The following is a 144,179-nucleotide window of genomic DNA, read 5'->3' as shown; positions in this document are numbered from 1 at the left end:
GCCTTTGTTGTTCGAAAAAAAATTGCGTCAGAAACTGGCCATCATGCCTGGGCTACGTTATATGAACTATCGGCTTCATTCTGTTCTGTTCTCCTTTCGTTATCCGTTACGCAGTATACTGACACTGAGATAACTAAGAATCTCGTGGTAACCACGCCGCCACGAGAAAGAGTGTGGACACGTGCGAGAGTTTCCAACACAGGTACGTCGTAGACCGGCCTTGGCCTAGAACAAGTCGACTCTCACTTTCCTTGACTTGAAACTGTGGCGTGGCTCCGCTAGTCTCGGACGCGTTCCTAGCCACCGCTTTACATCACACTCTGTTGTGACGTCCTTGAAAACGTGGATATCTTTCTCTGAGGCGTTGCAAAGTTACGATGTTTTTTGATCTGTTGCGTTATTTTAGATTCTTGTTGTTGGTCAAGAAACCACGATACAAAATCGAGTGTAAAATAAAACTGTAGTAAAACGTTAAGTCTCTAATACACCGTCCGTTTAAGGATAACTAGCTAACAAACCCAGCATTGACCGGATATTCATTTTGCCAATTTCCTATTAGAAACGAAAACGGAAGCTGAGCTGCGCATTTATAATTTAATGTCCAGAACAATTTCTCTAGACTGGGTGCATCTGCGTCGCGTGTGTACAATGCAATTTCTTAATCACCTCTATGGCAACGCCTCTTCGTAACTCTATAGACGGCGATTGCTATTGTCTGCAGCCGTTTGCGCTTCGCAGATGAAAGCTGTCTAAAGCGCTACAAAGTGTCAGGGATTTTCTTAATATAACTCGACTGTAGGAGTGTATTAGCAGAAAAGAATGAGTCTATTAAAACTTAATATGTGTTGAGGCATTTTTTCACGCATCTCAGTGTTTATGACGTCATATCTCTTGAACTGTGGATCACACAAAGATACATTTATGTAGGTGCAATCAGTGGTGTATGTGAATACTGCCTGCAGAATGTGTTGCGAATATATTTAGGAGCAAAGGAGTAATAAATTTAAACCTCATGCACGGTGCGTCAGTTTTTCACGCATCTCATTGTTTACGACGTCGTATTTCCTTAACTATGATAGGTAGGTGGTTCTGTCCCGACAGCGATTGTTGCCTCACAGAAAGGTATATGTATACCAAGTTTGGTTGAAATCGATCCCAGTGGTTTAGAAGGAAACACACACACACACATACACACAGAAAACAGCCCTTTTATATGTTTAGGTGTGTAAAAGATTCATGGGATTATTGTCAGCTGTAAAGCTAACATCGTCTCCTTCAGGAATTAACCTACTACAATTCTAGTTGGTATTTTCTGCGACGGAGAATAGGTTACACTAAAACAAAATCGAAAACTGGAATGTGATCACACCGAAGAATACAGCGACTCAATGTTTAAGAACTTGTGGAATCAAAAATAATCTTTCACCGCAACTTTTTATTTTATATAATGTCTGACTCCGATTGATTAGGTCGTCATAGTTCAGCCAATCTTGGCTAAAAGTTCTATTGTTTTGTTCTCACTTTTAAGTAGACAGACGAATCTGATGATGATTCAGGTGATCGAAACCGGACGTTAAATACAGTAAAAATTGGTAGTCAAAGTTTCTTTTGGATTCCAGAAGTTCTTTCAGTGAAAACGTCAAGCTCTTATTTCATCCTCTCCATATGAACAAATAATAATATCTTCCATTTTTTCAGCATTACCTAAAAAGGTCTCTGAATACCCCGGGCGCATTAAAACCTATGAGAATGATAGGGACTTCGTATTTCGAAGCCAACGCCATTATCAAGTGAGCAAGTTAAACTCTACTCACAGCGTGCCTCAAACTGACTACCTGCCTATACACCTCACCTTCCGATCCGTTACCCTCTCTGCTTACCTTACATCTTACGAACTTCCCTTGTACAGTTTCTGAAAGGTCGTTGCACCTGCTCTGATCGAGCAGAGGTTTCCGCCAAACTGTCAGCGTAGCTCTAGAAAGAATGTCATAGCCGATGTTTTACTCAACATAACTGTGCCGTACAAGGGGTGGTTAGGATTCGTTTCAGCTGTGAGTGATCCACGGTGCTCAGAATCGTCATTTAAATGAAATACCAAAAAATTTTAAGATGAATTGTAACAAATTCAAAAACGGAATTGTTTTTAAAATGGCAGTATTCTATAGAATTAACAAGCAAGGCGTTACAAAAAAAAATCAGGTAACATGCATAAATAATTTATTGTACCTAGGCCAGAGAACCATATATAGGTTTACTGTAATAGTGGGAATTCTTACACGAAAGCTTGTTGGGTCTAATAGCAGCCACGGTATGGCCAATAAGAACGTTATAACTTGACCAGACACAACCAATATCGAAGCAATTTTAGAATATAACAAAGTGATCAAATGCTTTCACTAGTTCTCATAGTAAATTAGACTTCATACACAGAACGGAATTATGGTAACAACATTAACCAGAAGAAACAAGGCTTTAGACATAAACATTACAAGAGAAAGTCAGGTCGAGACACAAGCATTCTACCAGAAATATCCCACGATTTGTGTCAATTAGATGTGCTCACATCTTCTTAATCACAAGAAACAAGACTTTAAACATAAAAATTTCTTGAGAAAGCCAAATCGAGACACAAGCATTCTAGCAGAAATATCCCAGGGTTTGTTTCAATTATACGTGCTCACATCCTCTGGCAAGTGGTACAAGAACATGTGTGGTTCACTGCTACGGGATAACCACGTTGAATAAACAACACACCGCACTCAGCACCAGGAGTAGCTGTATAACGGGAGCGAACAGGCACGCAATAATCAATTGTCACTGTAGCACTGAATAAAACCGTATGTACACATAAATAAATCTGCTCCTTACCATGATAGCAACGCCGACCATGCCGGGGAGATAACGAACAACATCTTGCACCAAGAGTTTAGGGAAGCGCTGTAAGACACACACACACACACACGGGTCAGGATGCGGTGCAAGTTGTGCCTTCCAGGAAAGGACAGGGCCGACAGCTCTACAGCAAACAGCCGGAACTGCCGGAACTCCACTGCTCGGCCGGCACGTTTTATCGGCCACCGAGTATAAGGCGGGGATAGTCAAAACCGAATGGCCGCCACAACGGCACCATTGGATAGTTCCATTCAATAGTGATCCCCACACGCGTTAGACATTTATACCACTGTGAGAAGAGACGATCAAGTCCCGTTTCGCAGGTTATAATTCAGCTGATAGTAATTCCGTGACTTTATAAATTGTTTGAGGGAGAATTAGATACATGAAATGACAAGGGACTTACATCCTGTATAGCTCCCTCCCGCGTACGGCATTCGTTAAGAGAAAAAGCATCATGCACAGAAACACATAACACCATCCGTACAACATATGGAACTAACTCTAGGTACAGCATCCTAAACAGTGCAATGGGTATGGCCCACATAAGCACTTAAAACACGTAATACGTAGTACTAGTTCTTAGACAGTAGAAACAAATACAGTCATTCATGATGCATTTCATTTAGTAATATAAGAAGACATAGTTTTGTATGTTTCTTCAGGAGAGACGGGCTCGATATTTCTGCCGAGGACCTTTCTCCGGGAATAGCACCAACACGACCCACAATTTATGCTATACTTCGTTTTAATAATAAAATCTACAGATCGTCCCTTTCCTATCTTTCTATTATTTTCTTCCAAATTATTTTTTATTTTTATTTTAGCCCTCGGTTTTCTTTGTAATTCATTGTTATTACTCTTGTTTTTATTGCTCAAAACTATTTTTGCTAGTAATGTGGAACAATGTACTACTACATGTAAAATTGTAACTTTTATCAGCTGATTTTAAAATATTAGTCAGCAGGCCCTCAAACATGTAATAAATGAAATGGAATGAACTTTGAGAGAGAAGACTTACGGTGAAATCCGATGCTGCTTCATGGCCTTTTATTATCGAGTGCTGCTTCATGGACTTTTATCATCGAAAAGCGCCAATATGATTTACCATCTGCGTGTAATGCCGACCACCCTCTTACTTAATATACTGTATTATTGATTCTAGGTTCTGCATCGATTTATAACACCTGTAGTTGCCGGCCGAAGTGGCCGTGCGGTTAAAGGCGCTGCAGTCTGGAACCGCAAGACCGCTACGGTCGCAGGTTCGAATCCTGCCTCGGGCATGGATGTTTGTGATGTCCTTAGGTTAGTTAGGTTTAACTAGTTCTAAGTTCTAGGGGACTAATGACCTCAGCAGTTGAGTCCCATAGTGCTCAGAGCCATTTGAACCATTTGAACACCTGTAGTTTCCAAATGATTGATGAAGACGGTACGGTATCTGTAGCGACTGTTAAAATCTGCGGTGTCGAAAAACTCACTCGCGTCTTGGTCGTGAAGGAAGCCAGAGTCGCTCGTGGCTTTAGATATAAAAACCCGTTCTAGGACGCATAGCTGCGTAGTTGCCTCCCGCACGCGTTTGTGGTCGGAGTTCCGCGTGTGTGCTGGAGACGCTGGTGTGCGCTGGTGAGTCTTCCGCTACCGTACAGGATGTAAACGTTAACTGTTTGCAACACACCACTTGTAGGAAACAGTCTGATATGGGAAACTTGTTGTCTACCAAGCCTGTCGCACCTCTTTCGCTGCTGGATTTGTCGCTCTTGACTGTCTAGAACTCACTTCTTTTCCTAGCAAAAATCGTCCTTGAATATGGAACGCAACTTGTATTTTACTAACACTTTGTAAAATTTATTTTTGTGTAAATTTCTCCTCAAAATTTTGTGATTTTTAGCAGAGTAAAATTCACAATTAAAGTAGTTTTGTCTCTCTGGCCATCCTACTACGAGATTGTTGTGCTTTTAAGGGTTACGTTTATATGGAATGGTGAACGTGATTAGTTTTTTCACAACATTTACAAAGATATTTCTTCTTTCATTACCCTCACGGGAAAGTTAAGCTTACTAACGATAGCAAAATAAAAAGTTTGAAAATTTAACATACAAGCTGCACTGTAGCTTAGACAGCCTCTCTAGGCAAATTTGAGATCGTTTCCCAGCTTGGCAGACGATAAGTGTCCTACCGGGTTGTTATAACTAAAGTGCAGCTACTCACAGAGGTAGAGCGTGAGCTGCAATTATAATACAACAGCGGAACTAGGTAGGCTAGTGCGTAAATGCGGAACCGAATTACGCTCGAAAAAAAAAAAAATGCATGAAAGACGTTTACAAATGTTGCCACTTGCAATGGAATAGGAATGGGCCGGAAAGGTCAAAGAAGTGAGAAAGGCTTGATGTTGATTTTATTATTAACGAACTCTTACTCAGTTGGTTCAACATCAGCACCGGAGATGTCGACGAATTGCTGTACAGCGACAGATTTGCACCTGGTGGCCAAAATTGCAACTAATTTTTTTTCAGCGTAAATCAGACACGCATTAACGTGTTAGCATATCTAGCAAGTTTCGCTGGCATGTGACAATTACAGTGCACGCTGGACCTCCGTGAGTAGTTGCATTTTAATTATAACTGCCCCATGTATCAAATTGTTCGTGCCGCGAGGGATTAGCCGAGCGGTCTAGGGCGCTGTAGTCATGGACTGTGCGGCTGGTCCCGGCGGAGGTTCGAGTCCTCCCTCGGGTATGGGTGTGTGTGTTTGTCCTTAGGATAATTTAGGTTAAGTAGTGTGTAAGCTTAGGGACTGATGACCTTAGCAGTTGAGTCCCATAAGATTTCACACGCGTTTGAACATTCACAAATTGTTCGTCTCGACTTCGCCTCATTACTGTGCAGGAAGTAAAAAGTTACGTTTGCACTCTGTACCTCGGACGACAGAGCAACTTTATATTTCGCTAAGCGTGGTCAACATTGCTCAAAGAGATGTTCGTAGTTAATCTAATTATAGCGTCCCAAAACTTCCCCACACTTCTAATTATGAAGTATGACACTTTAATCGAGTGATGGTGATGATGTTTGACTTGTGGGGCGCTCAACTGCACAGCCATCAGCGCCTGTATAACGTCCCAATTTTTACGTAGCCCAATTGTTTCACAGTCCAATTCAGCCACTGTCACGAATGATGACGATGAAATGATGAGGACAACACAAAAACCCATACCCCAGACAGAGAAAATCCCCAAGCCGGCCGGGAATCGAACCCGGCACCTCGTGATCCAGAGGCAGCAACCATAGCCACTAGACCACGAGCTGCGAACTCTTTAATCGAGTAAAGACGCTCGTAATTATTAATTCGTTTAAGAGTCAATTTATTAGTAATATCAACATCTAAATGGGATTGTATCAGAAAATAATTATTTTAAAAAATGGCTCTGAGCACTATGGGACTTAATTTCTAAGGTCATCAGTCACCTAGAACTTAGAACTACTTAAACCTAACTAACCTAAGGACATGACACACATCCATGCCCGAGGCAGGATTCGAACCTGCGACTGTAGCGGTCGCGCGGTTCCAGACTGTAGCGACTAGAACCGCTCGGCCACTCCGGCCGGCAATAATTATTTTGATTGCATTTATCTTCTGGAACATGAACCGAAAAACCGACAAAATCTCGAAGGCTATTCATATATACTATCTGAGTATGTCATGGTCTCGGGTGGCTCATTACACAGGTATTGCATTTCATTTGATTTTTTTTTCCTCATTTGTCTTTGCACCTGCATCGCAGTGAAATTGTCTACACAACAGTGCAAACGTCTACAATGTATCCTAAATGACGTCTTTTGAAGATACTTGTTCACACAGTCACCATACGGTATGCGCAATTCACTCTTTGCTCTCAAGCTTGCATTCAGGATTGCAATTCTGTCTCGGATTGATTTTCCGACCTTTTGTATAGCATGAGCGGTTGGGAAGGCGGTGGGCGGCATGAAATGAACAGGACAAAATTTAGCCAAAGGCCCATTTATTGGCGAAAGCATGTTAAAAAGGGGTCACATGGGCCTAGGGAGGTGAGGGTGAGCCAGAGCGTAGAGTTTAGTGAGACATGGTTCGCGAAGCTAACCAAAATTGGCGTCTGACAATCGGGCCAGTCCGAGCGGCATGCCAGGTGCGAAACCGGGAGAAGCGGGAGATGTTCACTGCTACAGGGCGCGCGTTCAAGAGCGCGAGAAGACAAGAGAGAGTTGGCCCGGCGACTGGCGGCCGGGTATATTCGACGCACCACGCGGCTTCCTCTACCCTGATTGGTCGGGACCGAGAAACCCGCGGGGACGGCAATGGAACTTTCCAGAGCGTTACCTGCTAAGCGACGCCTAGGGCGGCGTTACCTAATAAGCACATGAGAGAGGCGCGTGATCAAGGTGCCCTTCCGCGGCGCTGACTTCCTGTCAGGCATCTAACAGTGCCGGCCGTGGCTTGGCCGTAATAGAAAAGTGAAGTTTCCGTTTGGAAGCTCATATAATAAAGTAAAATCGCCTACTGTCTGACTCATCCTTTACACTGTGTTAGTTGTACGTGGACAAAATGGTTCAAATGGCTCTGAGCACTATGGGACTTAACTGCTGAGGTCATCAGTCCCCTAGAACTTAGAACTACTTAAACCCAACTAACCTGACATCACACACATCCATGCCCGAGGCAGGATTCGAACCTGCGACAGTAGCGGTCGCGCGGTTCCAGACTGCAGCGCTTAGAACCGCTCGGCTACTCCGGCCGGCCGTACGTGGACAGAGGCACGCAGCAATGCGGATAGGTTTACGGATGAAGAGTTGACCAATATATACCTAGTCTCTGGTTTTGCTGAATACAGTGGAAGAGCTGCACACCAACGCCTGGCGAGCTGTTCCCGCGGCGACGGAAACCACATCACAGTCTACTTACGCATCTTTCTCAGAAGGATTGTCGCTTTACTCTGTGTTTAACGTTGTACATTTTGGTGACTGTACGAGCTGCGTTCAATAAACAACAGAACACATTTTATCTCGGCCATTTTCGGTTAAAAAATACAGAATATGCTGTGGGACATTGCGGAATATTCCCGCTTCAGATCCTATAGTTTCCTAAGTTCGATAGATGGCGACGCTATACGTAGTCTTCAAAAAGGCATCTGTAACGAAGGTGCATTCGAAGCAGAGCTCTCTCACCGAGTACCTTCTGGAGGAAAAGCAGAGCAACGTAGATATTCATAGGCGTTTGCAGAATGTATACGGAGACCCAGCAGTGAACAAAAGCGCGGTGAGCCGTTGGGTGAGGCGCCTGTCATCATCGCCAAGAGGTCGCGCAACAAACTTGTCCCAACTCCCACGTGCCGGCCGTGCCGCACACAGCTGTGACTCCTGCAATACTGGAACGCGCGGACGCTCTCGTGCGAGGTGACCGGCCGATCACAATCAGACACATCACTGCTCAATTAGATGTTCCCGTTTGTAGCGCTCACACACTCGTCCAGTTGGGGTACTCAAACATGTGTGCCCGCTGGGGCAGGAGACCAAAAAGAGCAACGAAGAACCATCTCCGGGAATTACTTGCGTCTTACAAGACCGATCCTAACAATTTTTTGTCGAACACCCTCACAGTTGATGGAACGTGAGTTCATCACTTCGAACCGGAAACAAAACAGCAATCCATGGAATGGCACCACACCACCTCTTGTGCTGTTCAAAACCGCATCCTCAGCCGTTAAAGTCATGGTGACAGTCTTCTGGGATCCCGGCGGAGGTTCGAGTCCTCCCTCGGGCATGGGTGTGTGTGTTTGTTCTTAGGATAATTTAGGTTAAGTAGTGTGTAAGCTTAGGGACTGATGACCTTAGCAGTTAAGTCCCATAATATTTCATTGGGACTCAGAATGGCATATTATGTTTGATGTCTTCTCACAGTGTGCAGCGATCTACTCTGAAGTGTATTGTACTACCCTTAGGAAACTGAAGAAACGACGTCAGCGTGTTCGTCGAGACAAAAATGCTGTTGAACTCGAACTCGGGACCTTTGCCTTTCGCCGGCAAGTGCTCTACCGCTTTTTTATTTTATTTATTTATTTTACATATTGTTCGTTCAATTTGTTCGTGGCGGACGTCCGACGACACTCGTTCAGGTTGTTCGTTGATCCGTTTATTATTATTTTTTTTTACAGAGCTACCGTGCCGGCAGGCCATCTGAGCTACCCGGGTCACAACTCACGACCCGTCCTCACTGCCTAAATTCTGACAGTACCTCGTCTCCTACCTTCCAAACTTCACAGAAGTTCTGCGAACCTGCAGAACTAGCACTCTTGGAAGAAAAGATATTCCAGAATGAGATTTTCACTCTGCAGCGGAGTGTGCGCTGATATGAAACTTCCTGGCAGATTAAAACTGTGTACCGGACCGAGACTCGAACTCGGAGCCTTTGCCATTCGCGGGAAAGTGCTCTACCCTCTGAGCTACCCAAGCACAACTCACGACCCGTCCTCACAGCCTCAATTCTGCCAGTACCTCGTCACACAATTTTAATCTGCCAGGAAGTTTGATATCAGCGTACTCTTCGCTGCAGAATGAAAATCTCATTCTGAAAATGCTGTTCTTCCTCATCCGCCCTACAGCTCGGTTCTCGTACCTTCCTACTTCCATCTGTTTGACTCAATGAAGGATGTACTCCGCGGGAAGCAGAACGTGGATGACGGGGAGGTTATTGATGTAGTAAGACGATAGCTGCGACACCGACCAATAGAGTGGTACCAGGCGAGCAAACAGGCTCTCTCAGTAATGTGTCGTAAGGCTATCAAATTAAACGGGGATTGTAGCCAAAAGAGTGGGGAATAATATGGTGCATTGGAGTCTTATAAAACCAAGCTTCGGGCAAAAAAAGACTGTTGCATTACTTATTGGACACCCCTCGTATACTACAGGCATTTTCGCTGACGTGACGGTCACTGAAAAAATGGTAATAGTGATAACAAACCGAATAAACCATAACTTTATTATTACTCTGAAACGAGTGATTTGAAACGATGGCTTCTTATACCATTGAGCTCCGAAATTTTGTTGGCGAAGTTCAGGTTCTGCCAGTACATCTGTATTTATCTTTACACTTATGTTACCTGAAAGAGGTGTTTCAAGGCGTTTCAGGAGGAAGGAGCAGTAAGTACACTATGTGATCAAAAGTATCCGGACACCCCCAAAAACATACGTTTCTCATATTAGGTGCATTGTGTTGCCACATACTGCCAGGTACCCTATATCAGCAACCTCAGTGATCATTAGCCATCGAGAGAGAGCAGAATGGAGCGCTCCACGGAAGTCACGAACGTGGTCGGATGATTGGCTGTCTCTTGTGTCATACGTCTGTACGCGAGATTTCCACACTCCTAAACAGCCCTAGGTCCACTGTGTGAAATGGAAACGTGAAGGGACACGTACAGCACAAAAGCGTACAGGCCGCCCTCGTCTGTTGCCTGACAGAGACCGCAGCTAGTTGAAGAGGGGTCATAATGTGTTCAAATGGCTCTGAGCACTATGGGACTTAACATCTGCGGTCGTCAGTCTCCTAGAACTTAGAACTACTTAAACCTAACTAACCTAAGGACATCACACACATCCATGCCCGAGGCAGGATTCGAACCTGCGACTGTAGCAGTCGTGCGGTTTCGGACTGAGCGCCCATAACCGCTCGGCCACCGCGGCCGGCCATAATGTGTAATAGGCAGGCATCTATCCAGACCATCACACAGTAATTCCAAACTGCATAAGGATCCACTGCAAGTACTATGAAAGTTAGGCGGGAGATGAGAAAACTTGGATTTCATGGTCGAGTGGCTGCTCATAAGCCACACATCACGCCGGTAAATGCCCAACGGCGGCTCGCTTGATGTAGGGAGCGTAAACATTGGACGATTGAACAGTGTAAAAACGTTGTGTGGAGTGACGAAACACGGTACACAATGTGGCGATCTGATGGTAGGGTGTGGGTATGGCGAATGCTCGGTGAACGACGTCTGCCAGCATGTGTAGTGCCAACAGTAAAATTCAGAGGCGGTTGTGTTATGGTGTGGTCGTGTTTTTCATGGAGGGGGCTTGCATCCCTTGTTGTTTTGGGTGGCATTATCACATCACAGGCCTACATTGATGTTTTAATCACCTTCTTGCTTCCCATTTTTGAAGAGTAATTCGGGGATGGCGATTGCATCTGTCAACACGATCGCGCACTTGTTCATAATGAGCGGTCTGTGGCGGACTGGTTACGAGACAATAACATCCCTGTAATGGACTGGTCTGCACAGAGTCCTGACCTGAATCCTATAGAACACCTTTGGGATGTTTTGGAACGCCGACTTCGTGCCAGGCCTCACTAACCGACATCCTCTCCTCAGTGCAGCACTCCGTGAAGAATGGGCTGCCGTTCCCCAAGAAACCTTCCAGCACCTGACTGAACGTATGCCTCAGAGTAGAAGCTGCCATGAAGGCTAACGGTAGGCGAACACCATATCGAATTCCAGCATTACTAATGGAGGGCGCCACGAACTTGTAAGCCATTTTCATCCAGATGTCCAGGTACTTTTGATCACATAGTGTATTTTGGAGCAGGCCTGTTCAGCTACCTGCTCCTGCGACCTGCTTCGCGCGCACGCGTCAGCAGTGAGAAACCCAGCGTTTCATGACGAGTATTGGAAGGGGAATAGGTGGGAATGGAGCGAAGGGGAGGGAAGGAGAAATCTGAACAAGGCAGCTTGGCACGAGAAACTGTTGTCAAGAAGTCTATGCTACAGCCGCTAATCTACGGAGATGTATCGTTTCACGGTGACACCTTAATGACTTTTGTGACAAATTTATTTCCTGAAACTGATGCATTGGTGAGAAATGACATCGAAATGACACTTAACATCTCCTTTCATTGATGAGGCAAAGAATGTGGTGCAGCTAAGCACGAAACACGATATTTGTTACGATTGATGCAGCGTTGTGATGAATGTCGTTTTCGGACGAAGTGAAATTTACATCAACATGTATTTCACGACTTTTGCGTTCACGCGTAAAACATAAAAACACTGCAACTCGATAAATACTACTTATTTTTCTTATGATTAAAACATCAATGATTTATGGCATCATTTCCTCAGCAGTGCTAATTCTAAGATAAGCTTGTAAACCGAAGTCTGTCAGTGAGCTTCCGTAGATAGATTTCATTCTCTTCACTGCGTTGGGAAGTTGGTAACATTGATACGTAGGTCCAAATATCGACCTAATCGCAGCTACAAATTTGAGAACTTGTGGAAATTTATATTAAAGAAAATTTTTATACGAGTCTACAAGATTGTTCTTGTTGTTGTTGTTGTGGTCTTCAGTCCTGAGACTGGTTTGATGCAGCTCTCCATGCTACTCTAACCTGTGCAAGCTTCTTCATCTCCCAGTACCTACTGCAACCTACATTTTTCTGAATCTGCTTAGTATATTCATCTATTGGTCTCCCTCTACAATTTTTACCCTCCACGCTGCCCTCCAATACAAAACTGGTGATCCCTTGATGCCTCAGAACATGTCCTACCAGCCGATCCCTTCTTCTAGTCAAGTTGTGCCACAAACTCCTCTTCTCCCCAATTCTATTCAATACCTCCTCATTAGTTATGTGATCAACCCGTGTAATCTTCAGCATTCTTCTGTAGCACCACATTTCGAAAGCTTCTATTCTCTTCTTGTCCAAACTATTTATCGTCCATGTTTCACTTCCATACATGGCTACACTTCATACAAATACTTTCAGAAACGACTTCCTGACACTTAAATCTCTGCTCGATATTAACAAATTCCTCTTCTTCAGAAACGCTTTCCTTGCCATTACCAGTCTACATTTTATATCCTCTCTACTTCGACCATCATCAGTTATTTTGCTCCCCAAATAGCAAAACTCCTTTACTACCTTAAGTGTCTCATTTCCTAATCTAACTCCCTCAGAATCACCCGACTTAATTCGACTAGATTCCATTATCCTCATTTTGATTTTGTTGATGTTCATCTTAGATCCTTCTTTCAAAACACTGTCCATTCCGTTCAGCTGCTCTTCCAAGTCCTTTGCTGTCTCTGACAGAATCACAATGTCATCGGCGAACCTCAAAGTTTTTATTTCTTCTCCATGTATTTTAATACCTCCTCTGAATTTTTCTTTTGTTTCCTTTACTGCTTGCTCAATATACAGATTGAATAACATCGGGGAGAGGCTACAACCCTGTCTCACTCCCTTCCCAACCACTGCTTCCCTTTCATGTCCCTCGACTCTTATAACTGCCATCTGGTTTCTGTACAAATTGTAAATAGCCTTTCGCTGCTTTTATTTTACAGTTTTCTCTAAGTCTACGAATGCTAGAAACGTAGGTTTGCCTTTCCATAATTTATTTTATAAGATAAGTCGTAGGGTCAGTATTGCCTCACGTGTTCCAATATTTCTGTGGAATCCAAACTGATCTTCGCCGAGGTCGGCTTCTACCAGTTTTTCCATTCGTCTGTACAGAATTCGTGTTAGTATTTTGCAGCTGTGACTTATTAATCTGATAGTTCGGTAATTTTCACATCTGTCAACACCTGATTTCTTTGGGATTGGAATTATTATATTCTTATTGAAGTCTGAGGGAATTTCGCCTGTCTCACACATCTTGCTCACCAGATGGTAGAGTTTTGTCATGACTGGCTCTCCCAAGGCTGTCAGTAGTTCTAATGGAATGTTGTCTACTCCTGGGGCCTTGTTTCGACTCAGGTCTTTCAGTGCTCTGTCAAATTATTCATCTACATCCTCTTCCATTTTCATAATATTGTCCTCAAGTACATTGCCCTTGTATAGACCCTCTATATACTCCTTCCTCCTTTCTGCTTTCCCTTCTTTGCTTAGGACTGGGTTTCCTTCTGAGCTCTTGATATTCATACAAGTGGTTCTCTTTCCTCCAAAGGTGTCTTTAATTTTTCTGTAGGCAGTATCTGTCTTACCCCTAGTGAGATAAGCCTCTACATCCTTACATTTGTTCTCTAGCCATCCCTGCTTAGCCATTTTGCACTTGCTGTCGATATCATTTTTGAGACGTTTGTATTCCTTTTTGCCTGCTTCATTTACAGCATTTTTATATTTTCTCTTCAATTAAATTCAATATTTCTTCTGTTACCCAAGGATTTCTACTAGCCCTCATCTTTTTACCTACTTAATCCTCTGCTGCCTTCACTATTTCATCCCTCAAAGCTACCCAGTCTTCTTCTACTCATGCATACTCCGTTAGCCACAATACGATGGATGATGGAGATCACTTACAAACAGAAAGAGAGAAAAGCGATCAACTGTTTGGGTACGCTCGAGCTCTGATTTCACTTATCCAGTGGCAGTAGAATCGTTTTGCAGTCAGCAGTTAATGCCGATTCTCTACACTTGCTTAACAGTATTTGACGAAAAGAATGTCGTCTCTCTTCCAAGGATTCCCATTTGAGTTCACGAGGCACTTCCGTAATGCTTGCGTGTTGGACCTACCGGTAACGAATCTAGCAGCATGCTTCTAAATTGCTCCGATGTCTTCCATTAATCTGACCTGGTAAGGATTCCAACCACTCGAGCAATACTCAAAAATCGGTCGCACAAGTTTTCTGTACGGTACATTTTTATTCATGAGCTACGCTTACCCACTAAACCGAAGTCTACAATTCCGCTTCACTACAATCGGCCTTATGTGCTCGTTCCATTTCGTTTCGCTTTACAATGTTATGCCTAGACAGTTAACGGACGTACGTCTGTGAAATAGTACAGCACTAAAGCTGTATTCGAAAATTAGACGATTATTTTTCCTACTCAGTCGCGTTAACTTACATTTTTTTCCCATATTTAGAGCAAGTTGACATTCATCAGACCAATTTGTCTAATTCATCCTGTGTCGGCTGTCTCTGTGTCCTTGCGAGCGTGATATCCTAGCGAAGACCTTCACAGAGAACCATAGACTGTCAACAAATGAAGGATCTCCCCTTATTTTGTTGCTTTCTAATTTCATCATTAAATAGAAACATATAAACTATGTTGACTTGGCCGTAGTGCAACCCCTACACAAGCAATGCTGAGCAGCTATTCTCGGTTGTGAAGAAATTACAGAAGGGCGCTTCCTCATCCTCTGGTAGTGAATTCCGCATCTGCGATGGGTTGTGGCTGTTTCCTGTGCTCGACCCGGCTGCAGACCGGAGCCCTCGGACGGTACCGTCCGAAGATAGCAGAGACGCGACGAGAGTGAGTCTTTTCTCTGACATTTGTATAGCCTCCCTGTGTCTTTGTCATGTTTCGTTCTTTTCTTTCTAGTATGTTTGAAAATCTAGTAGTGTGTTCAAAGTCTTCCAAGTGCGGAAGAGATCTTTTTCGCAGCCGAAGCAATACATCCCCATCTAACCACCTTCAAGCTATTTCCCCACCGTTCCACTCTGGGCACGGGAAAACAAACATTTGAATCTTTCCGTGCGAGCTGTGATGTCTCTTATTTTATTACCATGCCCATTCCCCCCTATGCAGATGGCCTTTCAGAGAAGAAAGATAGTGTTTGGAATTTCGTGAGATGATCTTTGTTTTGAGACTGCCACGACAATTCGCACATCATGTCAGTGGCACTTCGTCACCTGCTTCGCCGTACATCTACATCTACATCTACATGACTACTCTGCAGTTCACATTTAAGTGCTTGGCAGAGGGTTCATCGAACCACAATCATACTATCCCTCTACCATTCCACTCCCGAACAGCGCGCGGGAAAAACGAACACCTAAACCTTTCTGTTCGAGCTCTGATTTCTCTTATTTTATTTTGATGATCATTCCTACCTATGTAGGTTGGGCTCAACAAAATATTTTCGCATTCGGAAGAGAAAGTTGGCGGCTGAAATTTCGTAAATAGATCTCGCCGCGACGAAAAACGTCTTTGCTGTAATAACTTCCATCCCAATTCGCGTATCATATCTGCCACATTCTCTCCCCTATTACGTGATAATACAAAACGAGCTGCCCTTTTTTGCACCCTTTCGATGTACTCCGTCAATCCCATCTGGCAAGGATCCCACACCGCGCAGCAATATTCTAACAGAGGACGAACGAGTGTAGTGTAAGCTGTCTCTTTAGTGGACTTTTTGCATCTTCTAAGTGTCCTGCCAATGAAACGCAACCTTTGGCTCGCCTTCCCCACAATATTATCCATGTGGTCTTTCCAACTGAAGTTGTTCGTAATTTTAACACCGAGGTACTTAGTTGAATTGACAGCCTTGAGAATTGTACTATTTATCGAGTAATCGAATTCCAACGGATTTCTTTTGGAACTCATGTGGATCACCTCACACTTTTCGTTATTTAGCGTCAACTGCCACCTGCCACACCATACAGCAATCTTTTCTAAATCGCTTTGCAGCTGATACTGGTCTTCGGATCACCTTACAAGACGGTAAATTACAGCATCATCTGCGAACAACCTAAGAGAACTGCTCAGATTGTCACCCAGGTCATATATATAGATCAGGAACAGCAGAGGTCCCAGGACGCTTCCCTGGGGAACACGTGATATCATTTCAGTTTTACTCGATGATTTGCCGTCTATTACTACGAACTGCGACCTTCCTGACAGGAAATCACGAATCCAGTCGCACAACTGAGACGATACCCCATAGGCCCGCAGCTTGATTAGAAGTCACTTGTGAGGAACGGTGTCAAAAGCTTTCCGGAAATCTAGAAATACGGAATCAACTTGAGAATTCCTGTCGACAGCGGCCATTACTTCGTGCGTTGCACAAGAACGATGTTTTCTGAAACCATGCTGATTACGTATCAATAAATCGTTCCCTTCGAGGTGATTCATAATGTTTGAATACAATACATGCTCCAAAACCCTACTGCAAACCGACGTCAATGACATAGGTCTGTAGTTTGATGGATTACTCCTACTACCCTTCTTAAACACAGGTGCGACCTGCGCAATTTTCCAATCTGTAAGTACAGATCTATCGGTGAGCGAGCGGTTGTATATGATTGCTAAGTAGGGAGCTATTGTATCAGCGTAATCTGAAAGGAACCTAAGGGTATACAATCTGGACCTGAAGACTTGCCCGTATCAAGCAATTTGAGTTGCTTCGCAACCCCTAAGGTATCTACTTCTAAGAAACTCATGCTAGCAGCTGTTCGTGTTTCAAATTCTGGAATATTCCATTCGTCTTCCCTGGTGAAGGAATTTCGGAAAACTGCGTTCAGTAACTCCGCTTTGGCGGCACAGTCGTCGGTAACAGTACCATCGGCACTGCGCAGCGAAGGTATTGACTGCGTCTTGCCGCTTGTGTACTTCACATACGACCAGAATTTCCTCGGATTTTCTACCAAATTTCGAGACAATGTTTCGTTGTGGAACCTATTAAAGGCATCTCGCATTGAAGTCCGTGCCAAATTTTGCGCGTCTGTAAATTTTAGCCAATCTTCGGGATTTCGCGTTCTTCTGAACTTCGCATGCTTTTTCCGTTGCCTCTGCAACAGCGTTCGGACCTGTTTTGCGTACCACGTGGGATCAGTTCCATCTCTTACCAATTTATGAGGTATGAATCTCTCAATTGCTGTTGCTACTATATCTTTGAATTTGAGCCACATCTCGTCTACATTTGCATAGTCAGTTCGGAAGGAATGGAGATTGTCTCTTAGGAAGGCTTATAGTGACACTTTATCCGCTTTTTTAAATAAAATTATTTTGCGTTTGTTTCTGGTGGATTCGGAAGAAACGGTATTGAGCCTAGCTACCAACACCTTGCGATCACTAATCTCTGTATCAGTCATGATGCTCTCTATCAGCTCTGGATTGTTTGTGGCTAAGAGGTCAAGTGTGTTTTCGCAACCATTTACAATTCGCGTGGGTTCGTGGACAAATTGCTCGAAATAATTTTCGGAGAAAGCATTTAGGACAATCTCGGAAGATGTTTTCCGCCTACCACCGGTTTTGAACAAGTATTTTTGCCAACATATCGAGGGAAGGTTGAAGTCCCCACCAACTATAACCGTATGAGTGGGGTATTTATTTGTTACGAGACTCAAATTTTCTCTGAACTGTTCCGCAACTATATCATCGGAGTCTGGGGGTCGGTAGAAGGAGCCAATTATTAACTTAGTTCTGCTGTTAAGTATAACCTCCACCCATACCAATTCGCACGGAGTATCTACTTCGACTTCACTATAAGATAAACCACTACTGACAGACGCAAACACTCCACCACCAATTCTGCCTAATCTATCTTTCCTGAACACTGTCTGAGACTTCGTAAAAATTTCTGCAGAACTTATGTCAGGCTTAAGCCAGCTTTCTGTACCTATAACGATTTCACCTTCTGTGCTTTCTATTAGCGCTTGAAGCTCAGGGACTTAACCAGCACAACTACAACAATTTACAACTACAATTCCGACTGTTCCTTGATCCAAGCACGTCCTGTATTTGCCATGCACCCTTTGAGATTGCAGCCCACCCCGTACTTCCCCGAGGCCTCCTAACCTAAAAAATCGCCCAGTCCACGCCACACAGCCTCCGCTACCCGTGCAGCCGCCAGCTGAGTGTAGTGAACTCCTTACCTATTCAGCGGAACCCGAAGTCCCACCACCCTATTGCGCAAGTCAAGGAATCTGCAGCCAACACGGTCGCAAAACCGTCTGAGCCTCTGATTCAGACCCTCCACCCGGCTCTGCACCAAAGGTCAGCAGTCGGTTCTGTCAACGATACTGCAGATGGTGAGCTGTGCCTCCATTTCGTAAGCAAGACCGGCAGCCTTGACCAAATCAGATAGCCGCTGGAATCCAGAGAGAATTTCCTCAGATCCAAAGCGACACACGTCATTAGTGCCGACATGTGCCACCACCTGCAGCTGGCCGCACCCTGTGCTCTTCATGGCATCCGGAAGGACCCTTTCCACATCAGGAATGACTCCACCCGGAACGCACACGGAGTGCACACTGGATTTCTTCCCCTCCTTAGCCGACATATCCCTAAGGGGCCCCATTACGCGCCTAACATTGGAGCTCCCAACTACCAATAAGCCCACCCTCTGTGATTGCCCGGACCTTGAAGGCTGAGAATCATATTCTGAAACAGGGCAGACAGCTGCATCTGGCTCAGCCAGAGACAGTGCCTGAAACCTGTTTGTCAGACGTACCGGGGAGGCTTTCTGATCACCCTCCGGGGAGGTCTTTCGCTGCCTGCCACGCCTTGGAGCGACCTCCCAATGAACCACAGGCGAGGGCTCAGCCCCACTGCGGGCAGCAACCGGGCAACCACAGCGGCAGACCGATCTGGGGACAGACGGGACGAGGTTGACATCCCCATGATACCCAAGTCCGGCTCCCCACAGTGGTGCCCATTGGCAACAGCCTCAAGCTGCGCGACCGAAGTCAGCGCCGCTTGCAGCTGTGAGCGAAGGGTTGCCAACTAAGCCCTCATCCGAACACAGCAATCACAGTCCCTGTCCATTCTAATCGATGTTGAACAACAGTTACTGAAACACGAGTCCGTGCCTAGATAACGCAAGGGAAACACGCAATGAATGTATTAACTAACCGGTACAAATGCCTAACGACTGCGCTACAATCTGCCTGAATTTACGATTACAGTAACTAAAACTCGAAATTACACCTCCTATACAAAACTCACACGCAATTTAAGTAAGAATCTACGAAGTAAACACTAAAGCGCGATGCTACAACTCTCAAATACTATAATACGCCCGAAATTTATGAATTAAACAATGCAAGTACCCAAAAACACGCAAAGAAATTAAGAATTAAACTATGTAACAAATAAGTAAGCTAGGGGTATACGATTTGCTGCTGCAGCTGCTTATCCAACGACGGCAGGGAGCACACTGGCTGTGACCAACCGACATGTACAATACAAAACGAGCTGCCCTTCATTGAAATTTTTAAATGTCCTCTGTCAGTCCTATCTGATGCGGATCCCATACCACGCAGAATGACTCCAGAAGAAAGTGGACAAGCGTGGTGTATGCAGTCTCTTGAGTTGACCTGTCAATACATTCCATCTTTGGTTCGTTTTCCCCATAACATTCTCTGTGTGATTGTTCCCTTTTAAGTGATTAGTAATTTTAATCCCTAAGTACTAAGCTGAATTTACATCCCAAAGATTTATCGTGTACCCGAAACTTAGTGGATTCTTTTTAGTACTCATGTGGATGGCTTCACATCTTTCATTGTTTAGAGTTCAAAAATGGTTCAAATGGCTCTGAGCACTATGGGACTTAACATCTTAAGTCATCAGTCCCCTATAACTTAGAACTACTTAAACCTAACTAACCTAAGGACATCACACACATCCATGCCCGAGGCAGGATTCGAACCTGCGACCGTAGCAGTCCCGCGGTTCCGAACTACTGTTTAAAGTCAACTGGCACTTTCGCTCTATACAGATATCTTGTCTAAATCATTTTGCAACACGTTTTGATCATCCGATGACTTTACAAGACAGTAAATAACACCATCGTCTGGAAACAATCTGAGATGGCTGATAAGATTGTTTCCTAAGTCGTTTATGTAGTTCAGGAACGGCAGAGGGCCTACAAAACTCTTTTGGGAATCGCCAGACATTACTTCCGTTTCACTCACTTTGTCTTTCACTCACTTTATCAACTGCCGTCGATACTAATTCACTGAATTTAAAGCACATCTCGTCTACGCTTACATAGTCAGATTGGAAGGAGTGGAGAGTGTCCCTTTTGAAAGTGCCAAGCGAATTTTTATCTGCTTTTTTTAATATATCTTGGGCTCATTTTTGGTGTATTTCGATAGGCACTATTTCGAGACACAGTGTGGCACTGTCCTTGCCATGGGCTGTACTGACACAGATACTACACGGAATCTCCCTCTCGGCCGGCCGGGGTGGCCGAGCGGTTCTAGGCGCTTCAGTCTGGAACCGCGCGACCACTACGGTCGCAGGTTCGATTCCTACCTCGGGCATGGATGTGTGTGATGTCCTTAGGTTAGTTAGGTTTAAATAGTTCTAAGTTCTAGGGGACTGATGGCCTCAGAAGTTAAGTCCCATAGTGCTCAGAGCCATTTGTACCGTTTATCTCCCTCTCCAACTTGTATCTGCGCGTGCAAACTTCCAAGACGCTAAACTCGTCATGTTGTGCCTTCGAACCTGTGTCCCACCCTGCCATATTGGATAGATAATCAAAACTGGTCACTGAATAAATGTCTGAGAGTCTCCATATTTCGATCACTCATCTGAACTGAGCTACTTGTGAGCGAAACGTATTAAAAGTTCGATTGAAAAATCAGTGCTACAAACAGAGTAATACGATATATCGGTTTCGCACATCTTGCAGAATTACTTTGGTGATGCGGAATCACGTTTTCTGACTCCAGATTTTATATTCTTTATAATTTTCGATCTTCAAACGTCTGTTTGCTTATTACTTACTGCAATTTACGATTTATCTACGTTGCCGGACGCGTTTCTTCAGTGGAATTTTTTTCTGTAATAATACTGTTCTGTTTTCACTTATACTTTTGTCTGTTTATCAGAGCCTAAAAAACCTTAAAACACAATATAATTCTAAAACGACAATTTAATATTAATGACTGAGATGATTTCACGCTTTGTATGCCCAATGTTCAGCTGTCAGAACGTCACTGTCATAGTCCATATCACGGGCTTCATTCACGTTAATGCAAACCAACAAGTGTTCAGAGTTCTGCCTAGCCCCATTTTTGCAAAGTTCTGTATCACTGCTACCTTACTTCTCCAGATTAATTTTGCACATTGTCAATGCTGTTCTCAATCTTTTGAGGGTCTTCCAAGTCCCATAATTGAGATGGCACTCTGATGGTAGCTTCTCTTCTGCTCTACATAATCCTCCTGCGGTCTTCGTTCTGCATAGGGCATTTCGACAGGCTTCTAATGAAACTGGAATTGATGCTGTTGTAAGGAGGAAGCTTTTTCTGAACCTCACTCCTGATGGGTAAACATGACCTCAAAGCAGTGGGTGCCTTTGATCTGCTTCTTGCTTCTTCTTTTCAATATCTTCTGTTACCTGTCTTCTTACATCTGGAGGTGCTAGTCACATGAGTGGAAACATCTGAGTGGAGTTGGTCTTAGACACCAGGTGACCAAGGGATCTATCTCATGAAGCGCCACAGCAACTCGAGTAGCATGTGAAGACTTGCTCAAGACTGGAGAGGCGTATTCTGCAGCAGAGAAACACATAGCGAGAATGGATGTGCAGAGGATGCTGGGCTCCACGCGCTGTTTCTCAGTCTGCGGACGGTTTTGTTCCTGCCTTATACCTTCTGTCTGCTGTCTATACAGTGTTGTTTGTAAGTCCGAGCAAGTCAAGGCACGTAGCAATTTTAACCCTAGGCATTTGTGATGAACACAGTGATTTAAATTGCGTTCTTACCAGGTGATGCTCAACTTTACTATACAATCGAAACAGATCAGACCATACGTTACTTGGCAGGTACTCGTTTGTCCTTTTAAAATCTCTCATCTAGTCACAGATTAGAGTGCGCACTTCTGCAACACTTTTCAGAAATAGGCACGTATTCCCGTCGAGATTGGAAGTTTGCCTGTGGATGCGTGGGCCAGAGTGAAGCTCTCATGCTTTCCACAGTCGTGAGGGTGGACATAAAATTTACGCAAGGAAAGACGTTGAATTCGTCTGCACCCAGTGCAACCTACCTTGAGCCGGATAAACTTCACACGAATGTAATTAAGAGATTGATTATTATTTTTCCTTCAAAACCATGATACTTAGGAATGCAGGGGAATTATGTAGTTTAAAACAGAGATTCTGACATAGAGATTTATTGACTTAAACATGAGCATGAAATCTGAAACCTTGCGCCATTTTAGCGCCATCAAAATCGGCTGCTAAGTGGAAGGACCGAACCCCAAGGTGCAAAGAGTAATATTCTCACACTTCGGTCACAGTACTTTATCATAATACTCTCTCTCCGTTCGAACAGGACTTGGAAGAACCAACAGTACTGACCGACCGTCGTGCTATCCTCAGCTTATAGGCGTCACTGGATGCGGATACAAGCGTCAGGTGGTGGGGGGGGGGGGGGGGGGGGAGGGGGGATGTGTGGTCAGCATATTGGGTTGATTTCGTGACCAGAGCCACTACTTCGCAACCAAGTGGCTCTTCAATTTGCCTCACAAGGGCTGGGTGCATTCCGCTTGCCAATAGTGCACGGTCACCCGCCCAAGTGCTAGCCAAGCCTGATTGCGCTTAACTTCGATTATCTGACGGGAACCGGCGTTACCACTGCGGCAAGGCCGTTGGCATTTTATTACAGCACCAGTATAAAATAAAAGTCGTTCATGTCAACCATTAAAGGGCATTCATTAACTTACAATAGGTTTTTTTCTTTGAAGTTAATTTAAAAATATACCAAGGCAGCAATGAAACCCAATCAAAGAAAATTTAAAATTAATCAATTACTCAGAGCAAGCACTATTGGGATACAGGGAAACTGCCACCATAGGTAGCAATAAAAATTTCTTTTGTATACAAATAAATTTAGTAAGGCAGAATCCATGACCAGTTAAAGAAAAATTTGAAATTAGTAAATCACATAGTCACTAATGCATGAGACAGCTATACAAATTAAACAGTTATACAAATTAAATCCATCAGGGTGGTCATGTACGACCAAATTAGCAATTCAGTACTTAAACAATAGCAAATACAATTAATTACTAAACGAATGCAGGCTAACAAGAACTTAGACGAATTCAACGGCTCGGATTAATCAGGCAATCCACTGATGATAAATGAAAGGAAAGACTATAGAGATCAGTTAATTGATTAAAGTTTCCCACAAAAATATAGTTAATATGTAACTATTACACAGTTCTGGATTAATAAGTTACGGGCTACAAATCCATTACGGAAGAAACACGCACTTAGAATGACACCACAACTGATGGTAGATTCAATGGATTAGGTAACACAATTTCATTTAGACTCCTCAAAGGAATTGGTCCAATCACAGACTACCGGAACATACAGGGTACCCCGGAAACCCGTTCAAGAACAAACTAAGTTCTTGGATGAGAACTCGTTTGGCACTGGTGTAACACAAGGATATAGGTAAGTATTATAAAATTTTTCAACCTCATACTACAATTACCTAAATAACAAAATATTACATAGTGCAGAATGACTAATACACAACAGCTTGAGTGAACACTGCGATAAAGAAGAGAGCCAGTACTCAAGACCAAGCTGCTTAAAGGGGTTGCTTAGAATCGGAAATTCTACGGCACGTAAGTGGTTAGAATGCACTTAGTGCATTCTAACCTGTATTCGAATAGTATTAAATGCCACTTCCCACAGCCCAACACACGGATCACAACAAATAAAATACGGTATTTGAGGTGTCAGGTCAGAGGGGTGTTCTGAACACAATTTCAACACAAAGCAGCTCAATAGGCTGTGGAGTGGAAGGGGGTAGGCTGGCAATATAACAGTGCATCACCAATGACTAGACACATTTATTCAACACCTAAGTCAGGTATTACCCAAAAAGAACAATCAGTACAAAAACAAAATAATATTCCTTTCCTTTAAGTCACTCAAACAGTTAAACAGGCAAATAGCAATCATTTAACTGAAAGCCTTTTAAGAAAGAAAGACTAGAAAATTTGAATGAGTTAAAATGATATTTAAATAGGCTCTCACCGAGCACATATTTTAAAACGAAATACTTCCTTTAAGGAATCAGCAATCAAAATTACATAATCCTCAACAACCATATTACATCCAAGACATTTAAGATTAAACAGTAATATATAACATCAGAGAGCTTGTAACACTGCGCTTTCGGGCACGATACTCATTAAAGCCTGTACTATGGTAAGTTGACGGGCTTCACCTTATGAGAAAGGATTTTGGTATAGAAATTGACCGCGTGTACCTGAATGGAGGCAAATCAAACTTACACCCACTCTGTAGTAACAATGGTACGTCAAGCAAGTCCAAAATGCAACTACACGTCAGGATGGACAAGAAACAACACAGAAGATGCTACCAATTTGTTAATAATACGGTCGCCAGCCTAATTAGGCATTAACTGAGTTTCTTCCCTGTACAAGTTAATGTACGTTCAAGCAAAACAACACGTAGTAACACAGCATAATATGGTAAATTTTAGAACCAGAAAATCTATTGAACTGATAATTTCACTTTCTGTACTGATAGGGATAAACCATAAATACATAACACTACACTATAATGTTTACTACAAAACTTCGTACTGTCTATTGATCTGATTAAAATCGGGCATAGGTTACCCTAGAAATAGCACTTTCGAATCACACACACAATGTCAATTTTGATAAAGGTAAAACACTGATAAATTTCGGTTTTTTATATTGACTTTAACTTTGCTGATCAAATCAGTCTAGAACACTTCAGAATTCAAATGAATAAAATAGAGGGGGGGGATTCTGATACTGTTATGATCACTGTATTAAAAATTCGATTACTGAAATCATTATGTGCTCAAGATTTCCAATATATTAGTTACTACTCTTTTCATTTTATTTCCTGCTCATTTAAATACCTTTATATCTGTCTCGAAATAAATAAACTTCATTGTTTAATCAATATTAAAGTTATCTTCCAACTTTGTCAGACCTTTGTTATTCGTCTATTAGTTCATTAACAAAAAAGTTCTTTAAACATCATTCTAACATAGCTAGGTCTGCAGGTAATTATTATTAACATAAACTTTAATTCTTCATTTCGGGACACTCGGATAGCACAACATTTGGAAAGGACCCTGGCTAGGTTAGTTGTGAGGATAATTAAATGATAGGACAGTTCTGGTAAAATTTAAGTTGTTATTGAACAGTCAGGAACAAAAGTAACACTGGTCCACACGAATACAGTACTAAAAGTTTCAACCTGTTCGTATCGATGCGGCGGTTGGCAGGCGGCGAGATGGCGAGGCACAGAGCACACATACAATCACAACAATGGCTGTTGATGTATCGGCATTTTACTTCTTCATAGCGTCGCAATACTTTTCCATTTAGTGCCTATGAAATTTTGCTATGCTGTACAGGCGTCGGAACGGCATATCCGAGGCCCAATGAAACTACGTCTTCCAGGAGAGCCTCCTCGATCCAGAACGTGTTGCTCAGACCAATGCCCAACTCCGACTACTACTGCTGAGCCCGTTATGCCGTACAGCGCCCGCGTGCATTTTCCCGTGCTCGCCTGCCATCCACCTTTTACCGCTCCCTTACAGACAGGGTATTCACCAGAGGTTTTGCATCCTACATATCCTAATACATTGCCTACGTATGGACCAGACGCACAATTACAACTTTAACATCTTACAACAGTCTCGACATTTGTTATACTTCAATTCTATTACAATATTGCTTGAAATTTGACCTAAACATTAATATTCACATCGAAAATTGTTTACAGTTTGTTTAACATAATGGCATGAAACAAAAAAGAAATGAAATCAGAACATCGATTACACTAATTTGTCGAAAATCAGAAGAAAAAATTATTTATATGTACAATAGTATAACGTCGTTGTCGTTACACATGCCCCTGTTTCCAGTAAATTTCACTAAGTGCAAATTTGATGGGAACACTAAACTTTATATTTATACAGGGGTTCTGAATCCTTGCATTAATGTGTCATCATAAAAGTTTATACCACAAACTTCCTTTCACTCACATTATATAGGTCTATACTTTTTTAATATATCGAGAACATTTACCTATCATTTACTTAAGTGCCTTTGGCACAGTCCAACCTCCTATCACAACATAATTTAAATAGCAATTTACTCTTTATTATTAAATTTCTCAAAAAAAATCAAATTTTGGAACACAAACACTTAACTACAAAAGCAAATACAAATACCTATATACACCATAAGACAATTTGTTGCTGCTTGCATTGAATGGCAGTCCATTTCCTTATTTACTGATAAACAATACTATTTAGAAAAATCACTACATCTATTTGCTGCCTATTATTCATATTTGGGCAGTCCATTTCGCATCATTTTATCACATCACCTGCACCACACTTACAATTTTCCTTTGACTATTTATCTGCCCTCTTTGATTTTTGGCAGTCCTTTATGTTATGACTCATATACTGCCCACTTTGGTTTTTGGCAGTTCCATCTTTTATCTGGCTTGCAGAATTTGCTTTTTCTTTTCAACCCTTTTCTCCATACATCTTTACATTTATAGTACATTTGGTAATCTGAAACTCACATAAGTACATTAGCACACTGATATTGGTATACATATATTTACAAAGATTTGTTACATTTGGAATAAATTAGTTTCAGCATAAGATACAGCACATTTACTGCAAATTGCTCTCTGAGTGTACTTGGGTCACTCACTCCTAGGAACATACAGATTCAGGTCCACAATGTTTCTTACACCTAAAAGTCTCTTGGATTTTGGGTAGATCAGGTAGTAAGCATAATCGTGTGGAATATTCTGTATTATATACGGTCCATTATAAATATATTTAAATTTGGAAATTTCATGGTTCAGTGCACTAGATTTTTTGTGGGTTTTTAAAAGAACATAATCTCCAATTTTAAATTTTGAAACTTTCAGATTTTTATCATGTCTTTTAGATCTAGATTCAGCTTTTTGCTTTGCCCTTTTTCTGACTAATTCTTTCTTTTGACTCAACCCCAAGCTTGTACAATGTGGAAACTCTAGTTTTTTCTCAATTAAACTTTTATTGCTGCTGCCTAACAAAATTTCTTCCGGTGGGAACCCAGTAGATTCATGATGTACTGTGTTCATGACATTCTCAAAGTCGAATATAAATCTGCCCCAGGCTCTACATCATGCCCCTTCCTGTTTTTTTTTTTTTCCACAACGCTCCTTGGTCGACTGTGACATCATCCCAAAATACGTTCCTGACCTGTGAATCATTTATATCTGGTGGCTTTCTCGGTTTCTGGAGTTCAAAGTCTTTGCTTACTTGAACTCTTTGCAAAATAAACACTGAGTCGTTCAGTCTCAACATCTGGGTTTTGTTTTGAAACTTCGTCATTAGTAGGTACAATATCGCAATTAGCTGTATTCTCATTATTTTCACTAGTACCGAAATACTCGTCATCTGAACTATCGTCAGAGTCCGACCATTCTGGATCGCTTTCAGGTTCTAACATAAATGCTTTTCTGAGACAGGCACTAACTTCTTCCTCTGCATCTTCGTCAGATTTTGATTTTAACTCAATATCCTCTTATGGCAAAACGGCCTCATTATCAGCTTTACTCACATCCACTGTTACTTCATATTTAGTGTAATCCTCGTGGACTTCCGTTACTCGTAGGTAATTACCTACCTCTTCCACACAGTGCCTTTCGGTAACAGCTTGTACTGTTGGCGGATCGTTAACAAAAGTTACTTCCTCGTCAATGCTTAGGATTTCATCCTCCAATTCCTTTCTATCTTTAACCTTCGTCCTATCGGCAGCATGCGTACTTTGCGCGGCGCTATTTATTCCCTCCTCTTTAAATTCGGGCCACGTCACCTTATCGACGTCCCTACTATCTCCTTTTTCGCTAATTAACCTCCTTGCCTCATACTCCTTCTTAAAATCCTCCCACTCACATTGCTTGAGGCCCTTGTACAGATCGTCGATCTGCACACGCCAATCAGTTACTTCTGCTAATTCATTCTCGCCATTTACTTAATTGCTAACACTGCTAACCGCACCTCTCTGTGTATCCACAGTTTCATCTATTATTTCCTTCGCCACGGAATTTCCACTCGTAATGTATTCACCAGCTCTTATGGCAATGTTCGTACCCAATGCTGCCGCATTGCTAGCGGCTTCTCTCTGAACAGCTGTTCTGCTAGGCTGGGTCGTTGCCCTCTGATGCTCCACTCGCCTGTTAACAAGTATCGCTCTGCGCGGCGAAGATGACTCACCAGCGCTCGCACCTGGCGCTTGTTCCGCAACTACACGTTGCGTCGTTCCACGCCTGTCTCTATCCTGTCTCATAATTTTACTGTCAGTCCGGTAACATTTCTTAAATCGGGGCCGGTATGTACTGTCCGCTTCCGTTTGGCCCGCAACGTTCGCGGAAATCAGTTTCCCGCGTCGTTATTATTTAGCGCGGTGTACCCTCTACCGCGACCTAGATAACTCCCTCTTCCTCTGCCTCTGCCTCTTCCTCTCCGTATCACGTTGACGCGAAACCCTTCGCCGTCATTTCTCTCGTCACTATTGCGAATATTTCTGTTACCAAAATTCTGATAATTGGCACGACTTCGCGCCAATGGTCTTCGTCTTCGACCCTCTCGAGAAACGCTTGGAAGCTACGATGATTGCTTCCCACGTATCTCTTTGAATCTTCTAGAAGCTTTTTATATAGCTCCCATATGATTTCTGAATCGGATCTTCTCCCTCTTAAATGCGTCAACTTTTGGTACCAATATTCGCAGAAATCTTTCGAAGAATTCCTGCCCCTGTTATCATGAAGCTTGGCCATGATAAACTCGCGCCACAAATGATCCTGTTTTTGTTCGGACCAATATTCTTCTGTAAACTTCTGTTTAAATTCTTCGAACGTCATTTGTTCGGTATTCAAGTTAATTCCCCAGCGCTTAGCGTCACCTGCTAAGGCGCTAATTACTACTTTTATCTTATCCCGACCAGACAAGTGTTCAGGAAACATTCTCTCGCAATTTTTGATGAAATCTAACGGATGCCATCCGTTATGTTTCTTGGCGAGATCGAAGCGTTCCTCAGCTTCCAATAGCTTCGTAAGTGATGTGCCATTATACACAACACCAGGCCTATCTTTAATTTTACTCTCAAGATCGAAAATTTTGCCTTGAATTATCGAAGTATTTTGTTCACACTTTTGTACACATCCGCTAACTTTCTCGCCTAAATCTCTTTCAGTGTCTGAAACTGTCTTTTTCAACTGTGAGATTCCGTGTTGACATTCGTTTACGATCTCAGTTTTAAGACCGAAAACTTTTTCGTCTACTTTTGTTTCAACCAGAGGCTCTACTTTCTCTTGGATGCTGAGAATTTCAACATCAAACCTACTGTTAATGTTGTCAATTTCCCCCTGCATAGTATCCATATTTTTTGTTAATTGTGTCAATTTCAAACTTCATAGTATTTACCACAGAACTTAAATTACCCACTTTTTGTTCTACCTGTTCTATTTGTTTACTAATTTTAATTCCTTGCTCTTCGACCTGTGCTTTAACCTGACCAACTTGTGTTTTAAGCTGCTTGTCAACGTGTGTTTTAAGCTGATCACTTTGTGTTTTAAGCTGCTCGTCAACGTGTGTTTTAAGCTGACTAACCTAATTACTGACTTGTTTGTGAAGCTGATCATTCTGTCCTGCAATTTGTTTGGTTAATTGTTCAAATAAATCGTTCATGCTTAAAATTTTCACACTGTCTTGTTCTTCGGAATCGGTGCGTTCCGATCCTATCTCAAAATTTTCTTTCGATTCTTTCTTTATCTGTGGAGAATCAAAGGTGTCAGTGGATTCGTTCAAGTACCCACTATCATCTACAAAGTCATCCTCTACTTCCTGTTTTATTCCTTGCTGTGTTCGAGGCAATCTCGACATTTCAATCTGATCGTTAACATGTTCGTGATATTGTATGTACGCCAATTGTCTTCCGCTAACGCCATCTGTTATCTGGCCGCGTAAACTCCTGCTATTGCCAGCCGCATTTTCCATTACGCTCGGCACATCTACTGTTTCTACGTTCTTGTCCATACTGAACGCAAATTACACCACACTACCGTACTTGACGTTCACTGCTATTTACTTTACTAAATATTATTGCAATTCGTGCCACTGAACATCCACTGTTCGGTATTCACATTAATTTGTGACCGACAACAACTGGATGTCCTGTCACCGGGAGCCACTTGTAACACTGCGCTTTGGGGCACGATACTCATTAAAGCCTATACTATGGTAAGTTGACGGGCTTCACCTTATGAGAAAGAATTTTGGTATAGAAATTGACCGCATGTACCTGAATGGAGGCAAATCAGACTTACACCCACTCTGTAGTAACAATGATACGTCAAGCAAGTCCGAAATGCAACTACACGTGAGGACGGACAAGAAACAACACAGAAGATGCTACCAATTTGTTAATAATACGGTCGCCAGCCTAATTAGGCATTAACTGAGTTTCTTCCCTGTACAAGTTGATGTACGTTCAAGCAAAACAACACGTAGTAACACAGCATAATATGGTAAATTTTAGAACCAGAAAATCTATTGAACTGATAATTTCACTTTCTGTACTGATAGGGATAAACCATAAATACATAACACTACACTATAATGTTTACTACAAAACTTCGTACTGTCTATTGATCTGATTAAAATCGGGCATAGGTTACCCTAGAAATAGCACTTTCGAATCACACACACAATGTCAATTTTGATAAAGGTAAAACACTGATAAATTTCGGTTTTTTTATATTGACTTTAACTTTGCTGATCAAATCAGTCTAGAACACTTCAGAATTCAAATGAATAAAAAAGAGGGGGGGGATTCTGATACTGTTATGATCACTGTATTAAAAATTCGATTACTGAAATCATTATGTGCTCAAGATTTCCAATATATTAGTTACTACTCTTTTCATTTTATTTCCTGCTCCTTTAAATACCTTTATATCTGTCTCGAAATAATTAAACTTCATTATTTAATCAATATTAAAGTTATCTTCCAACTTTGTCAGACCTTTGTTATTCGTCTATTAGTTCATTAACAAAAAAGTTCTTTAAACATCATTCTAACATTGCTAGGTCTGCAGGTAATTATTATTAACATAAACTTTAATTCTTCATTTCGGGACACTCGGATAGCACAACATTTTGGAAAGGACCCTGGCTAGGTTAGTTGTGAGGATAATTAAATGATAGGGCAGTTCTGGTAAAATTTAAGTTGTTATTGAACAGTATGGAACAAAAGTAACACTGGTCCACACGAATACAGTACTAAAAGTTTCAACCTGTTCGTATCGATGCGGCGGTTGGCAGGCGGCGAGATGGCGAGGCACAGAGCACACATACAATCACAGCAATGGCTCTTGATGTATCAGCACTTTTCTTCTTCATAGCGTCGCAATACTTTTCCATTTAGTGCCTATGAAATTTTGCCATGCTGTATAGGCGTCGGAACGGCATATCCGAGGCTCAATGAAACTACGTCTTCCAGGAGAGCCTCCTCGATCCAGAACTACTACTGCTGAACCCGTTATGCCGTACAGCGCCCGCGTGCATTTTCCCGCGCTCGCCTGCCATGCACCTTTTACCGCTCCCTTACAGACAGGGTATTCACCAGAAGGTTTTGCATCCTACATATCCTAATACATTGCCTACGTATGGACCAGACGCACAATTACAACTTTAACATCTTACAACAGTCTCGACATTTGTTACACTTCAATTCTATTACAATATTGCTTGAAATTTGACCTAAACATTAATATTCACATCGAAAATTGTTTACAGTTTGTTTAACATAATGGCATGAAACAAAAAAGAAATGAAATCAGAACATCGATTACACTAATTTGTCGAAAATCAGAAGAAAAAATTATTTATATGTACAATAGTATAACGTCGTTGTCGTTACAAGCTGCAGGTCCAAATTTTAAGCAGCACGTTTCAGATGGACTGCACTGCAACCGTACAATACAAGTCCCTCAGAGGATCTCCCCACACAGGAATTTATTGCCGCAATCGACAAAATATCAACATCATTCCATGTACAGACCTAAAACAAACTAAAAGCTCTCTTAAGTTTCGTACAGTTAATTCCCTTTCAACATAACATACATCACAAGTCTAGCCCTAGGACGGCACCGACACCCCGCAATTTAGCACGCGAAAACCTACAGCGATGCACTCATCAGGTATCCTTACACAATCCAAGAACAGAGAGCCGTCTCCCCAATAGCGGAACATTTAACCACGCGCAGCGTACGGGTTTGCGGGATGCTGATCTCGCCCTTAAGCTCAACACCAGTTCAAATACCAGTCTGCCTACAATCTTGAACCACCATACACATTCCTTCAGTTACTGCATAGAACGCCAATGTGATAGGCAAACAGACCAGCATACGATAAAAGCTTAAGCAATTTCCTTACTAGACAACCCTTATGAATAGTAGACGTAATTATTTTTTTAAAAAAGTGAGCACACCCTCAATCAAAAGACAAACAACGCCAATCATAAGGACAGTAGCACATAAGCAAGTAGCAATGGTAACTTCTGCTTAGATTGGCTACAAATCAGCGCGTGATTTAACACACCAGAGAACAGTCTTTACAACATAACCATCAATACAATAGCAAATTACTCACACGTGTACTCCCCCACGATTTTGATTCGCAAAGCCATAGACAAAACGTGGAGAACGTATCACTTAGACCAACATAATTGTGCTCCATCAGTTACCCCAAATAACTGACTCCCTTAGTTGCACACCAAAGTTTCAGACCTAATGAAACCACCACAGTTTTCGCCTCTAAATTGTCACAGTACAAGTGAGACTCAATCACAAATGTAATTTTACATCAGTTCCCGTATAGTCAATACAAGCGCCTGATTTTCACCCGTTTATAACGGCGGGCAGCAACATCGTACGGGAAAGAGCGTAGACACAAGCTCTTGCCAATTCTCTTCTCCGAAAGCAGCCACCGCAACTCTCGGGAACCACTGGGACATCCAGTGCAAAAATCGTTAGTCCTTCACATGAATTACAGGAAGCCCGGTTCCCGCTGCTTGCTACGGCGCCACCCGTTCAGAGCCAACTTGTATATCTCCATGCGACAGGTCCGGTCCCACACTCGCTGCGTCAACCCGACAACCGTCTTCCTCCACGTCCCGGAGCACACCCCCACAGGACCTCGCCTCGTTACTCCTCGCGTAGGCCCCAGTGGCTGCTGCTTACTGCCCTGACCGTGGCAGGAAAGACAAACCACCAGAGTGGCACTATCGATATGAGCCGCCACGGCTCAGTATAATCTTTCCTCGAAATCACTTGAGAATTTACTACCCAATTTTGAAACAGCAGTCTTTGGGACCGCCAAATTTTAACGTGAATACGCCGGTCCATTTAAGTAACAGACAGTACTTCACGTACAACACTGGATACTTACACAAATATTTCAGTCATTATTCACCACAACCTCGAATAAGGTTCAAATGGTTCAAATGGGACTTAACATCTGAGATCATCAGTCCCCTAGAACTTAGAACTACCTAAACTTAAATAAACCAAGGACATCACACACAGCCATGCCCGAGGCACGATTCGAACCTGCGACGTAGCGGTCGCGCGGCTCCAGACTGAAGCGCCTAGAACCGCTCGGCCACACCGGCCGGCTCGAATAAGGCATACGTTTTGAATAATATTGTCGCTTAATCAAGCGCACTAACGCGCAAAGTCATAAAGCGTACTCAAAGGCTTCTTACGATATATGTGAATACAGGAACCTCCTTCAGAAGGCTCACAATTTTCAATTAATTACGTAATAGCTGCCAGGACAAGGTAGATTCCACATTTCTTTTTTCAGTGACAGCTGTCGCAGAACTTGCAAAACAAATCACTATTTAGATTCTCAAAACTCAAAATACACTCCTGGAAATGGAAAAAAGAACACATTGACACCGGTGTGTCAGACCCACCATACTTGCTCCGGACACTGCGAGAGGGCTGTACAAGCAATGATCACACACACGGCACAGCGGACACACCAGGAACCGCGGTGTTGGCCGTCGAATGGCGCTAGCTGCGCAGCATTTGTGCACTGCCGCCGTCAGTGTCTGCCAGTTTGCCGTGGCATACGGAGCTCCATCGCAGTCTTTAACACTGGTAGCATGCCGCGACAGCGTGGACGTGAACCGTATGTGCAGTTGACGGACTTTGAGCGAGGGCGTATAGTGGGCATGCGGGAGGCCGGGTGGACGTACCGCCGAATTGCTCAACACGTGGGGCGTGAGGTCTCCACAGTACATCGATGTTGTCGCCAGTGGTCGGCGGAAGGTGCACGTGCCCGTCGACCTGGGACCGGACCGCAGCGACGCACGGATGCACGCCAAGACCGTATGATCCTACGCAGTGCCGTAGGGGACCGCACCGTCACTTCCCAGCAAATTAGGGACACTGTTGCTCCTGGGGTATCGGCGAGGACCATTCGCAACCGTCTCCATGAAGCTGGGCTACGGTCCCGCACACCGTTAGGCCGTCTTCCGCTCACGCCCCAACATCGTGCAGCCCGCCTCCAGTGGTGTCGCGACAGGCGTGAATGGAGGGACGAATGGAGACGTGTCGTCTTCAGCGATGAGAGTCGCTTCTGCCTTGGTGCCAATGATGGTCGTATGCGTGTTTGGCGCCGTGCAGGTGAGCGCCACAATCAGGACTGCATACGACCGAGGCACACAGGGCATCATGGTGTGGCCGTACACCACTGGTGATGGTCGAGGGGACACTGAATAGTGCACGGTACATCCAAACCGTCATCGAACCCATCGTTCTACCATTCCTAGACCGGCAAGGGAACTTGCTGTTCCAACAGGACAATGCACGTCCGCATGTATCCCGTGCCACCCAACGTGCTCTAGAAGGTGTAAGTCAACTACCCTGGCCAGCAAGATCTCCGGATCTGTCCCCCGTTGAGCATGTTTGGGACTGGATGAAGCGTCGTCTCACGCGGTCTGCACGTCCAGCACGAACGCTGGTCCAACTGAGGCGCCAGGTGGAAATGGCATGGCAAGCCGTTCCACAGGACTACATCCAGCATCTCTACGATCGTCTCCATGGGAGAATAGCAGCCTGCATTGCTGCGAAAGGTGGATATACACTGTACTAGTGCCGACATTGTGCATGCTCTGTTGCCTGTGTCTATGTGCCTGTGGTTCTGTCAGTGTGATCATGTGATGTATCTGACCCCAGGAATGTGTCAATAAAGTTTCCCCTTCCTGGGACAATGAATTCACGGTGTTCTTATTTCAATTTCCAGGAGTGTAGAATCACAAGACTGTCTTAAGCAAGGCGGCAATTAAAAAGGCTCAAATGGCTCTGAGCACTATGGGACTCAACTGCTGAGGTCATTAGTCCCCTAGAACTTAGAACTAGTTAAACCTAACTAACCTAAGGACATCACAAACATCCATGCCCGAGGCAGGATTCGAACCTGCGACCGTAGCGGTCTTGCGGTTCCAGACTGCAGCGCCTTTAACCGCACGGCCACTTCGGCCGGCTAATTAAAAAGGGTTAAATCAACTGACTTCCAGTAACGTCACACTCACTTCTGATAAACAGAAGCCATTTGGAACCTTACTCTGATCGAATAATGCCAAGAGCTATACTTTCATTTTTTCACACGAAAAGAATTTGCTTACAGCTTCCTTTTTCGCCATCCAGCAATTTAGACCAGCCAAGATGCACTTAGTTCCCGAAGCTGTTCCGTCCACCAGCAGTAGTAATTGCACAATCAGCCTCTGTCCCCGTGCAAGACATATCGACGTTCCATTTCTATCCTCTCGCTGGTAGATCGCACCCGTCGCGCAGTTCCACTCTGCGGAGCCGCTGCGCCAGAAGTGTCCCACTGTCGAACTGGCAACCGCGGTTTCGCGTCCGGTATTTTAAACCCAAAAATACACGACAGATTCGCCGTCAAAGATCCTCGCGGCGGACCGAGATGATCGATAGTGGGGTGGATGGGCTGCGGCATCAGTAACTCTTGCAAATCGGCATGACTCAAAATTCAAATTTGAGAATCATAACTGCCGTGAGTTATTGACAAATTTACGGACAAAAATAGAGGCACTGGCAAAATCTAACAAGGATCCTATCTGAACATATTGATGTGAGGCACGTACATGTGACTGCGGCCGCTATAAGATGTAAATTAATTACAATCGAAGCTAACGAGTCAGTGATCGAACATTTTAACATTTTAACACCCTGTTCCCAATAAAGGGAAAAATGGTGCAAAGTGCATCAGTTGTCCAGATAAGAGTATTCCATTGGGGCATGAAATCATTAATGGACTCCCTGTTAGCCGGAGTAGCGCATATTACCAGAAACAGCAAATTTCAGCGTGTAGTCGACGGCTGCGATTCGTGGTCGGGTGCGCTGCGACAAGGGTGATAGCGTCCGAGATAGAGAGACCCAAATTAGGATGCGAAGCTCTTATGAAACGTCCCCTTAGAAAAATTATGAATGACTGTGCTGGTAAACTTCTACGTTATTTGATTTTCAAACAGCTGAGAAAAACAACGTACTCAAACAGTTTTCTCTTTACTTATTCTGACACACAATATTTTTAGCGCAACGCAGTCTGACTTTCAATAATCCCTACAAAAGAATGGCCCTGACTAGCAATAACCTATACCTTTCACGAATTACTGACCTCACAAAAATCTTGGTTACTCGAACTACTGCAATACAGCGAGCGCCAATACAGCCAGCTAAATAAAAGATTCTAACTATTGAAGGCACTAACTACTGATAGGCATAGTTAGCAAATAAAAGATTTTGATAGACAACAAACAATGTATTTACCTTAATAGTGTTCAAAAGTCATCATATATATATCTATCAGTTCATGACATCCATCTTTACAAATTTCCTTTTTCTAGCGGACACACGTCCAGATCGTCCGCTTATAGTAACCTCTCAAAATTCTGGCATCTCTCTCTCCACATCCACCACTGCTGGCGGCTCACCTCCAACTGCGAAACACTACAATAGCGAATATTCCAACAGTGCCAACAAGCCACAGACTGCACACAGCACAGTCAGTGATTTTCATGCAGAGCGCTACGTGGCGTTACCAACATAAAAACCCAAACAGCCTACTTACACTCTATTTGTCCGGGTGACCGGACAAGTAAGACTGTGGCAAGCTACTCTCCAACATAGTACAGGACAGTTAGTGGCGACTCGCTCCCACGAAGCCACAGCCGCGCCAGACCTTCTGCTTCGTTACGCTTGTGGCCAGCAAACGCGGACCAACAATTTCTTTGCCAATCATGGCTATTAAACATAAACGACAAATCTCATACTGCTAAATTACGTCTCCATAACGATCTGTGATAGCTACTCCCGCGAACACCAGTCGTCCGGCCATCCAGATTTAGGTTTGCCGGGAATTCCCTAAATCACTTCTGGCAAATGCTGGAATGGTTCCTTTGAAAGCGTGCGTCCGAGTTCCTCCTACATCCTTCCCCAATGCAATGGAACCGATGACCTCACTGTTTGATCCCCTCCCCCAAGCCAGCCAACAGCGGTCGTAATCATGAGCTGAAGTAAGAATCCACCCTCCAGTCACAGCCTTCGTGAGATGCTTGTGCGGGAAGCTCTCGGGCTTGGGACAACAATGGACTACGATAATTACACAGCCTACATGAGGCACTGCAGTTGCGCGGCCCCCGTCGGACGGACGTCCGCTTCCACAAAGCACCAGCAGACAATGCCATAGGCCGTAGCGACTGTTCTCCGTCCTCTCTCTCAAAACACGCCGTGCTGGACAACAGCGTTCGTCCTCGCAAAACGGCGTCCAGAGCGACCGCTAGCAGCCAACTGCTAACATCAGAAGGCGAGCCGCGGGCGACGATCTAGGCGGTGTCCCGTAAAATGCAACAAGTGACATCTGCACACAGTGCAACTGTCACTCAGCAAAGGTCGAGGAATTATACAGTTATCCCCACCGTCTCAACTCCACGACTTGCCCGGCAGGTACAAGGTGGTGGTAGTGCTGGTAGTATGCATAGGGTGGTAAATAGCGAAGTTATCAGCGCCCCTACTCAATTAAAAGAGTACGAGTATGATCACGAGTTGTTACAACCATGCAGCGAAATGTAATTAAAAAGTGAAATTCTCAGCCATCCAGCAGGTAGAAGGGCCGAGGGCCCACGCTGACCCACCCTTATATGATGTCCTGATAAAGAGGACTGGAGATGTTCGAAAATAACTGTAATGCCAAAATCTGTCGGAAGCGATTATAGCTTTTTCCCTGTCGTCCCCCAAAAGTGTTTTTTTTTTTTTTTTTTTTTTTTTTTTTTTTTTTTTTTTTTTTTTACGACGAGACCTTCAAAAAACACAATGGAAAACATTGAACCCGAATTACAAACACTAATTTTAGAGATTCTACCCGGCAAAGCTTACATTAAAATAAATATTATCTATTCCTGTGAATTAGCATATGGTACATGTAATGTGCATAATGGCCGAAGTGGCCGAGCGGTTCTAGGCGCTTCAGTCTGGAGCCTCGCGACCGCTACAGTCGCAGGTTCGAATCCTGCCTCGGGCATGGATGTGTGTGATGTCCTTAGGTTTGTTAGGTTTAAGTAGTTCTAAGTTCTAGGGGACTGACGACCTCATAAGTTAAGTCCCATAGTGCTCAGAGCCATTTGAACCATTTTTAATGCGCATAAGATGCGTTGTCAGTCTAATGAAAATGTCATTTTGCATGTATACTAGGTGAACCAGAACTTCACCGACAATATATCGCAGGTTGTCCAGGGGTATTTTCCGCATTTTCAGACTATTTTGGTGTGATGGTGGTCTCCAGTGGGTGGTTATAGTGTACTTACATTTCGCTTGTTTTCTTGCCGCTTGTACCGGTACTGCATTGAAAATATCTGCACAACAGTGACACTGCTGACGATATGCGCTGTTTATCTTGTTTGGAGACAACATTACTCTATTCACCCATAGTACTTACTGTTGACAACAGTAAGGCCTACTTTACCCTTGATCCTCAAGCTTGCATTCAGTATTTCTCGGTGCAATCTCGGCTTGGTTTTTCCAGCAGAGTTAGTACGTTAACAGTGATACACAACGATATGGATAGATTCACCCTTGAAGAATCGGCCGATATGCATCTCGTCTTTGGGTTGACTGAACACAATGGAAAAACGGCAACACGGTGACACGCACACCTGTTCCCGTAGCGAGGGCAACCCCTTAACAGCAGTTTTACATCTCTACGTAGGCACCCACGAATAACATCATCTTTGAGTGTTATTACGCCCTCGTGGTTGCATAATTTATCCTTTTTCACTCTTGTGAAAGTATTTTCTACATCTACATCTACATCTACATCCATACTCCGCAAGCCACCTGACGGTGTGTGGCGGAGGGTACCTTGAGTACCTCTATCGGTTCTCCCTTCTACTCCAGTCTCTTATTGTTCGTGGAAATAAGGATTGTCTGTATGCCTCTGTGTGGGCTCTAATCTCTCTGATTTTATCCTCATGGTCTCTTCGCGAGATATACGCAGGAGGGAGCAATATACTGCTTGACTCTTCGGTGAAGGTATGTTCTCGAAACTTTGACAAAAGCCCGTACCGAGCTACTGAGCGTCTCTCCTGCAGAGTCTTCCACTGGAGTTTATCTATCATCTCCGTAACGCTTTCGCGATTACTAAATGATCCTGTAACGAAGCGCGCTGCTCTCCGTTGGATCTTCTCTATATCTTCTATCAACCCTATCTGGTACGGATCCCACACTGCTGAGCAGTATTCAAGCAGTGGGCGAACAAGCGTACTGTAACGTACTTCCTTTGTTTTCGGATTGCATTTCCTTAGGATTCTTCCAATGAATCTCAGTCTGGCATCTGCTTTACCGACGATCAACATTATATGATCATTCCATTTTAAATCACTCCTAATGCGTACTCCCAGATAATTTATGGTATTAACTGCTTCCAGTTGCTGACCTGCTATTTTGTAGCTAAATGATAAAGGATCTGTTTCGCAGAAACAGAGATGATTCTAGTAATAAAGCCTGTTAATTCAAAATTACATTATTACTTCGTAACGTGCCATCGGAGACCACAGGCCTTTATACCAAAATTCTCAGAAAATATCCCTGAACAAGCTCTGCAATTTTTCTGGTTCATCCTGTATAGGTAATGTGATTTTTACTTTCTCTCTTCTCCCATTCCTAGCGCTAAGTGTTCGCGTCCTCTATATGTGACGCAGAACATGAAAACAGGTTTCTTTATAACAATAATTCTGCATCTACATCCATAGTGTGCAAAACACTGTGAATTGTATGACAGTGGAAGCTTCACAATGTACTAGTTATTAAGGTTTCTTCTTGTTCCATTCATGTGTGGAGTGGGAATGATTAATTGCGCTGTAATTGGTCTAAGCTGTCCTACAGGACCGATACTTAGCGTATTGTAGCATATTTGCAGGCTCGTAATTTAAAGCTGGTTCCTGAAATTTACTAATTAGGCTTTCTCCGGATAGTTTGCCTCCATCTTCAAGCGTCTGCCAGTTCAGTTTTATCAGCATCTCCGTCACAGTCGCCCACTGGTCTTGAACCGTGATTTATTTTCAAAGAATATTCGTAAGAATTTATTTTATTTACTAGCGATTCATCAAGAGCATTAACACATTTAATCACATTATGTGAGCGTGGAAGTAGTTGCCAGGGAGTAACTGGTGAAATCATATGCAAATTCCTTCTTAACAAATGGTAATTTTTTTCCTTTTTAACAAATGGTTTTTTTTTTTTTTTACTCTAACCAAGTTAACCTAATCTGCAACGCAGCCACCTTTCGCTGCAACTCAACCACTTCCTCACGATCAGCCTCGTTTATTACAACAACTTGTTCTAGATCAGAGGCCGGTTAAACACGTGCACCAAATGTGCGCATAAGCTAGCTAACTGCTTGCGACTCGGTTGATCAATGCAAAACCAGTCTAAATGTTGTTGACACTCACCGACCTCTCCTGCCATCACTGCCATGGCTGTCGGAAAGGAACCAATAACTTCCGGTGAAATTTGGACCGGTTTGACCAAGATATCTTTTAAGTCCGCAAGCAGCTCAGGAACGGTGCCTTGTTTGTTTATATTACGAATACGCAACACATATAAGAGTTGACTGCGGTGCAACAGGCCTAATCCTGGACATTCTCTGGCCACCATGCAGCTAAACAGTCACTTGGCCAAAGCGAAATATTACAAAAATGGTTCAAATGCCTTTGAGCACTATGGAACTTAACTTCTGAGGTCATCACTCCCCTAGAACGTAGAACTGCTTAAACCTAACCAACCTAAGGAGGTCACACAGATCCATGCCCGAGGCAGGATTCGAACCTACGACCGTCGCGGTCCCGCGTTTCCAGACTGTAGCGCCTAGAACCGCTCGGCCATTCTGGCCGGCAGTAACTGATGGAATTGTAGTTGAACTTATTTTATAATTTTGTAATATTTCGCTTTGGCCAAGTGACTGTTTAGCTGCATGTTTCGGGTTGTCATGGCGCCAGAGAATGTACATGATTCGGCCTGTTGCGCAAAAATCAACTGTTATATGAGTTGCGTATTCGTAATATAAACAAACAAGGCACTGTTCCTGAGTTGCGTGCAGACTTAAAAGATGCCTCGCTCAATCCGGTCCAAATTTCACAGGGAGTTATTGGTTCCTTTCCGACAGCCATGGCAGTGGCGGCGTGAGAGGTCGGTGAGTTTCAACAACATTTAGACTGGTTTTGCATTGATCAACCGAGTCGCTAGCAGTTAGCTAGCTTACGCGCACATTTGGTGCACGTGTTTAACCGGTCTCTGATCTAGAACAACTTTCTGTAAACGAGGCTGATCGTAAGGAAGTGGTTGAGTTGCAGCGAAAGATGGCTGCGTTGCAGATTAGGTTAACTGTGTTAAAGTCTAGCTCCGAAGAATCTAGTGGGCACTGGTAATCCGTTTAGACATTAGCTTCTGGCCTTAAAGCTCTGGTAGCTCATTGGTTGTCAGCTTCGAATAGTCCCTTCAACCTTGGTCATCTTGTGAGGCTTAGCTCGGTGCCTTCTACTGTGTAGGGATGTCGGATAGCCTGCGGCATGTTTCCTGTGCATTGTTGAAGTCCGAGCGGGTATCTCGCTATTTTCGTTGCTTGCTTAGCAATGGCTGTCAATTGGTCGTCTTGCTGGACTCAGGTCGGTCTCTTCCCGGGGCAGGGATGTCGAGTAGCCAGAGGGCGTATTTCCTCTGCAGGGGTGGATCCGACCGAGTGTTTCGCTTGCGGATTCTCGGCCACTGTCTTGTTCCTTTTTGGAAGCTGCTAGTTAGTTTATTTCGGCATACCATCCCCGGGTTCTAGTTTGAGGGCAGGAGGTTGAGCCGTGGTAAAAATTGCTGTTTTGAAGAGCGCACCGCAGCGCGTAGTGTGAAGCAGTCGCCCTCCGTTTCTGGTGGTGGCGCCGCTGTGACAAACGCAGCTTTGGTGTCTCCCTCTGGTGGGAAAGGGGAAAGGTTGCCTGTTCACGTGCATTTAAGGGGCGCTATGAGTTCGCCAGTTGGTCAGTCGGAGACAGTCTGGGGTCAGTCTCTCGTCCCCAGCTAGCTGGTCTGTCCCTCGTCCGCATTTGATAGGCAGTTAGTGTCTGTCTGTCGTTCGAAGCTGCCTCTGCCATGTTTGACGGATTCGGTGTGCTAACGAATTTATTGCCTGGAGCGTAACGGCCTAATCCCTGAAATATGTTTTGATCTTGCCTATCATCTTGAGAGGCATAATCTGTGTACTGCAGCGCATGTTAACCTGTTTGGCCAACCTTGTATTATTTTATATAAGATCGCATTACATGGGATTTTATTTAAATAGTCATTTTTGTATATAGGGTTGCCACCCTTCACCGTAAGACTTTCTCAGAAGTTAAAATCAAGTTGCACCTTCGGTGGTAAAGTTAATATTTCAATTTTTAGTGTTTTGTATCATTTCCATCCCTCCTATGGGGGTGCATAGTTTGTGTGCTTGTGTAAATTGTTAAAGCTTTTAGTTTAAAGTTATCTGGTGTGTTGCAGATTTGCACCAGTGTAGTCTCTCAGAGGATGTTGTTAGCGGTCGTAACTACGGCCGTGTCAAAAGAGTGCGGCAAGGTACTCTGCCAGAAAGCTCATACAGTCAAAAACTTGTTTCTTTCCTGTCTCTGAATAAATTGTAACTTGATACTTGGAGGGTACTTTCTGATTATAATTTTAAATGTGTTTCTTTTAAAAAATGCTTTTAGGCACCATTAAAGTGAATAAATTACCATTTGTTAAAAGCAATTTGGTTATGATTTCATCAGTTACCCCCTGGCAACTACTTCCACGCTTACATAGTGTGATTAAATGTGTTAACGTTCTTGATGAATCGCTAGGAAGTAAATTGAATTCTTAAGAATATTCTTTGAAAATAAATCACGGTTCATTACTGGTCCGCTGCCAGCCGCTTCAACAGACACAGGAAGGCGCGCCGATCTCCCGTCTTTCCCGGTCCGCACCAACCGACTAACTGCCCGCTGCTCCGTCCGCGACTGCTGCTCCGCCGCGACTGCACTGCTGGTGCGTCTACCACTCACTTGCAGACAAACGACGGCGGAAATACTGGCTCGGACCCAACCATGCTGAGGAAACACGCCCACTGGCAAAACGACATCCCTGCACCAGAAAAGGATCGAGCCAAGCTCCACGAGATGGTAACTGAAGGGACCCAGGAGCGCTCGGAGAACCTGATTACACCACGGCGTCGCAGCTCGCACCGGCCAGACTGATTTCGTGGGTTGACTCCTGTTACTCTCCTGTCGACCGCGAAGTCACTACCCCTCGCTATACGGCGCGACCCACTGGACTCACGTGGCGACTTCACACGCACCGACGCTCAAGACGGACAAGTTATCTTGTGTCTCAGTGCGCGACCGACCAACCGATCGATCCAACCACCAATGACCATTGCCTGAGCAAACTCGAGCAGACTGGCGGCCTAACGCGCAGACTCAGATGCAGGAACTAAGCCCCGACCGGGCGACCACTCGCTGAGTTCTCATACTGACGGAGTGGAAAGACTCATTTTACCGGCTTTAAAGGTTGATTCGAACGACAGACATACTAGCACTCCGAACGACAGACAGACACTAAATGCCTAACAAATGCGGACGGAGACTGGCCCAGACTGACTCACTGGCGAACTCATAGCGCCCCTTAAATGCACGTGAACAGGCAACTTTTCCCCTCTCCCACCAGAGGGAGACACCAAAGCTACGATTGCCACACCGGCGCCACCGCGCGACTGCTTCACACTACGCGCTGCGGCGCGTTCTTCAAAACAGCATTTTTTACCACGGCTCAAGTATAACAAACCTGTGTGTTACCTCTCTCTTCTTTGCTGAATATCCCCTGTTAGTCCTATTTGATATGGGTCCCACACACTTGGCCAATATTCAAAGATGAGTCGCACGAATGTTTTCTGTTCAGTCTCCTTCGTATACTGATTGCATTTCCTTATTATCCTAAAAATGAATCAAGTAGGCCTCTGCTTTACCTATGACTGATCCTACATCTACATCTACATATATACTCCGCTAGCCACCAGGCGGTGTGTGGCAGTGGACACAACTCGCGCCAAAGTCATATTTCCCCGCCTCTGTTCCACTCGCGGATCGCGCGAGGGAAAAACCACTGTCTGAACGCCTCAGTACGAGCTCTAATTTCCCTTATCTTTAAATGGTGATCATTGCGCGATTTGAAAGTTGGTGGTAATAATATATGCTCTACATCCTCGGTGAAGATCGGATTTCGGAATTTAGTGAGCAGCCCCTTCCGTTTAGCGCATCGTCTACCTGGAGGTGTGTCCCACTTCAAACTTTCTATGAGATTTGAGACGCTCTCGCGATGGCTAAATGTACGTCACGAATCTTGTCGCTCTTCTTTGTACCTTCTCAATCTCTTGAATAAGACGCGACTGGTAAGGGTCCCATACAGACGAACAATATTTCATATACCAGTCGTATGAGGTTGTATGAGTTGACCGATTCTAATTGCGACCCGTTGCTAGGTAAGTAGGTATCTAAAAACATGTCTGTGTTAGAATGTAAAGCTGTGTCAAAATTTCAAAGCATTCGGAGATACACGACCTTGAACAAACGAACATTTACATTTTTATTCATATAGATTGACTCTGAAACTATTTTCCTCGAATGGGATCTGCAATTTCCACGTCACTTTACTAAAATCTTCACGATAAATTTGGCTGTACGTCGAAAAGAATTTATGTAACTACAACCCAGCTGCGCACATATGACTAAGGGAGAGGCCGTATTTGGACATCTCGTTAATAACTGTGCTGTTAGGTATCAAAGGAAACACACTAGAAAAACTTTTGAACGCTGTAGACGCACAATGATTCCTTTAATTGTTATGCCTCCTTCTTACAGCTAGAGATCAACATGTTCAATTTGTCTAACGAAAATACAAATGTTATCACCTACAATTCGACAACAGTGCGGAACATCACTTACCGCCATTAAACAGTCGTCGTCGCGGTGTCAGGTACGTTCTCGAAAAGGACTGCTTTGTCTGGGGAGATATAGTGTTGCCAGAGACGACAGATGATTGGTGATGGGTTACCGTAGTCAATGTCAGCTGCTATCATCCAGTCGCGTAGGTGCCACCTGCGCTCGCATCGACTCGCTTCATTGATGTTTCGATGTTACGAGAAGATGACTCTGCAATGGCGTAAGTGATAGTCGAACCAGCCATCACTGGTCACTAACATTGTAGGTTTCTTAATAGAAACGTCACAATCGACTATGAGAAAAGTCTGTGCGCTTATTAACACACAAACGCAGCAAACGAACGAGCAAGACAGAAACAGAAAATTGCAGTCGGTTAATCTTGTAAACTTTGCACGTTCACTAGGTTCTGCTATTCAACTGTGTCACACTCGGATCTGATGCTAAACATATTGAAGTTTTGCAAAATACTTCGGAGCTCTCGTTAGCCGTTGCCATTGTCATTACTAATCTTATTCTGTTGAAGTGTAGTGTTAAATGTAGGACTGATATATATATATATATATATATATATATATATATATATATATATACTGTGTTATAAGGAATACACTGCGGTGACAAAAGTCAAAAAGTCATGGGATAGTGATATGCGTATACAGCCCTACATGTGGCGGGGCTGTCATTAGCCGGCTGCTGTGGTCGAGCAGTTCTAGGCCCTTCAGTCCGGAACCGCGCTGCTGCTCCAGTCGCAGGTTCGAATCCTGTCTCGGGCATGGATGTGTGTGATGTCCTCCGGTTATTTAGGTTTAAATAGTTCTAAGTCTAGGGGACTGATGACCTCAGATGTTAAGTCCCATAGTGCTTAGAGCCATTTGATCCATTTTTTGAGCTGTCATTTGTACTCAGGTAATTTATGTGAAAAGCTTTCCGACGTGGTTATTGACGCACGATGGGATATACAATGGGAATTAAGACTTGTTAACGCGGAATTGTACTTGGAGCCAGAAGCATGGCACAGGGAATTCCATATTTCGAGATCCACAGTCTCCGGAATGTGCCGAGAATACCAAATTTTTGGCAATACCTCTCACCACGGGCAACGCAGTGGTCGATGACCTTCACTTAACGACCTAGAGGGTTTTGCGTAGAATTATCAGTGCTAACAGACAAGCAACACTGCGTGAAATGACAGCAGATATCGATGTGGGGCGTAAGGCGAACGTATCGGTTAGGACAGCGCGGCAAAATCTGGCGTTAATGGGATATGGCAACAGACGACCGACGCGAGTGAGTTTGCTAACAGCATGACACAGCCTGCAGCGCCTTTCCTGGGCTGGTGACTGCTTTGGAGGACCCAAGACGACTAGAAAACCGTAGACTCGTCAGATGTGTCCCGATTTCTTTTGGTAATAGCTGATAGTAGGATCGAGTGTGGCTCAGACCCCACGAGGCCATGGACCCAAGTTGTTAAAGGCACTGCGCCAACTGGTGGTGGTTCCATAAAGGTGTAGGCTGTGTTTATATGCAATAGACTGGGTCCTCTGAACCAACTGCACCGATCATTAACTGGAAATGGTTATGTTCGGCTACTTGGAGACCATGTGTAGCTATTCTTGGGCTTCATATTCCCAAACAATGCACCGTGTCACAATTGTATATGAAGATAGTAACTGTCTTCGAAAGAACAGATACCATTGATGACCGTGCAGCTTCTCTAGAATAAATGATAATGAATTGAAAACCTCAGCTGCAGACAGGTGTTGTTGTGCCTCGGTCGGGGCACACATTTTCAGCAGTCCCCATTGAGGTATATCAACAACACCTGTCTGCAGCTGAGGGTTTCAGTTAATTATCATTTATTCTAGAGAAGTTGCACGGTCATCAGTGGTATCTGTTCTTTCGAGCACAGTTACTATCTTCATGTATACTTAAAGGCTACCCGGCCATTGACCTTCGTCTGTGCGAATGCGCACAGGTTGCCCGAACTCTTACGGGAATCGTCACCGTAGTTGGCGCGAGTAATGAGTGGATGGGGAAATATCTATTAGGAACATTACGTATGTAGATTGTAGACAGTTGGGCATGTGGGTCTCACGGGAGGCGTGCAAGGTATAAGTCCCTGCAGTAGCGCTATTCATCTCTGTCCTCGGCGGCTCAGATGGATAGAGCGTCTGCCATGTAAGCAGGAGATCCCGGGTTCGCGTCCTGGTCGGCGCACACATTTTCAGCTGTCCCCATTGAGGTATATCAACAACACCTGTCTGCAACTGAGGGTTTCAATTAATTATCATTTAGGTCACAATTGCTCGCTATTGATTTGCAGAACATTCTCGACAGTTCGAGCGAATGATTTGGCCACTCAACGAACATCTATGGAACGTGATCGAAAGTTCAGTTCATACACAAAACCCTGCACTGGCAAGACTTTTGCAATTATGGACGGCTATAGAGGCAGCGTGGCTCCATATTTTTGCAGCGGACTTCCAACGATTTATTTAGTCCATGTCCGCCCCAATAGCTGAGTGATCAACGTGACGGATTGCCGTCCTACGGCCCCAGGTTCGATTTCTGGATGGGTCGGAGTTTTATCCGCTCAGGGACTGGGAGTTGTGTTGTCTTCATCATCATTTCATCCCCATCCGGCGCCCAGGTCGCCCAATGTGGCGTCGAATGTAATAAGACCTGAAACAAGGCGGCCGGACCTGACCCCGTAAGGGGCCTGTAACGCCGGAAATGCATATCCTCCTATTTCCATCTATTGTACTATTATTTTCTTTCCTTGCTTTGTTACCTCAAGATATGACATTTCTGTCTCTTTATATATTGTAATTGTTTTACTATTTGTATATATATATTTATGTATTTATGTCGATGTATAATTGGTTTGTTTCGTAAATATTATTTGTATTTTACGCTGGGTCTTGCCTAGGGAAAACTGCTATCGAACGATTACATCGATAGGTCGTGTGAAGAATCAAAGTGTGTAGGATCTTTGGGAGTGTTAACTCTGCCGCTTGGAGCGCGGGCTGAACAGAGAGAGTCTGGCTGGAGTAGCGAGTGGAGCAGGTGTGTTGTGTGACGCTCCCGCGAGTTGCCGCGCTTTCGGGGTTTGGCAGCATGTAATTGCGCTCGACTCGCGATGATAGTTTCTGACATGGTGTCGCGGACGGGAAGCATTAGCTGGCGCACATCAAGAGCCCGTTTCGCCTGGTGACCGTGTCGAGAAGAAGGCGCGCCAACATCCAGCTTCTGCAACAGCGACGGCCGACAATGAGTGACTGTCGCCACCTCCTCGATCGACGGCTTCAAACCTTCAATCAACCAACAAGGAAGACTAAAAGCACGTAAAGTTTCAGAACTGTATGGCAGACCTCAGCTTTTCAAATTGTTCCATTTGCCTCGCAAAATTACAGCAACTTAGCATGAACCTTTGTTGCTCATTGTCCCAATTGCATTGCCAAGCAGGGTCCCTTCCTTTTCCGAAATGAACCCGAGTGTCGTTGAAATTCAAACGCCAGCATTAAAATAATATAATTAGATTTCACTGCTTTAATTTCAAAGTTCAGTAGCTGGCTACAATATTTAGGTTACACGAGCACAAATTTAGAGTGCGAGTTTTGTTAGCATATTTTAGCTTACCTGTGACTGCAGCTCAGCTTGGTACGTACTAAATTTTACTATTGTTAATAGTTCAGAATCATTTAATTCAAGTTCAAAGTAAAATCTCTTGTTTCTAAATTGCGTAGAGTCAAGTTGCTTTTGAAATGATTGTTGAGGTAGTCCAAGACTAACCGTATTTTACTGGATTTCGATGTGCTTCAGAAAGAAAGCTCACTATTAACTTCAGTCACTAAATTAACTTTCGATTTTCCGGTTTTATTAATTCTTTTGCTAAATTAAGTCAGAGTGTAGCGAAATTTATTACTTCTGACAAACTTTCAGTTTTCACACTACACGTGTCAACCTTCAGCTGCCACGCTTCTAGTGTTAATTATATGTGTAATAACCTTTCTTTTTCAGTTACTATAGTAATTGTCCTTAGGACTGGCGACCGTGATTTCCCCCAAATCTCAAATATCTAATTACCGCTAGTTAATTGTTAACGTAACGGCCGCACATTTACTTTCCTTATTAACTTTACCCCTTTTTCAAAATTAATTTCCACCAGTTTCATTTGCATTTTTCCTTTCATTTAGATGTAACCCTTTCCTCCCTCTTTACCGATAGATTAACTTCGGTGACGATTGCTTTTCCCAAATTTCCATTAGGTACACGCGGTTTAATTTTTCACTGTCATTAAGGTCGATAAGTGAGGGGGGAGGTTACACGTGGCGACCGTGACAGGACAATCTTCAGTTTTGAGGTTGTTCTGGACACGAATTTTGTATGGTGCAAATCTCGTAACAAAGTACTGGTTACGTACAGGCCGTTACGTCAGCGAGAATAAGTAGTGGGAGTAATCCTAATTATATTTGAGATTTGGCAGTTATATTGAAAATTATTAAAATGAGTGAAGGTAACAATTACCAAAATTTGGTAGACTTGGATACGGAACAATCGGTCGAACAGTGGGAAACGCGCACGGCGGTTCCCATTGTTCAGGGGCAGGCGGCTAGCATGAAAGACGCGACCGCCGAAACGCAACAAAGAGCAGAAATGGAATTCCAAACTTAAGAAAATGTTTCGGAATCGGAAGCGAAAATCAAATCTGTACCCCTTGATGATGAATACGGGGGAACATGTATGGAGGAACCAGCTACGGAAGTAAAACTGGTAGTCTCCGGGAATTTAACTGATTTATTGAATGTTTTGATTAATGAAATCAAGAGTCAATCGGCAGAAATTATAGCTCTGTCTGCCAAGCAAGAAGCTCAGTCTGAAAAGATTGAACGAAAGCTAGACAATCAGAACAAAGCTATTAATGTTGTTAACAACAATGTTGGAGTTGTTAATACAAAAGTTGATAAAATCAAAGAAGATATTGTTGTAATTAATACCGAAATCGGTAATCTTAAACAGGAAATGATAGGCGTTCAGGCGGAAATTGCGAGCATAAATATTCGTTTTGATTCCGAAATTAGCAGAATCGAGAAAAGTGTAGGAGAAGCAGTTGCTCCGATCATCGAGAATAAGGTGACGGAACAAATTCAATTAGTGAAAAAAGAGGATCAACAGAAGGTGGAAACTTTAAAGGCTTTAGTGTCCGAAGTAGACACTAAAGTGAGGGAGCAGGCTAATACCTGCGAAGAGAAAAAGAGGGAAGTGGAAACGCTTGCGACAACCACTTGCCAAGTAATTACGAGAGTGTCGGAATTAGAAAAGAAACTTGATGAAAAACAGAGCTATGTGCCAATCTGTGCACATAGTTCGGAATTGTTGACGAAAGAGGAGCGGTTCGACCCCTTGAAAAAAGGCGGTATACACGCGACGGATTTCATTAAAAATTGTGAAAGAGTTTTACCCAGATCATGGACTAATGAGAGAAAAATTAATGCGGTTATTGATGTGCTGGCTGGTGATGCCAAGCGTTGGGGCTTAAACCTCAACATTACGAACCTGACTTTTGACGAGTTTAAAAATTTGTTTCTGGCTGAATACTGGTCGGAGCAAAAACAGCAAAGTGTCTGGCGCGAATTTGTCGTATCGAGGCCTTTCGATGCGAATTCGCGCGGTTCGATGAGGGAGTTTTGTGAGGGCTGGATCCGCAAGTTGGAATATTTGCGTGATCGCCGCACGGAATCCGAAATAGTCTGGGAACTCTACAAGAAGCTTCCAGATGATACAAAACGCTACGTAGGAAGCAATTACAGGACAATCAATGATTTCCTGGAAAGAGTTGAGGACGAGGACAATTGGCGCAATAATCGCGACAGTGGTAGAGGCCGTGGTAACAACAACGGGTACCACCCCAACCATAACAACGATAACCATGGGAATAATGCATACCGCAGCAATGACAATAATGGTTCGGACCGTAATAACAATCGGTACAATGCAAATAATAACCGGAATGACGGAAACCAGTATCATACTAGCGTGATACGGGCTGCGCAGAATAGTAATAACGCCAGAGGGTGTGACCAGCCGCCTCAGCAGTATCCGGGGAGCGTATCTGCTGGGACGAGACAGGGAAACCATTAGCCGCGCCGGTGAGGGGCCGACCGGGCGTGGAGAAATTTTGGCGGCCCAATAACAGGAGAAAACCCAGGTGTCGTCGTTATGAAAATTCCGTATGGAATAATCAACGGCGGGAGAGTGTGCCAGTGTTAGGAGAAAGGAGTGCGCCCACAAGTAGTAAATCAGCTGTATACATGGCAGCAGAAAATACATTCACTGTCAGTGAGAACAATTTAAGTAGTGTTCCGGAAATCGATTATAAAGTGGCAGCTGTAATACCCACAGCGGAACTGGAGATTGAGTTTAAGAATGATTCGCAATTGTTGAGAGAAGATCAGATGTCGGATAAAACGTCCGTCATCGAGCGAGGGGATGCAGAGAGGGATGAGGTCTGGTTAAGGCAGTTCGGTCGCTTATACGACGAACTAAGAGATTATAGGGGCCTGTACGGGAGGAGTGTTTATAGGGAGCGCGGGCAGGATTTGCCGCGTCTCGTCCCACAGGAAGATAGTATTTGTGAAGTGATGGAAAGTTCTGGCCCTAACCGGCAGACTTTACCAGAAATAGTTGATGTTAATGGGGAGCACGAGCAAGATTCGTCGTGTTTCGTCCCGCAGGAGTTAGATGTTGAAGTAGTAACGGAAAGTTCTGGCCCTAACCGGCAGACTTTACCGAAAGTTATAGTGGTAGAAGTAGCCGACCCATCCGACGCAAACCTCCAGTTTAAACATTGCGAGAGTATTAAGGAGAAAGATTACGAAAATTTTAGTGATAGCCGGACACGATTGGTAGAAAAGCACATAGATTACAGCGTGTATGAGGTTAGAGCTGACATTATACAGTCAGACGATAGCAGTGTGGGTTGCGCAGATCCAGAGGAAGTAATTTCAGATGCTACTGGGCATATTTCTCCAGGTAGATTGGCAGATGAGATCAATCTGACTAAAGAGGAATCAACGAAGGTGACAATTAGTGAATTGATAGCAAAGCAACACTCACTAGTTGACGAGTTACAGGAAAAGGTTTCGGTATTGGAGGCGAAGCTACAGACTAAGCCTCAGGACAGACGTGTTGAAATTAAAACTGTATGTGAACAGAGGCTGAAAAAGCCGCCAGATAAACCGGATTTAGGATCAAAGCCGGATGGTTTTTTCTGGAATGACCTGGATATAGACGAGGATTTACTGTGGGAAAATAAAGAAACAGTCGAGGACAAGTGTAGACAGATAGTAGTGTCTGTTAATATGCACGACCTACAACTAAACGTGTTGATTGACACCGGTGCAGAATTGAGTGCTGTATCTGGGAAAATATTTGAGTTACTGAAAGACAGACCTGGCATCGTAGTTATGCCAGTAACAGGAGTGAAAATTATCGGTGCTACTGGGAAGGCCAGTAAACCGGTCACAAAACAGATTTTTGTCAACTTCGAGATATGTGGGGCACGATTTGAACAAGAGTTTGTCGTCGTGCCAGACTTAACTACGGAAGTAATTATCGGGTTAGATTGGCTATTAAAGTACCGTGCAGTGATTAACTGCGAAAGCAAAACTTTGACATGTACGTCCCAAGATAAAACAATAGTAGTTAGTTTTGACGAGGCAGGAGACGGTGTGCATAGGCAATACCAGCCTATACACATTGTTAACTGGCCGAATGGTATTGACGTGGGTATGAATTTGAACTACTGTAATGTGAGGAATTTCGGCATTGACAAAAGTGTAAAAGTTTAGTGGAAGAGATAATCAAATTCCCTCCACGGATTGACATTAGTATTGGTGTGAAAAAAGATCGTTTGCGTGAAGTAATGAAGCTTAAAGCCGATGCTCGCATACGTCGTCATGACGCTAAAGCGCGTTTTGCTAAGTTTGCGATCGGAGACTTAGTACTTGTAAAAGCTCATGAGAAATCGAGCGAGATAGACAATGAAATCTCTAAATTTAAGTTTGTTTATAATGGACCATATAAAGTCATTGGTATACCTCACACAAATGCTTATTGCTTAGAGTATCCAAGCTCTGGAAAGCTATTAGGTATACGAAATATAGTAGATTTGAAATTGTACCAACCTAGGATCGATTAATACCACACAATGGGTAATTTGTACAATATGTAAATATAGAGTGTAAGATTTAAGGTTTGCTAGATTGCCATGCTTTTGACTGACCAAGGTCATTAAAGAAGTTGTAATTAATAAGTAATTAATTTTGATTAATCAATTTAATTTTAATCAATTTAATCATGATCTAATCAACTGAAAAATCCAAGCTGCTAGTTTAAGTTTTCAGCTGAGTCACAGTAGATTAAGCAATGTAAATATGATTTTGTAACTAGCTGTAAGATTTCATGAATATGTGTTTTACTAGTCATTGCCGATGTACTTAGACGCTGTTTTAAGTTTCAGGCTTGTACATGTGTGATGATGGACAGTGTTGAGTTATCCACTGTGATAGTGTTTATGGACTCCTTGAGATTACTCGGGAGTGAGTTTTTCCGAAAGAATTCAGTGAAACGGACGTTCTGGAAACGTCGTCACAAGGGCGAGTGAGATCAAGCGCGCCGCACACGCGGGCGCAACAATACTGGCGAGGCGAGCCGCTGTCGGCTCTTGTGCCGTTGTCGGCTCTTGTGCCGCTGTCGGCATTCTTTGTACTTGCGAGTACGGAAGGCGGAATTGTTTTCCTTCCTGGACAGCTGAAAGAATTCTACTGTCAATATTTATGTTTTTTTCGATCTGATGTGTGTTATTTTCTTGTTTAGCGTTTAATGGACTCCCATGACGAGAATATTAATTATGAAAGGGTTATGTAAAAATGTGTATTCTATGTAATTAATTATTAATTTGCGTATTTTGATCTACCTGTTTTTATGACCATGTACTCTGATTAATTTTGTAAATACTATTCCATTTCTTGATACTGTTGGGAATTTTGACAATTTTAGAATAGCTAAACCATTTTCTATGTTTTCTATGAATTTTAATATGTTGTCAACCTGTTTTATTTTGTGCAAGATGACAGAGTGGAATAAGATTAGGAGTGTCTCCACTCAATTATTATGGTCTAAAAATTGATTTATGCTTAATTAGACGAATGCTAAATTTTGTTGATGTTTTGAGCATATGCATTTCCGCTGTTTCTTTTTTGGGACATTTTCTGAGTCTGTTTACGTTACACGAACATCCTCAGACAATGTGGGGCACGTGTAACGCCGGAAATGCATATCCTCCTATTTCCATCTATTGTACTATTATTTTCTTTCCTTGCTTTGTTACCTCAAGATATGACATTTCTGTCTCTTTATATATTGTAATTGTTTTACTATTTGTATATATATATTTATGTATTTATGTCGATGTATAATTGGTTTGTTTCGTAAATATTATTTGTATTTTACGCTGGGTCTTGCCTAGGGAAAACTGCTATCGAACGATTACATCGATAGGTCGTGTGAAGAATCAAAGTGTGTAGGATCTTTGGGAGTGTTAACTCTGCCGCTTGGAGCGCGGGCTGAACAGAGAGAGTCTGGCTGGAGTAGCGAGTGGAGCAGGTGTGTTGTGTGACGCTCCCGCGAGTTGCCGCGCTTTCGGGGTTTGGCAGCATGTAATTGCGCTCGACTCGCGATGATAGTTTCTGACATGGTGTCGCGGACGGGAAGCATTAGCTGGCGCACATCAAGAGCCCGTTTCGCCTGGTGACCGTGTCGAGAAGAAGGCGCGCCAACATCCAGCTTCTGCAACAGCGACGGCCGACAATGAGTGACTGTCGCCACCTCCTCGATCGACGGCTTCAAACCTTCAATCAACCAACAAGGAAGACTAAAAGCACGTAAAGTTTCAGAACTGTATGGCAGACCTCAGCTTTTCAAATTGTTCCATTTGCCTCGCAAAATTACAGCAACTTAGCATGAACCTTTGTTGCTCATTGTCCCAATTGCATTGCCAAGCAGGGTCCCTTCCTTTTCCGAAATGAACCCGAGTGTCGTTGAAATTCAAACGCCAGCATTAAAATAATATAATTAGATTTCACTGCTTTAATTTCAAAGTTCAGTAGCTGGCTACAATATTTAGGTTACACGAGCACAAATTTAGAGTGCGAGTTTTGTTAGCATATTTTAGCTTACCTGTGACTGCAGCTCAGCTTGGTACGTACTAAATTTTACTATTGTTAATAGTTCAGAATCATTTAATTCAAGTTCAAAGTAAAATCTCTTGTTTCTAAATTGCGTAGAGTCAAGTTGCTTTTGAAATGATTGTTGAGGTAGTCCAAGACTAACCGTATTTTACTGGATTTCGATGTGCTTCAGAAAGAAAGCTCACTATTAACTTCAGTCACTAAATTAACTTTCGATTTTCCGGTTTTATTAATTCTTTTGCTAAATTAAGTCAGAGTGTAGCGAAATTTATTACTTCTGACAAACTTTCAGTTTTCACACTACACGTGTCAACCTTCAGCTGCCACGCTTCTAGTGTTAATTATATGTGTAATAACCTTTCTTTTTCAGTTACTATAGTAATTGTCCTTAGGACTGGCGACCGTGATTTCCCCCAAATCTCAAATATCTAATTACCGCTAGTTAATTGTTAACGTAACGGCCGCACATTTACTTTCCTTATTAACTTTACCCCTTTTTCAAAATTAATTTCCACCAGTTTCATTTGCATTTTTCCTTTCATTTAGATGTAACCCTTTCCTCCCTCTTTACCGATAGATTAACTTCGGTGACGATTGCTTTTCCCAAATTTCCATTAGGTACACGCGGTTTAATTTTTCACTGTCATTAAGGTCGATAAGTGAGGGGGGAGGTTACAGGCCTCCCGGCCAACGACGCCAAACGCTCATTTCCATTGTGTCCATGTCACGCCTAGTTGCTGCACTACGCCGGCAAAAAGAGTTCCGACACGGTATTAGGAGGTATTCTACGACTATTGTCACCACAAGGTATAACAGGCAACAGAGATCGACTCACAGGATACCAACGTTCTCACTTGCTAAAGAAATTAGCTTTAACACTTTTTATGGCACTAACTGATGTTTACCTCTTACGTGAAGTTTCTCTGTTGCAGGCATGGCGGACAAGGTGGTGTTCAAAGTGGCGACGGAGGAAGAGATAGCAGTTGTCCGACAGCGAATTGGGACGACGGAGGACGACATCCGGCAAGCGATGTCGAATTTACGCAGCTGGCTCGAGGCGCAACCGCACCTGCCGCACGTCATGGGTCAGTCAAGGACGACAACGTATTACCATATCTGGTTCCGATCGAAGAATCCCCTTTTTGTGGGTCTTGTATTTAACTGATCTTTGCATGGTTTCATAAACTATGCCTTAGTTTATACGACAGATTTCCATTACTTTATTTTAATACTCCAATGATTGCATCCTGCATTTTAGTACAACAAAAAGGAAGTACCGTTTGCATTTCTTCCCGCAATAGCTCTACAATAGCAGTTCGGCGGATGTGCTTTAGTTGCTTTGAGTGAATTGTATTGCTTCCTATAGATCTACTCTCTCTGTCTGTATAATAGGCCCTGCGTGTAATATATATATATATTTTTTAAGTTTTTACATGCTTTGATTGATTACATAGTTGTGTCCTAGCATAGTAATAGTATTATTATAATTATTATAGCAATAGTAGAAATGTAAAAAAATAGTCACACTGAATGGTTCAAAATCAAAAACAAGAGCAGAGTCACAGTAGAAAACGTCTGGGAAAAATCTGGAAAACGGGCTGTTGAAAGTCACAAGAACAACATAATTATCATGGTGGGGGATTTCAGTCGCCAAAAAGTCATTCCATCTTAAAACAATGACAACACCCTTCAAAAACTACCTAGAAAGCAAAAAAAAAAAAAAAAAAAAACATGGATATCATCTAACTCTAATTAGGAAGAGTTTCAAATCGCTCATTTCGCCATCTCCAGATACAATTTTCAATAAATCAACATCGTCAGAGCTAAGTAAGGAATGGATGTTGATTCAGCTCACTATCCAGCTGAGATACACATAGAATTTTTTTCCAAAATACAAAATCATTAAATAATCAGGCATAGCTAAGAAATTTAATTACGAAACTTTGAAGGCAAATGAGTAAATTTTCAAAGGAAGTGCATATTGTCTCCAACAACTTTACAGAGGCAATTAAGGACATTGCATTTGGAACAGCTCAACTGAACAAGCAAAGAAAGCTCAGATGGTGAAACAGTAAGTGTGAAAAAGTATTTAGACAAAAAAGAAAGCTTGGAACAACTGACATAGAAGGAAAACATGAAACAGTTGGAAAGTGTATCGGTTTGAGAAGAAGCGAGCAACCTACGTTTCTTCCTTGTCCTTTTTTGTCTCTTCCAACCAACTTTCGCTATCTGTCTTCGTTTTTTCGAAGAATGTGTGGATCTTCTTTGTTAACCTGTCGTCATTGTTACTAGGTGTCCATAGAGTGGGCATGTCTTTTCCTGATGTCATCTATTACTTTAGAAAAGAATCAGTATAGTGTCCTATTTGATTTCGAACTCCAGTTTGCCGTCATTGATCTAGCTTTGCCTTATCTAAAAATTTTCGCAGTATTCTTCTTTCTCTTTTCTCAGATCTTCTAATACCGCTTTGCAGCCAGACAAAAGTAGTGTTTCCGAACTACAGAGGACTTCTGGCTTTACAACTGTGTTCAGCAGAGACTCACTCGCCAGACGCAATAGACAGAACAACTCTGGAAATAGCTAAACAAACTCTTATAAATGCAGTATCTGAAATTAAACTTCTTGCAACAACGTCTAGTCCGTTCCACATTGTATCCGGAATCACCCAGGGAGATGGTCTGTCTCCAAGCTTATTATACAACTTTTGTTAGTGAGCAATACTTTGAAGAGAAGAAATTTAACTATAGAAGAACACTTAAAATATACTAGAAGAGACTATTACAAAGCATTCAAAATGTTGTGTTCTGTGAAGCTACGGTTTTCGTCCAGTTGGATCCCAAGGTATCATGTGACTGCTTGTCTGGTGATGGAGGTGTATCCTAAATTAACTGCAGAGTTACTAGATAATGAAAACTGATCTTCAAGGAATACGTAAGTGATTTCCAGTTGGGCTGTGGTGAACGTGTTGTTTACACACCATCGCTGTATGTGGGAAGCGACCCCATTCGCCATTTCTTCCAGTTCAGCTCTAGAGCACCTCGACACCACAGTCAAAACACCATCAGCCTGCGCCACCACATTGACTTGGTCATCTTGTTCCAACTGGCACAGCAAGAGATCGATTGCTAATTCCCAAAATCGTCTCCTGTTGGCAGCCTTTACTAGATTTTTTTATTTGTTCTGTGTGCCGGCTGACCATTCCACGGATCTACAGTAATCGATGAAGCCGGCAGGTCGCGACTCCGGGCAAACAATGCGGGACACTGTATTATCAAATGTTCTCACGAACTCAATAAATATTTCATTTGTGTATTTTTTGTTCCCTGCATCTATTATTTCTGTCACCTTGTTAAATGCATCTTCAATACTTCTCCTTTCCTAAAGCCAAACTGGCACTGATTAAGTACGTGAAGATCCCTATACGAGTGTAACCTGTCAGAGGACCCTTTCCGTGCGCCTTAGCAATTTTTTAATCAAATAGATTTGTCTACTGCTTCTATGATTAGACGGATCTTTGTCCGCAAACTTTTTTATTGTACAGCTTTTGCTAATTTCTAGATGGCAGGCATCCTACCCAATGTCAAAAAATCGTTCAGAAGTTTGGTTAAGAACAGAAAAATTTGTACTATTATTTGCGAGAACTTCAGCGTAATATTACCTGGTCCTGGAGGTTTTCCGTTTTAATTTCTTTGTGGCTAGGGCTATCTTTTCCTCAGCGAACGGTTTAGTTATGAAAGTACGAGGGTGTTCTGAAAAGTAATACCTCCAAATTTCGTACCTGAAAACTCTTAAAGCTTTTTAAATAAAACAAACGTCATTAATGTTCTACATCTTTATTCTCTATAAGTACAAATGTGTAGACCTCTTCCGCTATGACAGTGCTTGATAAACAGCATGCTGTAGTCAATTTCGAATTCGAACAGTTCGTCCACACATGGAGCACCCCCTCCTCCACCACGACAACGCCAGACCACACAAGACATCTGCATAACCAAACACCTTGGGTTCAGTGTCATCGATAATCCTGATACCGTACCGAACTGGACCCATCCGATTTTCTTGTTTCCGAACCTTAAAGAATGCCTTCGAGGACTTCACTTTGATACTGATGAAGGATGCAGGAAGAGGTGAGGTTGTGGCTCCGTCAACAGAGTCAAACATCCGCAGTGACGGTATCAACAAACTGGTCTCTCTTTTGGAGAAATGTGTCCGTCGCCAGGGGGTTGGGAAATAATTGTGTAGACTTGAAGAATGAAGATTCATAAAGTAATAACATTTGTTGTATTTTTAAAAAAGTGTAAGGGTGTTCATATAAAGACTTCTAAGACATTACTTATCATCACGCCCTGATTTTAGGGTACTGATTGTGGAGCGCATATATATGTTGCCTGCGGAGTCGGTTGTATCTTGATCGTCGTCTCGGAGGAGTTGGCCAAGCAGTTAGTCTGTTGTCTCGATTCATGGGTCGTCTATCCATCTCCAGTTCAGTTTTCATTGTGGGTAGAATGACAGGAGGTTTGGTTTGCTGCCAGTATTTTGTACGGTTTACCCCCTACATCGGTCTTTGGCTGGTTTCTCAGTTAGCTTTATCACTCGGACAATTTGTGCCGATCAAGTAGTTCTTTGTTTTGGGACTTAAAATTTCTGTATAGTCGAAGTCGGGCTGCTTTGATGGCTGCAGTGCGGGACCTCTGATGGTCCCTTCGTCTAGCACGCCGTGTAATGCCCGTCATCTCGGGTGACAGCGGCATCTTCTTTAATAACGTGATGGCAGTTTTGGGGGAACACGGTGCAACAAAACCTAAATTTCATTGACATCAGCATTGTGCCAGGCCTAGAAATTTTCTCCTTTCCTTCTGTTGTTCGCATCATTTTATAAACAAGAAAGTGGCAGTCGTTGACCGCCCATGGATATTTGCCTTAAAGTAGGCAAATCTAAATGATCGGAAGGCCAACCAAACTGACGGTTGCCCAAATTTGTGGCCACCCTGAAGGTGCAGAAGGCTTTTCACCCATTCGAAGCGAACCAGCAATGCGCTCAACAGAATGTACGCCGAGCTGTAGATCATCTATTTTCTTCTTGTAGAGAGTGAAGATGCCGCTTCAGATGTGTTTTTGTTTTTCAGTGCTTAGAACAAGATCAGGTTCGGGCTATTACATACCCATCGTTAGATGCGATACTGTAGTTAATAGTAATTTTAACATGCACGACTACACATGAGAAAACAAAAAGAAGTGGCACGTAACATTTTAGGAAACGGCTGTGGGGATAGGTGTGGTAAAACGTAAGTTAGTGCCAAAGCGACACATGACGATACAACGGGCGACTATCTGGGTAAAGAAGTATCGAACTAACAAAAGGACGCATCGTGATGTGACCCGAGCGCCGCGTTGGAGAGCATAGGGTGCGGAGTACCATCAGCTAGCGCAGAGCGCGGAATAACATACAGGAAGGCCGAAGCAAACTGGTAAGTGGAATGGAAATAGTACTGCCATCTGTTAACAGGAAGAATTACGTGGGATCATCTAGTCTGGCCGTTCACAATTTGAATGCAAAAGGGAAAAACCATTGCAAAAGAGTTGCAAAGTAAAGGAACATACTGATACAGGGGCACTACAGAACCATAGTAGAAGAGCTCCTAACTGGGAGCCGGCAAATTAAAACTTTTACATAAAACAGTAAAACTAAATGAAATTTTTCCCCTTCCCAAATATTAATTTAGTGCGGTCCTATAAGCTAACATGGAATAACGTGCCATAGTCATTAGCTAAAAGAACATACACGGAAGCCACTGTTATCAAAATAAAACGTCATACTACTAAGCAAAATGGATGGCAGCTAAACATTAAAGTCCTGACCATCAAAAATCCCTATACCCATTAACAGCTGGTAGTAGTAGGAATAAAGAGACACATTCAAAATAGGAGCAATACAGCAAACTGCTTTCCGGAAGCTGGCAACTCTACATGGCTTACTTGCGATAAGACATGGGACAATTAAATTTTACATCACGTATGAAAGGCAAATTTTAATTTGGTGAGGACAAACATAATGATGCACAACAACAAGCCGTAGTCACACGTTAAAAAACTGGAAACATGTACACTTCTATTAAAAGAAGACTTTTACCCCTATACAAGACAGAAACTTGGTGGACCTTGAAGTTCTCACTATGGAAAATAGGCTGCTGCTTAAGCGAAATTCATTCATTCAAAATGCACGACGGATTATTATCTCTAAAATATTTAAGACAGGGCCCTTATGTGCAATACGTAAAATGATACAGTCGGTGTTTGTATATGGGATGGAACGATAATGGCCTTTCAGATGAATGGTGAGGGAAGATTTAGAACTGCCAATGTCTTGATGCTCTGTGAACCATATGCTAAAGAAACGGCCAGTTTGGCCTACGTATTCTTTTTAACTCGGTCAGTCGTTTCGCCGTTGGTTTGGTGGCCCTTAATTGGTTGCCGACTCTGTTAGTTCTACTGCAGTTCTGTATTACCCTTGTCTCAGTACGTTCCTTTATCACTTACAATGTTCTCTGTTTTGTCCCTAAGTGATCTTTATTTCCGTACTCCTGAATTTTTCTGAACATTTTTGCACTTCCTCCTTTCGTCGATCAACAGAAGAATTTCTTCTGTTGCTCATAGTTTATTCGCAGCTGCCTTCCTTGTACCTATGTTTTTCTTTCCGACTTCCAGTGACTGCCCTTTTTAGCTATGTCCCTTCCTCTTTAGCTGAACTGCCTATTGAGCTATTCATTACCTCAATATATATACAGGGTGAGTCACCTAACATTATCGCTGGATATATTTCGTAAACCACATCAAATACTGACGAATCGATTCCACAGACCGAACGTGAGGAGAGGGCCTAGTGTAATTGGTTAATACAAACCATAAAAAAATGCACGGAAGTACGTTTTTTAACACAAACCTACGTTTTTTTAAAATGGAACCCCGTTAGTTTTGTTAGCAGATCTGAACATATAAACAAATACGTAATCAGTGCCATTTGTTGCATTGTAAAATGTTAATTACATCCATAGATTTTTTTTCTTTTTTTTTTTTTTTTTTTTTTGGTCATCGGTCTACTGACTGGTTTGATGCGGCCCGCCACGAGTTCCTTTCCTGTGCTAACCTCTTCATCTCAGAGTAGCACTTGCAACCTACGTCCTCAATTATTTGCTTGACGTATTCCAATCTCTGTCTTCCTCTACAGTTTTTGCCCTCTACAGTTTTTGCCCTCTACAGCTCCCTCTAGTACCATGGAAGTTAATCCCTCATGTCTTAGCAGATGTCCTATCATCTTGTCCTTTCTCCTTATCAGTGTTTCCCACATGTTCCTTCCCTCTCCGATTCTGCGTAGAACCTCCTCATTCCTTACCTTATCAGTCCACCTAATTTTCAACATTCGTCTGTAGCACCACATCTCAAATGCTTCGATTCTCTTCTGTTCCGGTTTTCCCACAGTCCATGTTTCACTACCATACAATGCTGTATTCCAGACGTACATCCTCAGAAATTTCTTCCTCAAATTAAGGCCGGTATTTGATATTAGTAGACTTCTCTTGGCCAGAAATGCCTTTTTTGCCATAGCGAGTCTGCTTATGATGTCCTCCTTGCTCCGTACGTAATTGGCTATTTTACTGCTTAGGTAGCAGAATTCCTTAACTTCGTTGACTTCGTGACCATCAATCCTGATGTTAAGTTTCTCGCTGTTCTCATTTCTACTACTTCTCATTACCTTCGTCTTTCTCCGATTTACTCTCAAACCATACTGTGTACTCATTAGACTGTTCATTCCGTTCAGCAGATCATTTAATTCTTCTTCACTTTCACTCAGGATAGCAATGTCATCAGCGAATTTTATTTCCATCATTGCTTCCTCGATGTACAGATTGAAGAGTAGGGGCGAAAGGCTACAGCCTTGTCTTACACCCTTCTTAATACGAGCACTTCGTTCTTGATCGTCCACTCTTATTATTCCCTCTTGGTTGTTGTACATATTGTATATGATCCGTCTCTCCCTATAGCTTACCCCAACTTTTTTTCAGAATCTCGAACAGCTTGCACCGTTTTAAATTGTCGATCGCTTTTTCCAGGTCGACAAATCCTATGAAAGTGTCTTGATTTTTCTTTAGCCTTGCTTCCATTATTAGCCGTAACGTCAGAATTCCCTCTCTCGTCCGTTTACTTTTCCTAAAGCCAAACTGATCGTCAGCTAGCGCATTCTCAATTTTCTTTTCCATTCTTCTGTATATTATTCTTGTAAGCAGCTTCGATGCATGAGCTGTTAAGCTGGTTGTGCGATAATTCTCGCACTTGTCAGCTCTTGCCGTCTTCGGAATTGCGTGGATGATGCTTTTCCGAAAATCAGATGGTATATCGCCAGACTCATATATTCTACACACCAAAGTGAATAGTCGTTTTGTTGCCACTTCCCCCAATGATTTTAGAAATTCTGATGGAATGTTATCTATCCCTTCTGCCTTATTTGACCGTAAGTCCTCCAAAGCTCTTTTAAATTCCGATTCTAATACTGGATCCCCTATCTCTTCTAAATCGACTCCTGTTTCTTCTTCTATCACATCAGACAAATCTTCACCCCCATAGAGGCTTTCAATGTATTCTTTCCACCTATCTGCTCTCTCCTCTGCAGAGAGATATTGTAACCTAAAGTTGACGCTTGAGTACCACTCCTCCGCTGTTCGATCGTGTGTACCGGAGAGCACCGAATTACGTAGGGATCCAAAGGGAACGGTGATGGACCTTAGGTACAGAAGAGACTGGAACAGCACATTACGTCCACATGCTAACACCTTTTTATTGGTCTTTTTCACTGACGCACATGTACATTACCATGAGGGATGAGGTACACGTACACACTTGGTTTCCGTTTTCAATTACGGAGTGGAATAGAGTGTGTCCCGACATGTCAGGCCAATAGATGTTCAATGTGGTGGCCATCATTTGCAATCTCTAGCGTAATGAATGTCGTACACGCCGCAGTACATCTGGTGTAATGTCGCCGCAGGCTGCCACAATACGCTGTTTCATATCCTCTGGGGTTGTAGGCACATCACGGTACACATTCTCCTTTAACGTACCCCACAGAAAGAAGTCCAGAGGTGTAGCATCAGGAGAACGGGCTGGCCAATTTATGCGTCCTCCACGTCCTATGAAACGCCCGTCGAACATCCTGTCAACGGTCAGCCTAGTGTTAATTGCGGAATGTGCAGGTGCACCATCATGCTGATACCACATACGTCGACGCGTTTCCAGTGGGACAGTTTCGAGCAACGTTGGCAGATCATTCTGTAGAAACGCGGTGTGGTGGCGCAGTGGTTAGCACACTGGACTCGCATTCGGGAGGACGACGGTTCAATCCCGCGTCCGGCCATCCTGATTTAGGTTTTCCGCGATTTCCCTAAATCGCTCCAGGCAAATTCCGGGATGGTTCCTCTGAAAGGGCACGGCCGACTTCCTTCCCTGTCCTTCCCTAATCCGATGAGACCGATGACCTCGCTGTTTGGTCTCTTTCCCCAAAACCAACCAACCAACCTATGTTGCAGCTGTTTGGGCCCCTGCAATGAAGTGAGGACCAATGAGGTGGTCGCCAATGATTCCGCACCATACAATTACAGTCCACGGTCGCTGTCGCTCTACCTGTCTGAGCCAGCGAGGATTGTCCACGGATCAGTAATGCATGTTCCGTAGATTCACTGCCCCGTGGTTTGTGAAACCCGCTTCATCGGTAAACAGGTAGAGCTGCAACGCATTCTCTGTTAATGCCCATTGACAGAATTGCACTCGATGATTAAAGTCATCACCATGTAATTGCTGATGTAGCGACACATGAAACGGGTGAAAGCGGTGACGATGCAGTATGCGCATGACACTACTTAGTCCACCGGCTCTCGCAATGTCCAGTGTACTCATGTGTGGGTTCACAGCAACAGCAGCTAACACACCAGCTGCACCCGCTTCTCCTGTGACGGGCCTGCTACGGACCCGTTTGCGTGCTACGACCATACCTGTTGCATACAGTTGGCGGTAGATGTTTTGCAATGTGCGGCACGTTGGATGCTCTGTGTCCGGTTACCGTTCTGCATACACCCTGCAGGCTTCAGCTGCATTTCGTCGACACTCGCCATAGATGAGTATCATCTCCGCCTTTTCAGAGTTCGACTACACCATGGTCACAGTTCCTACAACACTACAGTATCACAGACGTCTGGTAACACGGTGTACTACAGTTGGTCTGCGTGCGGAGACGAATGCAGATTAACAATAGCAGCAAGCGCTACATGCGGACACTGCGACAGCTAGACCAAACCAAAACAGTGCTCTACAGCCACACTCGTAAACACGATCGTCATCGTAAACATGTCCCTGCAGATGCTGTTCGCCGACCGTGGCCCGTGTTTGTTACAACACGCAACTGAACGTCCGAGGTTTCAGGCGTCAACTTTAGGTCACAGTATCTCCGGATGTAATTAACATTTTACAATGCAGCAAACGGCACTGATCACGTATTTGTTTGTATGTTCAGATGTGCTAACAAAACTAACGGGGTTCCATTTTAAAAAACGTAGGTTTGTGTTAAAAAACATACTTCCGTGCATGTTTGTATGGTTTGTATTAAACAATTACACTAGCCCCTCTCCTCACGTTCGGTCTGTGAAATCGGTTCGACAGTATTTGATGTGGTTTACGAAATATATCCAGCGGTAACGTTAGGTGACTCACCCTGTATATAGCCTCAGAGAACTTCAAACGAATCTCTTCATATCTTAGTACTTCCGTATCTCATTTCTTTACCTATTGATGTTTCCTGACAAGTATCTTAAACTTCAACTTACTCTTAATCGCTACTATGTTGTGATCCGAGTGTATCTGCTCCTATGTATGCCTCACAACCAAACGTGTGATTTCAGAATCCCTGTCTGACCATCATGTCATCTGACTGACATCTGCCCGTATCTCCCACCCTTGTCCGAGTATACCTCCTCCTCTATGATTTTTGAGCAGAATATTGTCTATTACTAGCTGAAATTTATTGTAGAACTCAATTATTCCCTCTCGCCTCTCAGCCCTAGTGTCAAGCTCATATTCTCTTGTAAAGTTTCTTCTGCTTCTTCCCCTACAACTGCATTCCATTGCGCCATAATGATTAGATTTTTTTATGTTCCCTCTTACGTACTTTACCACCAGTTCAGCATCCTCATGTACTCTTCCTGTCTCTTCATCTTCTGCTTTAGACATGGACATGTATACATGAACATTGTTGTTGTTGTTGGTTTTCGGATGAGAATAATCCTATCACTGAACAGTTCTAAGTAACCTTTCACCTGCCTTGGTATTAATGACGAATGCTACTCCTATTATACTACTCTCCGCTGTTTTTGATGTCACCCTCTACTCGACTGACCAGAAATCCTTTCTCCTTTCCACTTCATTTCACTGACCCCCACTATATCTAGACTGAGCCTCTGCATTTCATTTTCAGTTTTTGTACCTTTTTTTCGGGGGGGGGGGGGGGGGGGGGGGGAGGGAGGTCATCAGTCTTCTGACTCGTTTGATGCGGCCCACCACGAATTTCTCTCCTGTGTCAACCTCTTCATCTCAGAGTAGCACTTGCAACTTGCGTCCTCAATTATTTGCAGGATGTATTCCAACCTCTGTCCTCCTCTACAGTTTTTGCTCTCTACAGCTCCCTCTAGTAACATGGAAGTCATTCCCCTCACATCTTAACAGACGTCCTATCATCGTTTCCCTTCTCCTTGTCAGTGTTTTCCACATATTCCTTTCCTCTTCGATTCTGCGCAGAGCCTCCTCATCCCTTACCTTATCAGTCAACGTAATTTTCGACATTCGCCTGTAGCACCACATCTCAAATGCTTCGATTCTCTTCTGTCCCGGTTTTCCCACATTCCATGTTTCACTACCATACAATGCTGTACTCCAGACGCAGATTCTTAGAAATTTCTTCCTCAAATTAAGGCCTATGTTTGACACAAGTAGACTTCTATTTGCCAGTAATGCCCTTTTTTCCAGTGCTAATCTCCTTTTGATGTCTTCCTATCTCCGTCCGTCATTTGTTATTTTGCTGCCTATGTAACAGAATTCCTTAACTTCATCTACTTTGTGACCATCAGTCCTGATGTTAAGTTTCTCGCTGTTCTCATTTCCGGTACTTCTCATTACTCTTGTCTTTCTTCGATTTACTCTCAGTCAATATTCTGTACTCATTAGACTGTTCATTCCACTCAGCGGCCGCTCGGGATAGCCGCGCCGTCTAGGGCGCTTTGCCATGGCTCGCACGGCTCCGCCGCCGTCGGAGGTTCGAGTCCTCTCTCGGGCATGGGTGTGTTTGTTGTCCTTAGCGTAAACTAGTTTAAGTTAGATTAAGTAGTGCGTAAGCCTAGGGACCGATTATCTCAGGAGTTTGGTCCCATGGGAACGTACCACAAATTTCCAAATTTTCCATTCAGCTAATCATGTAATTCTTCTTCACTTTCACTCAGGATAGCAATGTTATCAACGAATCGTATCATTGATATCATTTCACTCTGAATTTTAATTCCACTCTTGGACCTTTTTTTTATTTCCATCATTGCTCCTTCCATGTACAGATTGAACAGTAGGGGCGAAAGACTACATCCGTGTCTTGCACCTTTTTTAATCAGGGCACTTCATTCTTGATCGTCTACTCCTATTATTCCCTCTTAACTCTTGTACATATTGCTTATTACCTGTCTCTCCTTATAGCTTACCCCTACTTTTCTCAGAATTTCGAACCTCTTACACCATTCTACGTTGTCTCACGCTTTTTCCAGGTCGACAAATCCTATGAATGTGCCTTGATATTTCTTTAGTCTGGCTTCCATTATCAACTGCGACGTCAGAATTGCCTCTCGGGCGCCTTTACCTTTTCTAAAGTCAAACTGATCGTCATTTAGCACATCCTCAATTTTCTTTTCCATTCTTTTGTATATTATCCTTGTTAGCAACTTGGATGCATGAGCTTTTAAGCTGATAGTTCTCACACATGTCAGCTCTTGCAATCTTGGGAACTGTGTGGATAATATTTTTTCGAAAGTCAGAGTCATACATTCTACACACCAACGTGAGGAGTCGGTTCGTTGCCACTTCCCCCAATGATTTTAGAAATTCTGATGGAATGTTATCTACCTGTTCTGCCTTATTTGATCTTAAGTCCTCCAAAGATCTCTCAAATTCTGATTCTAATACTGGATTCCCTATCTCTTCTACATCAACTTCTGTTTCTTCTTCTATTACATCAGACAAATCTTCCCCGCTCATACAGGCCTTCGGCGTACTCTTTCCACCTGCCCGTCCTCTCCTCTGCAATTAACAGTGGCGTTCCCATAGCACTCTTCATGCTACCATCCCTGCTTTTAATGTTACCGAAGGTTGTTTTGACTTTCCTGTATGCTGAATCAGTCCTTTCGACATTCATTTATTTGTAGATTTCTTTACATTTTTCATGCAGCCATTTCGTCTTAGCTTTCCCGCACTTTCTACTTATTTCATTCCTCAGCGACTTGTAATTCTGTATTCCTGAGTTTCCCGAAACATTTTTCTGTTTCCGCCTTTCATCGATCAACTGAAATATTTCTTCTGTTACCCATGGTTCCTTCGCAGTTACCTTTTTTGTATCTATATTTTTCTTTCCAACTTGTGTGATGGCGCTCTTTAGAAATTTCAGTTCCTCTTCAATTGAGCCTACTTATTACTGTTGCTATAGCCTTAGATAACATCAAACGTGTCTCGTCATCCCTTAGTACTTCCGCATCCCACTTCTTTGCATATTGATTCTTCTTTACTAATCTCTTGAACTGCAGCCTATTCTTCGTCACTATTGTACTGCGATCTGAGTCTGTACCCGCTTCTGGGTACGTCTTACAATCCAGTATCTGATTTCGAAATCTTTTTCTGACCGTGATGTAATCTAGTTGAAATCTTCCCGTATCACTCGGTCTTTTCCAAGTATAACGGCTCCTCTTTTGGTTCTTGAACAGAGTATTCGCTATTACTAGCTGACATTTATTACAGAACTCAATTACTCTTTTCGCTCTCTCATTCCTTGTCACAATCCCATGACTATTAGATTTTCATCTCCCATTATGTACAGTATTAGCCTTTCAGTATCCTAATATACTTTCTCTATGTCTTCAGCTTGCGATGTCGGCATGTATACCTGAACTGTTGGTGTCGGTGTTGGTTTGCTATCGATTCTGATAAGAGCAACCCTATCACTGATCTGTTCTCTTTGCTCAACCTATTTATTTGTAATGAATTTTACTCCCGTTATACCATTTTTGCTGCTGCTGTTGATATTACTCTATACTCATCTGACCAGAAATCCTTGTCTACTTTTCATTTCAATTTACTGATTCCTACTATCTAGATTGAGCCTTTATATTTCCCTTTTCACATTTTCTAGCTTCCCTACCACATTCAAACTTGTAATATTCCACGCCCGAATCATAGAACGATAGCCTTCCGTTCATTAATCAATCTTTTACTCAATGTCGCCTCATCCTTAGCAGTTGCCACCCAGAGATCCGAATGGCGGCTAATCTGTAATCTTTAGCCAATGGAGAGATCATCATGACACATTTTTCAATCACAGGCCATATTTCATGTGGATATACATTATTTGTCTTTAATGCAGTGATCTCCATTGCCTTCTGCAGTCTCTTGGCAGTGGTCATAGCTGAATCTACCGCGTTTTATAAGCATTTCCCCACCCTAAGGGCAAGAGAGTGCTCTGAACCTTTGTCCGCTCCTCCGCCTTCTTTGACATGGCTGTTGATAGGAGGAGGGTGACTTCTTTTCCGGAAGTCTTTGTCCGCCACTGCTGATGATTTTTATTCCAAATGTAATCTGTGGTATGATTAGAACCTGGTACCCAGGACAGTTTGATTAGTAGTCAGAGACGCTGGCCCTAGAGGACAGCCACGTTACCATACAAGGAGCTTATTTGCCAGAAATTCAATGTCTAGCCGTATTATTTGTGCAGCACCATCAGTATAAACCTTTAGATCACAACTTTTTACATTTACGTCGTAAAATGGAATGTAGAATCAAATGCATCTTATGTTAATAGAAAAAACAGGATCACTTTATTTTTGTCGATTACAGTGCCATCTACCACGAATGGAAAGCAATGGTTTGAGTAAGCCGTACGTACCTTTTGGCGTAGAATGTGGATAAGCAATAAAAGGAGAGGAGGGGGGTTCCCATCTGAAAATACGAAGCTGAACACGCCGACCTGGAGGTATGGTTAGGAAGAGCCAGTTGTAACACGAACGGACGTTCCCTTTGCTAATAATGAGCTTTCACGTAGAATATTTTCATCGTACGATGCGCCGTTTTCGAGATATTTAGTTGTCTCAAGTTAAAACAAATAATATCTATATTAAATAAATGCCTTCTGCAATAAGTTAAATACGTGTCAAATGACATGTGGCACTATATGTGGATATTTAGCTAAAGGACAAAATCCTACAAAGTAATGGCAACTCCTGTCCTCACATACGTAAGTGAGACTTGGACAATAACTAAGAAAGACCAAAGTCAGTGCAAATGAAGTTTTTGAGATGTACTCTGAGAGATCAAATAAAGAATTCTGAAATAAGATAAGAATTAAATATAATGAAAGATGAGAAAACGGGATAGGAAAATGAAAGAAGCGTAATTGAAAGAATGGGGCCAGAAAAATAGTACGACACAGTGGACTATAAACCTGTAGGAAAAAAAGAGATACATGAAGACCAAGGGAAAGGTGGCTTTTGTGAAGACGGAACGGGCTATAAACCTACTCCTTGAAATGCAGTGAAACTGTATTTACACAGATCTGTAAACACGACGCTAAAAAGCAATAAGAAATATAATCTAGAAGAAAAAATAGTTACTATATTGTTAGTTTTGCAGAAATATCACGAGCAGTGTCACAGATTTATACACTCATTTTCATAAGTTTAAAGCACTCCGCTGTCTTATGATCTATAAATGAGTAGTATATAACCGTACACACAAACAATGTGTACGCAGCCAGCAAAATGATATATTCCATATCTTTTGCATCCAAATCGTGTAAACGACGGATGGAAAACGTTTTAAGTCCACTTAAGAGATATCGAAGTTATATTTTGTAGACATTTTTGGACACTGCACACTTGAAACATTCTGCGCAACATGTGATAAAAGGAACAGCCAACTACGAGGACATGCTGAAAAGTAATGCCTCTGAATTTTTTATGTGTAGACCCTTAAATTTTTTAAATAAAACCAACGTTATTAACTTCGAATTGTAGAGTGCAACATGGCGGTGTGTAACGTAACTATATCGGTGTGTGGGCAACAGCATGTTGTAGTCGACTTTCTGAAAGCACGCATTCGCCCTCACTAGTAGCACCTTCTCCCTCAGCACAACAATGCCAGACCACACACGGGCGCTCAACGTCTGCAACAATCTGATACCTTTGGTTCACTGTAATCGATCATCTTCCTTACAGTCCGACTTGGCCCCCTCCGATTTTCATCTGTTTCCAAGACTTAAATAACACCTTCGACGACTTCACTTTGGTAGTGATGAAGCGGTGAAAGCAGGGGTATGGTTGTGCCCCCGCAATAAACATTCTACAGAGACGGTATCAGCAAACTGGTATCTCGTTGGGATGTTTTAACATAAAAACTTACGATGCATTAGTTTTTAGCACTCCCTCGTATATCTAAAGGGAAGTGTTAACTTTATTATTTCAATTATGCAGTCGCTCTGTGGCAGCACGAGATCCTTCCAACATGTCTTCGTAGCTCATAGCTGCATGTGTTTGTACCGTCTTGGAAGGATTGTAATGTGACCGCAGTAGTTTGCTTTTAATCACAACAGATGCAGGACATCAACTCTCCTTTTAAATATCATGGATATCTGAATAATAACAGACTAACATATTTTTCCCTTCTGCCCTCATACTTTGCTTCTTCCATCAGCTGACGGTCGTCTGGAGCGCTTGTACGTTAGCTGCAAGTGCAGCATTGAGAAGACGAAGAAGACGTTGGACGCCTACTACACTCTCAAGAAGAAATTCCCGGATATTATGATGAATAGGGATCCTACCTCACCAGAAATAACACAGCTCCACAAACAACTGTAAGAAAATTCTTTACCACTGTTCTTAATTTAAACGGGTAAAAAACAGTGTGATGAAAGGTGATCTGACATTTGAAAGATTTCCCTTACCTATAATTAGTTATTTAAATCTCTATTACATAACACTGCAATCCTGATTCACAATGACGCATTATTGGTAGATACAATTATTATATCTAGCTATGTTCGAAAACACAGTTCAAGGATCAGCTACGAGTCAAGACGGCGGTGAAAGAAAATGGAAACTGGAAGATGGCACTGGAGGGAAAATAAAAAATGCAAGATGATGGCAGTGGCAGAAAATTAAAAGAAAAAAGAAGCGAGATGGCAGAACTAGCCCAGTGGTCCTTTCTATCCCCTCCACTCCTTTCCCTCCCTATCCCCTTCCCCCTCAGCTCGCCACTCTGTCGCAGCGTAGTATTTTAATAGCTACTAAACTGAACCATGGACCTTGCCGTTGGTGGGGAGACTTGCGTGCCTCAGCGATACTGATTGCCGTACCGTAGGTGCAACCACAACGGAGGGGTATCTGTTGAGAGGCCAGACAAACGTGTGGTTCCTGAAGAGGGACAGCAGACTTTTCAGTAGTTGCAGGGGCAACAGTCTGGATGATTGACTGATCTGGCCTAGTAACACTAACCAAAACGGCCTTGCTGTGCTGGTACTGCGAACGGCTGAAAGCAAGGGGAAACTAGAGCCGTAATTTTTCCCGAGGGCATACAGCTTTACTGTATGGTTAAATGATGATGGTGTCCTCTTGGGTAAAATAGTCCCCCATTCGGATCTCCGGGCAGAGACTACTCAAGAGGACGTCGTTATCAGGAGAAAGAAAAGTGGCATTCTACGGATCGGAACATGGATGTCAGATCCCTTAATCGGGCAGGTAGATTAGAAAATTTGAAAAGGGACGTGGATAGGATAAAGTTAGATATAGTGGAAATTAGTGAAGTTCGGTGGCAGGAGGAACAAGAATTTTGGTCAGCTGAATACAGGGTTTAAATACAAAATCAAATAGGGGTAATACAGGAGTAGGTTTAATAATGAATATAAAAATAGGAGTGCGGGTAAGTTACTACAAACAGCATAGTGAACGCATTATTGTGGCCAAGATAGACACGAAGCCCACGCCTACTGCAGTAGTACAAGCTTATATGCCAACTAGCTCTGCAGATAATGAAGAAATTGATGAAATGTGCGATGAGATAAAAGAAATTATTAAGGTAGTGAAGGGAGACGAAAATTTAATAGTCATGGGTGACTGGAATTCGTGAGTAGGAAAAGGGAGAGAAGGAAACATAATAGGTGAACATGAATTGGGGTAAGAAATGAAAGAGGAAGCCGTCTGGTAGAATTCTGCACAGTGCATAACTTAATCATAGCTAACACTTGGTTCAAGAATCATAAAAGAAGGTTGTATACATGGAAGAATCCTGGAGATACTAGAAGGTATCAGATAGATTATATAACGGTAAGACTGAGATTTACGAACCAGGTTTTAAATTGTAAGATATTTCCAGGGGCATATGTGGACTCTGGCCACAATCTACTGGTTATGAACTGTAGATTAAAACTGAAGAAACTGCAAAAAGTTGGGAATTTAAGGAGATGGGACCTGGATAAACTGACTAAACCAGAGGTTGTACAGAGTTTCAGGGAGAGCATAAGGGAACAATTGACAGGAATGGGGGAAAGAAATACAGAAGAAGAAGAATGTGTAGCTCTGAGGGATGAAGTAGTGAAGGCAGCAGACGATCAAGTAGGTAAAAAGACGAGGGCTAATAGAAATCCTTGGGTAACAGAAGAGATATTGAATTTAATTGATGAAAGGAGAAAATATAAAAATGCAATAAATGAAGCAGGCAAAAAGGAATACAAACGTCTCAAAAATGAGATCGACAGGACGTGCAAAATGGCTAAGCAGGGATGGCTAGAGGACAAATGTAAGGATGTAGAGGCTTATCTCACGAGGGTTAAGATAGATACTGCCTACAGGAAAATTAAAGAGACCTTTGGAGATAAGGGAACCACTTGAATGAATATCAAGAGCTCAGACGGAAAACCAGTTCTAAGCAAAGAAGGGAAAGCAGAAAGGTGGAAGGAGTATATAGAGGGTCTATACAAGGGCGATGTACTTGAAGACAATATTATGGAAGTGAAAGAGGAGGTAGATGAAGATGTAATGGGAGATACGGTACTGCGTGAAGGGTTTGACAGAGCACTGAAAGACCTGAGTCGAAACAAGGCCCCGGGAGTAGACAACATTCCATTAGAACTACTGACGGCCTTGGGAGAGCCAGTCATGACAAAACTCTACCATCTGGTGAGCGAGATGTATGAGACAGGCAAAATACCCTCAGACTTCAAGAAGAATATAATTATTCCAATTCCAAAGAAAACACGTGTTGACAGATGTGAAAATTACCGAACTATTAGTTTAATAAGTCACAGCTCCAAAATACTAATGCGATTTCTTTACAGACGAATGGAAAAACTAGTAGAAGCCGACCCCGGGGAAGATCAGTTTGGATTCCGTAGAAATATTGGAACACGTGAGGCAATACTGACCTTACGGCTTATCTTGGAAAATAGATTTTTCAAATTCTAAAGGTGGCAGGGGTAAAATACAGGGAGCGAAAGGCTATTTACAGTTTGTACAGAAACCAGATGGCAGTTATAAGAGTCGAGGGGCATGAAAGGGAAGCAGTGGTTGGGATAGAAGTGAGAAAGGGTTATAGCCTCTCCCCGATGCTATTCAATCTGTATATTGAGCAAGCAGTAAAGGAAACAAAAGAAAAATTCGGAGTACGTATTGAAATCCATAGAGAAGAAATAAAAACTTTGAGGTTCGCCGATGACATTGTAATTCTGTCAGAGACAGTAAAGGACTTGGAAGAGCAGTTGAACGGAATGGACAGCGTCTTGAAAGGAGGATATGAACATCAACAAAAGCAAAACGAGGATAATGGAACGTAGTCGAATTAAGTCGGGTGATGCTGAGGGAATTAGATTAGGAAATGAGACACTTAAAGTAGTAAAGGAGTTTTGCTATTTGGGGAGAAAAAAACTGATGATGGTCGAAGTAGAGAGGATATAAAATGTAGACTGGCAATGGCAAGGAAAGCGTTTCTGAAGAAGAGAAATTTGTTAACATCGAGTATAGATTGAAGTGTCAGGAAGTCATTTCTGAAAGTATTTGTATGAAGTGTAGCCATGTATGGAAGTGAAACATGGACGATAAATAGTTTGGACAAGAAGAGAATAGAAGCTTTCGAAATGTGGTGCTACAGAAAAATGCTGAAGATTAGATGGGTAGATCACATAACTAATGAGGAAGTATTGAATAGGATTGGGGAGAAGAGGAGTTTGTGGCACAACTTGACTAGAAGAAGGGATCGGTTGGTAGGACACGTTCTGAGGCATCAAGGGATGACCAATTTAGCATTGGAGGGGAACGTGGAGGGTAAAAATCGTAGAGGGAGACCAAGAGATGAATACACTAAGCAGATTCAGAAGGATGTAGGCTGCAGTAGGTACTGGGAGATGAAGAGGTTTGCACAGGATAGAGTAGCACGGAGAGCTGCATCAAACCAGTCTCAGGACTGAAGACAACAACAAACAACAACAATCTTGAGTACATCTGATTTCAGGTATGCTGCACACTTTACGACTGAGCACATTAAAAAAAAAATTTTAATTGATAAATTGCATCTTTACGTTGCAGTACCACTCTTAGAGAAATACTTCAGTACTTTTGGCAAACGATTTATTTTTGCCATATAAGGCGGTAGCAGAGAAACGAGACTTGGATTCGACGGAACTTTTTATCGACACATTTTGTTCACTTATGTTAGCATGAAGAAATGACCCTCGTAATTGATTAGATTGTGGAATACGATGGAGACTGTATATGAGGCCTGCAGTTCACATTGCAACTACTGGCATGTGCTGAACCTCGACGAGCACTGATGAAATGGCGATGTTCCTGTGTTTAACATCGCCGTCCTCAAACGGTTGCCTGCAAATATGGCAGACCTCTGCAGAGCGAAAAACTAATTTTCCTGAAGGACTAATTTCCATCTTTTTATTTTCCAGTAACAACTCATTCACACTCTCAGCAACTGGGTACAGTTGTTTTGTGAACACTTCATACAATCGCCACAATGCATATAGTAGGCTGTGCTGAACGGTTCATGAAGTTGTTCTAGATCGGAATATTAACCAGTCACTACTATAACTGCAAATAGCAACTGATTCCAACACTCACTCCGCATCAGCATAATTTACAAATGACGGCTTCAGTTTGTTGCTAAACTTGGTATAATTCTTGATGCTAAGCGTGGCTCTGTTGCCACGCGTAAATTGTGCGCAGTCAACCAAACGTGTATCTAATTCTTCTTTACATGGAAAATACGAGGGTTGCCCAGAAAGTAATGCACCGCATTTTTGTTCTTCAACAATTCTTTACTGATCATAATGAGAATCACACACACGAAAGAATTGTGTTTAATCTACACACCCTATTTTTCCACGTAATCTCCATCCCGTTCTATGGCCTTCCTCCAGCGCGACACAAGGGCGTGCATGCCCTGTCGGCACCAATCCTTCTGCTGGTGGTGGAGCCAGGGCTTCACTGTGTGAATCACTTCCTCATCGTTCTCAAAATGTTTTCCACGAATGGAATCCTTTAACGGCTCAAACGAGTGGAAGTCCAAGTGGGCTAGGTCATGACCGTAAGGTGGATCGAGTAACACTGTCCAACCCTGTTTTGCGATGTGTCCAGCAGTCCTCAGATATATGTGGGGCCGAGTGTTATCGCATTGCAGCAAAACATCTCCTGAGTTGCTGTGGCGCCGTAGTCGCCGGAAGTGCGTCTTGAGTTTTGTTAAGGTGTCGACATATTCTTCTGAATTAATGTTACCGCCTCTTGGCACCACATTAATGAGAATCTCACCTTCACAGTCCCAGAACAGGGGGACCATGACCTTACCGGCGGAAGCAGTTGTTTTGAATTTTTTTTTCTGCGGGGAGTGGGAATGGCGCCATTCCATCGACTGTCGTTTTGTTTCGGACTCAAAATGGTGAACCCAGGTTTCTTTACCTGTCACAATCCGGGATAAAAGGCCTCTCTCTCTGCTTCAAAACTTTGCATAATTCAAGACAAATGTTTCTTCTATGCACTTTGTGATCCACCGTTAGACACCGTGGGACCCATATTTCACACATTTTGGAATATCCGAGAGTGCGGATAATTGCATCCGTACTTCCTTTGCTGATTGACAGATGCAGCACCAGTTGCTTAGTCGTAAAGCTTCTGTTCTCGCAAATGACATCACCTCGCTGCAACAAGTCAGGTGTGACGGCCGTGGATGGTCTCCCCGACCACTGCAAATCATGAAGCTCCGCCGAACCGCCTTCTGATGATCTCACCCTCCAAGCTCAGCGAACAACTGTGCTTCTGTCGACAGCAAACGCTCCATAGACTTTGCCCAAACGTTTGTGAGTATTCCCCACAGTTTCTTTCTGTGCAGCGAGAAATTAAATGACAGGACGTTGCTTGTAACGTTGTATGGGTGGGGTTTTGTCTCTGTTTATTCTTGAATTGAGAACAACTGAGTGAGGTGAAATGACAAGTTTAATGTCGCAATATTTCTCACCAAATTACAGCTTTTCACACGGTTTTCAACTCGCCAAAACAAAGACAGCGCAATGGATAACGCATCTTGCCAACATAAAAAAGTGATATAATTTTATACACAACAATGTTAAATATTAACTCTCTGAAAGCCGGCCGAAGTGGCCGTGCGGTTAAAGGCGCTGCAGTCTGGAACCGCAAGACTGCTACGGTCGCAGGTTCGAATCCTGCCTCGGGCATGGATGTTTGTGATGTCCTTAGGTTAGTTAGGTTTAACTAGTTCTAAGTTCTAGGGGACTGATGACCTCAGCAGTTGAGTCCCATAGTGCTCAGAGCCATTTGAACCATTTTTGAACTCTCTGAAAGCACATTAGTCCTAAGAACAATATTATGAAAGTTTAATTGGAAGTATTTTTACATTAATCCTAAGCACAATAATATGAACGTTTAATTGGACTTTTCTTTACGAAATTGCTCCTATGAAAGGACAGTACTAAGAAAATCGTCCGATTCTGGTTCAAAGTTCGGTACTATTTTGGATGACAATCAAGTCTACGGACAATCAAGTCTACAGTGGATGGTTAGTCAAGTGACAAAATTGAGCGCAAGATTACCCAAGGCCGCTCGAGTTTACAGTGGACACAAGCTGGTGAACCAACAAAGTTTATGCCTCTGCACGCGATATTTACCTTAAGGTGCGACGTGCTGCTGTCTGCAAGGCCGCTCTCAGCCACTGAAATTCCTACAAAACTCATCTGGCCTTTGCTGAACTTTCCGGTAGAAACTTTTTCTACATTTCTCGGTATGTGAGGAAACATGTACTCAGCCCTAGTCATATTATGTGGCGATATACACGCTCATGGTTGGAGCACCATGCATATTACAGTGCCCTTTCAGTTCTTGCAAGAAAAATTAACTAATTTCTCTAGTTCGTTTCTCCACAGTTGGAGCTAAACGTTGCTACAGCTAAATTTTTAGCTGGAGTGCAGCCGCTGTGAACGCAATGTCCATACAAATTTCTTCTCTGTGTTGTACAGAGCATTAAGCGCTCCGTTCTGCATTTGACACCAGTTCAGAGAAGACTCCTCAAAAATTTCTCTCTTGTCCTACTCCTGGCTGAACTGCATCCCTCCCCTTGGGTTCCTTCATCATGGCTTTTTTCGACGAATAGGAGCGTTCCTCATATTTTGTAGAAACACACTCTACCAATCGCAACGTCTCTTCTATTAAACTGTGTTGAAACTTCAGTATTTTTCTCCTTCATAGTGCGTTTCCGCCAATCGGATGTTTTGTGCCCATTCTAGACGCCTAAAGAACATTGACCTTTCTATGTGTCACACTCGCTGGACGGAAATGTATCACTCTTGTTTCATATCCTGTTGGAATTCCGAAACACAGTTTTGTAAAGCTTCTTCTCTGCCCTTGTGGAGATGCCCTGCTACAGGTGGCCCTCCAGCTTGAATCACCTGGCCCGGGGTCGCTGTCCTTCTTCTTACCACCCCTTTAAGTGGTTTCCAGCGAAACTCCCACAGCGCAGCTTTGCTGCGCCATTGTGGAGTTGGTTTTTGAAAACTAAAAGTGACTCAACTCGCGTCCCCTGTACTACCTTCCACTCAAAGACTTACATTGAATAGTAATGGTGTCTTAATTACCATTGATTGACTGTCGTCCCATTTTGCGTTACATATAGATAGGCAAATTTTCTCATAACTGCTAATTTACGTTAAGTGTCTTCTTCACCTTCTCATTGCGATTTGTAAAGGTCTCATGTAAGGTGTGAATCTGACCATTTATTCTGCCACCTTACAACGTACATCACCTACAGATGCCATTTTGAAACAGTTCTGCAGCTACGTTATCTGTTGGAAGCTATGGAAACTTGGTATGTCCACTCAGGAGACTTTAGATAATACATACATAACGTTTCACATTCGTAGCAATGCTTTCGGCTGAAAAAAACAATGTGCTGCATTACTTTCTGGGCAACCCTCGTACCACAAACAACACTGAATTACAGCAAATAATTGGTGATGACCAGTAGTCCCACTAAATGCTACCCTTGAAAACTTTTCCATGCAACAGATATTGTATGTATCTCAACTTAAATAGATTTATGTGTGTCTCATGATGCTTTGTGATATATAGTAGAGCAACAGCTCCACTGTGCATGTAGCAGTCCAATTTCCTTGCTGGCCGGAGTGGCCGACTGGTTTTAGGCGCTACAGTCTGGAACCGTGCGGCCACTACGGTGGCAGGCTCGAATCCCGCCTCAGGCATGTATGTGTGTGATGTCCTTAGATTAGTTAGGTTTAAGTAGTTCTAAGTTCTGGGGGGCTGATGACCTCAGAAGTTAAGTCCCATAGTGCTCAGAGCCATTTGAACCAATTTCCTTCAGATAACGTTCAGAGATTGGATCGTCGCCCTGGATGTCTTAGAGTTCACTGGAAACAGTATGGAATGATCCCTTATCATCCCAATCTCAACCATATGATTATTTCTTATGGAGCTATCTAAAGGATAGAGTGTTCAAAGATGTACATTCATCACTACTAGATCTCTGTCATGCAACTCTCAGAGAAACTCATGCCACCAAAAGTGATGATCTCCGAAAAATCGTCCCGGAATTCATTTCAATGTGCCAAACAATGGATGCTGGAGAAGGAAACCACTCTGAAAACCTTCAGTATTAAATTTCAGATTGTCTGCTATACGATAACACGAACCTATTACCTATATTGCGTCATAGAAGACATATAGCTAGACATATGATATTCATTGTAATTTGCTGGATATAAAGCTCCCAGAATTGACCACTACAAGCAGGAATTGTTGTACAGGGATTGGGCAAAAATACAGAAACACAAAAAGCGCTACACGCCACTATGCTTAATATGTTTTGCAAAACCTGTTGGCATTCAAAACAGCTTCCGTTCGTCTCAAAATTGATGAATAACAGGTCCCATATGATTTTTAAAGGAGTCTTATACCATTCTTCTTGCCATATAGTGAAAAGCCCAGGTAACTGTGATAGAGGTGGTTAGTGCTCACGTATCTTTCTCTCCAAAGCAGACCGCATTGGCTCAACAACAGTGGGCTGCACCTCATTCTCATGCTCACAAAACCAGGGTTCCGTGGGCAATGCGAGTTGTGTGAATACGGACCCTGTCGTCTTGGAACACAGCACCGCCATTGGGGGACAAACATGGGATCGACCTGATCGACTAAAATGATCACACAACCCTCAGGACTAAAGCGACTATGGAACACATGGCTGCCCAAATCATCACCGACCACCCCTCCCTTCCTCCCTTTTTTATGTTTCACTCTTGGGACCCAACTCCGAGTGGCACTTGGAAACAGTATGAAACAAGACTCGTCCGACCAAATGACTTTCTTACATTGCTCAAGGGTCCAAGTTTTTAGCATCATGCATTCGTGTTACGACCATTTGTGTCACTGATAAATAGCTTTGGAATTACATCCCGCCCTTCGACTTCCTGCTTATACAGCACTCACTGTGTTGTTTTCATACTGACAGTGATTGCGAGTGCGACATTCGGTTCTGCACTGACTTTTGCAACTGTTTTACTTTTTTGTCACAATCTTCTTCAATGACCTTCTGTCACGATCACTCAATACACACTTTCGTCCCCATTCTGACATACCGAATGATAGTTTTCCACTTTCACAGTATATGGTACAAATATTCGATATGGCGTCTTTTGAAGAGCCAAGCATGTCTGCTACCTTTGTTATTGAAGCACCCATCATGCAAGCACCAGCAGCTTGCTCACGTTCGAGTCCACTTACACCCAAACCTCCAAATGTCAAGCACTCAGATTGGTACCAAACGTTGTGTGTCGATACGTTATCAACCAAAATACTGATTTAGTTTGTCCTGCATGCTGACGTTCAGTATAATATGTGTAAACGGTAATTAAAAGTAGCAGAACTATGGAGAATAGGCAAACCATATCAGTAAGCTCTGAATGCGAAGCTCTCTCGTAGGTGAGCTGGTAGAGCATCAGTCTGTCATGCTAGAGGCCCCGATTTCGAAATCAATTGGCTCTCAGCCGTGGTAGCCTGCGGAACTGCCCAGCGCACAGGCCAACTGCTCTGTTCTCGGCGTTGTTTACTTCCGCGCCACGGTACTTTTGTTTGTAGAGCCCACCACTACCATACCGCATCGCACACTCTTACTGCCATGCAGCGATCAAAGTAACGTTTCAGGCCGAGCATCCACGACCAAGACCGTTTGAAGTTGAAAAGTTCATATGTGAGAATCTGCGTTTCAACCCCTGGATGTGATCGGAATATATTTTTCCATCACAGAAAGCGTTGTCGTGAGGGGTACCCATGCGGTCTAAGGCTCCTTGCCATGGTTCGCATGGCTACCGCCGTCAGAGGTTCGAGTCCTCCCTCGGGTATGGGTGTGTGTGTTGTCTGTAGCGTAAGTTAGTTTCAGTTAGATTAAGCAGTGTGTAAGCCTAGGGCCTGATGATCTTAGCAGTTTGGCCCCATAGGAACTTACAACAAATTTCCAAATTTCCAGAAAGTATTGTATACATCAAGGTGTCGACGGAGGCGCTATGTGCTGACGTTTTCCAACGATACGCCACCACACTAAAATTTAAACACTCTAATGGACATGTAGGCGCGGTGACAGTGGACCACACGGGATTCAGTCTCCAAACATTGTGTGTGTTTGAACTCCCATTCGAGATGCCTCAGTAGGCAGTCATTGCCACTTTCCAGCCATGTAGAAACGTTTTGGGTCATCTCGCGGCGAAGTGGCAAAGATTTACGACCTACCCAGTGTTAAAAGGCGTCCAACAGATCAAAATTGAGCTGACGAAACACGTTCCTTCGTACAATGGCCTGCCACGTACATGCTCCGGATGTGGACAGGAAGGACATGATCGATCCAATGTTTACGCCAACGTTCGGTACAGACACCGCTGGGTGAAGTGATCCCGGCATCGACGTTCACGTCCCTACCTGTCACCTATGTGACGGTAGTACCTAGCCCTGCCACGTCACATCAGGATACACCTGAAGCCTTGTCAACGCCACCCAACGCACCACAACACGTCGACGAAACCTGCAGGGCGCCACCCCCAGTTCTCGCACCAGAAACATTCGCTCTCAGGACCCTGGCGGACAACCCTGCTTGAACCATGGATGTCGAACTAGATGTTGTGCCGACTGCAGCCTTTACCCAGACGGGTATACCGTCGGATGATGGGCGACCACATTCTGATTCGGAACAACACATTTGGAAACAGCGGTCGCCCAGGAAGCGCAAGAAACGCTGACGAATACCCCCCCCCCCCCCCCCCCGATGACGCTCGCTCTCCTTCAGATGACCTCGCCAAATGACGAACCGATGTCTGATGGTAACCCTCCATATTGCGTCCAGTCGTATGGTAAGACCACTCATGACGCCCCCCCCCCTCCCCTCTCTCGCGGTTCTGAACACGAATTCAGTGTTGCCAGTACATGAGGACAATAAATCCCTTGCAGCTATTGTCACCATTCCTGCTTCCCCCACTCTGACAGTAAACGACTGTCATATGTCTTCAGCTTCAGCATCCTGGGCCAACGACGTTGAAGAAGAAGTGGATCAGACCACCAGCTTGTCGTAGCAAGAGCATCCCACAGAGGTGACTGAGCCGGTGCCCTGCCTGTAATCGTGACCAGTGTGAGGGATCTGGTGGGTCTACACCTGCAGGATGCTTCCACCATGCATTCTGCATCAACTACAAGGGATCGTACGAAGCAATATCGACTCGCCACAATGAATCTTGCCAACATCCGAGCCCCTCAAAAACTGGCCATGTTCTGAGGTACCATCTACTCTCAGATACTGAACTCCTACATGAGTTGTTCTTCGCTGACTTCAAAGTGCCCCCCAGGTGCACCATCTACGTTACTCACTCCTCCGACATTGGTAGTGGTGTCGCCATCCTCCTAAGCGATGGGCTCCCTGCAGAGGATGTTGCATACCTCCCAGCACCATTAACATCTACACATCGTCCGGTTCTAGCCGCCGTCATGACCGACATATATTCCTCCTCACAGGGCCACAAGACGATCTTGTGCTCAGTGGAGACTTTAACTCAACACTAGGATCCGCTGACCAACTCCCACAGCATTCATATTGTGTGGCTCTCTCGATGATCATCGATAGCCTGCGACTCACTGACACCTGGACAAAGCTCCACAGAACCCGAGCGGGTTACACTTTTTACAATGCTCATTCATCACGGTGCATAGGCCACATCGACCTCACCCACCCGCTTGCCTTTTTAGACCATGAAGTGTACATCTGCGGCGCCACTCTCGTCGACAGCATTTGTGGCATACTCGTGGTCTGTGGAAATTCAGTGTCAATCACCTGATCTCCCCAGACTGTCGCCATATGGTCCAAGAAGCATGGGCATGACGCTGGTGTCGTCATGATGCCTATGACTCTACCTCATCTTGGTGGCTCTCTTGCGAAAAGCCGACCATCCATAAAATATTGATGAGCTACGGCAAGGAAGCCAAGGCATGGTACTAATACATAGCACTTTTATTCAACTCTTTGTGACTGTTTGACGATGCCTTTTTCGCCAGCCAGGCAGATGGTGGTACACCAAACAAAGGTGCAGATATCCTTGATCATGCACCATCACCTACAAGGCACTGTAGTCTGCTCTCAGACCTCTAATCATATACCTCAAGAACATCCATTGATGTATCACCTCCTCCAGGAAGACATAGGGCTCTGATCGACATCATCATTGATGTGAAAGACCACCTTCATGAGACCCAACAAACCATTGGCCATGCCCTCCACAATCACTTCGCTGGATTGTATTCAGCTGTACCGCATTCCATGGAACTGATCACAGAGATCGCACAACTTACTAAAAGCACTCTCGCGGTGGAGGTAGCACATGAACTCCAAGAAGACAAGACCGCAGGTGAAGTACTCGATGCTATAAAGGCGGGATCTGATAATAGATCTCCAGGGCCCGATGGTACCCCCATCAAATTTTACAAAAGTTTTAATTCTTTGTTGGCTCCCACATGGACGACCAACACGCATGAGCTGATGTCCCCAACGACAGTGGTCCCTAACACCTTTCTCAAAGGCATCATTATAACCATTCACAAACAGCATGGGCAATAGAGTGTCCATGATTATCGACGAATGACGTTGCTGAACAGCGATATGAAAATATTTACGCTGCTGCCGGCGTCACGACTCAAGAAGGTCGCACCTTACATCAGCGACTAGAGTTCCTTAGGAGGCAAGAATAATATCTGTACGAACCTTTTCCATTATAGAGACATGATAGCTTTTGCTCGTCATTAACGTCTCCTTGGTGGCTTGGCATCGATGTACTTTTGCCAGGCCTTCGACTATGTAGACCACTCCTATTTGTGGGCAGTTCCTCAACATATGGGTTTCCCTGGCCGGTCCCTGTGTCGAGTTGAAGTCTCCACTGAACACCAGATCATCCAGTGGCTCTGTGAAGAGCGGTGTGACCTCCTCGGCGATGAATGTATGTCGGTCACGACGGCGGCTAGATCCGGGCGATGCGTCGATGTTAATGACACCCACGCCAAATAGGGTGAAGCCTCATACCCTGTACAGTTGGGAGGTACGCAACATCCTCAGCAGGGAGCCCATCGCTTAGGAGGATGGCTCCACACTACCAGTGTCGGAGGCGTGAGAAACGTAGGTGGTATACCCGGAGGGCACTTGGAAGTCAGCGACGAACACCTCCTGTAGGAGTGCAATATCAACATCTGTAGAGTAGATGGTGCCAGTTTGTGAGGGACTCAGATGTTGGAAAGTTTCACTGGGGCGCCACGATATTGCTATACTCGTCTGGGTGACGGCAGCAGTCGGCACGACAACTAGTTCGACGTCCGTGGTTCAAGTAGGGTCGTCCGCCACGGTCCTGAGAGTGAATGTTTCTGGTGCGAGCACTGGGGGTGACACCATGCAGGTTTCGTCGACGTGTTGTGGTGCGTTGGGTGGCGTTGACGAAGCTTCAGTTGTATTCTGAAGTGACGTTGCAGCGCTCTGTGTTACCGTCGCGCAGCTGAACATCGATGCCGGGGTTACATCACCCAGCGGTGTGTGTATTATACGTCGGCAAAAACATTCCGACCAGACATGTGCTTCCTGGTCGCATGTGAAGCACGTTCATGGCTGGCCATCGTACATGACAATGGCCCGCATATGGCCAATCAGCAGGTACGACGGAATGTGTTTCGTCAGCCCAGTTTTGATCTGTTGGACGCCATTTAACACTGGGTAAGTCGTAAATCTTTGCCAACTCTCCGATAGGTGACCCAAGACGTTTCCACACGACTGGAAAGCGGCAATGACCGTCTACTGAGGCACCTCGAATGGGAGATCAGACACACCATGTGGTCCACTATCACTGCACCTAAGTGTCCATCAGAGTGTTTAAATTTTAGAGTGGCGGCGTATCGTTGGACAACTTCAGCGCATAGCGCCTCCGTCGACATCTTGATATATACAACAGTTTCTGTGATAGATAAATGTATTCCGATCACATCCAGGTGGTTCAAACGCAGATCCTCCCGTTTGAAGTTTTCAACTTCAAAAGGTCTTGGTCGTGGATGTTCGACCTGTAACGTCTACTTTGATCGTTGCAGGTCGTAAGAGTGCGCCATGAGGTACCGTAGTAGTGAACTCTTTAAACACGAGTACCGCAGCGCGGAAGTAAACAACGCCGAGAGCGGAACGCTTGGCCTGCGGGTGGGGCAGTTCTGCAGGCTACCACGGCTGAGAGCCGACTGATATCGAAATCGGGACCTCTAGCACGACAATCTGACGTCCTACCAACTAACCTACCAGGGGTCCTCGCATTCAGAGCTTACAGATATGGTTTGCCTATTCTCCGTAGTTCTGGCGTTACTTTTAATTACCTTTAAACATGTTCTACTGGACGACAGCACACAGCGCAAACTAAATCGGTGTTTTGGTTGATAATGTATCGACACACAACGTTTGGTACCGAACTGAGGGTCTGACATCTGTCCGCAGCTCGTGGTCGTGCGGTAGCGTTCTCGCTTCCCGCGCCCGGGTTCCCTGGTTCGATTTCCGGCGGGGTCAGGGATTTTCTCTGCCTCGTGATGACTGGGTGTTGTGTGCTGTCCTTAGGCTAGTTATGTTTTAGTTCTAAGCTCTAGGGGACTGATGACCATAGATGTTAAGTCCCATAGTTCTTAGAGCCATTTGAACCATTTTTGTCTGACATCTGGAGGTTTGGTTGTAAGTTGACTCTAACGTGAGCAAGCTGTTGGTGCTCGCATGACGGGTGCTTCGGTAACCAAGGTAGCCGAAGTGTTTGGTGTTTCAAAAGGCACCGTATCGGAGATTTGTACCACATACCGTGAAAGTGGAAAACTATCATTCGCTAGGTGAGAACGGGGACGAAAGTGCCTGTTGAGTGATCGTGACAGACGGTCACTGAACAGGATGAGGCAATGATTTGTGAACAACAACAACCCTGAAAAGGACTGCCCTGCTCAGACTCCTGACCTGAACCTGGTGGAACTCCTTTGGGGTGCATTAGAACGTTGACTTCGCTCCAGATCCCAGTGTCCTACCTTACTAGCCTCTCCGGTTTCTTGCCTTGAGAAAGAACGGGCTTCTCTTTCTCCACAGACTATAGACACTCTCATTCAAAGTTTCTCCATCAGACTTCAAGCTCTCATAATGACTAAGGATGGACACACACCACACTGATGTCAAATATTACAGTTTTGCTGCCACATTGAGAGTAATTTGTTGTAGTTTTGCTGTAGCTTTCGCCAGTCATTAATGGCAGGCAAGAATTCCTTTGATAATAAAGTGAAAGACTTAAATGCATAATGGGAAACTGTGTGCAAAAGCATTCCATCAGCTGAAAGGTGTCCACAGAATGTGCACTGCATAGATTTGGAAACATTTCATGTAATAATTGTCTGAGATTGGATCATGGGAACAGGTGGCAAAGAATCGTATTCAGTTCCAGAGTGAAACTGAAGGCGCAGTCCGAATTATAGAGCCATTATTATGTGCTCGGTTGTCATTCAATCTATTGGTTTAAACAACCAGCCCACAGCCGGTCACACGTTTCAAGACCATTATTACATTGGCGGTTGTGAGACAGGCCGGGCGGTTACCACTTGTTCTTAGTGTTTCTTCTTCTCGGTTGACAGATGGAAGCTGAGAAATCGATCTGTGTAGCGTTCTGTAACACACACGATTTTGTTCGACATTTTGCGCGTTATAATCAATCGATTTCAGGTTCTGTTAGATTTATCTACTACCCCCCCCCCCCCCTCTCCCATTCCCGAATTCCATCAAGAAAACACCCTCCAGAAGTTGTGTAGTGTGCAAATATAGGAAAAAGAAAAGTTATAGACGGTATGAGTGTGAGAAACGTCTAGTTTCGTTCTACTTACCCGTATTTTTTGGGTATACCACACCAACATAAAATGTAAAACATTATTATCTTCACTCCCCATCACTTCAATAGATATTAAGGATAGTTTTATAAAGAATTCCTATTAAAAATTATTATAATTTTGAAACAAAGTGCTTAAGGAAAATTTTCTGATCCTCGTAAATTTAAATAGTAAAGAAAGGATCGACTGTGAGGAAAAATATTAGTAGGATTAGTAGGTCAATGAGTTACAAAGTGGGCATATAAGGCACCACTCTGCCGAACGCCTATCTTATCTCACTTTTTGGCAGAGGACAGTGACAGTGCAGTTGTTTTGAAATCTGAGACGAGACAGCTTGATTTATCATTTGCGAATTAAACAGTGTTAGTTAAATTATAATACTATATAAAATATCTGTATAACCATCTGTTTTCGTTTTAGAAGGATGGTTTCACACATGTGGCTTCCATGTCAGTGAACTGTTTCACTTTTCATTTGCAGGACTGTGGTCACAGTTCCACGCATGACGGAAGACTGCAACCGTGTTAACTGCCTCTTGAACATAACCCCCGATGCTTCAATCCTGAGCTTGCCGCAGGCAATAAAGGCCATGTTGATGGCGATGGAGTTCATGCTCTCGTTTGACTACTCTGTTGGTTACATATTTTTAGTTGATTTGAAGAACGTGACCGCTGCACATGTCACCAAGGCAAGTGTGCGTGACATCTGGAGCCTGGAAACTATCTCCAGGGTACGTTTCTCATGGTGATCACAAAGTTTCTTTTAATTTGCTTTCCATTACCCTTTAAAATAAGTTACTTATAGGTGGATACTTAGATTAATTTATTTAACTAAGTTTTAAGAACAAAACACAAATTTGGATTAGGTTTTCTTTACGGTAACCAGTTTCGGCCCAATTAAGCCACCTTAAGATCAAAATATAAGAGAGTTTTTTACTATAGTCGGTGTGCATCGTTCCAATTGCAGTTGCGTACTGCACATAATTTGCAATGAAGATATCGCAGTACAGTCTCAAGTTGGATTGTAACGGAAAAAACAATTAGTAGAGAACTTTGATAAGAAAGGAGGACACAAAATTATTTCCAAATTATGTTTCAGCAGAAGAAGCAACACAGCGTTTTTACCAAACGAAGTAAAAATGATAATGCACCAATTAAAGTTTATTTTGTGATAGATAATAAACTGCAAAAGACAAAATAGCATTTTTAGACAAAGAGTTCTTCACGATAAGTGTTATTAATGCGACAATCGTCTGCCCAGACAACAAAAAAGTTCTTGAAGAGATCAGGGTAAAGGATGAAACTAACTCTTCAATTATTTTTATTAAACACCGACCTACCGAATTTTCCCTGAGAAAGACAACTCAGACTTAACCTATTCATTTATTACCCACAGTATACAATTCCAATGCAATCTTACTGCTATACATTGAAAACATGCCTTCCATTAATTAACCCAAAAGAATTGCAAGAAATCCTAACAATAATACAAATCCAAAATATTATGAAATTAAAGAAATATGAAATTACCTCCAACTCTGTTAATTGCCTAAACTCATTTCAATCACGAATCTCAACATTGCAAACCCCATTCTTTTTCATAAGTCGCTTACCTCACAGAAAATCTTCCTAACACGAACTACAGCAATTACAGCAAGTAGCAACTACACCCAGCTAAATAAAAAGATTGTTACCACTGTAGACTCTAACTACTAGGAGGCATGTGGTTAGCAATTGAAAGATTTTGTTGAAGAGCAAACAATGTATTTTGAAAATTTTGCGTTATTCTTGTGACATCCAGTTTCAAAAATTATATAATAGTCAATAATTCCAGCGCCCAAACATTACCAAATAAACATCCATCATCATACATTTCCTTGCGTATTTCCTTATAAACACATCATTTCATCTCACTTTACAATACATGTCCTACAAACACAGAATCTCCACTAAGAATAGCATGTCCATACTCTTCCCTATCCACTCACCAACGGCTAGTCTGCCCAACCAAAGAATCCCTTGCCGAAGGCGTAGAGCGCTGTCAGCGATTTTAACACAGTCTACAGCGCTGTCAACGTTCAAACAGGCTACTTACATAGTCCCTGTGCTACCCTCAAAAAATTTTACAACTTGTTATGGGCAGTGGCCATACCATCTTGTTAAAAATTTTATGTTAACAATTTCAAATCAAGCAGATGCACACAAAGGTTAAGCAATATGCTGCTGGGCAATAAAGTAAAAATTCTCCTCACAGTCCCTAAAGACAGTCCCAGTAATCCGTCAGAAGAGAAGTCTACGCCAATTTTACGCACAATGGCCGAGCAGTATACGAAAATGCGAAAGTAAGCAGAGCACAAGCATGCAGTCTTAAAGAAGCAGTTTTGTCCTCCCCACTGAAACACAGTGCTGATTCTTGACATGGAGTTTTGAAATGGTATCGCAAGATTGGTAATGGGTCACAACAGAGCAGACCCAAAGCAGTATCAGTCAAAGTCTTGAAGAATCTTGGTAGAATTGGTGGGTAACCACAAAACAGACCTACTATAGTCTTAGTAGAGATTAGGATAGTAGCGGGCCACCAAAGGTAGTCCTTGTAGAGATGGCCAGCAACCATTCATTGCGACTGTGTGGGTGCACAATCACAATTGAAGAGTCTTGAGGATAATATAGCAAGGCCATGAGCCACCACTGTGTAGTCAGTATTGATGCATTTTACAAGTCCATAAGCCACCACTTGTGCACTCACTATTTTGGTTTTTATTTTTTTATTTATTTATTTATTAGTTTTTTTTTTTTTTTTTTTTTTTTTTTTTTTTTTTTTTTTTTTGCAATATCCTTACAACTAGCAAGGCTGCGAACTAGACTCTTGCTGAGTTATCAACACATGTGCAAGCACTAACACAGTAATATAATCTCTGAGATTTGATACATATAATATGACCAATAGACAAATGTATGCAGTAAAAGGAATCCCTACCATTTACCTAACTTGGCGAAGTGGTGTCTATACAATTACAATTTTACAGCATAAGAATACAATTACAAATGTAAAGAAAATTTCATTATAGTAGAGAACATGGTAATACAAATAACATTTGTACTAAAACAGGCTTTACAAAAAGAATAGAAATAAGCAGATACGTGAGTATTACAGGAATTATGTCATAAGTAAATAAATGAAAAATGAGAATATCACTAGAAACATTAACTTGACACGTCAATATTAAATGAAATCCTAACAGAATAAATAACATCCGAACATCTTCCTAAAGTAAAGAACATAGTACGAAAACAGAGATTAGGCTTGAGGATAACAGTATTCCTCATCATAGTGAATGCAATCTAGTATTAGAGAGAAAAAAATTCTACCAAATGTATCTTATCTATAAACGCAAAGAGATAGGAAGAACACGGAGACACAAGGGTACACATAAACATATCGGAATAACACATAAGAAAGGACAGGATCTGTTTTCAAGTGTAAATGTGTCAAAGTGTAAGTGTAAGTATAACACTTGACACTGCAGCACTTGTGGTGAGCATTTTATACCTCTCATTCATTTTTGTCTTTTCAATAATATCCTACATGCTCATACCTCCTTACTTCCAACCAAAACTACTTCATTTCCACCCAAAACTTCATTTAATTCTCGAAAACCTTACTTCGACATTTGTTTCCACAAAAATAACTTACCTAAACACACTATCTGTATTTATACTTTCAACCAGTGCTTATATTTCATTATTTTTCTTACCTCATCATTCGTTCCCAAGAAAATCCTACCTAAACCTGCTGTCACTAACCCCTATTTATATCTGTTCATTTTCTCTTTCAAAATGATTGTTCCTCATTATACAATACTCTTTTGCCAGACCTTTTCCTTATAGCTTCTCAGTGCATTTCTTTCCAACTCACCACAACCCATTTTCTTATATAGCATACCCCCTCTTAAGCTGACGTAAGTCTGCTGAGCTGAGATACATAAACAAGAGAACAAGGCAATGCAGCAGTAAAGAAAACGCCCTCGTCAAGTATAAATTGTATTTCTGTTCTAACACTGTTCCTATAATGTGCCGGAATTGCATATGATCTGACGAAAAATTTTGTGTGCTCACGAACACGAAATTTGTACTGAAATCCTTTAATTGTTCCTGTTTTGTGAGTAAAAACTGTGGAAAGTGATTGTAAGATGTCAATAATGTCCAGCCTATCAGTGTCGTTACAGTTCTGGATTGTTTGAATTTTTCCTGAATTAAAACCTTAGTATCTAATACGTCATCCAATCATCCCTGTCAGTACTTGCAAAGTGATCATTGGTGTCAAATTCCATCAAAAGTTCCAAACTGTGATCTTACAAAAGGTAAAACCGATTGATTTCCTCATCATGGTTTGAAAGCCAGTCTCCAGATTTCAAAGCTATTGACTTATCTTCTTTCTCTAAACTTATTTCAGCGACGTGAAAGTTTAAAATTGCTTTATACTCATTAAAAAAATTCTACACCTAATATAACCTCTGTCGCCAATAATGGAACAATAAGAAAATTCATAATAATAATTCATAATAATCTGTGGCTTTGAAAAAAGAATTCTAAGTTAGTTTGTTGGCGTACATCTACACTTTTTCTGAAAATTGTCCCTTGTAATTTAATTTTACGTAAAGGAAGTGTGGGGCATTTACTGAAAGCTGTTTCACTAATTACCGATATAGGACTGCCGGAGTCAAATATTGCCGTAAATTTTATGTCATTCGTTGTGATGTGAATTACGGGATATGCAGTTTTGTTCTGTTTCATGTCATGTTCCTGGATTAAAATGTCCTTGTCTTCCATTTTAAGGTAATTGATAGTCATACTGGCTAAGTCGACTGCCTCATAAGTAGGTTTTGTAGCTGCCTGCGGTGCGAGTCATTGTATATTATCTCTATGTTGTCGCGTATCGTTACTGGTATTTGGAGGTCTCATTTCTACAATTTCAACTTGTCGATAGGGCCCTGCCCTATATCAGTCACGCCAGTTCTAATGAAATTCAGGGCTGTCTCATGACTACAGCGTCTGTCGTCTTATCGGTAATTCCTGCAGTTTCTTTCTTGTCGATTAGGTGGCGGAGAATTTCTCCCGGAATCGTAACTACGGGGTGGATTGTTGCGTCTGAAGTCATTTTGTCTCCCTTGATAATAATTGTTGTGGTTACCATATTGTCTCTTTCTACGGTTGTCTCAGTCTTTACCACGGAAATGTCTCTGTAATTATTGTTATTCTGCCAAAAGTTGTCATACGAGTGGTGTCTGTTTTGGTCACGATTTGCGTTATAACGGCAGACTTGTCGTGTATGGTTATTGTTTCTGTCGTCACGAACTTGTCATGGATGTGATTTGCAATTGCTGTTGTTTTCTTGTTTTCACATCATGTGATTGCCCGTGCCGATTTCCAGTTCTTGCAAAAGTCCCTGAAAAACTTGGATTCGTCTTTACAACGTTCAGCCAAAATAATGTATCCTAAGTGTTCAAGCAATTTAACTAAGCAAATGCGAATGAGTTCCGAGGGGCTGTACAGGTTTGACAAATACTGATTCTTGTGAAACATATCTTCAAAACATTTTACAAATCTGGAAAATTCAGATTGTTCGAAATGTTTCATTATAATACTGTATTTTACTCCATCTTGTGTGGCTTGAGACCAATATGTATAAAGGAAGCCATGATAAAAATGTCATTCACTGTGACAGTCGCGAATAACGGATCTCATTCTTACAGCTGATTCATTTTCTAAATAGCCACACACAAATTCTAATCTACGCTCTAAGGACAAATTAATAGGAAAACAAAGAGAAAACTGATGAAGCCATGCTTGCGGATGTATGTCATTATTAGAATTCTTAAATGTTTTAAATTTACGCGTTGTGGTGAAGAGCTTATCGTCAAAGTCACCGTGTCGGTGAGTCGCAAATCGGTCATTGTTGCGTCGTGTCGGCGGTTCCATCTCAGTGCTCGGTGCATCCTGCCGACTCCTTTCATTATCTCCGAAATACCACGTATTATTTACCGGTGACATTTCCGTATTTCTAAACCCTCTTCCCGTGCCGGAGCGCGAGTGTCCTCTGAAATCTGTAATTCTTGTATCACCTGTGCCAACTGATCTTGTACTTCCCGTATTTCTCTTCTGTGTTGCGTATTAATTTGTTTCTGACTATGTTTAAATTTCCTAATTTCCACGTACTCCTCTGTGTCAGTAAACGCTACCAGTCTTGTATCATTCAAAACGTCATCTACCCTCGTAGATAAATTTATTAACTGATCTGAAAGTTAGGCTACTGTTTCCAATAACGTGCCGATTTCCTCCGTGTGTTTTTCTGAACCAAGTTTTCGAGAGTCCATTTGTGTCGTAATCGTATCTTCTGTGTCCTTCAAGTTTTCCGGATTTTTTACAAGTTGGACAACCGCATCGGCAGAAGCGACAGAGTAAATTTTCGGGCTACAAGGTGTCGTGATTTTCGTGAGCAATGGTCTGCAGTTCTTTTATTGCTGCTTCAAGATTCTGTAATATGTCTTCAAGTTGCTAAAGATAGCTGAAAATGCTCACAAATTTGTGTTTTTGCGTCTGCAGAAATATTTTGATATTTCGATTCAAAAAAAATGGCTCTGAGCACTATGGGACTCAACTGCTGAGGTCATTAGTCCCCTAGAACTTAGAACTAGTTAAACCTAACAAACATCCATGCCCGAGGCAGGATTCGAACCAGCGACCGTAGCGGTCCTGCGGCTCCAGACTGCAGCGCCTTTAACCGCACGGCCACTTCGGCCGGCTATTTCGATTCGATGTTGTGTATCTCAGCGGTTAAAATTTTACGTGATTGTTCAAATGTTTGTTTAATTTAGTCAATTGTGTCGAACTTCTGAAGTTGTTTTGTGTTTGTTTCTGATTTTGTTCTATTGTGTCTAACTTTTGAAGCTTTTGGTCTGTCTGATCAAGTTTTTGAATTAATTGCAATAAAAATGCATTAGTGACTGAAACCTGTTCCTTTGTGTTCTTCGTCAGTGTATTTGCACCAGCAGTATTCGTATTTTGAAAAGCAGAGGGTGTGTCTTGATTTAATTGAGACAAGTGCATTGATGAAAAACCTGAATATACGGCATTTGCAATACTTTTTTTTCCGTTATTTCGCAATTGTGAGGCAAACTGTTACCGACCGATCGATGGTCAACAGTTCCCTGTTCAATGATTGTTTCAATTTCTACGCCGTTATTTACTGTCTGGTCTATGTCTCTATACACTATTACTAAATTACTGCTTTGAACATTTGTCAGTTCCTAGCTAGGTGGTGTTAAGAAGCTACGCTCGTCATCGCTGTCATTTCTCAATTTGCTTTGCAGTCTAGTGTTACACTTTTCACTCGCCACGATTATCACACAGTTTTACACAATTATATCAATCGCAATTTGAAAAGCAAAATTAACAAGAAACACCAAAATAGCACTGACAATAATAAATATCTAATTATTTGCAAAAGCGACTGCGGAATACTTAATGCAACCCACATGCATGCCACAACTACTTCGCTCATGGCAATACAGTACAAAAATAAGAAACTACAACTACAAAGGAAATTCCGTACATTCAATTACGTGCTACCAATAAACAATAACTAATTTCTAATGTGCACTAATTAATCAAACTACAAGGAAATCAGAATATTACAGTGAAGTTTCCTGCAGGGTCACCAGGTGAAACTACCTCTTCAGTTATTTTTATTGAACACTGATCTACCGAATTTTCCTTGACAAAGACAACCCAGAATTAACCTATCATTTATTACCCGCAGTCTGACTGCTATACAGTGACAACATGACTTCCAATAAGTACCACAAAAGAATGGCCCTGAATTGTAAGAAACCCTAACAATAATACACTACTGGCCATTAAAATTGCTACACCACGAAGATGACGTTCTACAGATGCGAAATTTAACCGAAAGGAAGAAGATGCTGTGATACGCAAATGACTAGCTTTTCAGAGCATTCACACAAAGTTGGCGCCGGTGGCGACACCTACAACGTGCTGAAATGAGGAATGTTTCCAACCGATTTCTCATACACAAACAGCAGTTGACCGGCGTTGCCTGGTGAAACGTTGTTGTAACGCTTCGTATAAGGAGGAGCAATGCGTACCATCACGTTTCCCACTTCGATAAAGGTCGGATTGTAGCCTATCGCGATTGCGGTTTATCGTATCGCGACATTGCTGCTCACGTTGGTCGAGATCCAATGACTGTTAGCACAATATGGAGTCGTTGGGTTCAGGAAGGTAGTACGGAACGCCGTGCTGGATCCCAATGGCCTCGTATCACTAGCAGTCGAGATGACACGCATTTTATCCGCATGGCTGTAACGCATCGTGCAGCCACGTCTCGATCCCTAAGCCAACAGATGGGGACGTTTGCAGGACAACAACCATCTGCACGAACGATTCGACGACGTTTGCAGCAGCATGGACTATCAGCTCGGAGACCATGGCTGCGGTTACCCTTGACGCTGCATCACAGACAGGAGCGCCTGCGATGGTGTACTCAACGATGAACCTGGGTGCACGAATGGCAAAACGTCATTTTTTTGGATGAATCCAGGTTCTGTTTACAGCATCATGATGGTCGCATCCGTGTTTAGCGACATCGCGGTGAACGCACATTGGAAACGTGTATTCGTCATCGCCATACTGGCGTATCACTCGGCGTGATGGTATGGAGTGCCATTGGTTACACGTCTCGGTCACTTCTTGTTCACATTGACGGCACTTTGAATATTGGGCGTTACATTTGAGATGTGTTACGACCCGTGGCTCTACCTTAATTCGATCCCTGCGAAAACCTACATTTCAGCAGGATAATGCACGACCGCATGTTGCAGGTCCTGTACGAGCCTTTCGGGATACAGAAAATGTTCGACTGCTGCCCTGGCCAGCACATTCTCCAGATCTCTCGCCAACTTAAAACGTCTGGTCAATGGTGGCCGAGCAACTGGCTCGTCACAATACGCCAATCACTCTCGATGAACTGCGGTATCGTGTTGAAGCTGCATGGGCAACTGTACCTGTACACGCCATCCAAGCTCTGTTTGACTCAATGCCCAGCCGTATCAAGGCCGTTATTACGGCCAGAGGTGGTTGTTCTGGGTACTGAATCTCAGAATCTATGCACCCAAATTGTGCGAAAATTTAATCACATGTCAGTTCTAGTATAATATATTTGTCCAATGAATACCCGTTTATCATCTGCATTTCTTCTTGGTGTAGCAGTGTTAATGGCCAGTAGTGTATATCTGAGGTCCAAATGGGCATATTCATTGACTTTCAGGCCGAAACGGTTAAGTATGTAAAGTTTTAGCATGCTGCCGTTGGAAAGCATACCGTGCATGACAGAATTGTCCTGTCCAAAATCGGTGCCGAGAGGGGGGGGGGGGGAGGGGCTGTGGTGCACAACACGTCGTAGATGACATATGTGAACGACAGCTGCGGAGATGTGTATGGGCGAAAAGACGTGCAACTGATTGGCAGCTGACCACCTAGACGAACCAAAGAGCTACCTTCAGTGTCTCCTCAACTACCTTTCAGTGAACGTTGCTGCGGACGGGCCTCTGCAGCATATGCCTGGATGATGCACCCTTACTGACTGCTGTTGATCAGCGACAAAGGCTGGAATTTGCATGCCAGTACCGCAACTAGACGTCCACTGAGTGGCGACAGGTGACCTTTCCAGACGAATCACTTTTTATGCTTCGTCGGACAGAGCGCGTTTGGCGAACACTGCACGAAACATCTGATAGCAAACACCTTGCAACCAGGATGGAGCGTTATAGCGTTATGGTATGCAGAATGTTTTCTGAATGGCACAATTGGCCAACACAAGTAAGCATCTATCCTTGAGAGTCATCATGATTCTACATCCATTTCGCTACCTTCCTGCACGTCCTTGCTGCAGAAGGTGGTTATTGAGGCTTTTGACAAGTTGTCGCATAACGTGACTGGACCATGTACTATGACATAGACTGCCTTTAGACATATCTGGAATTGGTTAGCGGTATACTGTCGTAGGCATTTTCCAGGCCTACAAAAACCAGGCAGGAATCTATAATTCGCTGTAATTGTTTCCCGAGTAGTTGTTTTAAGGCGATTTCCAGGGGTGACCTGTCTACTCGGAAACCGGTTTGTTCTTTAATGCCTTACATTTGTCTTTCACTTTCATTTTCAGAGTTCTGTCACATAATGAGACTAGTAGGGTAGTGGCGGCGTCACTCCACTTTTTATATCAAATTGATATGCAAAATAACTGAATTAATCACCCCCGCCCACCAACGCCTCTGGCCAGGCCCACCCCCACTCCCGGATGACGTCATCTGTTTTTCTCAGCCTGCACGTGTGCCCCAGCCCCTCCCTCTCCCCTCCCCTCCGGGTTTCAATGGCACCGACTCCAATGCACGTTCCTCAAAGTCTTTGAAACCCGCTTGTTTCTGTAGATATGTTGACCATACCTTTGTTTTTTGGTCCCATGGTAGGGAGAATTTGAACATATGAACTCGATACACCCGAACATTCACGTTACAATGGAGGTGAAAGAGGCTGGTTACCTTCCCTTTCTTGACGTGTTGGTTAGGAGGAAGGAAGATGGTTCACTTGGACATGCAGTCTACAGGAAACGTACTCACACCGACTTGTACTTACAGGCTAATAGTTGTCACCATCCGGCTCAGAGTGAAGGGGTACTTTGTACCTTGGTACACAGGGCACATGTCGTTCCGACGCTGAGACTTTGCCAGCTGAGCTGTCCCATCTTGAAGTTACGTTTCATCACAATGGTTATAGTGATAGATAGATTAAACGTGAGTTGCGCTATCGACCAACTGTACATCTGGTGATTGATGATAATTCTGAGTCGACACCTAAGTCTATTGCCTTTTCGCCTTACGTAGGAAACACTTCCAATAAGATCGATCGTATTTAACGGAAATACGATGTGAAATGTGTTTTCCGACATCCATCTAAAATTAGAGTGATTTTGAGTTTTGTTAAGGATGATCTTGGTCTGTGTAAGGCGGGTGTATATCGCATTCCTTGTAGCTGCGGCATGGCATATATTGGTCAAACTATCAGGACCGTGGAGGACTGATGTACTGAGCATAAACGGCACACGCGATTACAGCAGCCAAGTACATCTGCTATTGTAGAACATTGCTTGGATTCTGGTCACCCCGTGTTATATAATAACACTGAGATATTGGCATGCACGTCCAGCTATTGGGACAGTGTTATTAAGGAGGCAGTTGAGAATAAATTAGCGAGCAACCTCGTTAACAGGGATGGAGGTTTCTGTTTAATTTCTGTTTGGAATCCGGCTCTCTCCCTTGTCAAAAAACAGAGGGACAGAGTCAATACTACCTCACCTGCGAGTTCGTAGTCTGTCGATATCTCTGACTTTGGTCATATTTGGTGGCACTGGTGTTCAGTGTGTGTGTTATCTTTCCTGCATCAGTGTGAGAACTGAGGTTTTAAATTTGCATGTACGTCGCCTGTCCGTTGTAGTTTGCCTTGGAAATGGCGGGGTGTTCTCCGCCGAGATATCGGCGGGCGCTAAAAGTGTTACCTGGCTGAATTCCCGGAAGTTACATGAAAGTTGTGTACGCCAGGAGAAACTCAGGTCTCGTAATTACATAATTAATCACAAAGATCGGGCATAATTATACAACCATATGCATAGTGCTACACAAGGATGCCATAAAATCGCAATACAACTAAAAAACTGACGATACCATACAACTAGTGTTATCCTGCTGGGAAAAAATTTCGCAGTACCATTCGAAACTAGTGTCAGACACACTCAAATTTTACCCTATGCCTACAAGATGGCGGGAAAAAGGCAAGGGTGTAAGGTACTATCTTTATTTCTTTTTTTTGTGGGAAATATGTTCAACTGGCAAGATGCTGGTGTTGGACAGAGAGGAGTTATAAAGTGTATTACCTGTAAGTATACAGTATCTATCGGGTAATCGAAACCAATACATGCTATCACAATTGATGGAAAAAAAATGCTTCACAGATCTAATTACACATCGAAATTGTAGTGAAAAAAACAGCTCTGTTTATGAAGTGGTCATAATCCAGCACATGTACTGGGGAAAATCGTCGTCCTGAAAGACTTCAGAGGGGGTGGTAGTTGAACATGCGTTCTTCTCGATTTACAATCACAAACTGCCAAACCAAGGCCTTCTCACATCTCCTCACGCCTCCCCCCCCCCCCTCTCTCCCTCCATTCATCCATCTACGGGGAGGACACATGCTTCCTCAAACGGCCAGATGCCCCGCAGACCTTCTCGCTCCCCCACTCCCACTGTCAGCCCTTTGTTGTTTTTCTGCCGACCTGCGTATGGCTGCAAGACCCACCAGGCCTACCGCGGTCACTCGCGATATGCGACATGCCTTTTAGAGTCTCTGTATCTGTGCATGTGTAGCTGATGGCCTCCAGGTCCGACAGTAGACCCGAGCTAGTGTTCGCGTGTGGATCCGCCGAGCGTTATATGAGGAGCGCTGTTGGGATGTGGATCCACAACACGTCATATGTGGAATAGGGCTTGAAGGTGGATCAATCACGCGTTACGTCAGGAGATGTGTTCTATGTTCTATGAAGTTGGATCCACCAGCGGGATGAGCACATCATGGAAGCCTTCTGTGACACGTGCACAGATACGGACATACAGAAAACAGAGCAAACGTGCTGCAACCGTAGGATATGTGACTGACTGCATTTGAGTACAGTGCTATACTATGCCGCCCAACCAGAAAAATAGCGCATTTGCGCTAAGCATTGGCAGCTGTACTGCATTTACAAGCAATTTTAGAACACGAAACGATAAGTGATGTGTTCGCATGGACAAAAGTGACATAGAATAGATAAAATGACGGAAAATACGTATAAATTGAGGGAAAATACGCCGAAATGCGGGGAAACTGAGGGAGTACTACATGTCTCCTGACTGGTCCAGAACAATTCCTGCCGCGCAGGATTAGCCGATCGGTCTAAGGCGCTGCAGTCATGGACTGTGCGGCTGGTCCCGGCGGAGGTTCGAGTCCTCCCTCGGGCATGGGTGTGTGTGTTTGTCCTTAGAATAATTTAGGTTAAGTAGTGTGTAAGCTTAGGGACTGATGACCTTAGCAGTTAAGTCTCATAAGATTAAAAAAAAATTCCTGTACATGGGAACGAGTATACAACAGCAAGAGGAATACGAGAAAACGTTGAGATTGAAGCACCGGGAACCGGGTAAACAATCTTTTATTTTTCACCGAGGCAGTATTCTACTGCATGTCTATTGAGGTAATAGTGACACGCACGAGTTGACTGTTGTCTTTGATGCTTTCCTTGAAAGGGGAGAACTATCTGCCTTACTTGCATAAGCGTTAAAGGAAGACAGAGTGTGGATGGAGTGATCGATTGAGATGGAGTTGTAACGAGGTAGGCTTCAATGGTAGGCTGATGATGTATTCTAGAGAGAGAGGGACCTGTTGCTGCAGGTCATTTGACCATTTTTTTCCGTTGCGCTGTCGGGATGCGTCATTTGTGTGACATAACCTGAATCCAACTCACATACAACTGCATGTTCTGCGTGTGACTTAGAGCACTGTCTACTTGCGATTGTTAACAACAAACCTGTCGGTCATCAGAGGACTTCCATCCTGGTTCGAGCATTCCTCTAGACGAACGAAGATTTATGCGATGTACTCCATTCCCTTGCCGCATCTTGGGCATAAAATCGAGTCTTTAGTTTAATAACTATGGTGATTCAAAGTTAGCGACAGGTGCTTGTGAGGTATTACAATCCCCGTGTGTACATCTGCTTGACAGATGTCCTATTTATGGAGTCTGTGGCAGAATGAAATGTATTTCCACATGTCAAATGGTTCAAATGGCTCCGAGCACTATGGGACTTAACTTCTGAGGTCATCAGTCCCCTAGAACTTAGAACTTCTTAAACCTAACTAACCTAAGGACATCACACACATCCTTGCCCAAGGCAGGATACGAACCTGCGACCGTAGCGGTCGCGCGGTTCCAGACTGTAGCGCCTAGAACCGCTCGACCACTCCGGCCTGCTTCACATGTCAAACACCGCTGCTATGCTTTTGTCCCTTTCTTTGTAAGAGGCATTCTCCGATACTAACGACCATTGTATATAGGACTGATGCTAGCATAGTATGATTTCTGAACCTAGATCGGATGTGGATATTGGGAGCTATACATCTCTGAAAAACTATATTGTATCACAAGGAATCGATGTTTTAACGAAGTAGCTTTTCATTTTACAGTTTATCGTCATAGTTTATCGTTGACAAACCCGCAACGAGAATGTATGTCACACGCTGGAAATATATTTCTTACACTGGGATAGTAAGAGCGTTGCATTCCATATAACTAATAGGTTGGAAACCGCAACGATCTAACGTTATAGACTGATTTAAGCGCAGAAGATTTTAGCCTTAGGAGTGCCTGTGTTTATGTTTTCTCTTACCAATACTTTCTCGGTAATGACTCCAGACACTATAATAATACTTTAGAATTGCAAGCGCAGTAGATTTACGTAAAACGCAGCAAAGTCCGTCCGTCCGGAGCTCCATCATCCATAAAAACCACCCGTTTCTTGCTCTTAACCGTCTTTTATATCGTCACAACAGTTTCGAAGCTACTGTACACCGATAAGGGGTGCTACCTTGAGAGGTGGCATGAGCCCCCTCTCATATTTCTCTGAGTAATTCGATCTTCCTCTCTAATTGCATGTGGTGAAAAGTTGCTATTCCATCACATGCGGACTTCCCACGCAGCGTCTCTCGTCACCCGGGTGGTCCGGTGGCAGGTGGGCGCTGCTGCTCTTGAAAGGGTTAAGCCAATGTGTGTGAGGGAGTCGAGTGAATGCTTTCCAGACGCCGACATTGTCATAAGAGCGGCGGCGACACGCCCACAGGGGCCTGACGGAGCGGCTGGGCTAGAGATTCCGTTACTTCGCAGAAACTTAGTGAAAACCGTTTCTGGCGGGCTACCAGCGAGGCATGGGAAAGACTTGTGTTCCCAGGCAGTCTTGGCGGGCAAATTCCCGCGTTTTCTGCAAAATCGTAACTGTGATTGGCTTGCTCAGGGCATAGCTCGGTGACGTAGCAAAATCGACGCAGAAATTGGCGCCAAGAATCTCCGTTGGTGGAAAGGAAGTGCTTCGGCAATAGAGTGGAATTTTCCGCCGGTATTTCGAGTTGCTGATTGGAACGTTTAACCACGGCCACCGTCGTGGGGGCGGGAATGTTCTGTGTTCGGTTTGTATGGGTGCTCTTGTAAGAGTCGGCTCTCGCCTTTCGGTCGGAGTAGGTTACAAGACTGAGCTCTCGCTGCTCTGGACAGCCTGCCGTCCGTTGGCTGTCTAATATACTTTATTTGATTGTAACTGTCTGACAAAGTTGCTGAAGTTTCGACTTCAACGTAACTTTCCGAGTACAGTTGGCAATTGAGCATTCTGCGTACAACCGGCCTATGTTGTCTGTCTTGGGCAGTTTTGGCTTAAGTTGACTGTATCGGAGTTACTATGTGACTTCACTTGTTAAAATCAATCACTGTATTGTCAGTGATTGTATGGTGGGCCTTGTTTGTCACCCTCAGAGGCGTATTTGTGTTGCTAGGAAGTCTTTAGTCTGGAACAACCAGACCAGGAGAATATGTTTCGGGCTATACTCACGACATTATCATCACCACGAAGGGACGTCGAAGCAACCAGCCATTGCCTCCGGTATGCCAGATCGTGTCCTTGCAGTTAAGAAGACAGCTTGGTAATGAACGTCCGCAGCACCGGCAAAGCAGGCAATTTTGCTAGGCGATAATCAAAGCTCAGCAGAGTCCGCCTGTTCGTCTTTTCTAACTTTATTCTGTCTGGGGTGTTCATTGCCTGAGTTATCACTACTGTAGCAGCAATTAATGTTGGGTTGGCTAGGTGTTTCTCTTAAGATTTGAGTTGCAAGGAATTGGCTCCACATACCACTTGGTCATAAATGTCACAATCTAGTTTATGGACAACTTCACCTTCACAGCCTTTATTTGAGTATCCAGTATGATGTATTGTAAATGTTTCATGTGTTTTGTTTATTATTTTGAGTTTAGTCATAATAAATCAAATTGTTATTTTGGACAGAACTTTCATTCTGTTAATCGGTAGAGCAACCCTTTCATTTCTCACTACGTTAATGAAACTTTCCTTAATTTCTATTCAATTAAATTATTGCAGGTGCCAAACTCTTTTCTACTCCACTTGCAGGGTCTATTACAGTCAGTTCGCGTTTCTTCTTAATCCATGTGCAACAGCAAAAGTAGGAGTTAAAAAAGGGGGGCTTAGAGCATCATTTCCATATGAAGATTCGAAAAGAATTTAGTGTTAAATACACTGCTAGCCCCGGCATCTCGCAACCTCATCCTCATTCGCACATCTGGAGAAATCTTGTGTTCTTGGATGAGTGTGGGACAGCAGTTACAGCACTGTCCCTACACGAAACATGGAATGTAGCAGTCTACTTCTTGTCAGCTGCAGGGAGCGTTGGTGAAAGACAATGCGAGGAGATCTATAGGTCTCACTTCATCCTAAGAACGCGTGACTGTCCTGTGACTCCCAGCCACACAGAGAAAGATCGTATATTACGCACTAAAATCGAAGTGCTAGAGACATGTAGGTTGCTGTCTGGTATACTTTGATGACATAGATGTTTGAGAATAAACAATGAATGGACGTACTGTACAGTCATCTATTTACATTCGCGATGGTACTCGCAAAGTAGTGGAGGGGCTATTTAGCGATGATACAGAAATTGCTAAGCATGCCTCCGCGTCATTGGTCGGTGTTAAAATCATGATAAAATTGCTAAAATTGATCGCACTATCAACTATGATGCTTATTATTACAGTACATCGACGGTGTCATTTCCATACCAACCATCCACTGGTATGGTGTTGATTACCACATAATGACTGACTGACATCGCTTGTTTGAGATGGAGAAAGACTCTAGGGCAACAACTTCTGGGGATGGTTAACATTGAAGCAGTGATCGCATTCATGGCAGCAAATGAGGACTCAATCAAACAAAATACAGCGTCATCAGCTATCCCATCACTGTGAATGATGAGTTTAAATGTAGAGGTCGTCAATCACATTTGGACAGCTGTTTGGAAACGCTCCACAATGCCTCAAGTCTCTTCCAGTTTTCTTATATTGTGACTGTCTTTTATTTCAATCACCCAGTGTGTGGGTGTGTTGTGGCGTCAGCAGCACCAACATGATTTACATTGTCTGATGTCTAGTTTTCTGGGGGAGCCAATGGACCAAAACGTTTAGAACCTGACACAGGCGTCGAAGTCGTGGCGGAAAAAAAAATGTATGGCAGTGCACAAAGCATGTTATAGCAGAAAACGCCATGTATCAAACAGCGGAACAGGGATCCTCTCTTGCGGCTGAAAATGTGTGGGAGATGGTCCTCGTACAGTCCAGGCGATGAAACTTTACACAAATCTGTGCAAGCAACGTCGATCACAGGCCGCCTGCTCCAATGAATCAACACCTGTATATTTAATAGGATCGCCACATATGCTTGATGCCGGCATGTAGACGGTATTTGCTTTTGATATATCAGAAGAGAGATGTGATAAAAATCTATTGGATGAAATTAGCGGAGCTTTTATAGTTCGTAATTTTCCTCTGCCGGATGGTACAGAATAACGATGATAGACTGTATGGGTGATGGCGTGAATGGATCCTGAGGGATGCGAATCTGCTTTGATGTTGAGTCTTCCTAATTTTCCCGATAAGAAACACCACCGTAACTGTTTGCACTGATATACTACGTTGTACTGCAGGAGCAGGCTTCACTTGGCACTGACCTTACACATCGTACACAGGTGACAGAGCTACGACAAAATGTTCCCACTTCCGCCGAGTGGTCAAAACACGCTCCTATAGCATTAACTCAGCTCACTTTGTTTCTACACAGGTTGCAGAATGTAGCATATATTGCTCTCTCCGCCTTCTGGGTAAAATTGCTAAAATTGGTCTCGCTATCAACTGCAGTGTGTATTACAGTATATCGCTCCATATCAATGGTGTCTTTCACATCCCGACCATCCACTGGGTATGCTTTTGATTACCGCATAATGATTGACTGACGCTACTCCATTGAGAAAGAAGGAACCTTGGTGGAACACTGGATATCTGATACTTGTCGCTGTGGAACATGGGATTGAGTGTAGAGGCCATCACCTGAATACAGTTCCTTGGAAGTGTTTTTAATTGCTACATACTCGTTCAATTTCCAAATTCTGCAATGCCCTCCACGTGGTTTTATTTTTTATTTATTTTTTCACCAATAAGATAACAGTACCACTTTTTATTTGCGCTACCTCACGCATGTTGTGAACAGCACCTTCCAGTGATGGTCAGCACCAGAACAGTAATTATGTATATGACTGCCAAATGAAGGAACAACGCTTTTTTAAATGGAGCACCGAGACATCCGCTACCGTGTCGATGGAAAGATGACATTAACTGTACAGGTCATCACCTTCGAATAGCTGTTGGAAGTACTCTACATTACCGCAGACTCTTCCAGTTTCCACATGTTGTGACGTCTTCCACATTTTTGTCTATGAGAAACATTGACTCTGTGTTTTATTTCTAGCAGCCTGTGTTGTGGTCGCTGTATAGTTTATGCCATGTGATGTTCAGTTTTCTGTGAGAACCTGAGGATCGAAACATGTTAATGTTGGTTTAGCAGCAGTTGACACGGATCTCTAAGTCATGGTAGAAAAACAAAGTGTATGGCGGTGTACACTGATTGGGAGTGTTACAACCGAAAAAAAACAATCTATTGAACTGCTTATGATGGAACAATACAGGAACCCTCTCGTGTGATCGATAGTCTGTTGGATATGGTCATCCTACAGCCCAGGTGATGAAACCTTACACCGGTCTGTGGAAGCAACTTTGATAACGAACCACCTGTTCCAATGAACCAATACCTGTATATTTAATAGGACTGCCACATATGTTTGGATGATAGACATGAATGCAGCCTGAGAGACACAATTCTCCTTTGGACTTCAGTACCTGTAAGCAGTTTGGAGATGAGCTGCAATGCAGTAGCAAAATCTTTGTCCTTCCTCCATGCCATGTATGATGTGTAGTCTTCCTAATTTTACCAACAAGAAACACCACCATAACTGCTTGTACTATCTCTTCTACAACCTCGTGTTGCAGCGGAAAGCTTCTTTTGGCGCTGGCCTTACACACTGTACACAGTTGACGGAGCTAGGACACCATGTTCCCATTTCTACCAAATGGTCAAAACGCGCTCCTGTTGCATTAACTCAGCTCGTCCTGTTTTCCCACAGGATGCAGAAGGTCTTAGATATAGTGCTCTCTGACTTCCGTATAGGCGAGACTTAAATTGGGATGATCACATAGACTAAGCTGCAGGTCGGGCAGGGCAGAGACTTAGGAGCAGTTACAAGATGCAGAGGTTCAAATGGTTCAAATGGCTCTGAACACTATGGGACTCAACTGCTGAAATCATTAGTGCCCTAGAACTTAGAACTAGTTAAACCTAACTAACCTAAGGACATCACAAACATCCATGCCCGAGGCAGGATTCGAACCTGCGACCGTAGCGGTCTTGCGGTTCCACACTGCAGCGCTTTTAACCGCACGGCCACTTCGGCCGGCTAGATGCAGAGGGACCGTCTAAAAACAGTGCTGGAGTTCTTGCTGTATGGGACGCTTAGCAGATAGATTCGAAAAAAGGTGACTCGTTTCGAGGTACGAGAGTGGCACAAATATCATTCACCAGTGGCTGTAATAATTAAAAGGCGCCTCTACAGGATCCAACACAAATATGTCGTTGAATGGATAGACTTGATTCCAAATTGCGGACAGCATTTCGGGCAGCATTTCTGCCTGAAAGCGTAACACTATCAGGGACCATGTGTGCCTGTAGACTCAAGACCGCTTTTTATACAGGGTGATGGTAACAGGCATTCTGATCATGTTTTTAATAGTGTGGTCCTTACACGAAATTCTATGTTGTGGATTGTAGAGTCTCTCTGTGGTCAGTTTCAGATGTCATTTCTCAACAGTGTTCCTCGAAAAGAACGTCGTGTTCCCTCCATGGATTCCCAGTTGTCCTACTTGGCGTGAATAATCCGACAGCTAAAAAAAATAATTATTCGCCATACAAAGTGACTCTCATGATCAATTTAATTAATTAGGATATCAAACTGACATCAATGACGTACCACCTGGCGGGTGGAAGAGATGGCTAGGGCGCCACAGAATGATTCTTGACAAGTGTTTCTTTTTTTTTTTTCGTTGGGCGATATCTTTTAACGAAATTCCAATCCCCCACCTACACAGGGCGAGACACTCCCATGATTTGTTTCGTAAACGCTAGTATGATACAGCACTTCACCGGTGAAAGGGGACCTGTCATAGTGTACAAAATATAAATAGTGAATTAGTAACCTATTCACCATGCAACAATCAAAAAGAGAGTAAATAAAATTATAATATTATTAATGATAAATAAAAACTGTTGTAGGTAACGTCTATACCTCCAATATACAAGCTTAAACTATAGGCACTCAAACTGGTTAACAAGTAAGAAGGAAAAATACCCACTCATTCATATATTGTTAACCATCATCAGTGAACGATAAAAGTAACAAGTACACAATGTAGGATCACACCATAAGTGATGGTCATCTAAGGTCAGCAGCCCTAACTGAAAGGACGAAATTTCAGATAGTTATTCATAATGCAGTAGCGTGAATCGTAAGTTACAATGATACATATAGTCAATATTAAGATTACGATGTACAATAGTACAACGTAGATCTCAGCAGACAGGTCATAACGATACAAACCCGTGAACAACAGTTAAACACAAAATAGTCCAACAATGGAAGAAATACAAATCTAAACAGTCTATTTCAGTTGCTACAGAACAATGTTTTCTTAGAGACACAAAGTACAGATACTAAGGTATGGAGAAATAAAGCGTAGACATCGGGATGCTTATCAGTCATCGTAGAAATTTCATAGATGAACAGATGTACGGATAGTTAGTCGTGGATATTTGGATATTTACTAATAAGTTGCCTTATTTTAAGAAAGGGAAGCGCGGCCAACAATCAGCATTATATCCAATAAGAAGCAAGAAGAAAATACAATACAATAAAATTAGTAACCACAGGAATTATATAACAGCGGCTACACTGCACAGTTCTTGCCTCTGTGGTTCCTTATCTTTTTGTACGTCATTACGTATTCTTATGTTGAGGACATATCCATTAGATATTGGTGGAGCATGTTGTGTTCTTTTCTTATATTTATTATGACGTTTTGGATTTTCTATCAGCCAGAAACGCAAATGATTTATGTATTCATTTCATCAGTTCACGCCTTGTAAGCACTTATAAACAGATTATGCTTATATACCTGTTACCAATTCTGTGTTTTATATTTTTTCGCGTACTTTTTCCATTTTGTACTTTTGGTAGGTATCCTTTGTAGGTGGTTCACGACCGAAACCGATAGATATTAAAGTATAAATGAAAATGGCTGATAGTTAAAACGAGTTTTTTCAATTACTTAATGGCTGTTGAATGTCACCTAACCAAAACATTAATTTGTAGACCTTCGTTTCATGAATTGCAACATTATCTTGTACTTTCTCTTCAGCACTTTTTTATGTGCACGTAAATTCAGTGTTTCCTTTATTAAAACGTTATGTTATTTTTTAAGATCTTTTCTGTACCTTGTTTGCCAAAATTTATATTTCTTATTAATACTGTTTTTTTTATTCTGTGCGTATGATCTTTTCTATCATTATATATTATGATCCATGATCGCATCACGATGTCGTAGTCGAGTGGAATAAACACTAAACTAAAATAAGTGGAAATTTATTACACAAAACTGAACACTAGTGCTAACAGTAGCTGCATTCTGCTTTGTAAAGAACATATTGTTTGCATTCCGTCAGTCATGTTTGTCAGATATTTCAATTAGGATCATATTGACGTGGGTTTGAGAGTCAGTAACCACACGCCGTTAGTCATGAGTCTTCCTACCAGAAAGCAGCCCGTTTTAGCTCGGTGAACTCTGGATTCGTCGTTTTGGAAGATAGGATAACTATGTTGTCAAAGTTGTTAAGAAGGCAATGCAGAAGCCAATTTCGTCGAGGACATATTTTCGGTAGAAAATGTACATCAAAGATTGTCAATTTGGCAACAATGTAATCACAGGATTCGATTCTGGAATTAGATGTGATATTTTTGTTTGCCAACTTCAAACTACGTGGTTTGGCGTCTGACTTCTTAGTCATTTTATAGCTATGACATTATACCTTATACCAAACAAATGCAATTACTTAATATTAAAACAGAAATGAGAGTACAGTCGCTATTACCACTTCACTTTGAATGGCATATTTTGTCTTTAAACAATCATTCTGTTGTCTTACCTCGCACTTGACCCCTCAATGCTTTCTGGTCAATTGTCAGCATTTCTTCTCCCTGTTTCAGTCATCCTCTTACCCCAATTAAAAAATAAATAAAACATTACCAATCTCCTTTTTGGTCTCTGTTTCTCGTACTACATTCGAACCTAGTCCTCTCCTGCCATTTTTTCAGTGCATTAGTGCCAACTATCAAGCTTGCTACTTTAACATCAGTTACATTTCTACAAGACATTATGCCACCATTAGGACTATAAATCCACTTCACAGATAATTATCAATTTTTTTAGAGTTTTCATCACCATCATAACACAACAACTAATTCAAGACTTCGGTTGTAAAAACTGTAAGTGACATTTCGACTGGTTTGAGAAATCGCGCATCAAAGTTTCAGAAAGTTTCCATAAATAAGATATTGCATGCACTTCCGATGTGATTCTTTTATATCCAGATTTTCACATGTCTCCACCGTAACGACAAAATTTTGGAAATGGCTAATTCTACTCCCAGTTCTATTCTTACAATTTCCTCGATGGTAATTAACATTGTTTACTTGCAAACCGAGAGTACTTAATATCAGTTACCATTGATTAACCACTGTTTACTTGCAGCGAGAGTTAACGAAACAGTGCTGCAAAACCTCTCCAAAATATAAATTTAAAAGGCCCTTTTATCGATGGCACTTTTTTATAGTAAACAACGTTGTAGGTGCACATTTTGTGTCAGGTATTCCTGAATATGCGTTGCTTGTCTTGTTCACTTACATGCTCGAAACACTTTTTAGAGAATCTACATGGAGGCCCTTAATTTTCGTACAGTAACATCCCTATTGTCCCTGTATGTTCTATATACTTTCCTTCATTTCTCTTTTTCCTTATTTATCCCTGCATACCTCCATCTCTGTCAGCTCCGCTGACCATTTGCATAAACTGTAGCTGCCTGCAGTGTGTCAGGTCTTGGTGCATCTTCCTACAAAAATTCAGAGTCATAAGTTTAACATCGTCCACATATCTCACAATAATTTCACGCATAAAAGCAAAATACATCCCTCGATAATTTGTACTTTTTTGACACACTCATTCATACGCCAATATACATAAAGCAAAGACTTAATAGGCTATATAAATGCAGTAATAATTTACCTAAACAGGTAAATACATAAATTTTGTTAGTATGGTTTTCGAGGTATGGATACAGCTGTAGAAAAAGCCTTATAAGAAACGAATGTGGTGCCTTACTGCAGCACGTCAACAACTTTAAGGATGGCGTTTAACATGCCTGCGAACGCACTGTCATATAAATGTACGTGAACTATGGTAAGCGACGTTACTCAACATTGTTTACTTGCTTAAAAACATGCACATTTACCTCATCTGTAACACGTTTTGATGGGCATTTCCGTTCCGGAACGTGTGCAGGATCCTTATCGAAGTCATATGTACCCACGTCATCCTCCGACTTGTACAGCTCGTTCGTGGAAACCATCTTTTTGTCAAAACCAATGCAAACGTTACGACTCCATGCAGATATGTATCTTGCACTTATCGCTGTTTATATGGGCACAGCCTGCCAAAGTCGCAACTACTTACAATTTGAACTGGGAGATAGAGGTACTATCAGTTGGATTATCATGAAGCTTTCAACCAACTGGACTAAAGCATGTCACTATGTTTCGCATGCAATAACTCAGTTTATCAGAGTGTCGCTTGCCATCGCTTACATCCGAGGTCTTCAATTATGTCTTTCACCTATGTAGGGAGAAATGATCATCATAATGAAACAAGAGAAATCAGAGCTCGAACGGAAAAATTTAGGTGTCCTTTTTCCCACGCGCCATTCGAGAGCAGAATGGTAGAGGAGTAGTATGAAAATGGTTCGATGAACCCTCTGCCAGGCACTTAAGTGTGAATTACAGAGTAACCATGTAGATGTAGGTAGATGTAAACCCTGACAGGTGACACGTGCGTCAGCATCCTGTCTGATCACCTACCCTCATTCGTGTCCATTGTGCGTTCAGACGAACTTGGGCAATTCCAGCAGGACAATGCGACACCCCACATGTCCATAACCGCAACAGAGTGACTCCAGGAACGCCATTCTCAGTTTAAATACTTCCACTGGCCACCAACTCCCAAGACATGAACATTATTGAGCTTATCTGGGACGCCTTGCAACGTGCTGTTCAGAAGAGATCTCTACCTCCTTGTACTCTTACGGATTTACGGACAGCCCTGCAGCATTCATGGTGTCAGTTCCCTCCAACACTACTTCAGACATCAGTTGAGTCCATAGCACGTCGTATTGCGGCACTTCTACGATCTCGTGGGAGCCCTACACGATATTAGTCAGGTGTACCAATTTCTTTGGCTCCTCAGTGTACGATTACAACTTTGCCAAATTACATTTTTTTTCACTCACATTTTCTGCTGAAAATATGAACGGGGCGAAATTTTGTTATAGCTATTTTTGTGTTAATGTTACTCTTATTTGTCTAGATCGCGAGTATATAAAATTATGTTACCGGTTTTGAATGTGTTATCATTCGTCTTCAGATCACATTCAAAACGTGTAATATCATCTTATAAATTCGCGATCTAAACAAATAAAAATTATATTAAAAATTAAGATCGCTCTCCCTTATTGTTGACCACGTCAAGCATAACATTCAAATCTCCAGATGTCAGACAGTCAGATCGGTACCAAACGTTGTATGTCGATAGAATATGAACCAAAACACCGATTTAGTTTGTGTTGTGTGCTGACGTTCAGTACAACAGGCGTAAACGGTAGTTATAAGTATCACCAGAGCTACAGAGGACAGGAAAAGCGTATCTGAGAGTGCTTGCAATGTTTTTCTCGCTTGTGTGAGGAGGTAGAGCGTTCAAACGCTGTTTGCGCTTGAAACTGTTGTATTGGAGAATATTTTCCTGACATCTAAAAGGACTTTTCAGAGTTTGTAGCAATGTTCTTTCCGCAGTTTGCTTTAGCTTCGTTAGTTGAGCATTATGTACTTATTATTGACCTTATTGTTTTGTTTATTATTAATTATTGTTATTTTATTACTTCCACACGTGTGGTGCAGTTATTTTTTGTTCTTTTCTGATTGTGTATGCTGTGAAACTACAAATGTACTCTATAGGTATACAAGTTTCAAAGAAACGCAACGAAGCAGACAACATTGCTGTAATCTCCAAACAACCGTTTTACATGCCATATACATCTTGTTCCACATAACACTTTCACCCACAGTACAGTAAAAAAAATTTTGTCATTGGATTTGGATCGAGGACCCTGGGTATGAGGATCTGACGATCTACCATCTTCGCCGCTGAAGCAACGTACAGCAGTTACTCACAGTTATGCTTTTGCTGTCCTCCGTAGTTCTGTGTTACTCTTAATTGACACTTATGCGCGTTCTGCTACACGACAGCACATAGTACGAACTAAGTCGGAGTTTTGGTTGATACTTTATCGGCAAACAACGTCTGGTACCTATCTGAGAGTCTGACATCTGGAGGTTTGGGTGTAAGAGGCAAGGAATTGTACCATAAAATCCGAGTGCTTTCGTGTCCCTTCAACCTGTATAACTGAGTAATCTGGTTTTATCTTTCTTGTGATTTTTACAGAAAGCGTATTCAAAACGAATTGTAGCCTTACATTTCACTAACGCAACAAAGATAATAGGCATGGTGCTCTCAGTCGTCTATCCAGCGCTTCCTCCGAAACTACGAAAGCGGGTAAGTGAATCAATTCCATTTTGTTTGCTCAGCTTCCTGCTTTTAATAAAACTAACTGGTAACGATGCCGTTTCATCAATATTGAAATGTTATGGCCTTGATCTCTCAGCCTAAATGTAAATGTAATATCCCAACGAATAGAATCTTAATTTTCTTAGCCTAAGGTCTGAATACGTGAAAGAAGAACCGTAACAACGTCTGGGATTTCGTGTTACTGAAACCATTCAACTTAAAACAGTGATTTAAAATTTCAGAAATACGATGTGATTACTCAATGAAGTAACGAAATCCATATATAAGCAATATTCGGTACTTTCAGTAACGTTTATATTAAACTGTGAGACCCCTTCTTCGTCGTTATACATCCCGAAGCACACAACTTACGGAAGATATTTTGTGAGCGAAGTTTTTATCGCGATGTATTGCACAGTCGTGTGTGTACAGACAAATGCAAGAGGTGGACAAAAACGTTGAAACACAACACATTACCATGCAAAATACGACATAGGAAACCCGTTGACGTTCAAACAGCTTCTAGTCGTCTCGGATTGGATAAATAAGCGTCCTGTACGAGTTTTAAAGCAAACGTATACCACTCTTCCTTCAAAACTGTGACAAGTGTAGGTAACAATGATGGAGGTAGATAGCGATCATGCACCCTTGTCCACAAAGACGACGACAAAGGCTCAACAGTACTGAGATCGCCGGTCGGAGTGGCCGAGCGGTTCTAGGCGCTACAGTCCGGAACCGCGCGACCGCTACGGTCGCAGGTTCGAATCCTGCCACGGGCATGGATGTGTGTGATGTCCTTACGTTTAAGTAGTTCTAAGTTCTAGGGGACTGATGACCATAGATGTTGAGTCCCATAGTGCTCAGAGCCATTTTTGAAGTGCTTAGATCTGAAGAGAGTGGTGGCCAGGCGTGCTGCGGCAATTCATCCTCGTGCTCGCAAAACCAGTCTTGGACGGTGCGAGCTGCTTCAATAATGGCACTGTCGCACTGGAATATAGCATCAACAATGGGAGACAAACATGGTACCATGGTATGGACCTGATCAGCGAAAATGGTCACATAATCTTTGGCAGTAATGTGAACTCGTAGTGGAATCGTGGGAGCCATGGACTACCACGACGTGGCTACCCAAATCAGGATCGATTCCCTCCCTCCCCTAAGTTTCACTTTTGGGACGTAAACTCAGCCAGAAGTTGAAACCGGTGTGAAATAATATTCATTCGACCATATGAATTTCTGCCAAAGTCCCGGTTTCGCGGCTTCGGCACACGTTTTCCTGTTACGATCATTTGCATCACTGCAGAATGGTTTTAGAATTACAGCTCAACCTGCAACTCCCAAGTTATGGAGCTCCCTACGTATTGCTTTGTTTCTCACAGTGTTTGCGAGTGTCACATTCAGTTCTACAGTGACTTTTGCAGCTACCGTCCCACTACTTTTGGTCACAATCTTCCTCAGTGACCGTCTGTCACGCTTACACAATACACAATCTCGTCAGCGTCGTGACTTATCGAATAAAGTTTTTTCCGCATTTACCTGTACGTGATATAAATCTTCGATACGATGTCTCCTGAAATACCAAACAGTTTGACTAAGGCAGCTTTCTACCATTCGGCGACACTACCACCGAAGCGTGTCAAAGACTGTCGAAGCATACTAAAGACGGTCGGAAAAATTCAAAGTCTATTTTCTCGAGAGTTTTTGAGAGTTGTATCGAAATGCTTTTGCACAAATATATGTTGTTGTTGTTGTTGTCTTCAGTCCTGAGACTGGTTTGATGCAGCTCTCCATACTACTCTATCCTGTGCAAGCTTCTTCATCTCCCAGTACTTACTGCAACCTACATCCTTCTGAATCTGCTTAGTGTATTCATCTCTTGGTCTCCCTCTACGATTTTTACCCTCTACGCTGCCCTCCAACGCTAAATTTGTGATCCCTTGATGCCTCAGAACATGTCCTACAAACCGGTCCCTTCTTCTTGCCAAGTTGTGCCACAAGCTCCTCTTCTCCCTAATTCTATTCAATACCTCCTCATTAGTCATGTGATCTACCCATATAATCTTCAGCATTCTTCTGTAGCACCACATTTCGAAAGCTTCTATTCTCTTCTCGTCCAAACTATTTATCGTCCATGTTTCACATCCATACATGGCTACACTGTATACAAATACTTTCAGAAACGACTTCCTGACACTTAAATCTATACTCGATGTTAACAAATTTCTCTTCTTAAGAAACGCTTTCCTTGCCATTGCCAGTCTACATTTTATGTCCTGTCTACTTCGACCATCATCAGTTATTTTGCTCCCCAAATAGCGAAACTCCTTTACTACTTTAAGTGTATCATTTCCTTGTCTAATTCCCTCAGCATCACCCGACTTAATTCGACTACATTCCATTATCCTCGTTTTGCTTTTGTTGATGTTCATCTTATATCCTCCTTCCATCTTATATCCTCCATTCCGTTCAACTGCTCTTCCAAGTCCTTTGCTGTCTCTGACAGAATAACAATGTCATCGGGGAACCTCAACGTTTTTATTTCTTCTCCATGGACTTTAATACCTACTCCGAATTTTTCTTTTGTTTCCTTTACTGCTTGCTCAATATACAGATTGAATAACATTGGGAACCGGCTACAACCCTGTCTCACTCCCTTCCCAACCACTGCTTCCCTTTCATGTCCCTCGACTCTTATAACTGCCATCTGGTTTCTAAACAAATTGTAAATAGCCTTTCGCTCCCTGTATTTTACCCCTGCCACCTTTAGAATTTGAAACAGAGTATTCCAGTCAACATTGTCAAAAGCTTTCTCTAAGTCTACAAATGCTAGAAACATAGGTTTGCCTTCCTTAATCTATTTTCTAAGATAAGTTGTAGGGTCAGTAGTGCCTCACGTGTTCCAACATTTCTGCGGATCCAAACTGATCTTCGCCGAGGTCGGCTTCTACCAGATTTTCCATTTGTCTGTAAAGAATTCGCGTTAGTATTTTGCAGCTGTGACTTATTAAACTGATAGTTCGGTAATTTTCACATCTGTCAACACCTGCTTTCTTTGGGATTGGAATTATTATATTCTTCTTGAAGTCTGAGGGTATTTCACCTGTCTCATACATCTTGCTCACCAGATGGTAGAGTTTTGTCAGGACTGGCTCTCCCAAGGCCGTCAGTAGTTCCAATGGAATGTTGTCTACTCCCGGGGCCTTGTTTCGACTTAGGTCTTACAGTGCTCTGTCAAACTCTTCAAGCAGTAACGTATCTCCCATTTCATCTTCATCTACATCCTCTTCCATTTCCATAATATTGTCCTCAAGTACATCGCCCTTGTATAGACCCTCTATATACTCCTTCCACCTTTCTGCTTTCCCTTCTTTGCTTAGAACTGGGTTTCCATCTGAGCTCTTGATATTCATACAAGTGGCTCTCTTTTCTCCAAAGGTCTCTTTAATTTTCCTGTAGGCAGTATCTATCTTACCCCTAGTGGGATAAGCCTCTACATCCTTACATTTGTCCTCTAGCCATGCCTGCTTAGCCATTTTGCACTTCCTGTAAATCTCATTTTTGAGACGTTTGTATTCCTTTTTGCCTGCTTCATTTACTGCGTTTTTATATTTTCTCCTTTCATCAATTAAATTCAATATCTCTTCTGTTACCCAAGAATTTCTACTAGCCCTCGACTTTTTACCTACTTGATCGTCTGCTGCCTTCACTACTTCATCCCTCAGAGCTACCCATTCGTCTTCTTCTTCTGTATTTCTTTCTCCCATTCCTGTCAATTGTTCCCTTATGCTCTCCTTGAAACTCTGTACAACCTCTGGTTTAGTCAGTTTATCCAGGTCCCATCTCCTTGAATTCCCACCTCGTTGCAGTTTCTTCAGTTTTAATCTACAGTTCATAACCAATAGATTGTGGTCAGAGTCCACATCTGCCCCTGGAAATGTCTTACAATTTAAAACCTGGTTCCTAAATCTCTGTCTTGCCATTATATAATCTATCTGATACCTTTTAGTATCTGCAGGATTCTTCCATGTATATAATCTTCTTTTATGATTCTTGAACCAAGTTTTAGCTATGATTAAGTTACGTTCTGTGCAAAATTCTACCAGACGGCTTCCTCTTTCATTTCTCTCCCCCAATCCATATTCACCCACTATGTTTCCTTCTCTTCCTTTTCCTACTCTCTAATTCCAGTCACCCATTACTATTAAATTTTCGTCTCCCTTCACTAGCTGAATAAATTCTTTTATCTCATCACACATTTCATCAATTTCTTCATCATCTGCAGAGCTATTTTTTTATTCATTATTAAACCTACTCCTACATTACCCCTATTTCATTTTGTATTTATAACCCTGTATTCACCTGACGAAAAGTCTTGTTCCTCCTGCCACCGAACTTTACTAATTCCCACTATATCTAACTTCAACCTATCCATTTCCCATTTTAAGTTTTCTAACCTACCTGCCCGATTAAGGGATCTGACATTCCATGCTCCGATCCTTAGAACGTCAGTTTTCTTTCTCGTGATAACGACGTCCTCCTGAGTAGTCCCCGCCCGGAGATCCGAATGGGGGATTATTTTACCTCCGGAATATTTTACCCAAGAGGACGCCATCATCATTTAACCATACTGCAAAGCTGCATGTCCTCGGGAAAAATTACGGCTGTAGTTTCCCCTTGCTTTCAGCCTTTCGCAGTACCAGCACAGCAAGGCCGTTTGGTTAGTGTTGCAAGGCCAGATCAGTCAATCATCCAGACTGTTGCCCTTGCAACTACTGAAAAGGCTGCTGCCCCTCTTCAAGAACCACACGTTTGTCTGGCCTCTCAACAGATACCCCTCCGTTGTGGTTGCACCTACGGTACGGCATCTGTATCGCTGAGGCACGCAAGCCTCCCCACCAACGGCAGGGTCCATGGTTCATCAAAACTCCGATTGCCGTGTGGTCAGCTTGTCAGTGGAATCTGCCTGTATGCACAGGCACCCCGCAGCCTGCATTCGGATCACTGATTCTGATTTCTGATTGCTGAGACAGAAACATCGATACTGGACACCGAATGAATGAAAGGCTGGTAGAATCACAACAAAGTCGAGGCAAGAAATCATTTTGGATGAGAGACAGGAAATAAAGGTTGATTGCACGTTTGGCGCTTTACATCTTCGATGGTGGTCGGAATCAGTGATACATGAGGTACTACAAGCACATGTAAGAAAACTTTCCTTCAGGCAGGTACCACACTAGTCCAAAATTTCTGCCGTCACATCATTTCCCATGGTCAACTTCGGCTGTGTATAATAATTACTATTATAATTCTGCTTAGTTATGAGAGTGAATGAAGACGTGAATCTGAAATAATGTTTTATGTGAAGTTTTTATACCATACATTAAAGTAACTGGTCTCATGAAGAATGTTCGAGAATGGCGTGTGTGTTAGTCATTCGTACTGGGGAATTTGCTATAAACTATTTCGTTGGTTTGCGGTACTGGGGAAATGAGATTATGTTAAAAGGGAGTTACTTTTACATTCCTGGGTTTCATTTATGTTAATTTATTGTTATGATTCAGTAACAAATTTTGATTCGTTCTGTATATATGCGCTGGATTGAATGGGTTTGATGCTTCATTCCGGTTCGCTGTTATGTTTATCTGGCAATCAGAAATTAGCATATTCGCGCGTATTTTGGAAACTGGAACCTTCTTTTGTGTAAAGAGATGAGTAGAGTTGGTGCTTGGATCTCATAGCGATCAGACCTGTTGATAGGAACTCCGATGAAAATCATTAATATTGTGATATTTCGATACCCAAATGTTTGGAAGGTACCGTAAAGTGTGGAAGAGAGTTCGATTTAATGCTCGAAGTGAAATTCAGAACTTGTGGTAACGTTTTAAATTCCGCGTGGCGTGTTGCTTACTCGCGAACGTGAACATTTTGTTACGTGACACCGATTACAGCAATATTTGAGCGAGCTATTCTAAAGTAAATAATCCGTTTGTAAACTTGTGGTGAAAGATACTTAATAATTACCATAAACTGGCTACAGTTATTAATGTTGTGGACTTTTCAGACTTGATAGAAATTGGTTTATGGAAGATTACAGTAACAGAGTGAAATTTTACGCTCATAAATACTTTCATTAAATTACTATTAACCTTCCACCGACAAAACAATTTGCAGAGCGACTTTTGGTTATTACGTATACAGTTGTTTTTTCAATTTTCCGGCTGAGAACTGCGTTCCAGTAACTTCAAGGATATATGCGTTTGAGTAAAGATTCGCCACAAGGTGAGTGGAACGTTGTACGCAGCATTTTCCTGTTAAAGGGTAGACTACGGTATACGTTGGTGAATGACCTTGAAACCATTATCAGTAAATCTGATATCTTCCAGGTCGCATATGCCGTCATCGGATCAAAATCGACGTCTTCTTTCCGAGTGTACTAATTTTCTTTCCGGCAGTGTATTTAACTTCAAACAGCTGTATTTAATGCTTTCGCTTTAATTTTATTGGTTATCGAAGCTACGGACTCCATGCAGAGACATATAATGCTCTAATCTACGAATATCACATCCTCAAGTTTACCATCTGAACATGTGTTCTCTCGCTCATCCTTCAACACGTATGAAAATACCTTGCCTCTCGATTGTTCTACTCTTACATACATGAGTGTATACAGGGTGTACCTAAATTCACTTTACAGACTATGAGGGCTCGTTTCTTACTACAAAACAAGGAAAAAAAATCTCTGTAAACATGTGCTCTGAAACACATACTTTAAGAGCTATGCCGACCGGTGTGGCCACTTGGTTCTAGGCGCGTCAGTCTGGAACCGTGCACCGACGGTCGCAGGTTCGAATCCTGCCTCGGGCATGGAGGTGTGTGATGTCCTTAGGTTAGTTAGGTTTAAGTAGTTCTAAGTTCTAGGAGACTGATGACCTTAGATGTTAAGTCCCGTAGTGCTCAGAGCCATTTTTTTAACAGCTATGAGCACTTGATCTTCTTCACTACTGTGAAACAAATCTCTTCTGTTGAACAAGTGCTCATAGCTCTTAAGGTGTGCATTTTAGAGTCAGTGTTTCCTGCACACTTTTTTCTTGTTTTAGTGTAAGGAACGAGTCCTCAATGTTTATAAAGGTAATTTGGCTACACACGGTATTACATTCTAGTGTTTAAGATCTTGAGATATGTTGAGAAAATTATTGAAGTAACTTTTTATTGTACTTTGATTCTTCCTTTCTCTTATTAAATTGTTTACTTACAGGTGCATATCCACCTTCCTGGGTCGGAGACGCTATTCGAGCATGTGCCCAAATCTTGCCTGCCTAATGAGATGGGTGGCACAGCTGGCCCTGCTCAAGAAATGATGGGTGAGTCGTCTAAAATCAGCCTAACGTCGTAAATTGGACGATAGAACAATACTTTAACATGATGTTCACATGACCTAACTTGTATTGCGCAATAACCAAATAGCAACACAGAACTACATATCAACGAATAGCAACAAGTCAGATATATACCTCCGAAGAATAAACAATTAGTTTCTCACTCGTAGAAGTATCTCATTCCGCAACACATGGTCTGAAATTATGCTATGGAAGTTACTGGTTGACTGGTGGTTAAAGATGAACAATGTAGCTTGTAGGTCTATGTTGCATATTCCATGATTACGCAAGGTTCATAGGTACATATAACTGAAACACATTCATACGTCTTTGGATGAACTGTGTTATCTGTGAATACATCTGTAAATGTATGTTTGGAAGAACAGTGTTATCTGTGAATACAAGATATAAACAATATTCCTAGAGTACGAAAATATGACATCGTTCCGAAAAGAATATCGTACATTGTATACTGGTTTCAATGAGCAACACCCCTACATCACTGCGGCGTAGAACAATTATAACTGTGACAGAACGCAACCATCTGTCTACTCTTACTATAAAGCGGGTCTGTGTGCCATACATAAACATGATACACTAAATTACGAAAGTTCATCATTAATAAATTACGTGTTGTAACCAATATGTTGTAGACGATGTATAATACACAAAATATAGGATTTTAAATCCACAGTTCATTTAATTATGGGATTTCATAAATATGGAAGAGGGGCGGTGGAGTTGAATCGGGTATAAAGCGTGTGAGTATGGTGGGGAAGAGGGGAGAGGGAGTTGTTAATGAGATAAACGTACAGCTTACACAAGGGGAGAATGGGAGATGTTGGGCAGAGGGGAGGGAGTAATGACGTAGGGGGGGGGGATGAAGACATAATGATGTTAAATTTTGGTCCTGCTGTCTTTCTGTGCATTTGTACAAATAGTGTTTTCAGTGTTGACCTGATAATGGCCGAAATCATAAGAGTAATACAAAATGGTTTGTACAGTCAAGTGGCAGGAACATTCAGACATCTGAGAAAGAGCTTAAAATATGAGTGCCAGTTCCACCACGACTTTATGGCCTGCGAAAGACACTCGTACATAAAGAAAAAAATGGTTCAAATGGCTCTGAGCACTATGGGACTTAACAGCTGTGGTCATCAGTCCCCTAGAACTTAGAACTACTTAAACCTAACTAACCTAAGGACATCACACACATCCATGCCCGAGGCAGGATTCGAACCTGCGACCTTAGCAGTCGCGCGGTTCCGAACTGCGCGCCTAGAACCGCGAGACCACCGCGTCCGGCGTACATAAAGAAAGAGTTCCGTTCCATCCCACTACAAGCTTTATAAGGGCCACAACATAGCACCTGGTAGAAATCCTCTTGTGCACCCTTTGTTAGTAGGAAAACGTGAAATTCAGAATATTTTATATGACAACAGAAGAACTTAGGTCTCTAACCAACCGACGTACGAGTATTAGTGAGTTTCGATGTGATCCCCTCGTTTACGCGACTGCCTTCGATGGATTCGCTTATAGGAGCTTAGTTGGATAGGACATCTTACATCTTTTCAAACATGTACTGCCCTCTATCTGTCATAGTATCTTTATTTTTATGAAAGACTTCGAGGATAAGGCCCTGCGGTGGGTGGGTTTCAAATCTGAATGTACCTGCAGAAATGTAGACGACGCTTTCGTGGTATTGCCATATGTAACAGCAACGTCTCCATCATTTTTGTAACATCTTAACTTCTTCCATCCGAGTGTCTGCTTCACCATAAACGTGGAGAAAAATGTACCTCTCCCGTTTCTGTATGTCAGGATTGGTAGAAAAGAAGAAGGCCAACACACGACGACCTGTATGTACGATATGAACTGCCATCACCCATCACAAAGCTGTGGTGTATGATGGACTTTTGTTCAGAGGGCTACAGCTATCTTAGATCCAGAGGGCACATTAACAGATGTTAGTCATCTCTGCTCTACGTTTTTCCAGAACGGGTACTCCAATAAGTACATTCAAAATGCATTTTGGCGACCACACACTAAATTTCGAGAGCAGTCAGGAGAAACAGGGGATTCCCCGAGGATAATTGTTCTAGCTTATATTGATGGCGTGTTCCTTAAGATCGGCAGACTATTCAACAAATTTCAAATAATGTGTGTCTCCCGCCCTCCAATTCGAATGCAGTCGATGCTGGGTTGCGTTAAGGATGGCCTACGTCTAAGGAGGCCATCAAAATGCAGGGCATTCGTAAATTCCCGTTACTTCTAGGATCTGTAGAGGTGAGTGAGTATGTAATACAACGTTGATAAGTGTGTGATTGTAGCAACAGCTGCTTCAATCCGATTTCTTAATTCAGGGAGGTCTGCTGGTAGCAGAGGCACGTACACACGATCCTTGATGAATCCCCAAAGGAAAAAATCGCATGACGTTAGATCGGGTTAACGTGGAGACCATGTAAAGAAAGCCCTGTCATTGGTCCCTTTGCGGCTTATCAAGGTCTGGGAAGAACTCGGCTACAGACTTGGTGTGTGCCGTGTGACAAATGGTGCTCACAATGAACATTTGTAAGGTGCTTGGTAAAACTGTTTGAGTTGCTCTTTCATTTGACAAATCATTTATAATTTTAAGTTTAATACAATAAATATTATAAAACTTTAAAACCCCGGTATTCATTTATAAACACCCTGTATTATGAATAGGAACCCGTGTCTGGAAACCCACCGTTTCCATTCTTCGACGGTTACAATTCAGATGTTTAGCTCATCAACTTCTGACTGAAAAACTGAAATAGGCGTGGCACAGTACAAGACTTAAACGACGATTCTATAGGAAACATACCTCAACATCCGTTTATCACTTAAGCACAGTTGTTTGTATTAACACTTAAACATTATATGTTTATATTATTCCAAAACAAAGCATACGTTGCAACATCAGCTGAGCGTCTGGCGTAGTACACGTCAAGCTGTCTATCCTACTGCATACCAGGACAAGTAACAAGGAGCCTTTCCTCTTTCGCTCGGCAGATGAGCGTGTTACACGTCAGAATTGAAACTGTCATAGAGCGGAAACGGTACGTTTCCTGACATTGATTCCTATTCAGACTATTATGTACTCACTGCCCTCTACTAGTCCTAGAAGTCTACAATGAGAATTTCCGAGCACCTTGTACAAAAACTCGTGCTAGTATGAGAAATGATACAGTGCCCAGTCGTGCTGCACTGTTAGAGAGAGAAGCAATGAACGTAGACGTCATCCCAGATTAGGTCAACCCGAAAAATCTGCCCTTGCTGAACACTATCTTGACACGGGACATTGCATGAAGTATGGAGAGAAAAAGATCCTCTCGTCCGTCTCTTCGTACGGAGATTCCATTAAAAGAACAGTCGAGGAAAATGTAACTGACGACTTCATTAGCAGAGACACGGGATCTTAACTCAACAAAGCATGGGAACCATCATATGTGGCATTGGCCTCGTCGGCCTACCCTCCTCAACTTATGAAAGAGAAGAAGAAGAAACCTAAGTCCCTGGATTAATCCCCCCCGCTTGGTGCCATGAGAGGTGCCATCTTCCCATCTTCCCCCTCACAGCCTGAGCCTGACCTCTTATTCATGGATGTCACCCCGTCCTCATTGGTGACTGGCTCCAGCGTGTTCACCTCCAAGTTGGATACCCAGTCTGTGCTTATTCAATGGAACTGTAATGGATGCTACCATCACCTACCAGAGTTATAATTCCTTATTGCCTTTTGGTCAGCAGCTTGTGTTATTCTCCAGGAATCTGATTTTACTTATGCTCCCTCACCAACCCTTCATAGGTTTCATGCATTCTGTCAGAACTGGATCAGCCCTTTGAGGGTTTCTGATGGTCTTTACACATTTATCCGTACAGATTTTGTTAGTACATAGATTCCACTTCCTACCACTTTGGAAGAATTGTCATCTGGGCCCTCTTGGACTCTGCAGTCACTGTTTGCAATCTTTATCTCCCTCCTGACAAGCCACCTGCATCTGATACCCCAACTGCCCTCCTTCAGCAACTCCCCCCTCCCTGCCTCGTCCTTGGGGATTTGAAGATCCATCACCCTTGTCGGGCAGTGCTCTTTCGTCTAGTCAGGGGCTCCTCGTTGACCAATTTCTTACAGGCCATTACCCGTGCCTTTCTAATGCCGGTTCCCACACACATTTTAGTGCTGCATATGGCACTTACTCTGCCATTGATCTTTCACTATCTTCCCCTCCCCTTACTCCTGCCTTACGCTGGTGATCGCATGTTGATCTCTGTGACAGCGGCCACTTCCCATTGATTCTCTCATTTCCTTTTCCACCTCTTGATGACCAAGTTACCCTACTGGTCTTTCCATCATGCTGATTGGCCTCTGCCTCCCAGAACATGTTTACACCATTTTTGTCATGTTGTACTGAAGAAGCCGTCCAAGTGAGGCAGGGGCAGTCTTCCATTCTGGGCCATGCCCTTCCAGGTGGCCCTTGCATACATCCAGCACTTCTTGTGGAACATCTCGTGAGCCATTTTGCGATGGCATCAACGTCAGGCTCCTATCCAACTGAATTCCTCTATCCTACAGTGAACATGTTACTGAGTGGGAACTTCTTCTGGCCCTCTCTTCTTCCCATGATGCAGCTCCTAGCCCTGATTCTATCCCTATTCAATTATTTCAACACCTCAAACGCCCCATCGACAATAACCCCTCCATGGGTTTAACTCTGGGGGTTTACCTTCAGGGGTTTAACTGTATATGGCTCCAAGGTATTTTCCCCTCTCAATGGAGAGATAGTATTGTGGTTCCTGTATTTAAGCCTGGCAAGGATCCGTCATCCCTTAATAGTTAGAGACCAACCAGCCTGACCAATGCCCCTGCAAGTTACTAGAATGGATGGTGGCTCTTTGGCTCAATTGAGTCCTTGAAGGTCTGAACCTTTTATCTCCTTATGAGTGCGTCTTTCACAAAAGATGGTCTCCAATCGATCCTTCGTTTGTGAACCACAGTTTGACAGGCCTTTTCTCAGCGCTGCCACCCTGTCGCAGTTTTCTTCTATGTTTGTAAGGCCTATGACAAAGCTTGGCGCCATCACACCCTCTTTAGAGCCCCTACCGATTTTTATTCGCCGCTCCCTGCCCTGCTGGTTGCTGAGAGTCTGGATTGGCACTGTTCTCGGCTTTACATTAACCAAGGAGAATGGCATTCCACAGGTCACCATATTAAGCGCCCTTGTTTTTCTCATTGCTATTAACGGACTTGTTGCCTCTGCCAGACCTTTCGTCACCCTTGCTCTGTATGTGGATGATTTCTAATATTTGGGCAAGCCCCCACTGTAGTCTCTGTGGAATGACAGCTGTGTTCCAAACGTACATTCTCATAAATTTCTTCCTCAAATTCAGGTCTGTGTTTGAAAGCAGTAGAATTCTCTTGGCCAGGAATGCCCCTTTTGACACTGCTGGTCTGTCATTTATATCCTCCTTGTTCCGTCCATCATGGGTTATTTTGCTGCATAGATAGCAGAATTCCTTAACTGCTCCTAAAACATGATACCAATCCCAATGTTTAGTTTCTCACTGCGCACATTGTATATTGTGCACATTGTATATTGCCTGTCTTTCCTTATAGCTTACAACTATTTTTCTCAGAATTCTAACATCTTGGACCATTTTACAATGTTGAACGCTTTTCCAGGTCGACAGATCCTATGAATGTCTCTTGATTTTTCTTTAGTCTTGCTTCCATTATCAACCGCAACGTCAGAATTGCCTCTCTGGTGCCTTTTCCTTTCCTAAAGCCAAACTGACTGTCATCTAATACATCTTTAATTCTCTTTTCAGTTTTTCTGCATATTACTCTTGTCAGCAACTTGGATGCATGAGCTATTAAGCTGATTGAGCGATAATTCTCCACTTGTCCTCTCTTGCACTCTTCGGAATTGTGTGGAAGATATTTTTCCGAAAGTCAGATGGCATATCGCCAAACTCATACATTCTGCACACCAATGTGAATAGTTGTTTTGTTGCCACTTCCCCCAATGACTTTAGAAATCGCAGTCGAATGTTGTCTACCCCTTCTGCCTTATTCGATTTTAAGTCATCAGAGCTGTTTTAAATTCTGATTCTAATCCTGGATCCACTATCTCTTCTATATCGACTACTGTTTCTTACCCCGTCATAGAAGCCTTCGATGTATTCTTCCCACCTATCCACTCTGTCCTCTGCATTTAACAGTGGTTTCCCCATTGCACTCTTAATGTTACCACCATTGCTTTTAGTTGTTTGACTTTCCTACATGCTGAGTCAGTCCTTTCAGCAGTCATTTCTTTTTCAATTTCTTCACATTTTTCTTGCAACCATTTCACCTCAGCTTCTCCGCACTTCCGATTTATTTCATCCCTAAATGACTTGTATTTCTGGATTCCTGAATTTCCTTGAACATTTTTGTACTTCCTTCTTTCATCGATCAACCGAAGTACTTCTTCTATTATCCATGGTTTATTCCCAGCTACCTCTTTGTACCTATGTTTTTCCTTCCAACTTCCCCAATGGCCCATTTTAGAGATGCCCATCCCTCTCCAACTGAACTACCTACTGAGTTACTCCTTACTACAGTATCTATAGCCAGATAGAACTTCAAGTGTATCTCTTCTTTCCTTAGAATTTGCGTATCCCACTTCTATGTGCATTATTCATCCTGACTGATTTCTTAAGCTGCAGCTTGCTCTTCATCATTACTAAACTGTGATCTGAGATTGTATCTGCTCCCGGATATGCCTTACAATCCAATAATCTGACTTTGGAATCTCTGCCTGACCACGGTATAATCTAATCGAACTCTTCCCTTATCTACAGGCCTTCTTCAAGGTCCTCTTGTGATTCTTGAACAAATTATTCGCTATTACCAGTTGAAATTTATTGCAGAACTCAATCTTTCTCCTATCTTTCTCCATATTCTCCCGTAATCCTTTCTTCTATTCATTCCCCTACAACCGTATTCCAGTCCACCATGGCTATTAGATTTTTATTCCCCTTCACATACTGAATTACCCGTTCAGTATCGTCGTATACTTTCTCTGTCTCTTCAGTCCGCAGCTCGTACTCTAGTGGCTAGCGTTACTGCCTCTGGGTCCCGGGGTCCCGGGTTCGATTTCCGGCAGGGTTGGGGATTTTCTCTATCCGGGGATTGGGTGTTTACGTTGTCCTCATCATTTCATCATCATCATTCGTGACAGTGGCAAAATTGGACTGTGTGAAAAACTGGGACTTTGTGTGGGGGCTGATGACCGCGCAGTTGAGCGCCCAACAAACTCAAACATCATCATCTAAACCTTCACCTTCGGCTTGAGACGTCGGCATGTATAACTGAACTACCGTTGTCGGTGTTGGTTTGCTGTCGATTCTGATGAGAACCATGTAATCACTGAACTGTTCACAGTAACTCACTCTCTGCCCTACTTTCCTATTCATAACGAATCCTACTCCCATTACACGATGCAGCTGTTGATATTGCCCTGTACTCATCGGACTAGAAATTCCTGTCTTCTTTCCACTTCTCTGCCCTGAAACTATGTCCTCTCTTCCTCCTTCTTTGACTAGGCTGTTGGCTGACTTCTTATACTGAAAGTTTTCGGCCGCCATTAGTGTTTTTTTTTATTAAAAATTTAAGCAGCAACGGTGTTCGAACCCGAGACCGTGGTTATTACTAATCGGGGATACTACCTCTATACCTCGGGTGTTGCTGTTGGTACAAGCTAACAAACTTCTTTTTCCCTTACTGCATATAGATTCATTAGTCACTGTCTGATGTGATCATTGGGTAGCTTTGCTTTTCCATTTTTGTGTACTCTCTTGCCACTCCAGGGCTTCCACATTCATCTTCTGAATCTGGCCGCATATATCTTTCAATCTCTTTTCAAAATTGCAAGCAGAGACTACGTATTGCCCAAAGGATGGATTAAGCAATTCAAAAGGGGATGACACGCTTTGCCCATAAACAGCCTCATGGTGTGATAAGCCTGTACTCTCACGTACCTTTCAATTGTTGGCTCCTATTATGTACGGTAGCACAGCATCACAGTCAGTATAGTGACTTTTTACACAATAATACGTCTCTACTACTGTTCTGGTCATTCTCCCTGTGCTCCCATTGGCTTGAAGACTAGTCTGTAACTCCATCATCGGTAAAAGTAGACACAACAGCTTCATTAATTTGGACATAGAACCAGTGTCCTGATCTGCTATTATGCTCACTTGCACCCGCAACTTTAATAACAAGGATTAATCATTGCCTGAGCTACTGTTTCCACTTGCTGATTCAGCACACCAATCACGGATACAGATCATGAAAAAAATTAAGTACTGTTAACAGTCACTGATTCAATACCAGTGTTTATACAAAGGAACCAAGAACGTCCATACTGATCATCTGTTGGTCTCAAATAACTTACGTAATGGAATCTGTTGGCGAGTAAGCTAAGCTGACTGTATGCACAGTAAGCAGTTCTTTACGTGCTGTACCACATCCTGCTTCCGCATTCTCTACCAATACTTTTCTGCAACGCTCCATTCTGTAGTTCACCGACCCCACCACGCCCTACCAAGATACGTAGAATGAGTAGCCCAACTCATCGATTTATTATGTACCGTTGACGGCGTGACTATTCGTCTACCACATCTTGTTTGTTTGTATAACATCCCATGGTCAGCACTGAACCTAACCTGTGTCGTGAATTGCTTAGAGAGTGGTTACTTGAAGAGGTCAGATACATAGTCTTAGTTCAATTAATTATCAACCAAGAGAGTATCCGGTACCTTACGTAGGTCTAGTTCGAATGCAGGTAAAAAGCGGTATTATATTCTTTCAGTGTAAATCAAAAAGTATTATCTTCTTCTCCTCTAAAATAGTGCTGACTAAGATGAAACATTACTGAAAAGCTTTTAAAAACTTCAGCTAATGCCAGTTTGTTCTATGAATCACCGCTAGCATGTTCTCAGATCTAAATGCCAACATCCTTTATGTCTTTTAGACGTGGCGATACCATTGTAACACTTGACATGTATTTATGTGTCGCTCACACAGTTTTTTTTCTTTGCACAAGATGAAGAAATAATACTGACACAAACATTGTGTTGATGCAGTATTTTTACAGACAATTTAGTCGTTGAATTAACATTGTGACACTTGACAAGCATCGTAGATCAATTTAGATGTGGGACGTATTTAAGTTTCCGTTGTGCTTTACACAAAGAATGGTACAGAGATCGATCTTTGGACGTTTAGATGTTCTTTCTAAGCTGGTGTTTAGCTAACAGTGAACATGACGTGGCCTAATATCCTCGGAGGTTTTACCTGCAGTGGTCATAACGTTCTGGCTCATCAGTGTATGTCCTAAACTTTAGGGAATGCAATTTTGTACTTACATATAAGTGGTTAGCTGGACACCATCACATGTCTTCTTCGATCCTAAAACCTGTTCAAGGTTTAGCCAGTGCATGAGAAAAAAATCTGAATCTGTGTTTCAGATGCGGTCATAAATTCCATGGTGGATCTTAGAGAGTGGTTCATTGAAGAGGACAGATACATAGCAGATGAGAGCAAAAGATCTCCAGACAACAGCTACAAAAATGACTATGACTTGTTTGGTATGGACGGATCTTTCAAGAAGCTGCAACTGGACTAATCATCTAAGCTTAATAATTCCTCACCTCTACTTGCTCTTTATCATTTTTTTATGTTATTGATTTTCATTATATTTAGTCATCACTTGAGGTTTTCTTAACAAAGTGAAGAGTAAATCTCCTTGCATATTTTCTGCAAGCATATTTCCCCAAGTAAATTACAAATTACCTGTACAAACGTAAATAACTTTTTACAATAAGTTACATTCTCTCAATGCCTGACACTTTAGATTGTCGTACATTAATTTAGTTTGATAAAGGCGCGCTCTTGGATTTGTTACACGTATGCACTATAAACCACTATTATTATATCTTATATGGAGGTTTTTTTCACTTTCAACATTTCTATCCAGCTAGGGACGAATCACAGCTTTTATGCCTCTTTGTGAGCTGCTGTTAGTCTGTTTTCACAGATTTTCTTCAACTGAAAAGTAAAATTTAGTTCTGAAAACCCGTTCTTTGTATGTCTGAATGGGGATACTTGCGATTTTAGAGTTCCTTCGTCTAGTATCTGCTGATTCATATTCCTTGGTAGTTGTATTGCACTGTGCCGCTGGTCAATTAACACTTTATTGCATGTGTTGCCACTTGAGAAAAAACCGTAAATTTACAAGTAATGTTGAAGAAACCGCCGGTGCATTCAAAACGTTGACATCTGGCAACACACACAGTTTGGCTGTATCGAGTTAGGCCGTGTTTAGCTTCATTATGCTGGCAGAAACGGTTCAAAATTCATCATCTCTGCTGAAGGTCATGTCTACGTAAACACGCATGAAAGCAGCAGAAAGATTAAGTTGTTTCTGCCACTTGTAATTATATCTTCAACGTATGTAAAATGATGCTCAATGATAGCACAGATAATGTTTCCATGACTCTGCAACTAAACGATTAGTAACTAATGTTTCCCATTTGTTACCATATGGCAAAAAACTTAAAATATTGAATAAATCAAAATTAAATCAAAGTTAATATGTTCAGCATGTTAAAAAGTACTTCATGTGTCAGACCCTACCCCCAGATACTTTTTTTCACTGAAACTGATCTCCTAAAAAAGTGTCATGCAATAAAGCGTTAAGTTTGTGAATGTTAATGCTGTACTTCTTTGTATATACTCTTTGTCCCTTTTTAGTCTGACTTGGTGTTGTGGTGTTGATCATACGCACTTAAGCAGTATTACAATCCCAAAACCCAACAATAAAATTGGTGCTTGACATTTAACTGGAACGTTAACTTATAGTGGTTCCCAAGTGTGTGCTTGACTTGACTGTTCACGTATGTGGCTTACCAGTATTGTAACAAAAGTAGTGTTCCTAGATCCAAATTGCAGAAATTGGAATTTAGGGACTGGTGGTTTAAGAACTGGGCAAGACAAGGACGTAAAAGACAGTACATCCCCAAAAAAGAAAAAAAAGACATTTACAATCATTAGACAAACATTTCCTTGGAACATATTATGAACAAAGTTGGTTCTCTGGTACAACTGTATTCAAAAGTGCTATTTTGTTCATCAAAAGTATTAACTTTAGGGAGGTAATAAAAAGTTTACAATAAACCTCAGAATTTGTCAACCACGTAATTAAAATTTAATAAACAACTTTATACATGCATAGCCAATAGAGTTACGTGTGGTTGGGCCCTAAGAATGAAAGGGGTGCAATCAATTCATTGAGTTTAGTTTGGCTCTATAATATCTGTTATTCTATACATTTATTGGAAACATCAACCAGTAGCACCTTAAAAATTTGACTTGGTCACAAAAATCAAATACAGTCACTGTATTCATAAACGCAATTCTTCAAAACCATCATCTTAACAACAGCAACAAAACATTAATAAAAGACCTAGATTAAATGACATTTATATGAATCAAGCATCATAATCAAAAACAGAAGCAGCACAAGATAATAAGCTGGTGCAAAGGAATTTCAGAAACATATTGAGTTCAAAAGATCAAATTTATACCGTGAATACTGCGACAATTAAAAACAACAGCTTCCCTTTTAAAGGCCCATCGATTTCCTGACGTTTGAATACACTGCTATAAACATGCACCTACAAACATGAATTTCATTCGATGTCAGCACGGAAAAGGGAAGAGAAAAGCTGACCTGAAACAGTTCTGTATCAGAAACAAACAACAACCATGTTTATTCTGTCACCAGCATGAGCTATTCATCGTAGGCACAATCAGAATAACAGCCTCTTTAACCACCGAGAGTGTCGGCTCGTGCTATGTCTTTACATCTTTGCCAACTTGTGCGATCCGGCTCTGTCTAGCCGCCGGGTGGCGTTTCGGTCGCCTGTCAGTTGAGACTTAGGCTGAAGTTCCTTGGAGCAGCTTGTTGACCACATTGGCAGTGAGTCGGTCGCACTCAGGGTGACAGATAGATGAGAGGCACATGTGACGTAAAGTGAGCTGTTGACGGAACTTACGGGCGCTTGATTGACTAAGTGGACGGTAGTCGGTAGAGATGTGCTGCTCAGCAATGCTTGGGCCAAATGTCGACACAGCCGGTTTACTCTGGTTTAACCAGGCATAGTTGCTAATGTGGGTGTTAGAGTTCCGTTCATTTCTGGTGCCTTTTGTACTGCCCTTTGGGGGTAAGGTACTTGTTACTTGGTTGAAACGTATGCTCCCATGTTGAAGTCCATCCCACTATGCTGGATTGCCTGTGGTTCTCCGTCATTCTCTCCCCTTTAGTCCTTCTGTTTGAAATTATCTGAGTGCCATATTGGTGTGTTTTAAAGTTTCTTTTAATTACAATTTGTTCAATGTCTGCTTATTTTGTCAGTTGCGCCTGAAATTGTCATGAGTTCTATGCCGCCACGTATGTTAATGACCACGGAGGTCGTAATTGAGTCTTATTTCTGTTGGAAGTTGTTGCTTTCCTGACTGATGTAGTGGTAAGCAAACGCTAGAGGCCCAATGAATCTTTAACTCTGGTGAGATTGGGCCCCTTTCAAGGAAATTAATATTTATTCTTTTAAATATAATTACTATTGTCGTTGTTTGGGTATTAGCCCTCAAGATTTGCGTGTTACCTTTTAAGCCACGTAAGTTAATGTGTCTGTGTACCGTGTGATTTCCTTGTTATTACATTAACTTGTCATGCTTTATTGTAAGAGTAACCGGTTAATCATTCTAGTAATTCTTATTGTAAAATTCTCATTGTTATACGTAAGGTTTGGCTGGGGCTTCGGACCACGCTCACATTGAGCTTCATACCTTGGACTGAGCATTTTCGTATGTTCTGTGATTAGTACGCATGAATTATAAGTTTGCTTGTTTGCTCTCGGCCTTCCGAGCTGTTCGCAGCGTTTGAAGGCGGTGCTCCGGCGTGTTATTTGTAACCCGCCGTTTCATCGGGCTTTTCTGATCGACGAAAAATTGGATTCTGTGCTGATACCAGACTTGAGTAAATTTACGTTACTGCAGGTTTGTAAGTTATGTTCATTAATTTCAAGCACCCTTTTGACCAGCCAAATATTGGAATTGTAATCTTCAGCATCATTGCTGTTAATGTTAGCCTAGCGCTAAGTGTATGTTTGAGACATACTTGATTGTACGATTTGTTTGTTAGTCTTTCTTAATTTTGTGCATTTAATTAATTCAAATTACCTGATTAATCATCTATAGGTTCAACTGAGGTAATTTTGGAATAATTATCTGTATCATTTGTATTTTATTAGTGTTTTTGTAAATTGTGCAATAAAAGATTGTTGCCTTGTGAGTAACAAATGATTTTTGGTAAATGACCTGCACCTTTCCCACGCCCGTTTAGTTAGTTTCTCACCCAACAGCGTCCACTGACATTTCAATCAGAACATACACATATTAAAAACATCTAGCAAACCTTACGTCTAACCGATGGCATACATTCGGTACAAGATTTGTCTCCTATATAACAAACATAATACGCACTGTGTAGACACCTCAATATTACTGATATTAACACAATAACATTACAGTACCTGTTAAGTGTATCAAGCTGCTTGGCACAGATCGCTGTATACCTATCACGTAATTTCGCGTGCCTAATATACAAGGCTAAACCAACACACTACGACCAATATCCATGAGCCACAAATCCCGGTATCTCGAGTCTGTTCAGCGCAACAGATACACAAAAGTACCTTGCTTGCGGGCGACCTCGCATCACAAGACTACTCTTGTCTTGCAGTAAGAATTCTACAGGTGGCCGACCAGCACCGTCAGCACTCGTAAGTCTGCTCACAGTTCCCTCTCTCAGCCCTCAGCGTCAACAGATAAACGCCACACAACCCAGTGACAAGCCGCGGAAGATGGTGCCATTTTAGGAAAAACACAGGGGTGTTTTTCACACTGCCCAAGCCTCAGACGTTTTACAATCACTTTACCTAATCTCGCACACTCAATGTAAATACAATTAAGAAATGATTTTCGAACTTCGATTACCGTTTTGCAACAGCTGTGGAATATTTCAGAAGAAATGAAACTTTGTGCCGCGCCAAGGCTCGTACCTGCATTTCTCGCTTTTCGATAGACGTTACCTTAACCATTCGAACACAGTTCGAGCTCCAGGAAGATACCAGGACAAGCTGAAGTTAGGGTCCCTCCTGGAAGCGTGATCGAATAGCCAAAATCGTTAAGGCGATCGCTAGCAACAAGCTAGAAATCCAGGTTCGAGTCCCAGTCCGTTCATTTGTTCTGAAATATTCCACAGCTGAAGCGGAACGATAATCTAAATTTGTGACTCATTTGTTAAGTGAAATACGGCTGTTGATCGTCACTGCGGTAAATGCTCCTTTGTATATGCATGTATGTCCTAAGGTACATTACTTAGAATTACATAGTACAACACAGATACTCCATTGCACTGTAATGTAAACACGACTAGCGCACACGAGCAGCGAGAAAAACGGTTTTTGTTGCACTGTAACAGAGAAGTGGCTGACATATTCTGACGCTGATCATGGTCTACCAGACAATAATGGAATAGCCGGTCTCTGGCTGCCCAGTGGCGTAATGCGTCGTGTGTCACAATGCTGTACCGGAAGCCACAGGTTCGAATCCTGCCTCGAACAAGGACTTTTACATTCATTCTTCTATTTCTGTCCTTGGGTGTAACTTAGCTTGCACAATGAGTTACTATCGTTGCCGTAACGAATTTGCAGAAAATGGAGCTGGTGGTTTTAAAAAAATCCGTACAAAGTTGTTCTATTTAGGACAACAAAAAAAGTTAATTTTTAATCTTTAAATAAAAAATTTGCTCCTGATGTATTTAAAAAGTTGATAGATTAGTATTACTGTGTTGTTGTTGTTGTTGTTGTTGTTGTTGTGGTCTTCAGTCCAAAGACTGGTTTGATGCAGCTCTCCATGATATTCCATCCTCTGCAAGCCTTTTCATCTCCGAGTAACTACCACAACCTACAACCTTCAGAGTCTGATTAGTGTATTCATCTCTTGGTCCCCCTCTACGATTATTATCCCCTATGCTTCCCTCTAGTACTAAATTGGTGATCCCTTGATGCCTACCAACCGACCCCTTCTTCTAATCAGGTTGTACCACGAATTTCTCTTCTCGCCAGTTCTATTCAGTACCTCTTCACTAGTTACATGATCTACCCATCTAACCTTCAGCACTCTTCTTTAGCATCACACCTCAAAAGCTTCTATTCTCTTCTTGTCCAAACTATTTAACGTCCATGTTTCACTTCCATACATGGCTACAGTCCATACAAATTCTTTCAGAAAGTTACAAAGAAGTAATGTACTATTCATCTCAAGTATGTAACAAATTTAGATTGGTAACGCTGTACTAAAAAGTTCTGACATGTTTAAAATAAGGTTTCGAAATATTAATAATCGTCTTTTGAAACGAATAATCCACTGCCAGTATTAAAATCTTAACTCTGTACTAAAATAATGCTGAATTTCTTCATTTATAGGTCTACAGCCTCAGTGCATCTTCTAAATGATGAAACCATTGCGAAAATTTCCGCAGGAGGTCAGTTTCACTATGCAAGATGTCTTTATTACACCATTTATACATATCACATTACTGGGCAGTTTCGACCTTTGACCATTTCATATGCATGCTTTGGTGATTTGTGCGTCCCCTAGCGTCACGTTCAAAACTATTAAATATGTATGGCTTTGCACAGCATAACCTGCTTCCAAGCGTACGTTATACAACACGTCATGTAAGGAAAAACATTGATAGCAGCTCCGTTCCTCTTCCCTGAAAATTCATTTAATGGCACGTGTTCTTATTCTTCTTCAGACATAAACATTGCCTCCTTATGTATATTTGTGAGGAACCAAAAGAACACACACAGTTTCAAATTAGTCTTTGAAATATAAATTGTTGCAACAAATAAAAACATTTCGTTGCACCGTTATTTGAAACATTTGTTCAAATATCATACAATAGCACCATTTCAAATACGCTGCTCTGATTCTTGAACAGAACCACCATCGACGAGTCCACAAATTCGTTTTTGAGCTTTCGTGTATTATACCGTTTTCCAAGTGAACGTACATTATGTTTTGTGTTGTTGGCAGTGCCCAAAAGTCGGTCGTTTGATGTCCAGCGTAGCTCTTTTGCCGGATGGTTTATAACATCCCAAAAAATTGGAACATTCCGCGAAAATCAGGGCATCTGGCAACACTCATAATATTTTTGCAAAGTTTACCATTTACATTTATTTACATTAAGAGCTAACAGGCTGTCGTCGCCTAAGGCCGATATTTAAACAATTCCAGTCCAGTAATAAATAGGATGAAACGAAACTCCACTGATAAAATTTTTGAGGTTCTTGAGGGATATTTTCAGAGAAATTTAGTATGTCGGTCCCGCCGTCTCTGATAGCTCGGTTCAGAGTAATAACTTAATTATGATTTATTCTGTTTGTTATCCCAGTTTCCTTTGTTTCTTTGAAAATACCTATGTAACTGAAAAGTCGGTGGTAGTGGCCGACTACTAAAGCGCTTACCAGGAAATGGCAAGCTCGCGGGGTCGATTCTTGGTCAGGCTACTGACTTTTCAGTCAGTCCTTTAACCTAGCATTCACCTCTTGATGAAGTGGACATACGCCAGGAATTATCTTTCGTTTGGATTCCGCATTAAATTGTAGGTCTTCTTTCCTTGTTTGGATAACTTGGGTAGGTTAGGGACACGCAAGTTGCCTAAATAGTGTCCAATTGAAAGAATTGCATCATGCCATTTTTTTATTATTATTATTACTAGCTGTTACCTGCAGCTGCACTCGCATATCAGTAGTTTTGTAATAATGAGTGAGGGTGAGTATGTAATCTACTGTATGTGCAATACTGTACATACAACGTGTACTTTATGCAACAAATAGTGTGGAAGTACGTATTCAACACATTGAAGGTTGCATAAGCATTGTATGCATTACTTTGAAGTGAATCACTTAGCACATACCAACCAAAAGCAGCATTTTCGCAAATATGGTAAAGTTCAGAAGTCAAAGAGTAGATAGCTTTTTCAGTGAGTAAATAGTTTCCCCTAATTTGCGTTATTATCTTCAAATTAATAAGTATCTTGTACTACATACTAAACCAGCTTATGTTCTTCCTCAGGGTTCAAGCTGTCTCCTTGTCAAATTTCATCGAAATGGGTTCGGTGGGTTAGCATTAATAAATTTAAGAGTAATGTTTTATGAAGCACTTTTCAACGCATCTCAATGTTTATGACGTCATGTTCCCTAAACTATGTGTCGTGCAATGATATAATTCTACAGGTGCGTTCCATGTTATATGCGAACACTGTCTGGAAAATGTTAGCGAAATTAATACGTCAGGCAGTTTTACTGCTAGAATAGCGAAATGTAGCCATAAACTTCTTTTCCTTCGCCATTTTGTAGGGTTTTAAGAGAGAAAAAGTTTCGTAATGGTTCGAAATTACGTATAAAGCTTGTTACAAATCACCAAATTCTCTTTCTTATATACGGTATGAATAAAATCTGGGGATTAGCACGTCGTAGCCTACACTTTTTTTTTCTCAACCCCGCCTCTTTGATAAGTAGGTAGCTTTACCCCCACAGTCATCTTTTCCTGACAGTAAGTGATATGTGAACTAAGTTCGGTCCAATGACTTTGGAGGAGATGTGGAACATACGAAATGGACACCAGGTCGGAACGGCCCGACTAACGTTTGGAGCAAATTTTGGAGGTCTCAATTGTGAAAAATTTTAGGAAAGCTAGAATCCGTTTATTCAAACATCTTTATAATAAAATTTGCAAATGAAGATGTAAAATAATATTTTTCGTTTGTTATATCAATAAACTAATTAAGTGTGTTGAAGTCCGTTCCGCCCCGTGCACAGGGCGAAATGCACTCAGGCTATTTTATTACGACACATCTTACAAGTAAGCTAGGATTCATCCTCCTTAGTATGTAAGTCAACACAAGCTATGAGCCCATTGCTCCCACTGCTTCCTGAAAGTCACAGTTGTGAGCCAACAAGGAGGATCCAGTTTCTTCAGCCATTTTCATTTTGTTGTGAAGTGTGTGCGGGCATCCGTTTCGTTCTGCGAGCTGACAGCCTAATCCGCGCAGTTCTTTGATATGTAAGTTAACCCTTGGGGCTGACTGTATAAAATTATTGAGAATGTATGCAAAATTTAGTTTACTGACAACATTTATTTTCCCAAAACAAAGACAGACATAAATTATACTAAATAAGTTATGATTGAATATCGTAAACGAGTAACAGGTGGTTTAAGACCACAATGGACAAGGATCCTGGGTGGCAGAAGTGAGTCAAGTACTCTGGCCCTAAAAATGTGAATAACGAAATCTGAATTGATCTGACGCTGAGCAGACTCTGATTGTTCAAATATACAGAAGTTTACATAGGTGCAGCTGACAGCAAGTGGCGATTGAGATCTGTACGCCCGGACAAGGTCCGAGCAGCAGTACGTTACCCTGTTTGCTTCGTGTGGCGATGTAACTTGCAGCTGGTAAAATGTGTGCGGTGGAGGCGAGACGTCAGGCGGCACCTGTGAATCGAATGTGGCCATGAAAGAAATGCAAAATCTCACGGTCTAGCGATCAGGCAGACGGATCGCAATTTGCTCTCTACCAGAGCCCTGAAATCACGGTAGATTTCAGTGTGTGGCACACCCGTTCGCTGGTCGTACCAAGGACCAATCTGGCTCGCTTATACGGCAGAGCACATAAGGATACCAAACGTCAAGACTAGTAAAACAAATCAGCGTGCCCTCGGCAAACGAGTAGTCCGAGACGTTTGAAATCACACTGTCGGTACAGTAAGAACTTCACCACAGGCTCCCCAGTCCAAACTACCTACAAGTGAAATCAGTCTCAGGACAGGTCCCAAGCACCAACCACACATGCCAGAGTATCGACCAGAAGACTTTTTACCAGATCAAAATCCAGCACCCGAGTGCTTCGCACCTCTTCAGAAAAAATATCCGTTTTCCCGCAAACTGCACAAACGACACTGCCTTCACACAATCTTGAGCAAATCGTAGGGCTCTTGACGCGCTATATCTCCCCTGCCACACGACAGCACAAACTCATGTCAAACCAGGGCAAGAGTTACGAAACCTTTGTCCCTGGAAAAAAAAGGAAACCACCAACTACTGGCTTTTTTAAGTTTTCGCGGAGAGGCAAGATGTCTTTTCCGAGGTCGCATCGCTCCACACGGCAAGAAGCGAACAGATACAATCTTTTATATCTTTATCTAAATCACCTGTGCCATGGAGCTTGTTAGTCCTGAGGTGTAATAAAGATTCAGTCTCTAAATGTTTCTCAGACGCCAGAGTTTCTTATACAACTGAGGCGGCCGATGGAAGTGGGTCACAGGCCTATTTGCCATATCAGCGAACGCGAATACTTGTGAGTTTTTACTATGTGTGGCTCTGCACACATTGCCTGGTTTACAGCTCCACTGTGTAGACGCATCCTTTCAGTCAGTTGCACCAAGCCCAGCCTTTGGCTGGCGCCAGTGCAGGTATAGCAGCATTGTTTGGCTGGAGATCTGTCTCAACAAGGGGCTGCTCTGTCTGCCCTCTACGGCTATGGGCCCGTCTGGCAAGATTCACTGAGGGATGGGTTCGCCGCCAATTGTTTTCCACTCCCAACATGCGGTTTCTACGAGCTAAGGACCATAAAAATACCTCATGCTTTTAGCGCCCTACCAGGCTCCATCAACATCTGCTCAGGCTGTTAACTTTATAGAATCTCACTCAAGGTGCGTATTGCTCATTGATTTACCCTGCTCTATCATTCATTTTGTCTCAGTCATCAAACACATACATTCTCAAATTCTCAATGAACAAAGAAATATCATGTGTAATCTGTTTGTCTTATTACCTAAGTTGTGTAATTTTGTGTATTTGTAACAAAATCTTTAATAATTTTCCATATACAAAAAATAGGTGAGAGGGTAATTTGTCCTCTCTCAGTGCCCCCCACCTGCCATTGATTTCTGCATGGGTAGTGTCTCACTTCAATATTGTTTAGTGTGACACGAACTAGAGGAAATCATTGAAAATAGTGGGCGACTCTCATCCTGATAACCGATGTATGGGTGAAAAAATGTAACTTTGCTAATCAGGATTGCCCATGGCTAAAACACATCCTAACTAACCTCATTCATTCCAGGGGTCATTCAGTCACATGAAGCTGCAAGTCAGCTGTGAGTAGTGAGGATTATGTTAGACACAGGGGTTATTGCTACATAACAGAATTCTGTTAAACATTGGATGGGCAGTTAAAAGGCCTTGCAGCAAAGAAATATGCCCATTCACACCATATCCTGAGGTCAGAGATGTCTAATGTCCCTAAACATTTACAATGTTCCGGAGTATGAACTGTTGTCTGCTCACTGATTCATCCTGCTCTTTCATTCATTTAGTCTCAATACAAGGAAATCACGTGTGTAATCTGTCTGTCTTATTACCTAAGTTGTGTAAATTTGTGTATTATTTTCTACAACATGAAAACAAATACGAGCAC

At 42.6% G+C, this 144,179-nt stretch overlaps 1 protein-coding gene across 1 annotated transcript; it reads left to right on the top strand.

Annotated features, from left to right (window-relative positions):
• The first annotated feature begins 57,441 nt into the window (after positions 1–57,441).
• LOC124613608 lies at positions 57,442–133,190 on the top strand. Its single transcript, XM_047142323.1, has 5 exons — positions 57,442–57,592; positions 73,536–73,695; positions 90,290–90,539; positions 123,381–123,486; positions 133,033–133,190. Exons 1-5 carry the CDS (start codon positions 57,442–57,444, stop codon positions 133,188–133,190), a joined length of 825 nt encoding a protein of 274 aa, XP_046998279.1.
• The last annotated feature ends 10,989 nt before the right edge of the window (positions 133,191–144,179 follow it).

This window comes from Schistocerca americana, chromosome 4 (assembly GCF_021461395.2).
Source record: "Schistocerca americana isolate TAMUIC-IGC-003095 chromosome 4, iqSchAmer2.1, whole genome shotgun sequence".
In the NCBI taxonomy this organism is placed as follows: domain Eukaryota; kingdom Metazoa; phylum Arthropoda; class Insecta; order Orthoptera; family Acrididae; genus Schistocerca; species Schistocerca americana.
The sequence above is the reverse complement of the archived record's forward strand: the minus strand, read 5'-3'. Positions and strand labels throughout refer to the sequence as shown.

Bases quoted from the DNA above. Each gene is read 5' to 3' on its own strand.
- LOC124613608 (XM_047142323.1), top strand. From the start codon at position 57,442: ATGGCGGACAAGGTGGTGTTCAAAGTGGCGACGGAGGAAGAGATAGCA. The intron at 57,593-73,535 runs GTCAGTCAAGGA...TTCTTCCATCAG, and splicing joins GCACCTGCCGCACGTCATGG to CTGACGGTCGTCTGGAGCGC. The intron at 90,540-123,380 runs GTACGTTTCTCA...GTTTACTTACAG, and splicing joins GCCTGGAAACTATCTCCAGG to GTGCATATCCACCTTCCTGG.